This window comes from Cucumis sativus, chromosome 7, assembly GCF_000004075.3.
Source record: "Cucumis sativus cultivar 9930 chromosome 7, Cucumber_9930_V3, whole genome shotgun sequence".
NCBI lineage: Eukaryota > Viridiplantae > Streptophyta > Magnoliopsida > Cucurbitales > Cucurbitaceae > Cucumis > Cucumis sativus.
Window position 1 is genome coordinate 12,256,869 of NC_026661.2, and position 144,179 is coordinate 12,401,047.

General features: G+C 31.4%; 12 protein-coding genes and 1 long non-coding RNA gene across 18 annotated transcripts; 9 read left to right on the plus strand and 4 right to left on the minus strand.

Annotated features, from left to right (window-relative positions):
• Positions 1 to 2,125: 2,125 nt before the first annotated feature.
• LOC101217223 (adenylate isopentenyltransferase 5, chloroplastic) lies at positions 2,126 to 3,517 on the minus strand. The gene has a single exon (XM_004148261.2). The coding sequence runs from the start codon at positions 3,333 to 3,335 to the stop codon at positions 2,316 to 2,318; it is 1,020 nt and encodes a 339-aa protein (XP_004148309.1). The 5' UTR covers positions 3,336 to 3,517; the 3' UTR covers positions 2,126 to 2,315.
• Positions 3,518 to 21,052: 17,535 nt separating this feature from the next.
• LOC101214340 (NEDD8-conjugating enzyme Ubc12) lies at positions 21,053 to 24,338 on the plus strand. 4 transcript variants are annotated; one of them, XM_011660765.2, is made up of 6 exons: positions 21,053 to 21,291; positions 21,967 to 22,089; positions 22,839 to 22,947; positions 23,299 to 23,377; positions 23,443 to 23,559; positions 23,740 to 24,338. In XM_011660765.2, the coding sequence occupies exons 2-6, from the start codon at positions 21,981 to 21,983 to the stop codon at positions 23,875 to 23,877; spliced, it is 552 nt and encodes a 183-aa protein (XP_011659067.1). In that variant the 5' UTR covers positions 21,053 to 21,291; positions 21,967 to 21,980; the 3' UTR covers positions 23,878 to 24,338. The 4 variants fall into 4 exon arrangements, with proteins under 4 accessions (XP_011659067.1, XP_004148299.1, XP_031744190.1 ...); XM_004148251.3 differs by having other exon boundaries at positions 21,056 to 21,285; XM_031888330.1 differs by having other exon boundaries at positions 21,118 to 21,138.
• A 375-nt stretch (positions 24,339 to 24,713) lies between these two features.
• Positions 24,714 to 28,545, minus strand: LOC101214750 (deSI-like protein At4g17486). Its single transcript, XM_004148253.3, has 4 exons — positions 28,070 to 28,545; positions 26,762 to 27,013; positions 25,540 to 25,827; positions 24,714 to 25,366 (listed from the first exon to the last, which is right to left on the minus strand). Exons 2-4 carry the CDS (start codon positions 26,970 to 26,972, stop codon positions 25,122 to 25,124), a joined length of 744 nt encoding a protein of 247 aa, XP_004148301.1. The 5' UTR covers positions 26,973 to 27,013; positions 28,070 to 28,545; the 3' UTR covers positions 24,714 to 25,121.
• Positions 28,546 to 29,241: 696 nt separating this feature from the next.
• On the minus strand, positions 29,242 to 31,972 carry LOC101214097 (arabinosyltransferase RRA3). The gene is made up of 2 exons (XM_004148250.3): positions 31,376 to 31,972; positions 29,242 to 30,735 (listed from the first exon to the last, which is right to left on the minus strand). The coding sequence occupies exons 1-2, from the start codon at positions 31,562 to 31,564 to the stop codon at positions 29,617 to 29,619; spliced, it is 1,308 nt and encodes a 435-aa protein (XP_004148298.1). The 5' UTR covers positions 31,565 to 31,972; the 3' UTR covers positions 29,242 to 29,616.
• A 4,311-nt stretch (positions 31,973 to 36,283) lies between these two features.
• LOC101217455 (putative pentatricopeptide repeat-containing protein At3g18840) lies at positions 36,284 to 44,214 on the minus strand. The gene is made up of 11 exons (XM_031889220.1): positions 43,980 to 44,214; positions 43,773 to 43,901; positions 42,824 to 42,926; positions 42,663 to 42,710; positions 41,911 to 42,008; positions 41,682 to 41,796; positions 41,504 to 41,586; positions 40,314 to 40,872; positions 39,973 to 40,017; positions 36,692 to 38,835; positions 36,284 to 36,453 (listed from the first exon to the last, which is right to left on the minus strand). Exons 1-10 carry the CDS (start codon positions 44,064 to 44,066, stop codon positions 36,812 to 36,814), a joined length of 3,291 nt encoding a protein of 1,096 aa, XP_031745080.1. The 5' UTR covers positions 44,067 to 44,214; the 3' UTR covers positions 36,284 to 36,453; positions 36,692 to 36,811.
• A 2,078-nt stretch (positions 44,215 to 46,292) lies between these two features.
• Positions 46,293 to 47,938, plus strand: LOC101217682 (acetylajmalan esterase-like). Its single transcript, XM_011661444.2, has 5 exons — positions 46,293 to 46,623; positions 46,713 to 46,928; positions 47,031 to 47,179; positions 47,290 to 47,563; positions 47,670 to 47,938. The coding sequence occupies exons 1-5, from the start codon at positions 46,368 to 46,370 to the stop codon at positions 47,885 to 47,887; spliced, it is 1,113 nt and encodes a 370-aa protein (XP_011659746.1). The 5' UTR covers positions 46,293 to 46,367; the 3' UTR covers positions 47,888 to 47,938.
• A 16,616-nt stretch (positions 47,939 to 64,554) lies between these two features.
• On the plus strand, positions 64,555 to 68,119 carry LOC101217928 (polyol transporter 5). The gene is made up of 3 exons (XM_004148264.3): positions 64,555 to 64,786; positions 64,901 to 65,247; positions 66,901 to 68,119. The coding sequence occupies exons 1-3, from the start codon at positions 64,669 to 64,671 to the stop codon at positions 67,984 to 67,986; spliced, it is 1,551 nt and encodes a 516-aa protein (XP_004148312.2). The 5' UTR covers positions 64,555 to 64,668; the 3' UTR covers positions 67,987 to 68,119.
• Positions 68,120 to 70,827: 2,708 nt separating this feature from the next.
• Positions 70,828 to 72,920, plus strand: LOC101218164 (putative polyol transporter 1). 2 transcript variants are annotated; one of them, XM_004148265.3, is made up of 3 exons: positions 70,828 to 71,187; positions 71,267 to 71,616; positions 71,744 to 72,920. In XM_004148265.3, exons 1-3 carry the CDS (start codon positions 71,043 to 71,045, stop codon positions 72,794 to 72,796), a joined length of 1,548 nt encoding a protein of 515 aa, XP_004148313.1. In that variant the 5' UTR covers positions 70,828 to 71,042; the 3' UTR covers positions 72,797 to 72,920. The 2 variants fall into 2 exon arrangements, with proteins under 2 accessions (XP_004148313.1, XP_011659069.1); XM_011660767.2 differs by having other exon boundaries at positions 70,829 to 71,118.
• Positions 72,921 to 79,191: 6,271 nt separating this feature from the next.
• On the plus strand, positions 79,192 to 82,085 carry LOC101218401 (polyol transporter 5). Its single transcript, XM_011660768.2, has 3 exons — positions 79,192 to 79,568; positions 79,648 to 79,994; positions 80,872 to 82,085. The coding sequence occupies exons 1-3, from the start codon at positions 79,397 to 79,399 to the stop codon at positions 81,919 to 81,921; spliced, it is 1,569 nt and encodes a 522-aa protein (XP_011659070.1). The 5' UTR covers positions 79,192 to 79,396; the 3' UTR covers positions 81,922 to 82,085.
• Positions 82,086 to 86,620: 4,535 nt separating this feature from the next.
• Positions 86,621 to 89,397, plus strand: LOC101218635 (polyol transporter 5). Its single transcript, XM_004148266.3, has 3 exons — positions 86,621 to 86,856; positions 86,934 to 87,280; positions 88,042 to 89,397. The coding sequence occupies exons 1-3, from the start codon at positions 86,721 to 86,723 to the stop codon at positions 89,116 to 89,118; spliced, it is 1,560 nt and encodes a 519-aa protein (XP_004148314.2). The 5' UTR covers positions 86,621 to 86,720; the 3' UTR covers positions 89,119 to 89,397.
• A 21,432-nt stretch (positions 89,398 to 110,829) lies between these two features.
• On the plus strand, positions 110,830 to 112,960 carry LOC101218874 (polyol transporter 5). The gene is made up of 3 exons (XM_004148267.3): positions 110,830 to 111,132; positions 111,222 to 111,568; positions 111,655 to 112,960. The coding sequence occupies exons 1-3, from the start codon at positions 110,994 to 110,996 to the stop codon at positions 112,669 to 112,671; spliced, it is 1,503 nt and encodes a 500-aa protein (XP_004148315.2). The 5' UTR covers positions 110,830 to 110,993; the 3' UTR covers positions 112,672 to 112,960.
• Positions 112,961 to 120,542: 7,582 nt separating this feature from the next.
• On the plus strand, positions 120,543 to 122,640 carry LOC105436131. Of its 2 annotated transcripts, XR_970055.2 has the most exons (3): positions 120,543 to 120,984; positions 121,902 to 122,008; positions 122,368 to 122,640. It is a non-coding gene; the product is annotated as an uncharacterized LOC105436131 (long non-coding RNA). The 2 variants fall into 2 exon arrangements; XR_004218398.1 differs by having other exon boundaries at positions 121,902 to 122,640.
• Positions 122,641 to 135,285: 12,645 nt separating this feature from the next.
• Positions 135,286 to 137,330, plus strand: LOC101215229 (putative polyol transporter 2). The gene is made up of 3 exons (XM_004148254.3): positions 135,286 to 135,732; positions 135,819 to 136,165; positions 136,253 to 137,330. The coding sequence occupies exons 1-3, from the start codon at positions 135,507 to 135,509 to the stop codon at positions 137,282 to 137,284; spliced, it is 1,605 nt and encodes a 534-aa protein (XP_004148302.1). The 5' UTR covers positions 135,286 to 135,506; the 3' UTR covers positions 137,285 to 137,330.
• The last annotated feature ends 6,849 nt before the right edge of the window (positions 137,331 to 144,179 follow it).

Here is a 144,179-nt window from a genome sequence, read left to right on the forward strand (position 1 = left end):
ATGCCATGCTTTCTTCAATGACCTTGACCAATGGTGTTGGTTTGGGCTTTTCAGTATGGGTTACCCTCTTTTTCTTAAGATTCATTACAACAAATATCCATTAAGAGATTTCATTAATCTATGTATATGACGTGGATTAAATTATTAATTTAATAAAAAAAATGAAAGAAATTTGAGTGTTCTATATTAATTATTGTCTTTTTTCCCAACAAATGTAGAATTGTTGGAGAGGAAATTTTGAGACCATTAAATGCCATAAATCTAACAATCTAATTCTTTACATATATATACATTCATTGCATGAAGAAGATGAACGTTGAGATTTCTTAAACAACCATTTTTGTTTTTAAATCATTATCCTATCATCCATTTATTATGGTCGTCTAAATTACAAGATTTTTATGAAATTTACCCTCTCTCTTACTTTGTATAGAAATATTAGAAGTCACGTGCTTAACTCGGGCCAATTTTAACTCTTAAGATATCGTAATAAATAAATCAGTCTTGGTCATAGTGTATATTCTCATTCCAAATGTAAATAATTTTAATGTCATCTCTACAAAATTAAGTACCAAGATTTATATCAACATGCAATAAATAACAATGAGCAATAATTGAACATATCATGAGTTATACTTATGCTATTCAGTTTACTTTAATAACTGATATAAAAAATTATTGTTTTTTCTTTTAGAAAAAGAGTTTATCACATTACAAAATTTATTTATTTGTTCATTTGAGAAATAAAGGAACAAAAATGTTTGTCCGCCCATGACAAGCTAAATCAACAAAGTTAGAAAGTCTTACAACCATATCGTCTTGAAATGTCATCAAACATTATCTTACAAGTTAAGACCGTTTGCAAGTTGCAAACACATTTTGAGAACGTTCAATGTATCTAATATATATATATATAAGTTGCAAACATATGAGTGTAACCTAAGATACACTCATGTGTTTTCTCTTTCTTTTCTTTTTTAATTAAAATGTGAGTATGAAAATTTAGTTTAAACTTTAAGTTAAAAATAACATTTAAGATGTTCCTAATGTAGTCAATACACTACTAGTTCATCACTTTACATTATTATTTAGCAAATTTATTGAAAGCAATAAACTAAAGTTAGACATACATAAACAAAATTAAACAAACTTTAAACTATAAAAAAAAAAAAACCAATGCTTTAACCTAAAACTTCAATATGTGCATACACATAAACGTATACATGGATAGACTTTGATAAGAAAGATAAGAATAAAAGTTAGAGTGATAAAATATAAATGGAATCTACTAAAAAGATTTAGATAAAATTATTTATTATTTAGGCTAAATTATATATAAAAATATACTTTTAAACTTAAAAAAAAGTTGAAAAAATACGTTAAAATTTTGTTTTAAAAATACCTAACTCAATAAAAGAACTTTATTATGGCGATCACATTTTGTTCGAAATTTGTTAGTTTTGAAAAGAATTAATTTCTTAAAAAAAAAATTATATAGATATCCTATTTTTCTAATAGGAATTATGGTATTTCTCTTAATTTTTCAATTTTTAGTTTACACTAATTTTCTGAAGGATGGAAATAAAAAGCAAAATTTAGATTAAAACATAAAATCTAACAAATTTTCATAAAATAATAAATCAACAAATATGTATTTAGTTTTCTTTTATTTAAGAAAGAGAAAAATATTAGACATAAAACACAGTTGTAAACAAAATTATAAAGGAAAGAAATAAAATGTTTTATGAGGTTTTAAGCATGCATGCACAGTTGAAAAGTTGGGTAATGTCACGTAAACTTGTTGTTCGTCAAAAAGTTATTGAAAAGTCACAAAAATTCTTCGTCTATAAGATTCATATCCATTGAGATTTTCCAAAATAGCAACTCCCGTTGTTTAGCGCAAAGAAAACTAAAAGATTAGTTAATTTTTAATATTTTCTATGTGTTTACCTAATATTTTTATTTTGATAAAATTATGTAATTGAAGAATAAAAGAGAATACATCCCTTTAACAATCAATCATAAAAGTGAACTGAAGATTTAATTTAGTGAAATAGACTAAAAATTTGGACATGTGTAGAGATGTTTAATAAGAACCTTATTATAATTTCATTATCTCCTAACTTCATATTTCATTACATTATATATATTGATACATAAAACTCTTATTAATTAAGTAATTTAACCAAGCAGATTTATTTCAAACCGTTGGATTTCATATATTTTTGTAGATATTAATTTATTGTTGAACGTTAACTTGTGTATTTTTCTTCACTAAGTTTGAAGCTCCATTCCGCGTTTCCCTTCCCCAAATTTCATTTCCAACTCCAAATCCAATTCGTCATCAAACCTAAAGACGTAAATACAATCACTAAACCAAATCCAATCGCGTTATTTGATCCAAAATTCCATTTCGCTTTCAATTCTTCATACTCATCCATAACCCCCATTGATCGGTTCTTCGTCATCGTTTCCATCTGATTTATTTTCTGTTTTTCGTTCAAGAATTCTCCAACGATCCCCAAACTCGGTTTCAGAACCCCATTCATCCACTCATCCGCCGCCTCTTCTCCGCTCTTTTCAAACACCGCCGTTGCGTCGATCCTGTGGAGTCCCCAACCGATCTCATCTCTCAGCCGGTGGATCTTTCCGAATTGACGGAGCGCCAGTCTACAGGTGTTTTCCTTAATTTCATGAATCCCCGATTTCAGTAGATCATTCTTGTAAGTTTCTTCTTCGTTGTTCTTCTCTGCTTTGAAGTAACTATCTAGCTCTGGAGCGCCGATTGCGCGGCGGATTCCGCGGCTGTAGTCAGCACCAGGAACGAACATCTCACGAACTTCTTCCACTAACCCTAACTCCACCATTTGATCCACTCGTTTCGCGATGTACTTGTACAGAACAGGCAGAGCAACATCGGTCCACAGGAAACAACAATCGAACCGCGACCGAAAATCAGTAATCGGATTCTCAACTAGTGCCTCGATGTAGTTGTTTGATCCTCCGACGACGATTGGAAGACATCCGCGACTGATAACGTCGGCGATTGCGTCTTCGACGAGACTGCAGAACTCTCCGGCAGTTAAATCAGCGTCTGGATCGTGGATTACGCCGAGGAGATGGTGAGGAACGCCGCGACGATCGGATTGGTTGATCTTGTTGGTGATTATGTCGAGGCCTTTATAGAACTGAATCTTGTCGGAATTGATGATCTCGGATGGGAAGAAAGTGGCTAAGTCGACGGAGAGTTTTGATTTTCCGGTAGCTGTAGAGCCCATAACGAACACGATTTTGTGCTTCTTGTTGCTAAGATACTCAACACCGTTGTCCTTCATGTTGTTGATTTTGCCTTAAATATTCACTAAATAACAAAATTGGAACACATCAAAAAAATATATAATTCATTCATAAACTTAGTTTTAAAGAATAAAAGGTATAATTAAAAACTTAGTTACAATCTATTAATACTAACACTTAGGTGCAACCTATGCTCATGTGTTATGTATAAAGCTTATGGCATTACCATTTGTGATTGAAATATAATTTAAATAATCTACACAAGCATGAGTTTAACTTCATACAAATTTAAATATTTTTCTTATTATATTACACATTTAGTTTATGAAAAAAATTAATGAATTTAATTATTATATCAAATGTTGTATTTTATTAATACTTAGCTTCTGAACTTTTCACCAAGTCTAAATTTGTTTTAAAATACAAAGTTTCCAAATCAATTTTTGTTTAATCTATTCGTGATACCAAAATATGAATTAAAAACAATTCTAAAATGTTAATGAAAATAGCATAGTTGTTAGAGCAATATATTGTTTTAAATCTCTAACTCACATTTTCTTTCACAAAATTTGTAAATTTGAGCCTTACAAGAATACATTAATAATTTATTTTTAATAAAGAAAATAGGTTTAGTAAATTAGTTTAGTTTCTCACCCAAACAATAAACAAATAATGATAGATATTTTAGTACAACCGCTACGTGAATAAAACCTAACGCATATCAATAGCATCCAAAACAATAGTAGATTTTCCTTGACGTTTAAAACATCAAGGAAAATAGTATTTCACTTGGCGTTTAAAAAACGTCAAGAATGTCAAATTTATATAAAAATAAAAATAAAAATTGACGTTTTAAAAACGTTAAGAATTTAATAGATATTACTTAACGTTTTTAACACGTCAAGGATAAATACATATTACTTGACGCCTTGACGTTTAAAAAACGTCAATAAAGCTTAAAATTGGCAAACCTCCTCTTTTTCATAAAAAATTTTGACGTTTTTTCTTTGAAATCACCGATCTCTTAAAAAAATGTCAAGTAATTAAAACTACAATCGTAAAAATTGTAGTAACTATATATATATATTATAGTCATATTATTGTCTTATTAATAAAGTGATCTTATTATCCATTCTAATAATATACATGCAAAAAATTGGAAGAGAAAAAAGGAGATAGAAATATATTCACATAACACAAAGGAAGCACTTAAGGCAGGTCGAACACATGCATGAGAAAGGAGAAAAAGGAGGAGCTGATAGTGATAATGACTTCATAATTTGTGAATTACATATAACAAATATTGCAGAATAGTATAAAATGACAAAGTGGACAACACATCTACACTTTATAGCAATGCCCCCATGAAGTTTGTAGATACTTTGTTTTTCTTTTATATTTTTTCAATAGTTAGAAAATATTTTTGAAAAAGTAAAATGAGTTAATATTTGAGATTGTTTTTAAAAAAATAAAAAAAATAGACAAAATTTTCCTACCATGTTCTATCTTTTACAATTTTTTAAAAACAATCTAATCACGCACTTGTTACTCTTCTAAGCATCAATAGTTCTATCTATGGCTACGATGATTTGTTATCATTTCTAAAAAGTAAAATGATAAGAAGACACCTTTTTAAAAAAATGAAAAAGGTCTCTTATCTTGAGAGTTGGTGGTTCATATTAGTATATTGCATGTAACGTATAATAAGTGAAAATGACCGCTATCTATATAGTATGAATGTCAAGACTACGATCATTAAACATTCATAAAGTAGATCTAATTTAAAGAGAATTTAAAAACATCAATATCTCTACTCTAAAAAATTCAAGGAGGACTACTTAATTATATATTATTTCTTTTGATCTATTCTTGTTTTAATTGTATCATCTAATAACTTATAATTTGAAGATAAAATAGAAAAAGATCACACACAAAAAAAAAAAACATATATTGAAAGCTAATTGATCAGAAAATGTAGAGATGAAAAGATGTAAGTAATAATAACTTTGTAGGATGATCATAATTAAACTATATAGCTTTCTTTTTCTTTGAATAAATAATAAATAAAGGAAAAATTGATATAGATATGAGAAAAGAAAGTGTTGATGAAATAGAAAAATGAAAGCAAGAAAATTGTTGAAGATGGTACCAAAACTGAATGGATATGAAGAGAGGGAGAGAGGGAGAGAGGGACCTGAGAAAATATGAAAATTGCTCTTTAAGGGAATTAAGCAAAGTGATGAAAGATTCCCTTCCACTGTTCCACTTTAAATAGCAATCCAAACACTATTTTTTGTTTAAGCAAACAAGAAAATACATTGAATTTTAATAAACCAGAAAAGGCAAATAAAATAGATAAAATCTGTACAAAAACTACAATATTACTTAACATATATATAAACCCATTGTCTTTTATCTCCTAATTCTTTGTACCTAAATCCACCTCCAATGTTTTATTTCTTACCATATTTTTCTTTTCATATATATGGTATCATCATAAATTATGCAATTTTTTCTTCTCCTAAACTTTACTCAAATTCAAATTCAAACTTATTATTTAATATATAGTGTTTTTGTCGTACCTTTGAGAATAAAGTGATATAATCGAAAGATATTCATATTAGTTTCGCATGCAATGTAATGCATGTATGATGCAATTAAAGAATCGGTGAAGTTAGCTCATTTAATTTAATTTGTTGTATCGATTTAGAAACGAGTACTCTATTTATATTTAACCAAAAACAAATTAAAGTTGTCGTCATATAACTAAAACTAAGCCATCCCAACTTTTTTTTCTTTTTTTTTGTCTTTAATTATTAATTTATATTAGTGCACTTAAAAGCATGAAGAAATTAAAGTAAGAAACTTGTGGATTGAACAATATAAGCTTAAAGAAATTACTCAGAAATTTGCATATGTACGTGTAAATAGTAAATTAAAGTACTTTTATTTCGAAAATTCAAAGAACCAAACGAAAATGGAGTTGAAAAGAAAAGAACTTTAAAATCATAATTAACAATAGAATATAACTTTCTTTTAGTTGAAGTGAAATGGAGGGTTTGTTTCCATTTCTTATCAACATAGTTTTGTCTTAAAAAGCTTTGCATATATTTAGTTTGAAACTAGAATAGTTTCATATGAGCAATCAACAAACAAAGCTATCATAAGTTTCATTGATATATTTCAAAATGATATAAAGACGATAGAACTTTCATTTGTGAAGTTGTCTAACTTAATTGCACATGCAACATGACATATATATGGATAATTTATGTCAATGTAATTTAGATATCTACTGTTAGAGTACATACTTGTTGTTCTAATATAGAAATTAAACATGTATATTTAGTTGGAAATTAGTTTATGAGTGCACAAACACTAACAAAGGATATCATAACTCATAAATAATTATTACGAAAGAGTTGATGGTGGTTTATACTAATCATATAAGTTTAGACGTTTTTGTTTATTCCGTGGTATATATATAATAAAGGGAAAATAATTATTTTGTTGCTTATTATTAATCATACAAGTTCACTTAAAACCTGACCAAAGAAAAATATTTTCGCACCAAATAGAAAATTTGACATCTCCCTAATATAATGGTTTGTTTGAAAGATTGAAAGAAATTAAATTAAATATATAGTGAATGAGAGTAATAAAAACGTCTAAAATCATAAGTATTTAATTTAGGGTGGTTATATTTAGAAAACATATATTGAGTTGGGAAATTGAAATAGATTTCATGAGCAATAATCAAGTTGTTATAATTATATTAATTGATGTCTTGAAATGATCATACAAGGTAATAAGGATATAATATCCATTAATGAAGATCTAGTGAACTAATTACATGGGATTATAGGAATTTTTTTTGTTTAAAAGGTTATTTTAAAGACTCTAAATGGCAAATTACTCAATTTTTATTTAAATGTCCAAGTGTCCTCTTGGTAATATCATTGCATGAAATTACAACATATGACTCTTCCTTTATTGATTTATGGTTTTTTTTTTTTTTTTTCGATTTTCCTTAGATCTTGTTGTTTCTTCTCATCTCCTCCACGAGGTCTTCTTCTTCTTCTTCTCCAATGCACTTCTCCAACACCGAACAACACCCATCGAGATGAGCAAGCTAGAGCAACAACACTTAAAATGTGCGACTAAGAGAGATCGAGTGAGACTACAAGTGTAAATGGGTTGGATTGGGTTAGAGAGATTTTTTGGACCAATCCGAACTTTTAGGTTGGTCGAATTGACAACAACTCAAATAATCCAAATAGGATCATCAACCCAACCCAACACAACTCTTAAAATTCGGGTTGGGATGGGTTGTCAAAGTTATTTATTTATTTTATTTTTTGAAGTATATTTTTTAGAGTTGTAAAAAGTAAAACATTTGACAAAATATTTACACTTCATATATAGAAAAATCAATATAATAAATTTTGTCTTTTAGTGGTTTTGTTCTATGGACCATAAATATTTTGACATATTAATTATATTATTTATGTAAAGTTCACTTAAAGCATGAACAAAGTGATATTTTTCATACACGAATTGAAAAACAACATATATTTTTAATTTAGAGAATTGACACATAAGGAAAAGAATGTGGTGTAGTGAATGCGATTTAAAGTCATATCTATTGAATATAACATTTTTTAATTGACTAAGATTATTGGAGAGGACTCTCTTCCTTAAAAGGTTTATGGTATGTTAGAGTTATATTTAGAAACATACGAGATTAAAATATTTTATCAAATTAATCATATCTTGAAATGATTTATGATAGGTTTTTATTATTACGAAGATTTATCATTCATATTTCAAAATGAGTTATCATAATTTATTCAACTGTAGATATATAGTGGTGTATTGTCATATTCTCAAGACACCAAGCGTATGACATGGTAGGTAGGTTGTGTCTGAAGGACGAAATGTATGCTTTCAAAGCTAATAAAAGGTTAGTCAAAGACAAACACGGCAAAGTGTTGGGGATGTGGGTTGGCACATGAGACTGACTGGGAGTTAGCCATACACTAGTGGGCATGAAGAGGACAGATAGCCCATATCTAGTGTTAGGAGGTTAGCATGCACCACACATGCAGTCAAGCGCATATGCTCGCCCACGAGCCCGTTAGACTCGTGTGCAAGGCTTAGGGGTAGGGGAAGTGTGAAGCCTGCATTTGGAAGTAAAGGTTGTGAAGAACGAAGCTGAGTATAAGTACATGCATAAGGTAAAGGGAGTAAAAGTGACTAAGTATAAGAATGATGTGTTAGTCTAAGGAGAGAGCATGCATTCTGGCAAGGCGACATGAGGAAGGAAAGTATGCAAAGTAAATCTAGGTGTACGCGAAGTAAATCTAGGTGTTGTGCTAAGTCAAGATAACGCAAGAACGGTTGTTAGAAAGTGTTTTAAGCTACGTGACGAACTAGGAGCCAGACAAGGAAAGAAAGATGAATTATTAATCAAAATTAGTCGGCTAATTAAACACATGTTGAGTTAAAAGCTATAAGAGATTAAAGAAGATATTAAGCCTACACGTGTAAAGCACTGAGTAGGAGTTGCCAAGGTAAGATGAGATTAAAGAGAACTAATTCAGTTTAGGATTAGTATAAAAAGGCCTTATGAGTTCAAAGGAAGTTATAAGAAAATTATAGGTGTTGAAACTCTACCAAAAGAGCATTAAGCGCGGAGAATAAGAAGAGAATTATGAAAGGGGTTTGGAGGAACATATAGTTTTTATAAGTGATCCTTCCAAAGAGAAAGAACAAAAAATTCCTAAAACTTTTCTTTCAAAGTCATGTTATGTTATGTTCAGTTAAATGTATGAATAAATTTGTTTATGTTTATAATAAAAGCATGACCATTTGAAAGTATGTTTCTAAGTTGAATGTTTCCAAGAATAAAGTATTTCATTTTATGATGCTTGTAAAATGCTTGTATTCCAAGTAAACCATTAGTTTTATTTCATCATGAGTTGGCTATTATGTGCTTATAACAGCCAACGCAACCGTGCGTTGAGTCGTCTGCATGGTGATGAGAAGGGGCCAAATACGTTGGGAGGTTCGCATTCGAGTTGGTCACCTGAGCAACTGAATTAAACATGTAAAATCTCCAAGGATGTTATTGATGAAATGAATCGTCATAGTAGTTATGTATGAGGATGATTCAATGTCATGAGAAAATGAATATGTGATTGTGAAGATTTGAAAGGCTTCCCAAGCACGTGAGGTCCATGCTCCAAGCATGAAATCCAGCTACACGTTGGTGAAGGCTTCTAACAGCATGAGCTCATTGAGTGTGATAATGACTCCTACAATTTAGGGTAGTAATGTCCTACTTTTAGTATGCGAGAAAGAGGAGAAAAAATGTAGAGTTTAGTGGGCATGTCTTCTCCGATCATGGGACATATATGTTGAATGGTTTAAAGTTATGAGTAGGGCGATTTTACCTCCCTACAATCATCCTACAATCTAGCTCCTTCCTACCTATAAACACGAGAGTCTTGGAGTTGTCAAGACATCATATCAAAAGATTTGCTCTCAAATTTTATAACTCTCTTCAAGAGGTGGTCTTGTATATTGTCCTTGTAACTTGTGAGTGGTTTTCACAACATTTGTGAATAAAAGTGTTATTTTCACCAAGGTGTATCCATCTCCCTCTCTATTGTGTGAGTAACCTTTCATGACCTACTTTAGAGATTATGTTACTTATTTCGAATTTGTAGGAGAAAAAGTGGGTCCAACAATTAAACTGGTCAAAATTGGACCTTTGACGTCACATGAGAAAATTTTCGATACGTACATCTGTCACACTTTAGCCCCATGACACGTATATACATATAATGCTACAACGAAAAAAAGGAAAAACATGGATGATCTTATGTCAACGTAAGATCGATATCTAGTATGAACAATTAATTTAAAAACGTGTCCACTTAGTTAGAAAGTAATTTATGAGCCCAGTAACGACAAAGATTCGATGTTATAAATTTATCTCAACAAACTTGATTGTCGTCATTTTAGTTAATCATTAAAAGAAACATTGTTATTTCAATTAGATACGACATAATAAAGAGAAAAAGGGTTATTTTGTTGTCTAATATTACTCATACCATTCCATTTAAAAAATGACCAAAGGAAGGCATTTTCACACAAAAAAGAGATATTTCATCTACCAAAAGAAGGAGAAAACTAAATAGTGAATTAGAGTGGTTTAATGTCAAATGAGATAATCTAAAGCTACTTCACTTAATGTGCTTCATTGTTAGATTGGAAAGCTATAACATTAAATTGAAAAGTTATTTTTATAGGAGTGATCACAATTACAAGCAAACATGACTTTAATAATCAATGTCCCAAAATATTATAAGAAGATATAAAATATATTTTCTTGTTTAATTTTATTTTTCCTTTTGTTTAGAATTAAAATACATATGTAATTGAGAGAGAATCAAATCTCTACCCTTAAAGTTGATAATATATATTTTGATGTCAATTGAACTAAGGATATTATATAGATAGACACTCCATACAACAAAACCACTAAATGATAAAATTTGTAATGACTTATTGTATACATATTTAGCAACAACAATAAGGCCATCAAATTCCAACAAACGCAAGAACTGCAACTAGTTTTGGCCGGTTAATAAATTCGAAACAAAAACAAGATTGGTGAAATCATAATGATGAACATAGTAGGGATTGACATGTTGTCCAAGAATGGAAGAAGTTGTATACAAATTCGTAGCATAAGAGGATGAAGAATCAATAGGCAGATTGATTGTGGGATCAGTATCATAGGGTTAGGGTTAGGGTTAGGGTTAGGGTTTAGGAGAGAAATAATGAAAGAGAATGAATATTCATATAATCCCATAGAAAATCCAATTGTCCATCTACCAACCAATAGAAACAATATATATTCTAATAAAAAGTTAAATATACTCCCAACTTATTGTATACATAATATATTCCTTCTCTTAATTTAAACAAAATTTGGGTTTGGTGGGTGTTGAGTCAATCAAAACAATTTCTCAATCTGAGAACCCCAAACTTTGAACCAAAAATCTCATGAACAAATCAATAAAATCTACATCGAGTGAAAGAATCCTAACTCAATTTGAATTAAAGTTTCAAGAAAATCAAAACTTGGATCTTTTTAAAACCCAACTCATACCATCTTGGTTGAATAATTGGAATTATTACATTCATCAAATCATTTAAACACTTTCATCTCAAATAATATTTTGCATTGTTTTTTGTATCAGTAGTTGGACCTTTCCATATTTTATAAATAAAAGTTCTGAGAGATGTATTATAATATTATTTTTTTAATGTTTTGATATATAAATCTCTATATAATTACATAAAAAGATGGCATACGTAATTCAACTTTCACTTAACCTTTTATAAGAAACAAACAATTTGAATAATTTAGAAAATTAGGTTAAGTTTATAATTATAAAAGTTAAATACAGTGCACAGGATTGTAATCAAGGTGCTAAATACTGTGTGCACCAAAATATCAAATCTTCATTTTACAAAATTATCTATAAAAATACTGAAAGAATGTTGATATTAATACACGTTTTCTTAAAAAAACAAAAAAACAAAAATCAAAAATCAAAAGATTAAAAATTAATTTTAAATATGCAAATAACATTATGTAATTTTCATATAAAAAAAATAAATTAAATTTTATATTATTTATAGAACATTTTTAAAAATAAAAATGTTAAATAGTTTTTTTTTTTTAAAATGACAAACTATTTATAAACCACTAAAAAAAATATTTAATTTTATAATTTATTGATCAAATATTCTATTTTCTACCGTTTTTCAATATTTAAAACTATTTATAAAAAAAAATCATCAAATTTTCTCATATTCATTTAAATTTTTTTGTAAATAATTTTATTTTTCTTTTATTCATAACCATTCCCTTTATATTTTAATCAATGATATTTGATTACTTATTTTTTTTACTTTCAGAGTTTTATTATGTTATAATGGATATTTTGACTCACCGGTCAAGTTAATGTCCAACGTATGAAAATGTAGAAATATCGATATATGAAAATATCGACGTGGCAATGAAAAATAATATTATTATATTTTTTAAGAAACTATTAGAAATAACAAAATTAAAAACTTTATACCAAAATACAAAATTGGCCAAATATTTATACTTTTTGGCTTTTCAAGTGAAAGGTAAATAATTTATTTATATATATTAATTTTCATAAATATAACAAACTTTTATCCGTTAACAAAATAAAAAGTTAAGCTAACCACTCTCTTAAAATATTTCACATTTTTCATTCGTCTTTTTTTCTTTCTTATATTTTTCTTGTGTGATTTCTTTTCCTCCATCGTCTTTCTTCTCCTTTTCTATCATTTTTTTTCTCTTTTTCTTATGTGATTTCTTTTCCTCCATCGTCTTTCTTCTCCTATTCTATCATTTTTCTTTTCTTCTGCCATTTTTTTCTTCAAAAACTGTTATTTGGTTCAAGTGATCATGTATCAAGTATAAAATATTTATTTTTTTCTTCAAACCATTGGTTGTTCAAGATTGTCTACCAAATATAAAGAATATTGAAAAAAATGTCACCTATAGCCAAATCTGAACGGCCAAATTTAAACACTTAGACATAAAAAATAGTTTAGATTTGACTACTCAAATTTAAACAAATTTAAACGATTAAATCTAAAGAATTGTGTACTAAAAATAGTTCAATTATCTAAATGATAGTATAGGAAAAAATAGTTTACGTGGAGTTTTTGTGTTTTTGAAAGGGATTTGTTATATATATATATTTTTTTGGAACTCAGTGTATATATAATTCGAAAATAGAAAATAGAAAATAGAAAATAGAAAATAGAAATAGAAATAGAAAATAGAAAAGTGTATAGAATTTATTATAGGGCTAAATTGCTTGTAAGTGGAAGCGACGTGGGGGGCAGGAGGGGAGGTACTTATTAGGATTAAATGAGCTTACCTATTATACTGCCCAAAATCACTCCAACAGACACAAAGTGCTTTGGATTTGCTGCGCTAAGCCCTTTGTTTAATTACCATTTATAACTCACCAAACCCCCCCTTTAATTTTCAACTCACTTTCCCTACCATTAACTATCCACCTCACTGCCACACACTAAAGTCTTACCTTTCTTACTTCATGTATTAATGCTCATACCTTTTTCTCACTTATATCCCCCTCCCTACTCATTCTCTTCTCTAACCACTATACAATTTTGGCACCCACATTTATAAACTTTTGTTGCTTTCTTTTTTATTATTTGCATGGATAACTCATCTCTAACCTTGCTACCTTCCCATTTTCTTTTAACTCTTATCTTTTTTTTACTTCCATCTTTCGTCAATCAAATTTGACATACGTAAACTACTTGTAGTATCCACCGATGTGATGTCCAGTCAATTACACCAGTGACGAAGCCACGATTTTATGTAAGGAAGGCATAAGTTTGTATGAATATAATTTTGGATGTATTGAAATAATATTCAAGTAATCTATAATTTAACACGCCTTAATTTTCATAAATATAACAAACTCACCAAATATTAACAAAATCAAAAAGTCATCAAACTCACCTCACCATTTTTTAAAAATGTTTCAGGTTTCCTCTTTCTTTTCATCTTATTTCTTCCCTTCCTCCTCTCCATTTTTTTTTCTTTCCATAGCCTTCTTTTGCAGTTTCTTCTTTTGATTTTTTTCAAATATCTATTTTTTTAAAAAGAAACTCAAACTATTATTTGGTTGTTTCAAATATAAAATATCTTGAAAAAGATCATTGCAATATTGGATAACCAAATTATCAAAATACTCAAATATAAACGTAAGATTGTGTACAAATAATATTAAAAAATCGTTTAGATACAAATTTAAAATTTTAGAGATTCGTTTGACACAAATTTGAAATTGTAAAATCAAAATCTGCAATTTAACATTGGTTTATTTTCACAAATATAACAAACCGACGAAATATTAACAAAATGAAAAAGTTTACCATTTTTTTTATAAATATTTCAGATTTGTCTTTCTTTTTCATTGTTTTTCTTCTATTCCTCTTCTACAATTTTTTTCTTTCCATTTTTTAATTTTTATTTCAAATATATATTTTTTTTTCAAACTGTTATTTGTTTGTTCCAAATATAAAAGATCATAAAAAAAATATTGAGATATTGGATAGCAAAATCTAAACGATCGTGTATGCCAAATCTAAACGATCGTGTACAAAGAATCTTAAAAAATCGTTTAGATTTGGGTAGCCAAATTTAATCCAAATATAAATGGTATGGTACCAAATCTAATAGATTGATTTCCAAATATAAACAATTCTGTACCAAAAAAATGTGAAAAAAAATGGTTGAGATCTGCCTACCCAAATTTAAATGATTCTATACCAAAAAGTTATGAAAAAAATCGTTTAAATTTTCCTACTCGAATTTAAACGATTTTGTACCAAAAAAATATAAACGATCATGTAAAAAGAATAACCAAATTTAAACGATCATTTTTCAAATACATTAAGCACGTTGGGTGTCATTTAATCACGAGACATTTTTTGTATTTCTTATTGTGAATTTGTGGTCTTTTTCCGTTCTAAATATTTTGCTGTAAATTGTCAAAAAATAAAACATTTGACAAAATATTTTACTATTTAAAAGTAAATGTAATGCATAGTAAGAATTATAATTTGTTCTGGAGTTGCTTATTTGCTCCCCTCGAAACGAAACTATTTGTAAGGCTTTTCCTTTAATACTTCTCTTTGGAGTTATGATCTACATAGAACATGAACTGTGTTATGATCATTATACCCTTCGAAGTTGCAAAGTATCGATGACAAGCTCAACTCAATTTGTTATTATTATTATTATTTTGATATGATCCCTCAAGTTCATTTGGTCGACCTACCATCCAAGAGTCCATTTTTTCCTTTTCAAGGACTATGCAAGATCCCTTACAACACCTTTGGGTCTTCTTGGGCTTAGGCTTGGGCTTGGGTTTTGACTTGCTTGGACAACTTTGTTAACACAATTTATGTTTCATCAAAATATTGATTTACTTCTTCGTGCTAATATCAAATTCATGGAAATGAAAATGTCTTATAATACGTACAAAATTTAATATCGAGAATAAATATCTATTGAATAATACAAAGTAATGTATGAAATGAACATATTCTTAAGTATATTATCATCTCCTCACATTAACTAAATTTGTATGGGCCAAAGTTAGGAAAATGTATATCAAATTGCTACTGATGTTGTGATGGAAACAAAGATATCAGAAGAAAAGAGAATCAATCCAACTATGATTTTGTTTGCAACTTTTCCATATGAATTCATCTCTCATAATGATTTTATTTTAATATCTTTTAGAAGCTAAATTAAATCTACATGTATATAAATTTGGTATCTTCATTTGAGAATGCTAATATCCGGAGATTTTAGACCGAGAGAATGAGCAATGTCATGAAAAAAGTTAAGTCTTTCATGCATTTCTAGGGTGGCAAATTGTAAGGAATTAACACCACAATCCACATACTGTACAAGGTACTCATATGACCGAACGAATTAAAATCATTTGAAGCTAACCCCAAACGAATGTTCCGTGCATCTGTAGTGAAATTAGGGAATTCAGAATCAAAAACTAAAAATATTAAGAAGAATTTGAACTTACTAGTGAATTGATACGATATTTATATTCTAACGATCAACATAAAAAAATTATCTTGTATCGTTTAATTATAAAATAAAATAAAATAAATATATACATAAGTAAGGTAAATATGTGAATTTAAAAATTGCATAAAAAATAATACATTCTTCTAAAATATTGTTGGTAGAGTAAAAGTTTGTTAGATAACAAGTGACTCTTCTAGGAAATAAGTTGGAGTTTTATCTTATATAGGTTTTTTTTCCTCTTTTAAAAAATTATTAAGATTTGAACACAAGATGTGAGAGTTCCAAAGGGGACACAACCACTTCATTGAAAACCAATTTTACCTTTAAAAGAGCGTTATTTAATATACATTGTATTTTTAAACTTCAAAATTAATAATAAAATATAAAAATCGAGAATGTGAGGGGGTTGCCCCCGGTCCCTTCTTAAATCCGTCCTTGATTAAAAATATATTTCTAATAATAATGTTTTGTGACAAATTTTTTTTGTGTAGCTAAAAATGATCCTTTAGAGACAAAAATTATTTGCGTCACTAAAACTTTGTCACTGGACCCTACATTTCTTGTAGTGAGATTTGATCGTTTATATTTGGGTAGTCAAATCTAAACAATTTTTTCATAATTTTATGGTACAGGATCGTTTAAATTGATTGTTTAAATTTGGTTCTCAAATCTCAACCATTTTTTTTCAAGATTTTTTTGTACTTGTTTATATTTGGAAAACTATAGTTTAAATTTAGAAAAAGATAATTTAGATTTGGAATCCGATCATTTATATTTGGAATATTTGAAACATTTGGAATATGATCATTTAGATTTGATCATTAAAATTGGCTAACCAAATTTAAACAATTTATTAAAAAAATTTGCACACGATCGTCTAGATTTAACAATTTTTGGTACATTTCGTTTAGATTTGGCTATCCAATATCCAATGATTTTTTTTTTTCACAATCTTTTATATTTGCAACAACCAAATAGCCGTTTGAAAAGATTTTTTTATAAAAAAAACAGATCTTTTGTATTTGGTACATGATGTTGAACCAAATAATAGTTTAAATGAAAAAATAAAAGAAAAACTACATAAGAATAAAAAAAAGACGATGGAAAGAAAACAAAAACCAGAAAGAGAAGAAAGACGATGACAAGGAATGACAAACCTATAATATTTTTTAAAAATGGCCAAATTAATAGACTTTTTCATTTTTTACCGCAGATGTAAATATTTTGCATATTTGTTATATTTTTTAAAATTAACCTAAATTTAATTTTGAATATGATTCAAAAATAATTTACGAGAGAATAAAATATCTAAATGAGTTCAAATATTAATTAAATTCATATTAAAACTATAGTTTAAAATTTAATTCATATATCATATACATCAACACAATTTATATATGAGTAAGACTCATATTTGAATTAAACTAAATACAATATATTTAATTTAGCAATTAATTAGTTGAAGAATTTATGAATAGTTTAGTTTAATTCTATTAAATTAAATTAATGAAATTAAAATTATAAATTATGTGAGATATTCATTTAAATATGATTTAAATAGAATAGTAACTAAATATGATTTAATTTAATTAAAAGGAATAGCTCCTTTACGAGTTACGTGAGAATTATTCACGGAATGTGGGCAGCTTTCCTACATATCCCAATTTGTCTATCTAACTTCTTCTTCTTCGTGAAGAAAGGGGAAGCAGGTATCGTAGACTCTTTTTTTTGAAAATTTTTTATTCCTTACTTATTCTCTAACGAAAAAAAACTCTTTGTAAAAATTCTCATTCCAATAGTTGGTTCTTATAAACCATCAATCTCATTCACTCAGATAATATAAAGGTTTTCTTAGTGGTGATGACCCCAATATTGTAGTTTGTAGAATTTTAAGACTACAACGAGAGTAAGTTCTTTTTCCCTATTATTTTATATATTATTGTAAATGCATGCTTAACCATTAATTAATTTACAATAATTTTATGTATTTTTAGCCAATGTACTGGTATTTCCTAATTTTCAATTAAATTGAGAAAAATGTTTTGTTAATTGTTCCTGTTGCAAAAGGCTTTTATTCCTTCAGTGATGTGTGTTATCACCCGATTTCAGTCATAGACAAGTTATAGAGTAATACATAGTTAAACTTATGAAATGTTTCTTATTTGCATATTTCAAGCTAAGCATTGAGCATAACTATTTATCAAAAGTATGTTTATGAAATAATCTTTCACTGAGTTTTTCCATTCATCCTTTCAAACTGTTTTGTCACTTTCCAGGTAGAGATTGTCATGCCCGAGCTTGTCTTACAACTGCTTACTTGCTATTAGTATTACGAGGTTATTATTCTTATAGTGTTGACATGTATATGCATTTTGCATGAGTTTGAAATTATAGGCCTAGATAGTAAGGTTGTTTAGTAAGTTCAAATTTTGGCTAAGTGTATGTATTAGTTAAATGAGAAGTTTGTGTAACTTGATAAGCATTTAACTTGTTGTTTATTTTATTTAACTAGTATGCATTAATAGCTGGAAGGTAGCTAAGTTAGTTAGTTTAGTTGGTTGGTAAGTGTTGTCAAAGTATGGTAACACTTGCTATCCCGCGCACCCTCTTTCGAGGCTAAAGAGGGGGCTTTAGGAGGGGGTGTGACACACAATCTCGATCACAATTGTCAAAATTTACTATATTCACTTCAGGGAATGATGTTGGAGGAAACTTTGAATATAACATAAACTCAAGACACTAGTAAACTGATTAACATCTCAATTAGAAAAGAAAAATAAAATAGAACTCACAACATTCACTTGAAGATAATTATTCGCTTTGCACAGGTTTGCAAGCAAACTACAACCAACGATCGTCTCAACAGGATATAACAACTAACATCGATAGAACTGCAGCCTCAAACTACTCAGATCTAGCAGAAGTCTTGGATACTTGCTCTCAATTCAACTCAATAACAAAGGAAAGAAAGAAAGAAAAAAAGAGTTTGAACTTTTCAATTTTGGAATGAGATACAACAAATGAAGAACCAAGTGGCTATTTATAAGCTAACAACTTAGTAACTCTCCAAAATACACAAAAAAATTTAAATAAATATAAATATTGAAACATATGTCAAATTTTAACTCAATTTTGTTAGCACAAACATAACTCACCCAAATCGAAGAAACTACACGTTTAACTTTCATAAATGTTAAATTTATTCATGAAACATCATCTTAATTTGATGGTTTTCAATTCAATTTAAAATTTTTAACAAATTGATTTAATTTACACAATTAAATCCATTTTTAGTTGATCAATATTCACAATTAAGGGAATGTTGTTGCTTTAGTTGTTCGTAATTTTTTTAATGAATAACTTGTTATTTCAATCAGCCTAAAAAAAGACATAAAATGAGTTCATAACACTTATAAGACATTTCTCTTGATATTGCTCCTCTAGAAGCATATTTAGGACGTGAATTTTAGAAAACATCTTCTCTAACAATTTTTGCATCAATAACTCTCTCCGCGTAATTACAATTTTGAACTAATTTTAAATAATGTGAAGTTATAACCACTTAATGGTTTGAAATCTTAAAAACACGAGTGCATCTATTCATAACAAACTTTAGAAAGAATAATTGTTCTCCAATCATTATATCTTTGTGGCATCTAGATGTATTTCGACATCAAACACTTATGACAAATAATTATTACCATTAATATCAAATGTAATTTCGTAAGGTGCTAACACTATTATTAAACATTTGTATATACATTACAAATCTACTATGTACTCAACATTCAAAATCAACATTTAATCTATTAATTATGACAAAGAGGAAAACAAATGGCATGCCTTTAGGACCAACTTTTATGGACAAAATAACTAGGGATTGTGCTGGTAACGCAAAATCGCGATACAATGAAAACACGAATATTGAAAAAATATAATATTGAAATAAATCAAGCATAATTTATAAATAAAATAAAATAATAAAAATAACAAAAATATAGGAAATCAAATATTTATGGAAATGCATGTGTGTGTACACAATCCACAAATGACCACTTATTTATAGGAATTTTGGTATGTAGGAGGTGACACATTTGAACACTAACCATAGGGGAAGTCTAAAATGGTATTTGGTGTATGAATACTAATGCATGAGTATGTAGTAATGTTTATAATGAAGAAAAAGAAAGAAAAAAAATGTGTTTGTTGACACAAAGGGACAAGCCATTTGTCTCTTATGTTGTATTCACCCATGCTATCCTTTCAATTATAGAGCTTCAACTTTTCCCAATTTTATTTCTTTTTTTCACGAATCACGATATTAAATATAATATAAATAATAGACATGTTTGTTTATTTGAAAATAACAAAATATTTAAATTTACTTTTTTTATTTTTGTTTATGATTTTTTCAGAAATATCCGTCGAAATAGTTTCAAAACAAAAATTTCTCTTTAAAACAATAATAAGTCAAACAAAAAAACTCATACATATAGATCTATCAAATTGTCGCTGTGTATTAATATTTAATTACATTTTTATTAAACAATTAAATTACCATAATAACAATAGAAATTGATATAAGTGCATGTGAATAGTCAAATAAAATTAAAACTATGTTTTTAATTTAAAATTTTAAAATTAAAATTTATATTTTATTTAGTAAGAAAATGATTGAAATTTGTATGAATGAGAGTATTTTTTAATTGAAGTATATTTAGGAAAGTTTTTCAATAATTCAAACAAAGCTTTAATGATATATATTCAAAATTATATATTTTTAATTAAACCAAAATATAAATAGAAATTTTGTGATTAAACGAAAAAGAAAAAAGAAAAGAAGAAAAAGAAAAGCAATAATGGAATGGGTGAGGGTGTAAAAGGATGAGATGAGGGCTGCAGCAGGAGATAACTTCCATATATCCCTTTCACGGAAACGGGACAGACGCGCAGTAACTCGACCGAGCTGTCACTCACAGTACCCACGTGGCTGTCTTCAATTGGTTTATCGTAATGAAGGTGAATAAGGATTTTTCTTTCTTTCTTTCTTTTCTTTGATGTGGATGATGCCGGTCCTCAGTCGAAGCTCGAAAGCAAAGGGATCCCAATTTGGTCCTGCACAGAGCGTACGACGATAATTTTTCACAGAGAGAAAGAAAAGAGAGAGAGTTTTGATTCTGAATCAATCAACCCCATCTCCCTCTTTCTTTCTCTCTTCATTTCCGTCTTCATACTTTCAAGAATTTGTTTCTAATTTCTTCAAATCCACCCAAGTTCCGGTTCCATCCCTTCCCCTCCCCTTCTTTTTTTTTTTTTATGCTTCATTCACTGATCCAAGATTATTGATTTTGTGTTTGATGAATCTTATCTTGATTGCCCACTTGCATCTTATGTGTTCAACTCCCTTTTCCTGAGATCCTTATTGCTTCGGTTCTTATTTTTATTATTATTTTCATCTTTTTATGCATTTTTATGCTTCTTTTGATCCAACCAGTTAATTATTGATTGAATGATTATGTAAACGTATACACGATGTATTGGGGAACAGATGTGGTTGGGGAATATGAGGAGATTTCTCTAGACAAGTTTGGGGTCTCATTGGATTTTATTTTATTACAGCCAATTGTTGGTGGTATGGTGTAATATTCACGTTCTTTCTTTCTTTCTTTTTTTAATGTGTTTTCAATGGTAACAGGAGACGCGTTTTCACTATCCTGCTGTGTTATAACTTGATTGTTTTGTTTGGTAAAGTTGAGGTTAATTTTGTTAAGTCTTTACTGTTTTTGGTACTCAAGTTTACTGGTTTTTGAACTGGAAATAAAAGGAGGGAAAATAAACGTTTTTATCATCTTTAGTGGTGTAATTTGATTGGGATTAGTCATTAGTTCCTCAAAAGGTTTTTTTTGCAATGTTTGAACGTGGTCTGTTGCTAATTTGATATCTTCTTTTTACAGCAACCTGTAGAACGATGATTAAGCTTTTTAAAGTGAAGGAAAAGCAGAGAGAGATTGCAGCTAATGCCAATGGAGTACCTCCTGTCAAGAAGCAAAGTGCTGGAGAATTGCGTCTTCAAAAAGGTAGTTACTTATTTTCATCTTTGATGAAGAACTGTTGACCTTGAAGCCAACCGTGAAGCATTGAGTTTTGTCATTCTATGGTTTGTTGATTGTTGATGGGTAGTCATTCTTTTTCTAGAGCTGTTTATGAGAACCTATTTGGTTTGTTCTTTATATTAGCATTGTAGTCTCCATTGTACTCACTCATGTTCAGATCCGGTTTGTGTTATGAATTGTTTTTTTTTCCTTCCAAATCTGGTATTGCATGGCCATGAGGACATAGATCATCTTTTGGTACTGTGCCGGTTCCTCTTTTTCCTGGAACTTTATTGCTAAATCACTTATTAGTCTAGAATTAGCTTCTACCAGCCGAATGAGGTGAGAATATTACCAAGGCAGGGTCATTACCTTGTGACGTAATACAGTCAAAGTTTTGGACTCTAGTCTCTTACTAGCTTCCTCTTGGTTTATGTATTGAGGCCAACTGGAATTGCTTTTATAATCTCAGTCTGTGTGGCCTTGAGCGCAAGTTAGCTTTTTTTTTTCTTGTGTTTTCTTTTATTTGCTGAGTGATGTTTCTTATTCCAATTTCCAGTTATGTATCATAAATATAATATAGCATTAGTTTATTTTCTATTACTATGGTGTTATACAAGTGCTTGTGTATTTTGATATAATAGCAACTTTAAGTTTTGTTTTTTGTTATGTTTTGTTTTATTTGGTCTTCTGGCTGTACTTGGAGTTCAAGGAGTTTTTACTTTTAATTGTAGATATCAGTGAATTGAACCTACCAAAAACGTGTAATATATCATTTCCTAATGGCAAGGATGACTTGATGAACTTTGAGGTCACTATTCATCCTGATGAAGGATATTATCTGTAAGTAGTCTCTTGTAGATATTGTTTTTCAGTTTAGTTGTAACATATCTGCTTCTCAAGTGGAAATGCATGTGTAAGACATTACAGTTCCCGAATCTCAAACATACATGATGCATCTTATTATCATTTGAAAAACACTGGGAGCTGAAGATATATGCATGGATGCCATATCATTTCTATCAATGAGGTCTCAATGGAATTTTAGATTGGACTCAATTCATCTGTCTATAAACTGTGAATTTAAGCACTGCTTTTTTCATGATGTAATCATCATTTATTGGTAAAGATGTTTGTTCGTCCCAGCTGTTTCTAGGTTGTTAACTTAAGAATCCTTCGTTTTCTTGTTAACAGAGGCGGTACGTTTCTCTTCTCTTTCCAAGTTTCCCCTGTCTACCCTCACGAGCCACCAAAAGTGAAGTGCAAGACCAAGGTAACGATCCTGACCTTGTCGACTAATTTGTTTGTTGAAAATAGCTTAACACATTTGGCTTGCAGGTGTATCATCCTAATATTGACTTGGAAGGAAATGTTTGTCTCAATATTTTAAGAGAGGACTGGAAGCCCGTTCTGAATATCAACACTATAATATACGGATTGTTTCATCTTTTCACGGTATTTAATGATTGTACCATTGTCTAGCTTACTACAAACATTTTCTCATACTCCAATGACTCATTTCAAAGACCTTTAACACAATGGAATGTTTGCATAAATTCTAGATAGAGTTGAAAGCTCAAAGTTACTAGTTTGTAGGGTTCTCTTAATTACAATATATATTTTCCATTCTTGCAGCAACCAAATCATGAAGACCCCCTGAACCACGATGCTGCAGCTGTTTTAAGGGATAACCCGAAGATGTTTGAATTCAACGTGAGAAGAGCCATGGCTGGGGGTTATGTGGGACAAACTTACTTCACACGTTGCATGTAAGATTCTACATGAATTGTAAAGCAACTGATACATTATTTGAAGCATGGGCTCTGCGAGGTCGTTGAACTTCTCTGGTATGTTAATGTCTAATGTGTTGAGGACTGTCTGATCACCGACGCAACACAAAGTCCTTTGTGATGGAGGTAGAACTTTGTTGTGTGTTTGAAGTATTGGTTTCAAATGGACGTTGGGACTGGTAACTGAAACTCTTATCTGTGTATGTATTTTCCTCTAATTTATCTTGAAAAGACAGGTCGCTCTTTTGCTATCAGTTGAAAGTACAAGGTATGTTTTTGGAGCCTCCCTTCTTTTCTTTTATCAGAGTCTATTACCTACTATGGATGTAAATTTACTGAATTGTTGGATCACAATGATTTATTTCCTTTTATATATTTCAACTTTGTAAAATTCTCTGTTAGTTTCACATTTTGTTATCATCACAAGATTGGAAAGTTCAATCATTTTTTTCTTTACTTGCTCAGACCCTTTATCTCAATGGCCATTCTGATTGTGTTGCTTCAATGATTGTGTTATTGAAAAGCTTTTTGGGCCAAGTGACAGAAACCCCAATGAGCAATTTAGTTAAGTGGTAGGTAACATGGCTATCAGATCCTAGAGAGAGAACATATTTTCTAATGGATATAATAATGAGAATTGAGAACAATTTAAAATATTTGCAATTTATATTTCCATGATAGTTTTTCAAGAATTCTAATAATTTTTCTGATAATAGTTTTTGTTTTCTGCTTTCTAAATGAGGGACGATATGTATAAAGTCAATTTCACTGTGATCAGTGGAAATTAATATTTGCAAATTCTCTATTTTGGCTACTTTGTTTCTCTCAACAATGATTCCACTCTATTAAAATAATACTCGAGAAGTATTTTCAATGGTACAATGTCTGTTGATATAGCATTATATGCCCAAATTTCAACATTGAACTGTGGTAAAAGTAGAAATGAAACTAACGTAAAACAGAGGAAGCATATAAACTAAGCTACCTAAATTGATTCATCCTTTCCCCCCAAAAAAACTATATAACAAAACCATAAAAGGCTAAATATACAAGAAAAAAATAACTATGCAATCTGCTTGACTTCCTATGAACTGCTATGGTGCTATCGCATGCACAATGAATATCTCTAAACTTAACATATAAATCAACAGAATCTTCTTTTCTGCCAGAAGTGAATTCTCTCACCTGGATTAAAAATGGCAGCAAAGTAGTAAAGATGAGTGTTTGTCACCCTTCCTTCATTGACCGACTTCTCGACCCTTTCATCTCCCATGGTGGCAGGCAACCTTTATAATGCGAGTGAAGAAACAATGAAGAAATTGAAACTTCTCGTTGATGCATTGATATTGACGTGAAGCAGCCAAAACTACTTCGTAATTGCTTCTTCTCACTCTCGTATCCTTGAAAATTTGAGTCATTTGGAACACTCGAAGTCTTGAGGGCCTTGGGGAGCATGCAATTACATAAATATCCTACAACAAAAATGTAGGGAGTGATTTGGGGGCGTATTGATGATAACTATGAGAAGAGAATGAAAGCCTATGAATGCAACATATTATCTTGGAAGAAAATATAAATCTTATACATACAGTTTAGGAGTCTTTAGAAAGTAGAAAACTTGATGTTTATACATCTATTGGGTTACCTATTCTTGCAAGCCGATTCACCCATTTTGGTATGTGTTTCCCGGTTAACTTATAGCAAATATCCTCACAAAAATGGTTGCAATTTTTTACAATCAAGTGATACGTGTCACCATTGTAGTTTGCAGAATTGCGCTCCATGAACTCTCGAAATTGAATAGGATCCAAGCAAGTTGTACCCATGAAAATCGACTTTCTAAACTTAAACCCGGGGCAGCGTCGAGGTTCAACCTCGAAGACACCACTTGTTGGATAGTCATGGGCTCCGAAGGCATATTCCACACCATGAACTGTAAGTGAATTAAATGGAAATTAGAAATAACAATCATCGTCATGAAATATTCAGTTAAAAGAATGCATCACCCTGTCTAAATACTTCCTTGAATGAAGGTAAAGGCAGCTTGAGTCAGTAAAACGCAAAAGAGGTAGTTTTCCTACTATAAACTCGGTAATCTTGGACTCAATTTTTCATTTTGAAACAATGTTTTAAGACACTTTTATTTAAATAAGGAACAGATGATTATATCCACGAGAACAAAAGAAGACAACTTAAGCGCAAGGGTCAGGGAGACCTTCCCCCAGAAGAAACACAAGTGAATAAGGACCTTCCATTTGTTAAAAATAGAAAGATTATAATTACGAAAGTGTTTGACGTAGTTGTGTACGATGATGCTGAACCACAGTCCAAAAAGAATCAAAATTATCTTTAAAAATTCTACTATTTCTTTCGTTCCAAATATACAACAAAAGAGCTCTAGTTCTAGTGGTGCATTCTCCAAAGGATATTTCATTTCGGACCAGAAGCTTTACTTGGGAGGAAATAGTCCAAATAAAAGTTTCTAAACAAGAGTAACCACCCTGCCATTGCAAAATCAAAATGCAAAAAAAGGCAGAACCATTTTTGTGTATCTCAATTGCATTTTCCTTCCCCTTTTAGATAAGACATGTAAATGGCAAATAAATCTTTTGTTCTAGTGTCCATGGTCCTGTTTCCAAAACCCTTTTCATTCTTCCATACCTTGAATTTATTCGACAAGCTTATCGATGTTATATGGGTGATTATTTTCAATTTAACAGATACGAGCACAAAAAGAGATTGCAACTTCAAGATGCCTATTCTCCACAATGCATGCAGACGGAAATTACCATTTGTTCGTAGCAAATTTTAGTTAGCATCATCCTCACCCAAAAACAATGCATGCTACAAGAAACAAGCCAACAAACCTTGAATCCCAGAATGAAATATGCCAACACCTGCCCAGTAAACGCAGCCATTTACTGTTGTCAAGTCATACACATTGAGATATACTGGAGTGTTGCCCGGACCATATCTTGATCCCTTTGCTCTTGAAAAGATGCAAAAGTGAGAACCCGATTCGCTTCTCAAATGGAGAGGTATGATAGAGTTCCATCCCTTCTCTGATATATACTTCATGTTTTGGGGCGAAATGAGGAGAACATTCACATAGTTTCGACCTGCAGAACAATTACCAAAACATTTATGGACGTTGATGAAAACAACGAAAAGAGATCAGCAACCATTATTCTTTTGTATAACTTATTGTTGAAACCTGAGGATCAAACAAGAGCAATATGAAACTTATCATTAGGATTTCAATCTGCATCCCTATTTCTAAGATAATTTAAAAGTGTAATCACTCAGCTTTGGCACCTTCTTTCTCATCATTAAAGCTTATGAGATTGTTTTAAAAAAAAATTGAGATCTATGGTTTTTCAAGAATACAAACTAAACTCAAGCCATTGACAGTACACTGATCTCATTGGGATCATTAACAATGTGTTTAGTAACATATCATAATGCTGCAAAATGATCACATACGCACCTTGTATGCTAGACTCGATAGATTAAGATATCAAATGGGAAGATTATTCAATAAAGATTGCTACAATGTGACTGCCACACCCAAAAATAGTAGTAAAAACTCGAGTGTGTAGCACGATGCCGTTTATCTTTAATATATAGAGGTGGGGTACGCGTGATTGGTGCCCAATAGTTCCTAATTCGAGAACCATTGGTTCACATATATCCACAACGTGCATTTAAACGGGCAATCTACTTACTAGATAATAATCAAACATATTGTAAGAATCTCTACAGTCCTTTTTGTCCATGTACCAGTAGAAGATTCAGCAGCTACAGCGGCCCCTTTTTCTCTTTGAAGAAAAAAATTAGAACTACAACACTGTCAATACATAACTACAACAGAATACCTTTTTTTCTCTCATTTGGACAAGCAAAGACTAAAGTATAAACAATTAAAAGGGGAAAAAAAACCCAATACTCATAGCTGATGCATCCAAATGCAACTTAAAATAGACAACAATGCCTAGATAAGAACAAAACATCTTTTTTTTGAAGTACAAGACAAGTGGTTGATTTAAACCACGAAATTCTTAATAAAAAAAAAAAACACATATGGTATGTGGGGTGAGCTAAAAACATCCCAGGAATGGTCAAACAACAAACAACCAAAAAACGAAACCTATTATTACAGAGAAGTGAAATCAAACCTTGGAAAAGAGGGAAGTCGGTTTCCGGTGACCGGAAGTGGGGGAGAGAGAGAGAGAGGGAGAGAGGTTGGTGTCAATAAATGAAAGAAGAATATTGGGGAATTTGGGGGTTTTCCTCAATCAATGGACCGTTTAGAGATGGATTGAGAGAGACGCATAAGCCTTTTCAATATTCTTTCCTTCAGAAAAAAGATGGGGTTTGCATTTTGGTAAAGAAAATGCATAAGTATAAATGGAGGTAGAAGACAGAGTCCATTTGTCTTTCCGGCCAGAAAGGTGAAAAAGAAGGAGAAGAGAAGAGAGAAGAATGAGAAATGAGTTTGGCTTAAGAGTGTGAAATGAGGAAAAAGAGGTGAAGAGAAAAGCAAAGGAAAGAATGTCTGAGAAAATGGGAGGTAATTAAAAGATGGAACCTTTGAAAGGAAACTCTGTCGCTCTTCCATTTCACAGTTTGACTGTCTTACCTTTTTAAAGTTAATTTCATCAATTTTCCATTTCCCCTTTTCCCTTTTCCATTTCTTTCTTCCTATTATTCAAACCCAACCTATCCCTCAAAATTTGAGTTTGCTTGTGGGCTTATCTATTCATTTTCTCAAACTAAATAAACAAAATAAAGTATGGTAAAAAAAAGTGAGAAGATGGTTGTTGGACAAACATTAGTTGATATAGGTCCCACTAAAACCTTTTATTTCATTGGATTCTATAGTATGGAAAAGCTATTAACCAATACTACTTCTAGTTCTACAACAGCTCTCTTATCTTCAATTATTTCATTAAATAAAACTTCCAAAATCTCTCTCTCCATTAAACACATTCATTCGTAAAAAATAAGTAGACAAACCCTTTCGATCAAGGTTTTATTACCAACTTACGTTTAACTAATCAAAGCATGTGCTTACAATCATGCAATCAATTTGAAACACGTTTAAGCACAACTAATTCACCAAAATATTATTGGCCATCAATACCATTTCAAAACATTCATTCAGCGCAATATTTACTATTTGTTATAATTTATACTATTATTTATCCTTTTTTTCTATTTTTTTTTCGAACTAAATAGTTTACACTTCAAACACATTATTACCATCCGAACTAAAATAATCTACGTCAACTCGGATTATAATATTTTCTCACTTTGTAAGAATTTTAATATGTTAAATGAGTGGGCGTGCAAGAAAAGAAATTCATACAACCAAAACCAATTGAGGCAGAGGAAGTGCAAGCCATAATAGTCTAACATCCATTGTTCATTTTGTGGCCAAAACTAAGAAATTTTTTTAAAGATACAAAAGTTACAACCAAGAAGGCCTCTTCTTTCTTGAGTAATCTTTTCCTTTTTCCTTCTTTTATAAAATAAAGCAGTACAAAAAATCATGTGGAAGACAACAATAATCACTGTGATTTGAAAAGAGTAGGATCCTCTCAAGCCTCAATTGACCTGAAGGTTTGTTAGACCATCCAACTTTGTTGTTTTTTGAGCCAATGTTTTGTCCATGTAAAATCCTATGATCTGCAAAAGCATGCAAAAGCATAAATTAAGAATTTTACCAATCTGAACCATCAGGGAAAGGATTCAGTGCATCCTGCTTTCCATTGACGTAGAAGTCGACCACGGCCTTCATTCGAGGAAACTTATCAGGATGGTAATTCACATGAATAATGACTGGCTTCAACTTTTTCAGATTATCATCCTTCCTTACAGTCTTGAATAGAACTTTGCTATTCATAAAAAGATAGAAATCCATAGTTCTCCTAGACGCGTTAAGCCCCTCGTAGTTTGAATGCGAAGGGAAAAACAGTTCCTCGTTGAAAACAGCTTGGTCCCAGGAGTTTCGTTCTCGAGAAAGTCGGTTAGCCACACGATCTAAAAGCTCAATTGCAGGAATAGTTGGTCTAATATAGAAGAAGCCAGAGTTATAAACCCAGATACGCATCGTGTGTGCAAATCGAGCCCAACCCATTGCAGGTTCCTCAAAGACATCGTTGTATCCATAAGCAGTAACATTGTCATGGCCATCAGTCATTGATTCAACATCTGAGTCGCGATAAAGATGATTGAAAGGATTTTGCAAGTAAACAATGTCTACATCAGATAGTAAAACAGCATATCCCAACTGCAGAAACTCCCTCAAGATGCGAAATTTTGTCCCCGAGACAGCATGGTTCCCTCCTGTTCTTCCAATGGAATCAACTTTTTCATCAGGGTCTCTCATATACACTGGAACATCATTTTTTTTGCAGAATTGAACTATTTCATCGTCCAAAGCAACCACAAGATAATTAGGAATGCCTGCTTTCTTGATGCTAGTGAACCATAATTCTAGCATTGCCTTCACATTTGAATTGGCTACTGCAACTATAAGCTCTCTATCAATAGCAACTTTCTCCAATATATTTGCTAATCTTGGATTGACAGACTCATCGGGAATAACAGGTGGATTTGTTCTTAAACCTTTTACGGTACCGAAAGGCCCGGCTTTTGACTGTTTACCTAGAGAAAGAACTTGCTTCTCTGCATGATCTTTACCTTGCTCCGCCAACTTGAGCTTTTCAGTTAGTTCCCTAATCTGTTTTTCCAGCTGAGCATTCTTCTCCGATGCAGATATAAACTCAGATTTTAACATGTCAATTCGTTCAGATGAATCGCACGAACTAGAATCAGTCTAGTGGATAAACATGTTACAAAATTACTATCAGACCATCAATACTGGCTATACTTCTACAACATACTCATGGAATCAGAAGGCAAAAGCATGGATGAACAAAATTTATAGCATCTATCATATGAAGTCACAGTTATGCACACCAGAGATGTATGAAGACTTATGTTAATCCATTCAGATAATCTGGCTATCATCCCAAATGATTAACTAAACGAAATTTTAGCATATGATGGAGAACCAACTAATGCACATTAATTACTGACTTGAACATTCGAATCACCACCAGTTTTTTAAAGGACGACATTCTCTCAAAAAAAGAAAAAGACGCACGGAAATAAATTCGTCGGGTAACCAACCAAAATATTAATGGGATTAGAATGCACAGTATTCGAACACCTAAACTCAGTTCTTAAGTTATTGTAGGTAGTCTGAAACTTGCAACATTAATCCACCCCATCTCCAAATCAAATGAAATTACCAGAAGTTTAATCTACGCATTCAAAGCATGCAGTTTCACCATTTCCGAACCAAAGAAATAAGCACACATATAGATTCAACAAGAGGCACAAATCGAGATGGGTAATGAAGGAAAGGGGAAAAAAGCCAAAAAGCAGAAAACAGGGCAGGTGTAAACAAAAACCTGGGCTATGAATTTCACGGAACGAGAATCACGAATTGATAGAGAGCTCGATTTGAAGATCCCACCAGGGAAGAAGAAGGCAAAAACGAATCCAATAAGGACGCCAATAAATATGGCAGTCCCAATCTTGGATTTGGTGGATCCTTGCGAGGAGTTCCTCATCAACGGCCCGTCTCTACGGCCATTCATGGCTTCCCGTTCAGCACAAACCGAAAGTTTCAGAGGGACCCAGAAGGGTGAAAATGACAATTACCCTTAAGATGATATCTTTTGAGACTTTACAGAGCACCCGAATGTAAGGGAGTGTGGAGAAGAAAAAAGCAGCAGATGGATGGTATGAAATTTGAGGCAATCTGGGGGTTCATAGAACTCAAAGTCTGCTTCTTCTTCGACAGAGTTGACTTGGTTGAGGGAAGCACGGAGGCAGGTAAAGATTCATAGATTAGCATCGATTATGGGTTAATTATTGATGAAAAGGGTAATAGGATCACAAGCTGTGGAATTTTCCATCTGGGTGGCAGTAATATACAAATCCAGTATTTAAAGTTAAGATTTTTGTTCCAATTTCCATTTCCATTTATGTATCTTCTTTTAGTAATAGTTTAAATTGGATTCAAACACATTAATTGAGCTAAGTTTTATTCTCATTCTATCAAACAATTAATTTCCATCAGACAAGTTTTTTACGTGCTACACACCTTAATTAATTGAGCTCATTTTCTTTCCATTCTATCAAAATAATTCACTTTTTTTTCATGTAAATTATTACATAAATATGAACTAAAGAAAACACAACATCCAACTCAAGATTTTTTTTCTTTAATATAGGCAATAAAAAATCAGAGAGAGCTTTACCTTTGTTTGAAACAGATAACCATTCAATATATTTGTTTCACATAGTTTTACTTTTCAAAATCCAACAAATCCATCAAACAAGAGTTCTTTTAATACCGGATAAAAGTGTAAGATTTTTTATGTTTGAGAGATGAACAAACATAAATCGAGTTGGCTGAATTGACACGAAATGAACCATATCGTTTCGATCAACCCAATCCAAAAAATTTGGATTGGGTTGACGGGTTGGTTTTTTTAGACAACTTTTCATATTGTTTTTCAATATCCAAGGTGAACAAATTGTCATTACAATACATACATATTAATAGTTAAAAGTGTGGTTAGAAAATATACATTACAGAGGGCAATAGCATGGAAATTATTAGAATATTTATGGAAAGATTATGAGAATATTTTTCCTTATTTCTAAAACTTTTACTTTTTTATTTCCTTGTATATTCTATTTATTCCCTTGTACCTATTGTATTATTCATTAGAAAATAATAGCAAACAATCGTGGTTTTTCTCCTGGTACTCGGGTGTCCACGATAATCGGTGTGTGCTAAATCAGTGTGCACTTTGTCTTTCCTTTCAATATGGTATCATAACCCTAGAAAACAAAACCAGTTATGGAAATCACACAGAGGAAACAACCGCTAGTTTTAGTGTCGTCGTTGATGCTCGGATCAATGCTGCCATGGACGAATGGCTCCGTCGCCTTTAAAAAATGTCGGAAAACATAATTCAGACAAATATTCTCGTTGTCCACGCCACCAGAACCCGCCCACACGCCGCCCACTTGTTGCTATCGGAAGTTCATGCGCCTTCGCCGGAGCTACATGCACTGGTCCATCCTGTTCAGACGCCGTCGACCAACCCAACTGTGCCACCCTCATCTTCATCCACTGCCTGTAGTGTTCCCCACGTGTTGATTTGTGTTCTGCCACCTAATTCTGACCAGTGATCACCGCTTCTGTAGCCAAATTTGTATGCCCTGCCACCCAATGACCTTAGTTATTATCGTGATGATAAGAATCCTCAAATTCACTCAACATTTGAGGCTGGTGAATTTTCCGCACATTCCCCCCTATCGTGGAAGCTTGCTATCTTTTATCTTCCTATTTTACCACTTTTGAAAAAGAGCTTATGTTGTGGCATTTTCGCTTAGGCCATCCCAACTTTAAAGATATGAAATACCTATTTTCTCATCTTCTCTCCAAAGTTGATGTTTCTTCCTTATCTTGTGAATGCATACAAACTAAACAACACCGAGTCTTGTTTCCTTCGCAACCCTATAAGCCACCCAACCTTTTACTCTTGTCCATAGTGATGTCTGGGGACCATCCAGGGTCACTACCTCCTTTGAAAAATGATGGCTTGTGACCTTTATTGAAGACCATACTCATCTTACTTGGGTTTTCTTGATCTCCGACAAATCTGAAGTTACCTTCACATTTCGGGACTTCTATCTCACCATAGAAACGCAATTCAATACAAAGATTGCAATCCTACAAAGTGATAATGATCGTGAGTTTCAAAACCACTTTCTTAACGAGTTCTTCTCATCTAAAGGAATTGTTCACCAAAGTTCATGTGGTTACATGCCCAACAAAATGGGTTGTAGAACGAAAAAATCGTCACCTTTTGGAAGTTGCTCGTTCCCTTATGTTGTCCACTTCTCTTCCTTCCTATCTTTGGGGTGATGTCATTCTTACTGTCGCTCATCTCATAAATCACATGCCTTATCGTGTCCTTCACTTCCAGACATCGTTAGATTGCCTCAAAGAATCCTATCCCTCCACTCGTCTCATCCCTAATGTTTCCCTTCGGGTGTTCGGCTGCACTACCTAATACCTATGTTCATAGCCATGGTCATAACCAAACTAAAGTTACCCTTAAAGCTCAAGCTTGTGTGTTTGTTGGATATCCTCTGCACCAATGAGACTATAAATGCTTTCATCCATCTTCACGTTAGTACTTTGTTACCATGGATGTCGAATATCATCATTTTTTTCCCGTTAGCCTACTTTAGGGGGAGAATGTGAGTGAAGAGTCTAACTATATACTTCCCTTAGAGTCTTCTTATCATACTGTGGTTACCTTACCTGACCTTAGCGCTCACAGTATAGTCCTAACAACAAATCAAGTTCCTTGAAAAACCTACTATAGGAGGACTCTTAGAAAGGAAGTTGAGTCTCTTGTTGTTCAAATAGCTCCAATGCAGAATTTTGAACTAATAAGAGATCAAGGTATGATTGAATCAATTAATTCACATAGTAATAACATAACATGTGAGAATGACAGGTCTGAGACAACTATTCTGAAAGATGTGGGTGAGCATACTGAAAAATAGTAGCAAGTATGATTCATCTTCTGATCTTCCTATTGCACTGAGGAAAGGTACAAGGTCTTGCACAAAGCCTTGATTCTACCACAAATACCGAAAAATATTCACACTGCATTAGAGTGTCCTGAATGGAAGAATGTTGTCATGGAATAAATGAAAGCTCTTGCAAAGAATAACACTCGGGAGATTTGTGCTCTACCCAAGGGAGACAAGCTTGTGGGATGCAAATGAGTGTTCTCTCTCAAATACAAAGTAGATAGAACACTTGACAGACACAAGGCAAGGTTAGTTGCAAAAGGGTTTACTCAGACCTATGGTGTTGATTATTCAGAAATTTTTTCTCCTGTTGCTAAGTTGAATACTGTTAGAGTCCTTTTATCTGTTGTTGCAAACAAAGATTGACCTTTATACCATTTGGATGTTAAGAATGTTTTCCAGAATGGAGACCTATTAGAAGAGGTTTACATGAGCCTTCGCCTGGCACTTTGAAGCACAGTTTGGTCAGCAGGTTTGTAAACTCCAAAAATCCTTATATGGTATGAAATAGTCATCAAGAGCATGGTTTGACTGATTCACTACCTTTGTCAAGTCCCAAGGTACAATCAAGGTCACTTTGATCATACTTTATTTACAAAAGTTTCCAAAATAGGGAAGATTGCAGTTCTGATAGTTTATGTGGATGATATTGTTTTGTCCGGAGATGACCAGGCTGAAGTTTACCAACTTAAGCGGAGAATGGATAATGAATTTGAAATCAAGGATTTGGAAAATCAGAAATATTTCCTTGGAATGGAGGTGGCTAGATCTAAAGAAGGCATCTTCGTGTCTTAGAGAAAATACACCCTTGATTTGTTAACCGAGACAAGTATGTTGGGATGTCATCATGCTGAAACTTCTATTGAATTCAAATGTAAACTAGGAAACTCCAATGATCAAGTTCCAGTTGATAAAGAATAATATCAGCACCACGTGGGTAAATTGATTTACTTATACCATACTTGTCCTCATATTTCCTTTAATTTGCTCTGAGTGTTGTCAACCAGTTTATGCAGACCCCTTATGAGAAACACATGGAAGCTGTCAATAGAATTATGAGATACTTGAAAACAACACCTAGTAAATGACCGATGTTTAGAAAAACAGACAGAAAGACCATTGAGACATATACTGACTCGAATTGGGCAGAATCTATTGTTGACAAAAAGTCTAACTCTGGTTGTTGTACCTTTGTTTGGGGCAATCTTGTAACTTGGAGGAGTAAGAAGCAAAGTGTTGTGGCTAGGAGCAGCGCTGAGGCCGGAATACAAAGCTATGAGTTTGGAAATATGTGAGAAAATTTGGCTCCAAAAAGTCCTGTCGAATCTTCATCAAGAATGTGAGATACCATTGAAGCCTTTTTTGTGAAAATAAAGTCACTATTGGTATTGCTAACAACCCTGTTCAACATGATAGAACTAAACATGTTGATTGATTGACATTTCATCAAAGAAAGACTGGACAGTGGGAGCATATGCATTCTATACATCCCTTCGAGTCAACCGATTGTTGATGTTCTTACCAAAGGGCTTCTCAAACCAAACTTTGACTTTTGTGTTAGCAAGTTGGACCTCATTGATATTTACGTCCCAACTTAAGGGGAAGTGTTAGAATCTTAGAATATTTATGGAAAGATTATGGGAATGTTTTCCCTTATTCCTAAATCTTTTTCTTTTTTATTCCTTTGTATATTCTATTTATTCTTCCTTGTACATATTGTATTACTCATTATAAAATAATAACAACAAACAATCGTGGTTTCTCTCGGTACTCAGGTTTCCATATAAATCGGTGTGTGCGCTTTGTCTCTCCTTTCAATAGAAATAAAACCATCAAACTTTGAAGTGGTATAGACAGTAACCTGAAAAGGAAAGGCCGCCGTTAAAATGAATAGAAAAATAATCACATTCCCTGATCATATATTAATTAATGCTTCAACTTTGAAATAAAGTGATTACGATGTGGTTAGTCTCTAGCTTTCATGCTTGAATATAGTGTAAGCATCAATATCATAATTTTAATTCTTAACTCAGTTTGATTCACGGTTAATATTTAGGAAAATATTCGCTAGAAAAAGAGTGTTCTGTTTAAAGAAATACCTCGAACAAAGGCAGGTGTATAGAACTATTCAATGAGTATTTCAAATTTGAAACATAGTCACCAGACTATAAATTTTAGATCTCTTTCAGATTCACAAATCAATGACTGAAGTTGGCGCATTAACAAAATGCTTCCTCTCTGTAAAGTAGCTCATCAGTCAAGGAGGCTAAGGTTGAATATATAGCTTCATTTTTTGAGTGAAATCTATCACCAGAAATGAATACATGGAACTTACTTTCCACAAAAACCCAACTACAACCAGCATTCTTCTTAACCTCCTTTCCTTTCATTTTCTTCCTTATTCTTCCCATCTCCTCCCAGTTTCCTTCTGCAGCATATACATTAGCTAACTGCACGTATCGAGATCCATTTTCTCCTTCAATTACCAACAGTTCATCTTCTGCTTTTCTTGCTAGTTCAGCATTCCCATTGATCCTACAAGCATTCAGAAATGCTCCCCAAATGACAGCATCTAACTGTATGGGAATCTTTCTCATGAACTCCAATGCCTTATCTAGTTGGTTAGCCCTTCCATACAAGTCAATCATACAAGCATAATGATCAATTTCAGGACAAATATTGTAATCATTAGACATAGAATCAAAAAAATGTTCGCCAAGTTCTACCAAACCACCGTGTCGACAAGCTGAAAGTAGTGCAACGAAAGTGATTGCATCTGGTTTGAAACCATGTTTAACCATTTCCTTGAAAAGCTGCACTGCTTCATTTTCCCACCCATGGTGAGCATAGCCAGCTATCATAATGTTGTAAATAATGGAATCCTTATCAGTAACTTCTCTAAAAATCCTTTCTGCATAAATGATACTTCCACATTTTGAGTACATATCAACCAATGAACTTGTCAGTTTTGTATCTAATTTGATGCCTGCTCGGAGCATGTAACTGTGTATCTGCTTACCAGGAACCAGAGCAGCTTGTATGGCACAAGCTCCAATTATGCTGATAAGAATTAGCACATCAGGAACTTTTGCCTCCTTCCTATATTCACTTAAAAGTTCAAAAACTGCTTCACACTGCTGCAATTTAACATATCCAAAAAACAAAGCAGTCCACACAGCAGAATTCTTTTCATCCAAGGAATCAAAAAGCTTTCTGGCTTCTGCCATGTTACCTTGAGACGAATAGCCAACAATCATTGAAGTGATGGAATATACATTCTGCATCCTCAATTCTGAATTAACTGACTTCGCATACCTCATGTTATTACACTTGCAGTAAACATCAACAAGGCCACTGCAAATGAAGGGATTGGCAATCAATCTATTCTTCAAAACATAAGCGTGGACTTCCTTCCCAAGCTTCAAGCTCCTCAGATTGGAGCAAGCACTCAAGACACTTGCAAAAGTGTGTTCATTCCACCCAACCTTTTCATCTGCCATACGTACGAATAATTTCAATGACTCTTCCTCATAACCATTCTGAACAAAACCTGAAATCATCGTGTTCCATGCTACAACATCATTTTGCTCCAATTCCTTCCAGAAAAGATCCAAAGCCACATCTATCTCCCCTTCTCTACAACAAGCTGCAACCATGGCATTTCTAGAGACCGAATCAACCACCTCACCACATCCATAATAAACTCTACATGCTTCTTTAAAAAACCCACACTTAGAGTACATATCAATCAGGGAACTAGCAGCAAACACAGTTAAATCATTGGCAGTCTTCAACATGAACGAATGCAACTGCTTTCCGTAAGAAATCACACACAACTTAGCCGTTAAATTAAGCATGGTTATGAGAGTGAACTCATCAATTCTAATCATATCAGGAGCCGTTTGCATTTCCATAAAAAACCCAAGTGCTTGACCCTGATACCCATCGGAACGAGCATAACCAGACAACATAGAGTTATAAGTAACCAAATCTTTACAGACAGCAGAGTCAAACAATGCCCGTGCTTGTCTCAAGTTATGAGACTTAACATACGCTGCTATTATAGCATTCCAAGAGAAAACATTTCGTTCAGGCATTTCGTCAAACAGTTTCTGGGCATCGTTAAGAAGACCATGTTTCGCATAGAAGGTTATGAGTTGGTTGGACATGAAAATGGTGGGTGTAAATCCGGATTTGATGCCTTGGAGATGGCATAGTAACCCATGTTTCAAATGCTTCATTTACATATGAATATACTGATTGACTTGAAGGGCGGGCAGTGGGTTGAATCAGGGTAAAGGTTCCTTTGGGAATAAGAGGAAGAAACAAAGGCTTGTCTCTGTTGCATTCGCCTTCAACAAATCAACGGCAAAAAAGAAAAAAATACAACTTAGCAACTGCCATACCAAGAACATGTAGACTCCTTTTCCGATGGTCACTCTTATAAAATACAAGGTTTCAATTTTGGGATATTTCTTAAGGCAACAAATTTATAAAATTTATTTATATTAATAATTAAATTTCGTTTTTAGAAAAAAATATTTTGAATTATAAAATTGCGAAAAAGTATATACAATATATAGTATATGTTTTATCAACATATATACAATATATCAGGGATATAGATGGATATTTAATTTCGATTTCAAATCATTCTAATTACAAATATATTGATAGATGTTTTCATCCTTCGTCACTCGTACATATGTAGATTAATTGAGCCGACTATTTTAATACTATCTATCACACCGTTCTTTCAAAATGAATTTGAAATGATTAATTTTAATTGATGTCAAACAACATCATTCAAATAAATCTGAATATGATAGAATGTTAGAATATTTAAGCTGAGTGATGTTAACAAAAACAGGTCATTTATATGGATGAACAAAGAAAAATAGAACAAACCATTGTTTATAGAATACTAGTTAAATGAAAAGACAAGAACAACAATATTTATTACCTAATCTTTTAAATACTTTTGAATGATTAGAAATCAGCTGAAAAGATTATGTAATTTTAAACAGCTTTATTTTTTCTAAACTGAATCAAGTATGCAGTGAAGCAAAATTTCAAATATGGTAGAATGTCACAAGCAATTTAAGCAAATATTGAAAAAGGAACTAAAATCAAACATTGCATAAAAAAATTGTCCTCTATCTGATTAACTATTTGATCATATAAAACTACACTCGTTTGGAATGGAAAACCATCAGCACAGCTACTACAACCCTCAATTGAAGACAAAACTTGGTATTTCAAGTGTACAAGTTTTGATTAAACACAAGTTGTAGCACTCTTGTGTTAAAAATGAAAAGTTTTACCACTTGGATTTTTCAATTTCAAAATTGGTAGTTCCAAATGTTTCAGGGCATGGGACCATGGAACACAAGTCTGCCTGCTGTGTACACCAACCTAGCATCATCTGCATAGAACAAAGGAACAGAAACATACACTAAATACTAAAAGGAATAACCAATTTTCTAGTTTCTTTTTTCAAATAAAGTAAAAATAGTAAGTGGGTGTTTGGGACATTGAGTTGGTTATAGTTTGCGGGTTATTTTTATCGTGATGGGAAACAATAAACGTTGTAGCAAAGACGAAAAATGAAGATTTGAAATAGTAATGCTTTAATTAGTTGTAGATTACTCTAAATTAAATGAAACCATAACGAATATTGTAAAGATTGTCAATAAGTGATGAAGTGAGCAACACTAGTACCTGCAATTTTGGCTGCATGAAATTCATGAGGAACATTATGTTCGGTCTCGACAGTGGCTTTGGCAGTTGCAATTCCAATGGCTGTACTTTGGTAGATATTTAAGCCAGCACAAATAGAAGTAAGCATTCCCCCAACTAAGCAATCTCCGCAGCCTGTAAGCCTCACTACTGATGCAGGAAGGGCAGGGAAATGTATCGCAAAAAGAACAGAGCTTTTCTCGGTTACAGGAGAAACAGGAAACATATTTGGTGGACAACTTGTAGCTAAAGTTCTGAACAGTTGGCTGCTGGATTTATACTTGTTGAGTTCTTCTTCAGAAGAAATTTTCGTGAAGCTTGGTTGTCCTTTAGAACACACGAAAACCCCACGAGAACCAACTGTTAGAACGACGACCTTGATACCTTTCTCAAGCAAAACCCATACAGCAGATTTCAATTCTTCGAAAAAAGATTCAATTGTAATGCTGTTGTCTTGTTTGATGGGAGAAAACAAATCTTGACCAGATAATGCATTGGCCATGGCGATCAGTTCATCTTCATTAGGTGAAGTAAAACTTATCTGCAAAAATGAGGAGGGATGTATTATTAAAGAAAATGTAGAAAACTGTATGTCGGTAAATTAGAAAAAGTTTTCAGATATGAGAAATAAAGTCAACTTCGATATCTCTCAATTATAAAAACACATGACAAGTAAATATTATTACAAGAAGCATAAAAAACATAGACAGTGCGAGAGCAGGATGTGAATGGAGTTGTAGACAGAAGAAGGACAAATATAGACTAAGAATTTACTGACCCACCAGACACATGACAAATATATATAGTGTTTACTGGGAGATCCTATTTTTAAATCGTTTTTTTCCTCCTAAAAAGGAATGACAAGGAAACTATAGTGATTTACCTGTTGAACATCATTTTACCCTTTTCCATTTTTCTTAACTCTTATGCAAATTGAATTAAAGTTCGTTCAATCTCTAAATATGAGCAGGCAAGTCAGAGTTTGGTTACAATTCTAATGAAAAAACACCTCTGATTTTTTTTTCATCACCATTTCCATTTTTAAAAAATGAGGAAAACTAAACACCTCAGTTAAGGAAAGAAATTTTGGAAAAGAAAAAGTTCTCACAAGTGAAAAGAAAACTCATCAAACTTAAAAGAGAAAACATCTGCATGAGGAGATATGAACTCACATACTTGACAACTGAAGCAATCCTTCTTGATTTAGCAACTGACACAGGCTCAAACCACACTGGAGTATTATACTCGGCAGCCACTAAGAAGAAGATGCATGAAAATATTATAGAGATCATACAACAAAGACCAATACAGAAGAGTAGAAGAAGCTGGCATTAAGAAAAAGAGTAGTACTTTGGCAAGAGACTTCCAGAGCAAGTGCATTTAGATTTGCATCAACCATAAGCACTGGTGCATCTCGAATATTGCACTTGAATTGCTCAATCCATTCAGGTGTGAGAAACTTTTCCTGCATAAGGCCAGTCTCAGTTCCTCGTGGTACTACCACCAATATTATCTTATACAAGAACCACAATACGGAATACTTGGAATAATATAAATCTATTTGTAAAAGTCCACTTACAATAGCTTCCACACTTGCCACAGCAGCTGCCAATTCTCCATGGAAATCAACTACCGCACACACAACAGCAGTGCCGATATCTTTGTGCTTCCGAATGCCTATTAAAATATGAAATTGTTCTAAAAAGTGTATTATTTCAATCTTCATTAATTCTATGTTCAATAACCATGTAATAATTTTCTTCCGACCTAATTGATACTTTTGCTTTCACTTCATTAATTTCCATCAAGGATTCAAAGATAAAGAAGTCAGAAGGGTAGAAATGGTTCATTACGAAGATAAAGAGTCTATTTCAAGAAAGATCTCAAAACAGATTGCTCAATAGGCTGTTTATGCTACTTGCACCACGTTACTAAGTTCTACTGTCTAATTTATTTTTACTAAATTGCTCAAAAGGAACAACTGAATGTAGATTGTAGCTTCTAAAAGATTCACATTCAAAGGCACGACACAATCGACTACAGATTTTGTTGCAGTGATTAGTATGGGAACATCAACATTCTAAAAACGGATAAAAATTGTTACATTTCATATGAACATCAGTTATATTCTTCAAGGTTAAAAATACTTTTATCCTAAATCACACACATAGAATGGTCCACAAAACCATCTACGTTGGAACACCAAACAATGACAGTGGGATACACCAGAATAGAAGAAAATGTCCATTGGAACAACAAAAAATGAAGTGTTATATTTCATTAACTGATATATATAGCTTAGATGGAAGTTATATGGGTAGACAGGTTTACCTTGTGTTGAAAGCCCGGCCAATCTCCAATTCTCAAACAAGAGGTTCCCTATTTCAAGGGGGGGAAACCAATTAAGCCATGAATGTCAAGAAACCAATCTGCCACTCTAGAATATCTTAGACTCTTAGACGTATGAAAAATGATAAAGATAAGCAAAGAACCTGCCATGTCATGTCCTACCACACTAATCAGGAAAGGGTTGGCCCCAAGCTTTGACATACATTCAGCAACATTCCGTGCTACACCTCCTAATATGTAGTTGATCTAAAACAGCATATTATTAAAGATAAGATTTGAAATATAGAAACTGAGCAATAGGTTTACTAAGATAACACCGTCATCATGACGTTACAGGTTATCAATGAGTTCAACCTATTAGAAAACTATAAACACTAGAGAAAGAACAAAACAGCAAATACAAACAATCCAATGAAAATGAATCCGGCAGTCATGGTGTGCTATCAGTTACTGGATTGAACCCAAAAATATATAAATTTATTGTTATATTTTCATCCACATCATCGTTATTAGTAATTTATCTGAATCTTTTAAACATAATTTTCAAGCTAAAATGGGTATCATAAGTATATGGTAAACTAAATATATGATCACTAAGAAAGGCAATCGAAAACAACATCGATTAATTTCTAGTATTTTTTACTTCAATAGAAAATTGAACACGTTCATTATATTAAAATAAAGAATATGTTTCGTAGTTCAATCCATTTGCCACGTTTTCTAGTAGTTTTAGTCCTTACTAATAGAACAAAAAGAAGAAAGAAAAACTGAACAAGCACAAGATAACTCACCTACTTGAACACAAGGCAGTTTACAGTAATTGTGATTTATAAAACTATTAGAACCAGCTTCTTCTAGGGGAAGCTTCTAATCCCTCAAAATTTAATGTTAGAAACGTTTAAGCATTACAGCTTAAGTAAGTCAGCAACCAACCCCATCTACGATAGTTGGATGACAATTCAAAATCAATATGTCCTAATAAAAAGTATATACTCTTTCAAAATAGACTGGTGTAATAAATAATTCCAACCTCCACCAATAATTTCCCGAAGCGTGAGACAATTCGAATTTAAATAGCAATCAGTAAATTACCTTGCCCGGAGTGGTTGACCTAGGAACGGCGGAAATGGAGGGTATGGCGTGAATATCCAGCACCATACCTCCAACAATCACCGGCTGTGCTACCCCAGTTTGCAATTGGTTCCCACCATTCGTTTGTGCCTAGAATATATGTCTGGCCACTGTAAACAACAATGAATAGAGAAGGAAAAGAGATTGTAAGAGTAAAATGAAGATGACCAGATTAAGAGTGTTGATGAACTGAGATGGCGGGGTATGAAAGTGACGATGAATCAAATTGATCCGCCTCTGAGCACTGTTCTCCATGGGCTTCAGTGAAGCTCTGAACTAGAACAAGTATAGAATTCAGCTCTTCTCCTACAAAATCAAAGAAGAAACACCAAAATAAAATATTCCCAAATTAAATATGATTCAACGTTGATCAACTTTTGCTGGCCTTACGCTCTTTGACTCGCTTCTAAATTGTGCTTTTAAATCTCCTTTTCTTCTTTTTCACTCTCAAAAGTGGAAAATTAAATATATAAAACAAAATGTAACTCATAAAGTTTATAACTTTCATGAAATAGCATACCATATTTCTCATATTTCTTTTCAAAATTCCTTAAGATATACTTCAACTCGGTCGAGATGGAGATGGAGACTCACATTTGATGCTCTTTCCAACAATCATAGTAACATTTTTAAAAAAATTACAAAGATAACAAAATTATAATCGATAAACTCGTATAGTATAGACCAATATTTAGAACATACTCTAACTTTTATTACTGATAAAATTTGAAATTTTTTTCTATACTTACAAAAATTTTAAAATATCATTACATACTTAATTATTCTGAATCTAATTGCTAAATTTGCACATATTACAAATTTAACATTATTTTTAGATTTGGAGGCGAAGAGGAAGATAGCCTTAGTGCAAACTCAAATGTTTGTTCTCTTTCTTAGGCCAACTTGAGTTAGTTTTTTTCATTGCATTTTCTTCCTCACCAATTTATATTCTTTGAAATTATATTAGAATAAAATCAAGAGATAACCGTGACAATAGCAAATAATTGGACAAAGTGTAGAAGCAGAAAAGTCCATATGAAATAACTCAATCTTTCATATGTGAAGGTCGTAAAAATCTCAAAATGTTTTTTTTTTTTGGCTTTTTCTTTGTTACGTGTTTCGTATAGATAAAGAAGAAGAGATTATTTATAGCCAAAAAAACCTTTTTCAAATAGCTAAAAATTCAAAATGACTAGCTTTTTTGAATTTGAAAATAAAACTAACATTAACGTACCTTTGTCTCAAAGTGTACGTAGTCTAACAACCAAAGCCAATTTAAAAAACATAGAAATCCATTTTAATTTAAATTTAAAAACACATTCTGGCCGTTACAATTTTTTTGAAAGCAAAGGGTGAGTGTTGAAGAATCGACTAAGGTGAGAGAAACCAAAACAACATTATTTAAATAAATAGTTTTCGAATGAACCTATTTTACTCAATAATTTTTGGAAATAGTATTTTACAAAGATATAACAAAGTCGTAAAATATTTACTAGCTATAACACAATTTTGAAGACGTAAAAAGGACACATACTCACACTGAAAAATACAAAAAATATCATGTGATTAATTGGCATCGAACGTGAGTAATATATTTGGGTAACTATAGTAATGGATAGTTGCAAATTTAGCAATTAGATTCAAAATAATTAAGTATATAACAATATTTTAAAAAATTTGCAAATATAGCAAAATTTGTCAAATTCTATCAATGGTATAAGTTTATCACCGATAGACCATGTTGTAAATATTGGTCTATCACTGACCATATGAGTCTATGAGTCTATCCGCGATAGTTTTGCTATATTTGCATTTTTTTAAATGTTGCTATATCCTTAATTATTATTCATCCTTACCATTACCCTTTAAATTAAGCTATTATTGTTTAGATTTGGGGACGGTTTTTTTTATTGTTTAGATTTGATACTTTAAATTTAGGTAACCAAATCCCAAATTTTTTGGTATATAGTTTATATTTGAAAAAAGAATGTTTATATTTGTAAAACAATCTTTAAATTTTGTACATGATCAGTTATGTTTAGAAGACAATTGTTGTTTAGATTTGTACACGATTATTTAGATTTCCCTATCTAATATCTTAACCATTTTTTCATGATGTTTTATATTTAGAACAACCAAATAATAATTTGAAAAAAAAATAAAAAGAAAAACTGGAGAGCAAAATACGATAGAAAGACGATGAATAGAAATAACAAACTTGAAATATTTATAGTTGTGGGGCTGTAAATATTTTGACAAAAATATATATTTTTGAAAATTAACATTTTGGAAAAGCATTACTAATATAATTTATTCCGTTTTAAATTATATTTATAAAAAAAAACTTATCTTTTTTACTTTTTAAAATGATGGGATATTTAGGAAATTCCAACTCCTCGATGAATTGGGAAATTAATTTAACAGAAAATGCAAAATCCGAAAAGGATTGGGAAGAAATAATTGAAGCTTTAAATAAACCACTCATCATTCCCTCTCCCTTCATCGCCTCTCTCCAACTTATTCAAACACACAGCCATTCATAATAAGCATTCATCAATGGCGCCTTCTACCAAATCTTCTCTCTCTCTTTTTCTTCTTCTTCTCGTTCTTGTTTTGGGTTCATCCAAAGCTCATCCCCTTAAGGCTTGTATGTTCGATGCTATCTACCAACTCGGCGACTCAATCTCCGACACCGGAAATCTCATTCGTGAAAACCCCAACACTCCCTTTTCTCATCTTCCTTATGGCCAATCTTTCTTCAACAATCCCACCGGTCGATGCTCCAACGGTCTACTTATGCTTGATTTCTTGGGTAAGCATGACCTTCCATATATATATATTCTACACATGTTTTTATATCTCGCAAACTAATAATATAACTATGACTCAATGTATTTGTAGCTTTGGATGCCGGACTTCCTTTGGTGAGTCCTTATTTGAATAAAGATGGTTTGATGGATCATGGAGTCAACTTTGCCGTGGCTGGTTCTACAGCTTTGCCTTCCCAATATCTTTCTTCAAGTTACAAAATCATATCTCCAGTTACCAACTCTTCTCTCGACCATCAACTTGATTGGATGTTCTCTCATTTCAACTCTATTTGTCACAATCAAAGAGGTGACTAATTATTAATTAGCATACTAGGCTACTTACATTATTTAATATTTATGCTGCGATGATGTAATTTATATGTATTTATGCATTTTAATTGCCGTGTAGAATGCAACGAGAAATTAAGGAGTGCTTTGTTCTTGGTCGGTGAGATTGGTGGCAATGACTATAACTATGCATTATTCCAAGGCAAAACTATTCAAGAGGCAAAAGACATGGTACCAGATGTTGTTCAAACCATTAAGAGTGCCGTTGAGGTAATGTTAACTTTGTTTAACACAATAATAGATCAGATCATATATATTCCATATATGAATGAGATGATTATTTACTTAATTGCCTCTCTTTTGCTTTGTAACCTTTGTAGAAAGTAATAAGCTACGGTGCAACACGAGTTGTTGTTCCTGGAAATTTTCCTATTGGATGCTTCCCTATCTATCTCACTGGATTCCATACTAATGACACATCCGCTTACGACGAGCTTCACTGCTTAAAGGATTTGAATAGTTTTGCAACCTATCATAACGATCAAATCAAGCAAGCCATTGAAGTACTCAAAAAAGAGAATCCTCATGCTGTTATCGTATATGGTGATTATTACAATGCATTTCTATGGATTATTCGTCATGCTTTCGTTCTAGGTATGTGCGTAATTTTTCTACTCTTAATTACAGTGACATTTCTCAATCTAATATTAATTTAATTTTTGTACTTAATTACTTATATATGTATAAATAAATTAAACAGGATTTGATGAAGAATCTTTGCAAAAATCGTGCTGTGGGATTGGAGGAGATTACAAGTTTAACCTAATGCAAATGTGTGGAGTAGCTGGAGTTGAAGCTTGCCCAAATCCTAATGAACATATCAGTTGGGATGGAGTCCATTTGACACAGAAGACTTACAAGTTCATGACACATTGGCTCATCCATGACATTTTTCCTAAATTGCATTGCATTGTTTAATTTTTTTAAAATTATGTATATGGTGCTATTTTTTATTCTTTTTTTAATTTAGTTAGGAAATTACATAAATTGTCTGAATTTTATTAATAAAGAATCGGTTTTACTTTTAGCTTTTTCGTATTTTTCATTATTTACTTTTTTTACTTTTGAATGTAATTTTATTTCGTTGAAATGAACATAACTTTATGTACACGGATGTGGTTGAGAGATTTAAAATGTTTATGGCAAAATAAAGAAAGATTAATGATGAAAATTGTTACAAAATCAACAAGTAAGCAATAGAAAAAAAAAGTACAAATCATACTATTGGAGAGTGTAGCTAGGCTTATTTTTATCCTATATGTTTTTTTTATTCTTTAAAAAATAATAGTAGTAATAATGGCTAAAATTTTAATTTTTTTAAAAGGTAAAACTTTTGTAATAATAAAAAATCTTACAATAATTTTTTTTTAAAAATAAATCTTTTACAAAAGGGAGAAAATAAAACCTTGATCAGCATATTCTATTGTTTTAGGGAAAAAAATAATTTATCACATAATGTCTCATTTGATTGTATTCTTATTGAATTTTACTAAAATGTGGTACACTGGTGTCTATATATAGTGACTCTTGATCATTTGAAAATAGAGTAAAAAATTCTTTAGAGAAAATCTCTACGAGAAGAGGAAAAAATTTCTTTGGAGAGAATCTTTACGGAAAACCAATTCTTTAAAAAGAGTTAAGTTTTTTTTCTTCCAAGTGACCTAATCTAACGATGAAAGAAAGATTAATTTGAGGTTTCATTTGGTAAGGATTTACTCCCAAGAATCCACGCTTCGTACAACAAGTGATTTTCTTTAGGATCTCAATCAATTTTTTTTTTCTCTTTTTATTTTAGTGTGTTGTTTATTATTGTTTCACACACAATCATAAGCCTCCTGCCTAGGCTCTACCCTATAGAATTAGAAATGAGGTTGGAATATTGTTGACTTTCGAGGAGCTTATGTTTTAGTGTCGGCACACGAAAAGTTCTCACTCAATTTGGTCATGCAATCACGTGTGAGTGTTGTGATCAAATTGAGGGCCTTTTATTCTTTAGGACCTATATTCACAACTTCACTCACTGTGATTCACATATCATGTTAATTCGTATGTTTTAAAATGTTAATTTTCCTACCTTATTATATTAGTCTCACACACTATCACAAACCGTCTACGCATGTTGTACTTGTGGGTTTAGATCCGAGAATGTTGTTGTGTTTGACCTTTGAGGAGTTGTTGCTTCGGTGCAGGCACACGAAAAGTTCTCACTCAATTTGGTTATGTGATCAAGTGTGACTATTCACCATTTTGAGGGTTTGTGTCGTATAGGGTACTAGCACTAACTTGACTAAGTTTGTTTGAACCATTTCTTTCTCGTATTTGACATTTACATCTAGACTCATCCTTGTTTATACTTGGTCCTAGGATGGTAAATACTTACGCATTTGAGGTATTTGTCGATTTGATTCCTAATGAAAACTCGTGGGAGGACGTATCTCAGTGGTCAGAATAGTTTCAGCTATTGTCAAGAACGGTTTGGCAAAAGAAATTAGAAGTTTCTCTTCCAAAGACTTGTTAGCTAGAATTCGTCAACAGTAACCTGGAAGAGTTAAAAGGTTTATGGGAAAATTTAACGTTGGAGGATAAAGTAGAGTTTACAAAAGCATATGGAAGCATAGATGACCTCCTATACACAATCGTTAATACATTGACATTGCAGTCTCTCTCACATTTATGGGTCCCTACGTTGAAGTGTTTCACGTTCAACATTGTTTGACTTAACTCCTACTATAGAACAATATCAAACACTTATTAGCCTATCAGTTGATAGAGGAAATAAGCCTTTTATGATCGAAAGTTGACTCTACAACGATTGCTATCAAAGTTAATGGGTGACATTCATGCATCTGAGATAAATAAATAGATAAAGAAAAAATAAGGTAGAAATCGTGTTTCCATCAATTATCTCATCAATCTTCCACGTGGTTGTTTATCAGGGGAAAGAAGAGTTTGTCTCTCATTAGGTTATATATGTATCTACAGACTAGTTACTTTTCCCAAAATTAAAGAGTATGAGAAGAAGAGGTGGTTAAGAATTTTATTGGAATATAACAAGGAGTAAACCATGTTATCCTAATCATAGGAAAGACTTTCACACGCTAAATCATTGTCGTATCTAAGGTAAAGGAAAATTCTTCAGCTGTGTATCTATGCTTTTTATTTGGATTTCCAGTCATTTAAAGTATCCTAATAATTTTGTATATTCTTAGATAAAATTCAGTAGTTCGTGGAATAATGCAAGAAATACTATCAGCAATGTAGAGACTTGCTCATCTTTTGAGAAGTGTAGAAATGCAAAAGGGAAAGGTGAGTCTTCAAACAGGATTGCTGCTTGAGGACAAGCATGGTATGGAGTAATGCTTGAGGACAAGCATTATTCTAAAATTAGGGGTGTGATCAATAATGCGTATAAACACCCGTTATTATATCCTCTTTTATTAGAATAACGATGTGTTTATATTTGCGTGGTTCTACTAGGATATACCTAGTTTGGATACAGAGATTGGAACACATCGATTACCACTCAAACCAGCTTAAACCCAATACCAGTTCCAAACCCTATACTAAAAAAGCTTCGAAAATTGAAATTTGAAATGTTGATCAAGATCAAGAAAGAAATTAAAAAGGAATTTGATACTGGAACCTTAAACCCAAATTGAGTTGTAAACATCATTCCAGTTCCAAAGGACGAAAATGTTAGAATGTACATGGACTATAGAGATCTGAATCGGATAAGTCCTTAAGACAGTTTTCCTCTTCCTCACATTGACGTGTTGGTAAATAATAATGTTGGGTTTTCCACCTTCTCGCTTAGGAATGGATTTTTAGGATATAACCAAATCAAAATGGCTCCAGAAAATCAAGAAACAACGACATTCATCACTTTGTGAGAAATATTTTGCTATAAAGTAATGCCTTTTGGGTTAAAATTGTAGAAGCAACTTATCAGAGAGCGATAGTTACATCATTTCCTGACTTGGTGCATAAAGAAATTGAAGTTTATGTTGATTATATGATCGCCAAGTCTAGACTAGTAGATGCACGTAGTATGGGAGTGTAGATTGCCTATGAGATGAAAATAAAAAGGTTACGAGTTTTTGGAGACTCTTTGTTGGTTATACATCAGCTGAATGGGGAGTGAGACGAGGGATGCTAAATTAATCCCTTATAACGATTATATTCGCACACTAGCTCAAACTTTTGATTTGATTATGTTCGAGCACATCCTACACAAAAGTAACCAGGTTGCAGATGCATTGGCCACTCTTTTTGCCATGTTAAACGTAGCTTATGATAACTTGTAAAAATACAAGTTATTATAGCCTTTTAGGTAGAATAATGAGATAACAATGCATGTTAAATGTGTCAAAATGTGTAACTTATGTTGTAAATACATAATTATTGCGTTGGGGAACCACTCATTCTCGTAATGAAGGCACATCAAGTCTTTTACTTCATGGACCCAAAAAATGGTGCCAATTGGAAAATTGTTCAAGTGGTCCAAAATAAATGCATATGGGACATCCGAAGTGGAGGATATTGACACTGAGCAACTGAATGTAATTGGAAATCATTGTCGGATAATGTGCGGATGAACACATTGACGATGACACTCTGTGCAGACCTGACGTTGATCCTACACTAGTGGAAAGACCGATTGTGTGTCATGTCGTTCACAACTTCATAAACGATGATGATGTACAATTATCTATTCAAAGCGAATCAAGCAACGACAAATAATAATGACGAATCACATATTAACATATTTCATTTTTTATATATTCAGTTTCAAATACTCTCATTTGTTTAATTAATTTCGATTTTTATATCCACAGGTACTATGTCATTCCTCAATGGTTTCAAGGAGACTGATGCTTTGTTTGATTTCTACGACGATGCGTTCAGTAACGCGGAAGGAACTTCCTCGGTGAGTGACACTTTAGGTTAGTCCTATTACTTAAACAATTAATTGAATAAACATGGAGTTTTGTTTCTAATAGTGTTCTGTTTTTGTAGATGCCTCTCAACCCATTACTCGCACTCTTAAACATTGCAGCACTCTAGAAACTTGGAGCTAGAGAGAAACGTAGAGCATAATGGGAAGATCCCAATATCCATCGCCCTAAAAGCAGATAAGCCGATCTTACCACATGTTGTTCGCTTCAGCAACACCATCAATGTGTTAACGCGAGATACATTTTGAGTCTGCTTCCTTAAGTGGGGTGATGTTACTCTAGAGTACATCGAGGTTGTGAAGAGCCGACGATCTACAGGTAAGTTTTTAAATTATTGTACATATGTGTTAGACCTACATATACATATATAGAAACCTAATCCGTATGTTTGTTCCTTTTGTAACAGTGGTTCGTGCTTGATTTCACCGATCAAGGCACTTACTCGATTTGTTTAGCATCAAATGCTCAGCACATGGAAAGAGTTCAGAGGAGACAACCATAGGCATTTTAAGAAGTCCAGTGATCCTGAATAAGCACATGCCAACTCACTACCCCGATTGGTGAATCGTGTGGAAGATTGACAGTTCTTCTGTGATCACTACGTTAGTCGACGATTTCAGGTGATTTACATCTTTTAATGTTCCTTGACGTTAATTCATTTTTGTTGTTTGTATGCAACATTTTGATTGTTTGCATGTAGAAGCAATCAAGGACTAACAAGGCGACTTGAGTGAAGCGGCCTTACAACAACAGTAACTGGTCCAAGTCGTTCCTACAACGATAACAAGAGCTCGTTGAACAACGAGGTTAGTCAGTGGACTGTGTGGAGTTGTTTAGAAAAACACACACTAACAAGACTGACCAATTCATTTTACAGGCGGCTGCAGATGTGCATGTAAGTTTATGAAAACCTTTTCTTATATTGTCAGTTCATAACTTATAACTTGTGGTGTAGAATCAAATGCTGGAACTTCAGGCCCTATCTAACTTTTAAAGAAAATAACATAAAAGTAGTCCATAAGTTTGATAAAATTTAAATTAAAAACTAAAAGTCAAATACTAAAAACATGAAAGGCGAAAGCAACATAAGATATTCGATATGGCAAGTCACCATTCACTTCTTGTCATTCGCCATCTTTTTTCTACCTTCACCTCTGCTTGAAAAATTAAACATAGAAAGAGTTAGTATAAACATAAACAAACTGAATTAATAGTTTGACAACCAACGTCAAACAATTAATTACTTAGGTTTTCAAACTTACCACTAAAAGAGGTTGAAACCAATTCAACAAGGCAGAATTTTCCAAATAATTACTCTAAAGAATTTAGCCAATTGAACCTAAGGGAAAAATAATCCAGTTTAAGATAACTAACTTAATTCATCCAAAATTTATTTACTTAGACCAATAATTATACTTGACGGGTATAACCAAATCCAAATGAAAACTCACCAAAGTGCACCCAGAACATGGCTCAAAAGCACTTGGCTTGGCTCGGGTTAGGGAGTTCGACTCAGATGGCTGGAAGAGAATAAAGGACACACGAGCGGCTCACACGGAGAGGGACAACTCGACTTGCTCGAACTGAGAACGCAGCTCGCAAAGCTAAACGTGTGGACGAAAGGGAACAAAAACGACACGACGTAAATGGAGGAGATAGAACGAACGACGCCGATTGGAGACAGGAGACGATAGGGAGAACATGATGAAGATGGACGAGACAAAACCGGCTGATGGCACGACCGAAACGAAGGGACTCAGGAATGGAGATGCAACTAGACGGTGATGCTACGTTGCTTGTGGCGTGCTACTGTCGACGATGGAGGTTGCAACACGCACACGACGAGTGTTCGCAATGGTGAACGGAGATGGTGGGAGGGCGGCTAGGATTTTCAAGGTGAAGACAAAGATGAATAGTGAGGGTGTGCACACGTTTCAAGGCTCTATAAAATAGTAATAATAACTATTATTATTATTTCTTTTTAAATTCCAAATATTTTCCTTTTTCTTTTTTTTTTTTAAAACAACAAATCAACTTCTTCTATCTCGTTAATTTCCTATCAAATCATCCTTTTTATCTTTTCAAACACCAAGAATATATTATTTTTAGTAATTATATTATCTCCAGTAATACAATTATTCTTAATCAGTCTATAACTTAATTAATTATATATACATATACATATATATATATATATAATTAACTTATAATTCTCTAAACTTCACCAATCTAAATAAACTCATAACAAATTTTTAACCACACCAAAATTTCAAATCTTCATATTAATTAAATATTCTTCCTATAAATGTTTAATTAATTCCAATTTCAACAAATCAAACAATTATCACCAATTTTCTCAAATAACGCTTCAATAAGTCCAACATAACTAACTTAAACTAATATAATTAAGTTTTCAAATTACCTTAATTTTCAGGGTGTTACAAAGAAACCTTGATTCCGTTGAGTACGTAATTTTCAACTTTTAAGTTCTTTAATTTCTTATCAGTGACATATCTAAATTTAATTTCTTGTCATTACTGTAGATTGGAAGACAGGGAGGAAATGGTATCTGCGGCGTTCTAGTATATTTGCTCTTTAGTTTTTAGTGTGTATTTTTCATGTATATTTTTTAACCTATTGTACGTTTTTAATATTTGAATTAAATTTAATTTTAATTCAATTTGGTATTTTAATTATATTTTATTATTTTATATGTTGTTTTAAATATTTGATTGAAGTGAAATTGAATCAGAACTCAATAGCAAAAACATAATTAAATAATAATAATTTTAAAAAAAATTATGACGCAACAGCACCGGGAATTACAATCTATGTGGACGATGCATATGTGCGTCCGGATACCCCATTCTCTTTATAGTGTTAGGCAATGAAATCAGTTCGATCAAGTATGAACATTGTTTAACTGACTTAAATCTTGAAATTGTTTTCAAGATTACAGGCTCAATTCAAGAGGTAGTAGTCTCTTGGGCATCCATTTATGATTGAACTTTCAAACAGGTGCTGTGCTCAATAGTAATTCTTAGAGATGATTTTTTGAAGTACACATAGTATATTTTTTTTAATGAAAAAATTATTGGAAATACAATTAAAATCTGACATCCAATAAATAAGAGACAAATAATTGGTAAAGGCAAAACCTTGAACGTTTATACCTAAAAATTGACAATAATAATCATACGCTAACACTCCTAATTAAATAGTCTTAATGTTTTGGTATCTAACTTGAGAATGCCTATATCACTACCCAAACCATTTCTATGCCTATAAAATTTCCACTTTTTTATATATACATATCTCAAATATAGTGGTTGAGGGAAAAAACCCTTTTTTCTACAAGATTATTTCTATTTCTGTAACATCAATGTATGGGTCCATTCTTATAAAAGTTGAAAAGCAGTGGGACAAAGTGTTTTAAAAACTGATAGAGGTTAGTTTTGTCAAACCAAATTAAAACCTGTTTAACTACTTTAGGAATAGTAGTTTTCTAATTACTTCTTAAACATGCAGGGCCATTTAGGGCACCAACTAAACATAAGTTATTGTCTCAATAGTGATACTGATGTTTACAATATTATTTTAAAACTTCCTTTCTTATAGCCATTCACTACTTTTCTTCTAACATTTTAAATATAAGCTATAATATTGTACCAAGAAATAATATATATTTCAAGATTAACTATAATAACCAACTCATGTTCATGAGTTCATTCAAATACTCTACTCTATGGATTGATCCGAAAATGAAAGGAGAGGACCAAATTTCAAAGATGGAAGGGTGGCGGGTCAAGCGAGAAGAAGACCACATGCAGAAACCCAAATTTCAAAACCATGTGGGTTTGAATTTGATGCTCCACCTAAATTTTCTTTTAACAAAACATTAGTTCCATTCATTTTTAGATAGAGTCTTTTTAAGTCAAAACGTATGTGATTGTAGTGGAAGGTTGAGTACTGTTTAGGGTGAAATGAGACCACAAACTTTATTAAGTATCACTATGTATATAGAGAGAGAGAGAGGGGGGTCTATCACGTATGTACTGATACGATGGGAAAAGTTGTAAACATGTTTTGAACCATACAAATTCGAATCTTCATTTCAAAGATGTAATAATCGAAAACAATTTTTAAAGAAAAAGAAGGTGGAGAAATATTTTGTTTGTTTGAAATCATGGACATTTCTAAGATAAGGATTGTTCAATGGAGGTTGGAAATTCGTTTTTCTAGCCAACTCCAAACATATGCGACAAATTAAATGAACTCATCATACTAAATTCAATCCAAATTCTTTTCTCATACTCTCATTTTTCTATACCTATACTATTTTTATTTTATTATGTGAGAATTTTAATTTTTCCACTTTTTTATTTTATTTTGGATTTTCAAAACTAGTTTTAGTACCACAAACTTTAGGTGAATTGGTGTTATTTTGCAGATTAAAACCTCATTTACTCTATCTTTATAAAAGGTTTTAAGCCCCTTAAATTATATATTTGATAAATCTATAAAAATAAGTTTTTTTTTTTAAAAAAACATTCTTGAAATTAAAACATATAGCACATATAAAATGGAAAAATAAGTAAAAAGAAAAGATGGAGAAATTTATATCTCCAATTATAAATAGTGTTAATCAAAAATATATTAGCAAAGGTGTTGTGTTGTTTGATAATGATTTTGTTTTTATGGTCTCTTGGTCAAATTTATGTTTCCTTTCTCTTAATTCTCGTGCCATTAGTTTTATTTTTTTCATGAAAAAAACAATTAACTTTTAGTTATATTATATTGTTGAAACAAAAACTAAAAAGTTTTATGAAAACTATTTTTTTGTTTTTAGTTTTTCAGCCTTCCACAAACATTACTCTCATTTAAGGTCCAAATGCTGAGCATTTTATTTGTTGTTTTTAGTTTTTAAAATTTAAGCACCTTTTCTACCCATTTCTTGAAATAATTTTCATCCTTTTAAGTATCTTTTTTACCATGGTTGAATCTTTAGTCAAATTTTAAAAACAAAAGTAAGTTTTTAAAAAGGACACTTTTAAAAATAGCAAAATAAATTAAAATATTTGTAAGCAATAACAAAATTTTGAATTCTATTAATGATGACTATAGCGTATCAATGACTATCATTGATAGAATTTGCTATAGATTGTAAATATTTTGTAAAATTTGTTATTTTTGAAAAAATTTCTATTTAAAAGCTACTGTTTTTAGTTTTAAAATTTTGGCTTGATTTTTCAAACCACTAGTAAAGTGTAGATAACAGAGGAAAAAACTTGAAGTTAAAAGTAGTATGTTTATCGATTTAATTTCTTTAAAAAAAATTATAAATCAATAATTACAAAATTGGATATGAACTTTTTATTTTGTTATCTACATTTTATTAATATTTTAAAAAATTAAACTAAATTTTGAATACTAAATAAATAGTTTTTAAATAACAATGATAAGAATTTGAGAGAAAAAATATTTTTTTTTCAAAAACCAAAAAGCCATAAATCGAACTTAGTTACACTACAAGAAATCAGAATTTTTCCAACGCACGAAAACTCGTCGGGAAACATGATGTCGGTAAAAGCTAGTGTTTTCCGACCAAGCTTGGTGCACGTCGGGGATCGGTATTTCTTCCGACGTAGACACATTAGCGTCGTAACTGACTGCAATGGGTTTAGGGTTCCTCCGACGCGGTGCGAGGTACGTCAGTAAATGGGTCACTATTCCCGACGTGGAAAGTGTAGCGTTGGGAGAGGGTGGACAATTAATTGTATCGTTTGGCCTTCCTCCGACGTGGTGCCAAGTGCGTCGGGAAATATGCACATATTTCCAACGTCTACAGTGTTGCACCGGAGGAAGGGCAGATAATTAATTATATGTTACTCCTTCCTCCGACGTGGTGTCAGAAACATCGGGAATATGTTTAGGGATTCCCGATGTGTCACTAATTGCGTCGGAAATAGGTTTATGAATTCCTGACGTGTCACTAATCACCTCGGGAATAGGTTTAGGGATTCCCGACATGTCACTAATCACATCAGGAATAGGGCGCTATTTTTTACATTTTCGTTGTGCGTCGGGAGTTCTCCGTCTTTTTAACACCATTCTTTACCAAATGGAAACATAAAAGATAAAGAAAACTGGGAGAAGGAGAGGGAGACTGAGAGGGAGATCAAGAAGAAGAGGCATTCATCGTCGTTGTCGTCCCCGTCACCATTGTCGTCGCAGTCGGTAAGTGGTTTAGTTTAGTTATTGTTTTGTTTTAGTTATTTAGTTTTAGTATTTAGATTTCAAATTAGTTTTAGGTTTTAGATTTTAGGTTTCAAAATAGTTTTAGTATTTAGATTTTGAATTAGTTGTAGGTTTTAGGAATTTAAATTTGAAGTGTTGAAGTTGAGATTGAAGTGTTGAATGTTGAGATTGAAGTGTTGAAATTTAGATTGAAGGGTTGAAATTGAGATTGAAGATGAGTTTGAATTTCAATTTGAACTTAGAAATTAATGGAAAGTATTTTTTTAAAAAAAATATATATAAGAACTCCCGATGCACCATGTGCGTCGGGAGTTCCTAACATGTGCGTCGGGAGTTCCGCGACATCTTCCGATGCCATATTGACAGCATCCTTCGACATTCATACAACGTCGGAAAATGTTTAGGAATTTCCGACGCACAACAAGTTGTACGTCGAAAATTCCTCTCCCGACACATTTGCCCTGACGCATATATATCCCGATGATTTTATTCATTGGGAGAGTCCCCTTTCTTGTAGTGTTACCAAATCATCTTAAGTTTTAAAGTTTTCCAAAAAAAATATTAATAGAGAAAGTGGATAAAAATATGGCTGAAAGCCGTGTTTTCAAATTTAAATTTAAAATAAAAAAAACGTGGTTATCGTTTAGTGAGAAATTTGTGATTAATCACAAATTTTCACATCATTTCTCAAATTAGTGACAAAATTATGTCATCGCTCCCATTCCGATGCCATCACTGCTGTCCTTGTAGATCACTTTTTCTAGACAAAACATCTAGACTTCATGCTTAATGTCTCACCTTGTATATCGCCTAGTAGTTTGTAGTACACCTTGTATACCGTCTGGTCAAGATCTTCTGTACTAATCAAAACGCCTCAGAATTAGCTAATCTGGACATAACGTTTGCTGCAAAATAGAAACTAGTTAACAAAGGAAAAGACTAAGTCATAGATCTTGCTTTCTATAAGACTTTTCGTGGCTCTTCTCCGTTGTGCAAATAGAATTTTATTGTTTCGTCGTTCCTAGGATAAAACAACCTTGTTCTTCAATTAGATTTGCACTAAGGTTAATTGGAATACCAACACTCAAATAGACACTTTTGTTTTGCTTGGAAAATTCATAGAAAGGTAGTATGAAAGGAATTTTTTTTCTTGTTTCTTTCTCCTATCTTCAAAATGAGGAAGGAAAAGTGTTTATAGAGTGAAGGAAACTAAAAGAAATATTGGTAATTAAATAAGAAAATTTAATTAGTCATTATGGGCAGAGAATGTTGGAAATTAATATAAAACGAAATTAAAACGTTTGATTCTTTTATGACGTGAAACAGTCATAAAGATTTTGTATTAAAAGGACAAAGATAATATCATTATTACATCTCAACTCACATAGCCATCTCTCCTAAAATGCCGGTATGTGCATGGAGATTTTAGCAAATCACCTAGCCATCTCGCTTAGGATGACAGCTTGCATGTGGAGATTAGCAAAATCTTATCACCTAGTCACATTTCGTCTTGGATGACATCACGCAACTTATTTACTTATCTTCTCTCATTTTCAAACTCACAATTGGATGAGTATTATGTAGTAATGACGTTTTCAAAATTTTTCATCTAACAATTTCTTTTGTTTTTAATTACAATATGTACAATAGACAATGGTGCTCCATTGCTCTTAATTAAGCACGATTAATGTATGTTAGGTCGGCATTTGTGTTGAAGTAACACTTTCAAACATTTAGAAAACTTTATAGCTAGATTTGAAATTTGTCCATACGCTTTGAGAGTCAAATTGATACTTAGGCTCCATTGTAGAATCTTATAGAGTAGTATCCTTTAGGTTAGTAGAAAAATGATTCTTTAACATTTTTTCCTAGCTCTCCAAGTTGAACTACATCTGTTTTACTTTCACGAATATTATGCATAGACATTCAATTGAGAGAGATTCAAAAGGTCAAACACAAAAAATTGAATCACAGCGCATCAAATCAAAATTAAACTCTAGGAACCATTGTTTTTTTAGAAATCTTGTATGAACAACTACTTAATAATATTTTTATTGTATTTCGTTTTAAAGAAAAATTATACTGTAAGAAAAGAAACAATACTTTTATCGTATCTTTATCTCTTAAATAACTGATGGTTATAAATTATTTTTCATGGTTTCACTTCTTCATCAAAGACAAACTCATTTATAAATATTAGGTAATGGTTAATAAGATTTAATAATCTAAAAAATCGAAACAACAGAAATGTTTTTTTTTTAAGAAAATGTTAAAATTATAAAAATATCTTTGAAATTTGTCATTTGTTAAAAAGAAATACATCTAATTAATCATTTCAAAGGTTCTAATGTAATCCTATTTCAAAAGTTTTAATATTATTCCTAAACTTTCAAAAATGTATTTCAAAAGTTGGGGAGATATTCTTAAGAATTTTGGATGAAAAATTGAAAAATAAAACAGTGCAGTTGCGACCTCTAATCAAAATTTGAATCATACCACCATTTAAAGTTATTTCTACACCATTCAAGTTTCGATTTCTATTTGAAATTCTAAAACATTTCAACTAGTTTGAAACATTTATTAAAATTTAGTAATAATATTGCAATGTTGGATTGTTTGCACGATTGTTGAAATGTTACTTTTGGTTGAAAATTTGTCAATCTTTCTCACTTCCTTGTTGCTCTAATCTCACATTATTTATAATCATAGTCTAGGTTTTGATAATCAATTAAATTAAATTACATGTACTCTTCTGGTCTTCTAGGGATTATATAGAGGCTCAAATCTCCGAGCTTAGATTTTACTAAAACCTCGATATACTTATTTTTCATTTTCTATTGAATCCACAATGACGGAAGACAATGAAATTATTGGTAGTTTAATTTAGTGTACAACCTAAGTTTAATTTAGTGTACAAACTAAGTTTATTAAGTGTCAACACGAATTTTCTAACATACATGCTAGGGGTGTAATCGGGTTGGGAAACATTCTCAACCCAACCCATATTTTCGGGTTATATGGGTTGGCAACCCGAATTTAGTTTTCAACCCAACCCAACTCGTAAAATCTGGGTTGGGTTGTCGGGTTGTGTTTTTTTTTTTTTTTTTTTGTTTCTAATTTCTAATGAAAACGGAGGTGGATGACAAGATTGTTAGGAAGAGGACCGAAGATTGAAGTGAGATGGAAGAGAAGAATCGAACACAATGAAGACGGGTGAGTGGGACGTGAGGAGATGAAAATTGAAGAGAGAGAAATGCCTAATTTTTATATTTTATTTTATTAAATAAATAATATATATATATATATATATATATATAATATTAATTCTGGTTGGGTTGGGTTGACCCGAAATTTTCAACCTTCCAACTCAAGATCCAACTCAACCCGAAAAAATTTAATTTTTTTAACCTAACCCAACCCAACCCTTATAATATGGATTGGGTAGTCTGGGTTATTCAGGTTCAACCGATTATTCTTACACCCCTAATACATGCTATATTTATATAGACATACATACATACTATATATATTCATATTTATATACATAGACATACATACTATATTTATATACATAGACATACATAATATATATTATATATACATACATACTATATAATATACATAGATACATACTATATATATTCATATCTATATACATAGACATACATACTATATCTATATACGAAGAGATGCATACTATATCTATATACATATATACATATATCATGATAATTTCTAATTTGGGTTTTTTTTTTTCATGAGTTGGGTCATATTTATAGTGAAAAAACATGGTGTACTTTACCGCTAATTACCTCTTAACTATGTTCACCTTAACAAATTTAATGTAAATTTTAACCTAAATTTGAACGAATAAAAACACATAATAAATTTAAATTGTTAATTTTGACAACTTATACTTAACTTAATTGATTAAGATATAAATTGACTTGCATTACCTATGCTAAACCAAACTATTAAGTAATAATCACATAATAAAAGAGGGTGGTAGTGATGAATATGGTAGGTACAAGATTTCATTGTCATTTCTCCTTATCTCACACTCACAAATCTGAAGGAAGGGTCGGCCATATTAGCTATTAACCATGTTCTCTCTTTCACTTCCACTCAAAACCAAACTTATAATTTCACTTTCCAATTCCACAAATGATAGCCACAAACTAATCATTCAATCTATTGTGGAAAAAAGCAAACTCTCGAGCTACTATTTGATAACGATTTTATTTCTTATTTTCTGTTTTTAAAATTTATGTTTCTTTTTTCACTTTTCTAGTAACATTTTTTAAATTTCTCTTTTTTAGGAAAATACTCAAAACAATGGAACTAACCATCTCATTCTTTTTTTTTTTTATATAAAAATAAATCTTATGAAAACCTCTTATACTCTAAATTTCTTTTTTTATAATTGTTATCGATGTTTTTAAAATTTAAGTAAGTTTTAAAAAATAAAAACCGACAAACTAATTTTTAAATATTATTTTTGTTTTTAAATTTTTGATAAGAATTATTATTCAAGTAAGATGCAACTTATGATAACTTGTTTATCAAAAACTAAAAACCAACCTCCCGTTTGGTTATCATTTAGTTTTTTAATAAAAAATTAAACCGATAAACACTTGTTTATCGCTTAAATTTATTTTTAACTAACATTTACCAATATTTTGAAAACTCTAGTCCAATAATGAAATCTAAAGAGTTCGTTTGATAACATTCTCTTTTCTTATTTTCTTATTTTCTATTTTATGTTCCTTGTTTCGTGTGTTTCTATTTTTCAAAACATGAAATATGAATATGTTTGATAACTACTAATGTTTGTTTCTTGAAAAGAAACTAGAAGAGAAACTAGTTTGACAACCATTTCTTGTTTATCGTTTCTTGTCATTTTTCTCTTACATTTTTTTTCTTCATATTTATGGTTTAAATATGATCTAATTATATAAATTAAAAATAATTAGCATGCATTAAAATATATAAAATAGTATGGATTCATAAACACATTTTTCGGTGCTCTGAATTCTGGCTCTGCTATGATTTGAAAGGGTACAGTGAAGCGAAAAAGTTGAAATGGAAAAGAAAATGAGAAGAAAAGAGGAGACTCCTGGTGGTGGTGGCAGCGAAGACAGACGACGACAACACAACTCTCCTCCTCTCCCTCTCTCTCGATCGATTTTGAGTTTATTTTTGTTTTGCATTTTGTTTTGTGTTGAAGGAAGAATAAATAGTGTGGACTTTCCCTAACGTCTTTGAAGACGTTGAGGTAGGTACCTTTTGCCGATGCATGAAGTACAAACATCGAAGAAAGTTTAAATAATAAATTAATTATTTAAACTTTCTTCGACGTGTCTCTGCCACACATCAGGGAAAAGTGACCATTGTCACTTCAATACGGACACTTTTCGCAACGTGTGGCAGGTTGCACGTCGAGAAAATGTTAAACAATAATTATTATTAAACTTGATCCAATGTGCCCCTTGCCATACGTTGGGGAAAGTGAAAATTTGTCGTTACAATTTTCACTTTCCTCCACGTGTGGGAGGTTGCACGTCGCGAAAAGTCTAAAATTAAATTTAATGCTTTCACTTTCCGCATTGCACAAAATGTTACTTCGTGGAAAGGGACTTTCCGCAACGTAGAAGAACAAGGCGTCACGAAAAGTCTAAAATTAAATTTATCGCGTTCACTTTCCGCGACGTTTGGCAGAATAACATTGAGGAAAGTGACGTGTTAAATTTAATTTTAAACTTTCAGAGACGTCTTGTTACTATACGTCGCAGAAAACGTAACATTGTGAACGTCGCGGAAAGTGAACACATTAAATTTAATTTTAGACTTTTCGCGACGTAATATTTTATGCATCAACGAAAGGTGATCAACGCCGACGCACCTTTCACCGACGTTTCTAGCGTCTCATATATTTTGATTTCTTGTAGTGGATGTAGACTCAAATATATCATTATGTAAATATGACGGTCGTAAGAATATTAAAATAAACCTAAATGACTATCACAATAAACCAATTTTATATATTGTAAAATTGTTTTGTCTATTGCAAAATAGAGAAATAAACACAATATACCTAAAAATAACAATAAATTTAAAAATATATAAAAGTGCATATTGCAAAATTGAAATTTTAAAAATTCATATATTAGTTCTCACCAAGATAAGTTTTAAGTTAACAAAGTTTGAAAATTGGATCCTCATCCTTCCTATTGTATTGAAAAAATTCAAACCCTTTCCACGAAAAGGCAAGAACACAAAAAACAAGGTAAAAAGAATCAAAAGAACTATAAAACAGGACCAATAATTAAACTCCACTCTCATCCATTTTTCTCTATATAATAGAATGTGACATCAAAACAATAATTTTCATCCCCATCCCCTTCCCCCTTCCTCCTTCCTCTTCCCCTTTTCCTTCTCCTTCCTCTCACACTGTCTCTTCATTATTTGTCTCAATCTCCTAAAACCATGACTTACAACAGAGATGAAGAATCTCCTTCACCAACTCCGAAAAAGCCCAAAAGAAACAAATACGCTTTCATGTGTGCAATTTTAGCTTCCATGGCTTCCATATTACTCGGCTACGGTAATTAACATCCCCATTTTCCAATCCCCCCCTTTTCTTTTTTCTTTCTTTCACTCTGGTTTTATTATTATTATTATTATTATTATTATTATTTGACTTTGTTCAATTCTATAGATGTTGGAGTAATGAGTGGAGCTGCGATTTACATCAAAAAAGATTTTCAAATCAACGATGTTCAGGAGGAAGTTATGATCGGCGTCATCAATCTATATGCTCTTATAGGCGCCGCCGCTGCTGGAAGAACCTCCGACTGGATTGGCCGCCGTTACACTATGGTGCTTGCTGGTGTTATCTTTTTCCTTGGAGCTATTCTCATGGGGTTCGCTACCAACTATGAGTTCCTCATGTTTGGCCGTTTTGTCGCTGGCATCGGCGTTGGATATGCCCTCATGATCTCCCCTGTCTACACGGCCGAGGTCTCTCCGGCCTCCTCTCGCGGCTTCCTCACCTCATTTCCTGAGGTTGGTTCTTAGAATTGTCTTTAATCATTTTCACAAAGATTTCTCTTTCTTTTAATTTTACTTTTTTTTTTTTAATAACTAAATTTATAAAAACTAACAAATTATTTTTAAATATAACAAAATCAATCGATATAAGAAAATTTACTTTTTATATGTACTACAATAAACTAATGATTGACTTGGATAATAGTATGTAACTGATGAATGTTATTTTGCTAGATTTGAAAATATTTTCGATAGACCGTTTTCTATTTAATTTTTAGTCTAAAACTTATCTGATATTTTTAAAAATTAACCAAATAGTTTTTAAGGCTATCTATTGTAATCATGATTTTACTCAAAATTCCAAACAAAAAAAATATTGACTTTTTTAAATATAGGTGAAATTTAAACCAACAAACAATTTAGAGGTGTAAACATGGTTTAACCGATTTTCTAAATTTCATTTGGTAACCATTTTATTTTTACTTTTAAAAATGAAGCTTATATAGAGTACTTTCACCCCGAACTTTCTTCAATTTTCTTGTTATCTACCTTCTAGGTTTAAAATATCAAGGTAAAATGTAAAAACTAAAAAAATAGTTTTAAAATTTGATTTTGTTTTGAAATTGACTAAGAAGTAGGTCACTGTATTTAAGAAATAAACAAGTCATCCTATCACATGGACAAAAAATAAACTTAATTTTAAAAAAAATGATTACCAAACTTATACTCAGTGAATAGGGTTTTAAAAAAAAATTGTTTTAATGTTTAAGAATGTTTAATATTAGAAATTGAAAGAGTCCGAATATAAATTTGAGGGAAAATAAGGTTTAGGTCAAGTTTGACTTGGGTTCCTAAGATTTATAAAGTTACATTTTTAATTTAAAGTTTGATTTTAATGTTTAAGTTTCAAAAGGAAAGTGTTACAATTTTATTTTACTAAAAAAGAATTATAACTATAAGCTTCATTATTTCTTTTAACTATATATTAAATTTAATTTCATAATTATTTTAAAATTAAAAGGCATGAGCATAATGTAAAATTGAGTATTTTAGTTTGCGTGTTAAGGTGTGATGATGAAACGCCTGTGAAGTGGGTAATAATGTAAAATTGAGTTGGGTCTTGAGAGGTTGGTCTAGAGATGCCCAGTTTGCAGGCTTTCTTAGTCGGTAGGCATGGCGTTCGAACTTTGGTTCATGATGCTTGTTTAGGTCAACCACGTGTGTGCCTGTGGGGTTGGAATTGTGATTTTAGGAGAGGATGGAAAAATCATTGCTGTTGTGGCTACGAGGTTATGTTCTTTTGTTTCTCCCTTTCTTAGCTTATGCGCGTGCCATTATGGAAGAACTGTAGCTTGCATCTTGGTTCCATTCTTCTTGCATTTGATTGTTTTTCTGTGGTTCGTGTGTTGCTTGATGTTGAGGAGACTGAGGGTGAGTTAAGAATGTAGATCAATTCTAATTAGGGCGTTGCTGAAATCCTTTATTCATCCTGAGGTTTTGTTGTGTTCTTTGTGCTGGCAATTCAAAATTAACGTATATATAACTTTTTAAATATATATATATATATATATGTATGTGTATATTTGGAGTAAAAGTAATAATGTTATATGGGAGAGAGTGGTTTAGTTAACCATTTCTAATAATCAATCTTCTTCCCATACTTCTCAGGTGTTCATAAATTTCGGAGTATTATTGGGATACATTTCAAATTTCTTCTTCTCAAAGCTCCCACTTCATCTGGGCTGGCGATTCATGCTCGGAATCGGCGTATTCCCTTCAATATTCCTGGCCGTCGTGGTTTTAGTGATGCCAGAATCCCCTCGTTGGCTAGTAATGCAAGGCCAAGTCGGAAAAGCTAAAAAAGTCCTCGACAAAACCTCCGATTCCATCCAAGAATCTGAACAAAGACTCGCCGACATCAAATCCGCCGCCAAAATCCCCCTCGATTCCACCGCCGACGTCGTTACCATCCCAAAACAGGCCACCCACGGCAAAGACGTTTGGAAAGACCTCTTCCTCCACCCAACTCCCTCCGTCCGCCACGTCTTAATCGCTGCCGTCGGACTCCATTTCTTCCAACAAGCCTCCGGCATCGACTCTGTGGTTCTCTACAGCCCAAGAATCTTCGAAAACGCCGGAATAAAATCGGATTCCGAAAAGCTCCTGGCGACGGTCGCAGTTGGATTCTCAAAAACCGTGTTCATCCTAGTGGCGACATTCCTTCTGGACCGCGTGGGACGAAGGCCGTTGCTTCTCACAAGTGTAGCCGGGAAGATGGTATCGCTTGTGACGTTGGGATTGGGGTTAACGGTAATTGAACAACACGAAGACGTGAAGCTGACGTGGGCAGTAGGGTTGTGTATTGCAATGGTGTTGTGTGACGTGGCGTTTTTTTCTATTGGAATGGGACCCATCGCGTGGGTTTATAGTTCGGAGATATTTCCTTTGAAGCTAAGGGCTCAAGGGGCGAGTGTTGGAGTGATTGTGAATCGAGTTACGAGTGGGGTTATTACGATGACGTTTTTGTCCCTCACCAAGGCTATTACTATCGGTGGAGCGTTTTTCCTCTACGCTGGAATTGCTGCCATTTCCTTGGTGTTTTTCTACGTTGTTTTTCCCGAGACGCAAGGGAAGACCTTGGAAGACATGGAGGGGCTTTTTGGTAATTTGCTATGGAAGTTTTCCAAACACAGGCACTTTCACAAAAACGACGTCGGAGATGTCGCTCAGCTCCAATTACACACAAATGCCTAAATTATTTTTTACTAATATAAAAATAAATCAAATAAAGAACTATTCAACACTCTATATACTATTTAGTACATAAATCTTCAAATAAAAATTTGAAAACAACCCATTAATTAAATGATGCTTCAGTTACATTTCATTTTTATTCTATGTTAAAAATTGTATAATTATTGCTTTCTATTATTATATAATTTAGTAGAAAATTTAAAAGCTTGGTCCTTATAGTTTGAATTAATTATTAGAACTTGATATTCACATAAGACTTCTACAGAAATTCTGATATGTTTATTTTGAACTTTGTATTGATTTTAAGGTAGTGTTGCGATTATAATCTCTAATATTTACTCTTTTCATATTCTCTTTCAATGTAAAGTAGAATTTACAACTTCTAATTTTTCTTTGTGGACGTTTGTAAATTTGGACTTCAATCTTCTGAAATTCGAAAAAAAGTTCTAATCTTTCAAGTTTTCAATTTTTTAGAAGGTGGTTATCTCAAGGTCGATAAGAACTTTCACATTCTAAGAGCTTCAAAGGTTGAATCACCAATTCTTCAGAGCTTCAATTCTTTTTCTTCAAAAAATCTCGCTCTTAAATGAATGGTAAAATGTCTATTTATAAAGGATTTTCATGCACTTTAAGTGAGTTTGGGTCCAGTTCCCTGATATGCACTACAAGAAAATGAAGGTCTTTCGACCCACAAAGGCATCGGAAGTTATATGAAAAAGCGTCAAAAAATCCTTTTTCGATACATAAATCCTCATTGGGATCAAATTTGGAGAAACTGAGTCGGTAAAAGATCTTCCGACGGATCAAATATAGCGTCGGGAGGTCCCTTGACATCTCTTGACGCTTTATTTTGTGCGTTAGAAGATCCTATATATATATATATATTTTTCAAAACTAAGAACGAGATCTAAGCAAAAAAAAAAATATAGAAAAGCTAAGGCAAAATTAGAGGTAGAATTTAGGATTTTAGAGCAAAAATGTAAGTTAAATAAATAACTAACCGGAAGAGATAGAGGGGGTGGTGACATCCGAAGGGAGGCTGAGAACATAAAGAATAATAACAATAAATCAATACCAACAAAATCAACAATAAAAACAAAATTTACACATTCAACAATAAATTCAAAATAAAATGAACATAGTTTACACATTCTTGATACAAAAAAAATTATATTCCAGTGGGTTGGCGACGACGACGGAAAGTTAAAAAAAGGAAAAATAATTATAAAGAAAAAAAAAATAAGAATGAGATTTGCTTATCGTTAACAAGTGGCAGCGAGGGAATGTGAAGATCAGGCGATGGAGTTTGACGGCAAAGACCGGATGGTGGACGGCGACGAGAATCTTCTGCCTCTTTTGGAAGTCCGAAATCTCTCTCTCATGTTTTGGCCGCTTTTCAAATCTATAAAAACAGATTTGGAAAATGAGTTTTAAAGGGGAACTTCTGACGCCATCCATAATGGCTTCAGAAGAAGTTAAACAATGGAAACCATACTAAACAAATTTATCATATACTCCTTAAAGCAATGTCCATTTCACAGCAAGCAAATTCCGACGACATACCTACTGTTATTAGCATGAAGGTTACCAAGTGAGCAAACAAAGATGGACCATAACTATTTGGTGAATCATGTCAGATCATCTCCATATGAAGATAAATAAAGCAAAATATTTGTTGTCTGCTCAAGTTTTTTTTATCTAAATATCCAGAAATCCCACTCATTGAAGTACAGTCGTGAGGATTTATATTAGAGTGAACTAATTGTATTGTGATCGTGATAGAATTCCAGTATTTGTTCTAGTTTTTTTTTCATTTTGATTTTATCATGCTATCAATTATTTATAACCATCAGGTAAATTAGTTTTTTTAGGCTTCTTAGTTTTCCAGTCTCTGTTAATTTTTTAATTTTTTTTGTTAGATAACAAATGAGGTCTAGACCTAGAAAATAAGTTAGAGTTATATATGAGTTTTTTTTCCTATTTTTAAAAAATTATAGATTCAAACTCGCAACCAATGACCCACTACAGCAAAAATAGAATTTAGGAAAAATGAGGCTATATATATTATAATCCAACACTTTAAAATTAATATTAAAATACAAAAATCGATGATATGAAAGGGCCCATGTCCCTCGACCCCTTAATAAATCCGCCCTTGACTACTAAAAGACCTCTCTCGAAGGAAAAAGTACGTTAAAAAAGTCGCAGCAAACTGCCATTTCTAATTTCAATTTTCAAATTCCAAATTATAGTAATAAAACAAAGACAAATTAATAGAAGACTTGAGTCATGAACTAAAGTCAAGCAATATCTTTCAACCACACAAACATCTATCTATATCTATATATAAATATCTTCCAAATAAATAAATAACTATTTATAGTTTTTTTATTTTTATTTAAAAACAATATTAATTGAAGATGAAGAAGTATATTAGTTTTTATTTTCTCTTTTAAAGCCAAAAATTGTGATGAAATTTTAAAGAAAATAAAAATTTCTTCCTCTAAATATGGTTAATTTTTCACTTATGGTTTGAACGTCATTATGAAATTGATAAAATTTTAGGAGAAATTATTTTTTCTACCTTATATTTTAGACCAAAATGACGTCATGTCTAAATTGATATAAGTGAGTAACAAGTATAGTATTAATTTTTGGTCGACACGTTAGATATTTCTATTATTTTTTTCACGTTCGATATTGATACGAGAACTAATAGTTATTTCTATTATATTGAAAACCTTTTAAAAAAACAAGTTAGACACATGTGATTAGTGTAAATATAATATAAATAATAAACAAGTTAACTTTCAAAATAAAACGTTTACAAAAGCAACAAGATGTACCTCAGTTTGTACTCAACAAGAAAAATATATATCTTTTTTCATTTTTGTAATCTAATGATCAAAATTTTGGTAAAATTAAAACGTCCATGAACATGCACATAGTGGAACATTGATTACAAGTGAAAATTGATCTTTTCAAAAGCTTAAAATAGGATATACCACACTATTTGTCCATATAGAAGAGAAGATCACATCCCCTGCTCATGCAATATGGCCATGGAAAATATGGGCAACCGGACTGAGTTTGATCGGCAAATTCCATCTGAATCTACTCTCCCGGGAAAGCGTAAGAGAAACAGATATGCTCTTATGTGTGCTATTTTTGCTTCCACCACTTCAATCCTACTGGGTTACGGTGATTAATTAATTAAATTGCTTTGGTTTCATTATTTTGTCTCAATATAAACAGAATTAGTAACTCTCTTCTTTAACAGAGCAAAGCTTAAATGGAGGTGAAGCACTAATAGTCATCCAACAACACTTCAAACTCTCCGATTTCAAGCTGGAAACTCTTGTCGGTGTCAACAATATCTACATCGCCATCGGAGCCGCTGTTGCAGGTAGAACCTCTGACTATATTGGCCGCCGTTACACCATGGTTCTTGCAGGTTTCATCTTCTTCGTTGGAGCCTTTCTTATGGGCTTCGCCACCAACTATGTCTCCCTCATGCTTGGAAAATCCATCACCGGACTCGGCACAGGATACGCTTTAGTTGTATCCCCCGTATACATTACTGAGGTCTCCCCAACGTCGTCTCGTGGCTTCTTCACATCGTTGCCAGAGGTTTGTTTATCAAACTAGTTTCTATTAATTAGACAGAAATACCAAGATGCATTTCCAAATGCACTATATCGTTGTGCATTTGAATTATTGTTATTTGAGTGTATAATCTTAATTTGTATTTATGTAGGTGTTTATAAACTTTGGCATAATGTTGGGATATCTCTCAAGCTTCCTTTTCTCTAAGCTTCCAATTCATCTGGAATGGTTATTCATGGTTGGAATTGGTATTTTTCTGTCGATGTTTTTAGTTGCTGTCGTTTTAATGATTCCGGAGTCACCTCGTTGGCTTGTGATGCAAGGCCAAATAGGAAAAGCCAAGTGGGTTCTTGACAAAACCTCAGACTCCATAGAAGAGGCTGAACGAAGACTCGCAGAAATCAAAGAAGCTAACGGAATACCCTCTGGCTACTCCTCATATGAGGTCACTCCTCTTCAAGTCTCAACACGTAGCAACCAAACTACGAAGATTTGGAAAGAGTTGTTCCTCCACCCAACACCATCCATCCGCCACATCTTGATTGCCACCGTAGGACTTCATGTTTTCCAACAAGCCTCTATGATAAACGTTATTTTTGTATATAGCTCCACCATTGTTAAGCAGTTGGGAATCAAATCCAACAATCATATGCTACTCGTGATCATATTGGCTGGATTCACAAAGACAATTTTCATCTTAGTCTCAACATTCTTGGTGGATAGAATTGGACGACGACCATTGCTGCTCACTGGTGTTGCAGGAAATATGATTTCTCTTATCATCCTGGGATTTAGACTCACCAGAATCAACCACCATTCAGAAGTGAAGTTGAGTACATATTGGGATATAGGATTATGTATTACAATGATATTATCATACGTGGCATTCTTCTCAATTGGAATGGGGCCTATCACATGGGTGTATACCTCAGAGATTTTTCCAACAAAGCTTCGTGCACAGGGACTGAGTGCAGGAGTGATAGTAAATAGAGTAACGGCGAGTGTGGTTACAATGACATTTTTGTGGCTCTCAAATGCTATTACTATTGGTGGGGTGTTCTACTTACATGCAGGGATCGCAGCAATGTCTTGGGTGTTTTTCTACCTCTTGTTTCCGGAGACACAAGGAAGGAATCTAGAGGATATGGAGGGGCTTTTTGGTTACGTTACTCCTTTTTCATTTTTCTTCAATTCATCCTTTTAATTACTTTTATAATGTTTCACACTTTTACTCTTCTTGACTTGTCTATCACTAAGTACATTGTTTTTGGTCCTTAATTAATGTTTATGTCTATTATTTTGAAAGAATTTAAAGAATTATAGTTAATCAGTTCTTCACTTATTTTCTTTTAATCACTATTAATATTAATCATAAAATTGCATTTCATAATTATTTTAACACACATCCATCTCTCTTCTTTTGGAACAATCATCATTTAAAGTTACTATCATCTATTCGAGTTCATAGTCTTCCCTAACAACTTAAATAGACCTTATTTAGAATATAACTCACTACCCGAGAGATTTCGTTTTTAGTGGCGAAGCAAAAACGTCAATAAAACTAAAAAATACATAGCTAATACTTTTAGCGAAGCAACACCATTTGTCGTTAGGAATTTTCGCTGTATCCGCATAGCTAAAAGTTTTAGCAACGCAAAAATTACGCGCGGTAAAAAATATACTTTTAAAAGCTTACTTTAGTAACATTGTTGCAAAAGGTTAATTTGTGACCGTTACAAACATCTTTTGCAACGTATTGAAGTGTGCCACTACTACAATTTTTTTTTTTAAAAAAAACTGATGTCTTTATCGATGTTATTAAAAACGTCAGTAAAAGTATTTTATTACATAAAAAATAGTATTCAATTTATTATATAAACTTGTTATAAAATGTCAATTATAATAATCTTCAGAATTATTACTAGGCATCATGCAATAACACCAACTTTATTACAAGAAATATATGTCAAGAAGCTTTAATAATTTCATAAATAGATGTCAACATAAGTTATAAGTCTGAAGTTACGTCAAGTAAATGGAAGTCCAAAGTTATAACACTATAAAGTTATGTCAAGAAGTTACATTTGTGCATAACCAAAAATTTCTACAAGGTTTGGAATTATGAAATGATCTTTCCTAATAAAATTGTAAGATAAGAACCAAAAACTTTTTTCATATTCATTTGAAGTCACATCAAAATCTCGTATAGAAGACCATTTGTGCATAAAGTCTGAGATGTGTAACATAACAAAATAAATAAGTAAAACACATGTAAGCAAAAAAGGAAACTTAGGCACTTTAAATATGACACTACTCAAATAGATAAAACTCGACCATTCTAAAAAAAATGAGGGGGGACATGCATGTCTAAAAGAACTTGCAACTTTTCATGATCAACTTCCTTTCTCTTTAATCTACAAAAGGGATAGACATGAAGCATTAGATTTTGTGGCTTGCAGACAATGCGAACCACTGGAAATAATACTTACATGTGTTGAGTGTGATTTTAAAACTAAAGTCCAACTAAAAATTCAAAGGAATATCAAATAACAAACGTTGAGAGGAATTGCCTTTGCCACATCACCTCTTAACGTAATAAGAACACAACAGCAAAATACTTTACACTTTAAGAGATTAAGAGAATAAGAGAACAAAAAGAAGAACACTAAATGTAGTAAAGGACATATACCTTCTTGTGTATCCATGCCAATTAATCAAAGGTTAAACTCAAAAGCCCAAGCTGATTCTTCTTCAAAATATCACAAATTCTAAAGTAAGAAGCGCACGTCCCTTATAATATAAAACAAATAAGAAATTCAGGTGGAATTTTCATTTGAAAAAATTAATGTAAATCTCAATTTCATATAGGAACCCAAGTTTAACAAATACATTATAAAAGGAACTTACTTGCATTTGCATCTACATTGAGTATAGAACAAACAACACCATGCCCATTGGAATGAAAACACTAAGAAGATCGGAGTGAGATGGACCAAACTTAATCTTTTGGAGCTTTGGATAGAGAGCAACCAAAGAGCTTATCATGAAGAAAATAGCTGTAAACCAAAGAAACAACATTACTCTAGAAAGTTTCTTGCATAATTTGAGAGAACCTATATTGAATCAAGGATTCTGCATATTTTTCATTGTAATGGATTAAACATCAACTAATTCAAGCTATGAAAAAACTTACTTTGTAATCTCTGAACAACTAGATTGACAAATGGAGACAACTCACTAATTCAATTTCTTTGAGCAGAAGGAGACCTTTCCATTTCTTCAAGTTCTTCCTAAAAATAGTTTGGCTTCCTTAACAATCCCCTTAAGCGTGCTTCTAGTTTAGCTGATGAGTTCAACTGTTCACATGAGATTTCTAGAGAAATTTGATTTGTGAAGTTAAACTTGAGTTGATGTATTTTTATTGATTTGATGCGATGGCGTTTGATCTCTAGAATTTGATCATCTTTCTCTCTCGATTGAATGCTTACAGTTGATTTAAGAAAGCAGAGCATGTAATATTCTTTGTTAGATTATTTGACGAATATGAAATTAGTTTTATTTTTATTTAAAGAAAGTTAAATTATCTTCCTTATCTTTAGGATCATTTATAAATAAGGAGTTAAAAATCTTTCTTAAATATCTCTTTTAAAGAAGAAGATAAAAGATATTCCTCATATTTAGAAATATTTTATCGTAAAGAAGTTTTCTTTCTTGGCTCTTTAAAAAGCAGAAGTTCTGAACATAAAATCTATTATTTACAATTGTTGTTCAGAAGTTTATATTTTTTGTGAAGAATTTGTACGAAGGTAAACCGGTTACCTTCTACATTATGACATATTATTAACGATCGTCAAGGGATTTGACAGAGTATCGATTGATAAGAAATATGAATGAAGGCTGAGATAATTGTACTCAAGTCAATGAATTCAGGGGAGCCTGAATTTGTTTTCAAGGAGATTTAAGTTTACCATCAGGGGAGCCTAAGATTATACATTTAAGTTATGGTGATAACTTGTTAATGTAACTTTAGGGTTAAGTTAAAAACTTTTGAATCTCGATAATATTTCTTATCTGAGCAAATAAACTTCCCATATGTAGGCAGTATTTTTCAAACTGGGTTATCAAAGCCTTCTATGTTATTTGTTCGTTTTATTATGTTTGTACGCTTTGTTATGTTAACTATTTCTGCAATTAATCACGTTAGTCTTAGCTGGAGGATATTATTTATCTTCTCATATATTTTTCATTCTTGAAGTTGGAGTCTGGAAGAAAGTTTGTATCTTCAAATGAGCTTCAATCTTTGAGGAAAGTTGGAGTCTTGGAAGAAAGCTTGTAGAAGTTGGAGTCTTAGAAAAAAACTTGTATCTTCAAAGAAGCTTCAATCTTCGAGGACGATCGATTTTAGGAGTTAGAGAGTCTTCTAGCTCTTGGGAGAACACTCACTGGATCTTCTAAAGTAAAAACTTTTCAACCCTTATAAATGAGGAGTACTCTTCTATTTATAGACTTCTCTTGTGGCCTTTATGGACTTGAGTCTGGTTGGTCCATGGACCAGACCCATGGGTTCAACTACATGAATTTTGGTCATATTTAGCCTTTAGACTCAATTAAACATATTTTTTTAGCACAATTGAACTTAGTCCAAGTAAATAATATTTAATTGAACCAAAATAATTAATTAACTTGATCCAACGATTATAATGAAAACATGTGGCATTATCAGAATTGATCAATTTATGTTTTCAATTTTAATTTGAAACACATGTCAATTTTTTAATTAGTCCTAAATTCAATTATTTGTACTTTTCATCCATAATTTAGCAAATGATGTGACAATTTGCGATTGGTCTAAAATTTTCCTATTCAACAACAACTATATTATTCAAACTCTTGCAATATTGTTGAGCTAAAAGATATTCTTACTCAATTAAGCAACATGCCAAAACACACAAATTGTATTTAACAATGGAAACCATACCAAACAAATTGCAGCTCCAAGAATTAGAACTTTTGAACACTATTGATCAAAATGTTACCAACGTGCAGTTCTCGTAATTCTCTATGCTAGAAAACCTTGCCTCACGAACCAAACATCATTTATCTAGCGCCTATTTGACAGAGAGGTTACCGTGAAGAAACTTAGTGGCAGCATGCGGCGTGCACGACGGAGTTAGAGCAAGGGGCCGGTATGGTGAAGATGAAATCGGGGGCGGGGGGAGGGGAAATTAAAATGTTCTTTTTTATATATAAAAAGGGATTGAAATGTTGGGTTTTTAGTAAATTTGGTAAAAAAAATAAAGAATAGAGTTTTTAAAAGGTAGGGTTTTTGGGAGGGGTTTTCGTGAAGGAGAGAAAGGGAAAAATAAAAAAGAATATATATTTAATAAATTCTTTAATGAAAAGTTGGAGGAAAATTTATAGTAAGAGTCAAATTTTGAAGTTTTAGCCACATTTAAGTTTGTTGCAAAAACTATTTAATTTTGATGAGATTATTATTGTGTGTTGCTAATTCTTTTAGTGGTACGGATTAAAAATATGTCGTTTGTAATAATCTTTTGTGACATTTTTTTTTTTGCATCACTATAAATAAACTTTTATTGATAAGAGTTAATTGCGCCACTAAAATTTTGTCAGTGAACGATGAATTTCTCGTAGTGACTTAAGTTTCACTTCCATTAAAAAACTAATTTTTCACTTTGGTCTAAATGTGTAGATAGTCATTGTTGTACCCTCCACTAGTTATGCCTTTTAGTCATCAACATACCTCTTTGTACCAAACAAGAAATAAATAATGAAGTTGACAATTTTATACTCTCCAATTTATTGGCTTAAACAATTTTAAAGGTTCATCCAAATCATATATATGTATGTAGCTTAAAACTAACTTAGAAAAAAAAGAATTTATTGAGCCAAAATTTTAGATTCTATCGATAACAAACCTAAAAAAATTTCTTCTATTTTTAAAAATGCTCCTTAGAAAAAATCAATCATGTGTTATGTTTATCCCCAACTCAAATATTAACTTGGAACTACCGAATTAAAGAAATACAATTTTGGTTTTATTTTCTATTTTTTATTGATTGATTTATTATTATTTATTATCCCTATCGTGCAATATAAATGTATGTGAGTAGGTAATAGGTGGCAAACCGACCTTCTTCACTCGTAAATTTAGTATGTCGTTTTCTTAGGAGTCGATTCTTTAAGAGTATGAGATTACTTTCAATATATATTTTTTTTATCAAGTTTTGATATGTTTTTTAATCTTATTATTATGCTCTTTTATTTTTTAAATTTATTGTAATGTTTACAATTATGTTTTTGCTTGTATAACATTCATATTAAATCCTTATTTGAGTTTTAATTAAAATTTTGTAAGGTTTTAAATCTTTTCTAAAAATCTATTTAAATCACTTTAGCATCACACTTTTTATATATCAAACCATTAAAATAATGTTTCCTCCTTGTTTTTTCTAGTAAGTTTGAAGTTTTTTTTAGATTCTTTGTAAAATGAGTCATATTTTTTATCAATATCGTATAACGGATTTTGACAAATTGTAACGATTTCTCACCTTTGCGAAGTGATGAATGGTGTTCAACTTATTTCCGGAGATCATTGAAATGTTAACAAGACATGTGAATTGTGTTTTTGAATGCATTGGTGGCTAAAGATGAGCAAAAGTGTTAAAGAACACTTTTTCTTTTTCTTTTTTTGTTGTTGGACTTACTCCATGACATGGAAGAAAATAAAAGAATGATGTATACCATAAAATTAGATGTCACATCAACCTTTTCAAAACTAGTTTTTTGGTAGTTCAAAAGCTTTTCATATCAGCGCGATTCCTCCGTCTCTCCCAACCTAACCTTTCTTAGTTTAGGGTCACAAAAAGACATTGAGAACTTCACGTGGTGGGTGGGAAACACATTTCCCAATAAGGTTAGGGAAGGGGAGACTAGAGAGAGATACACCTTCTTCCCACTCTATCAATTGTGATGTTTAACTAACTTGCACTGTTATGATAGCTAGAAACGGGTGAATTCGACCTACTTCGAGAGGGAGGAATGATTGTTTCAAAAAGCAGTACAGTGGATCCAAAGCTTAGGAATATAATCAAAGCTTTAGAATGTTAGAAGAAGATGTTTAGGCCGGTGATGAAATTGATGTCGGCAAAGTCCATATAATTAAATATAAAAGAAGAGTAATGAAGTTATATAATAAAGTATTAAGACTCAATTATAACGTGTGTGAATAAAAGAAATGTAGAAAAGAGAGAGTTGTATTATATTTGTTGGAGTGTAGTGCAATTTGTTGACACGTAGTTCCATACTTCAAAATTGTGTTTGGAGTTTTGCGTTGATTCACGAGTGGTATAAGATAAAACTGTTTGGATTTTTAAAATGATTGGTCCACACATTCCATCATGAACCCTTTTTTGCTAAGTGGTTCCAAATTATATTCCTATCCATCATTGGATAAGCCTAGAACGTAAAACGTTTTCTTTTCTTGTTAATCCATAGTTGTTTTTTAAAATTTAAGTCTGTTTCCTGTAAACTTTTATAATGATTTATATCTTACTTAAGTATACAGCAGTGGTAGTTTTAGTCAAATCCTCATATACATATTCAAAGTTTTGAAAAACTACCACTCTTAATTATATATATTTATCACTCGAGTACCTACCATGTTTATAACTAGAGTGATAATGAACTTTTAAGACCAAACAAAAAAAAAAGTCAAAGTTGTTTTCAAATTTCATTATATAAAAGGAGTATTTGTAACTACAAACTTCAGAAACTCAATTATATGAACAAAAACCCTTTTTTGCTTTCTTCTTCAGCACCAATGGCTCACGGGAAAGATGAAACGACCTTCTCAATTTCTGATCAGTCTGCTCCTCCTGCAGCGAAACGTTGGAACAGTTATGCTTTTGTTTGTTCAACCATGGCTTCCATGGCTTCTGTCTTACTCGGTTACGGTTAGATATTATTATCTCACTTTTCTTTTCACCGTGTCAGTACCAGTCTTGCTCGTTTTAATGTATGTATCTATAACAGATATTGGTGTAATGAGTGGAGCAGCGATTTTCATTCAAGAGGATTTTAAGATCTCCGACCTCCAAGTGGAAATTCTTGTTGGGATTATTAGTCTTTACTCTATTCTAGGCTCGATCGCAGCCGGGAGAACGTCGGATTGGATTGGCCGACGTTACACGATGGGCATTGCTGCAGCCTTCTTTCTTGTGGGAGCTGTTCTCATGGGCTTGGCTACCAACTACGCATTTCTCATGTTCGGGCGGTTCTTTGCGGGCGTAGGCACCGGGTTTGCTGGATTGATTGCTCCTGTTTATACAGCTGAGATTTCTCCGGCGAGCTCTCGCGGTTGCTATACCACATTTCCTGAGGTCCCATCTCTATCAACTTTACACCCTCTCTTCTTCCGATTAAATACTTATCTTGAGTTCCAATTATTTATTTAACATGATTGAAAACAAGGAGGGCTCATTTAATAAATTTGAAAATCATCTATCACATCCAGTACTACTCCCCTATCCTTTCTTTGAAGATAAAGCATTTGGATTATTCACATATTTATTACGTGTTTTATTTAGCAACCACACATGTCACCTTTGGATTTTGTGAACAGAGAAATTGATTGGTGCAAATGGGAACTCCATCCTATCCTAGAGCTGCTGTATAGGAACCTTGCTAGCCTTAGGTCTTTTATGCTCTTCACTTCACACATATACCTGCTACTCATGGCTGTTAATTAATGATGCACAAATTAAACACTAGAATAGCTCTGTTAAATAAAACAATTTTTCTAAATGCTTACTAACAACCTAAATAATTAAATTTATCTTCAACTTCATTCAACTTTTTGGATGAATCCCTGATTTACCACTTAACCACAACAAAGACTAAAGTATTTATTTATAAGTTATAGGATAAAATAAACATTAACCTTAAATTTTTAATTTTTAAAAATTAGTCTAAAAGTTATACTCATTTTTGTTTTTGTGTTGTTATTTTTTTTAAGAATTGCCAAAATTTGAAAACAAACAAAAATAATTTTTTGAATTTTGAAATACCTCTAGTTTGAATAAAACTTAAAAATGGTCCTCATTCAATTTAAAATATAAAAAAAAAGATCTGACTTGGCCAAAAAGGTATATATATATGTAAAACAATAAAAAAAAAATTGTATTTTCTTTGTGTGGAATAATATAAATATAATGAATATAGTTGTAATTTAATGATATAATCTACTTTTGTTTGCAGATATTCATCAATGTGGGGATATTGCTCGGTTATGTTTCGAATTTTGCATTCTCCAAGCTCCCAACTAACTTGAGTTGGCGACTCATGCTAGGAGTTGGCCTAATACCCTCTATCGGATTAGTGATAATTGTCCTAGTAATGCCTGAATCACCACGTTGGCTTGTTATGAAAGGCCGAATCGAAGAAGCCAAACGAGTCCTCGATAAAACATCCCTCTCCATTCAAGAATCTCAACAAAGACTCCTCGATATAAAAAACGCCGCGGGTACAGACGACGTCAATGCCGTTGTTCCAGTTTCGACTCCCCACAAACAAGGCAGAAGCGTTTGGAAAGAACTCTTTATCCACCCAACTCCGTCTGTCCGCCATATCTTGATTGCTGCTCTTGGACTCCATTTCTTCCAACAAGCCTCCGGTAGCGATAGTGTCGTTCTTTACAGTCCAAGAATCTTCGAGAAGGCTGGAATCACCTCCTCTGATCACAAATTACTGGCCACTATCGCCGTCGGAATCGTCAAAGGCAGCTTCATTTTAGTAGCCACATTCCTCCTGGATCGAGTGGGACGCCGACCGTTGATCCTCACCAGTGTTGCTGGCCAAACAATTTCACTCGTCATTCTAGGAATCAGTTTAACAATCATCAATAATTCAGAGGTGAAAGTGAAGTGGGCTATAGTACTATGTATAACAACAGTACTGTCCAATATGGCATTTTTCTCAATAGGACTAGGCCCCATGGCGCCAGTTTACACGTCCGAGATATTTCCGTTACGCCTGCGCGCTCTTGGAGTGAGTGTGTCTGTGACCTTAAATAGAATTGTAAGTGGAGTTGTTGCAATGACGTTTTTGTCTCTGTACCATGCGCTTACCATTGGCGGCGCGTTTTTTCTATACGCCGGGATTGCAGCCGTGAGTTGGCTATTTTTCTTTCTGGTTTTCCCGGAGACAAGAGGTCAAAATTTGGAGGATATCGAAGCGCTTTTTGGTAATTTCCCTTGGAGATCAAAGAAAAATAAGGATGCAGCCATGGAAGTGGAACTAGAAGGATGAATGTTAATGGGGAATTGGAGATGATAACTCATTCACTTTGTCTTAAAATTAAAATTTGAATTTAATTATGTTTCCATTAAACTTCCTATGTTAATACTATATTATATTATAGAAAAAAATAGTCAAAGTTATTTGTCGTTGTTATACATCAAGTTGATATTCTACAATTTTATCTAATAGATATCATCAATAGATACATGTAGTTATAGATTTCAATCAAGCTATGAGCAATCTACCATAATTCCTATATGTTTGGGTTTCATTATCAACTATCAACTAACCATATACACCCTATTCTTATATATGTTTTTTGGTTTGATTATCAACTATGAATTAAGCGCAAACAAGGATAGATACATACACAAATTGAAGGATATAAGGATACAAGAATATAAGGATATGTCAATTTTTTTTAAGTTGGAATTGAAGAATGGAATTTCAATAGCAAAGGTCGTGTAAATAGAATTCAATTTGAATAACTAAAAAACTCAATTAAAAAAAAACCAAACATGCTAATTAATGAGGAAAAAAGAAAAAAAATTAACTTTGCAGATTGGACGTGGAGTGAGTTATTATAATCTATAGGTTATAATAGTTTGTAATTATTATATCATGTGTTTGGGATGAAGATTATTAGTATTTTTTCACACTATTTTTTTTTTTTTTGCAATACACATGTTTTTCGAAACCAACTTCAACATATACGATAAAAATTTCTAAGACGATCTTTAAATATATGAAAAATATTACAAATTGGATGTAATATAATCGTTATAAATTGAAACTATATTACTCTCAAAGTGAACAAAAAATTAATTTTTACTAATGTAAGAAAAAATCAATTGAAGTACCTAAAAATTCATCCTGTAATAATAATCATTTCAAAAGTACATTATAGTGTGTGTTTAATACCAAAAGAGCAACGTTATATATACTATGTAACTCTTGATATGAAAGACCTATTTCGATGACAAAAAGCAACCTTTATAAAGTGATAACTGGACATAGTATAGAAGATGAAAAAAAATATGAATTCATTGGAAAACATTAAAGAAGATGAATAGCAAAAGAATGCAAGATTTGACTGAAAGAAGAAAAAATTGGAGGGAGAGAGAGAGTGTAGTTGAAATATTGTAGATAAAATATTTCACAAGAAAACATGAAGGAGATTAACGATAAAGTGTTAGAATACAAGATCTGACCGAAAGAAGAAAAGATGGACGGGGAGAAAGTTTAGTACAAATATAGTATTAATATATTTATTAATTAAATTCAAAATACAACATTCCTAATTGTATGTCATATATACCAAAATTAAATAGGATAACTAATCAATGAAAACAAGTAAATTAAATAAAAACAAAAACAATTAATAATTAATAGTATAAATATGTAAGTTTTAATATTCATAACAAACTGTCAAAAAATATATTTATAGTAAATAAATATATCAATTTTTGTATATATCTTTTATTTTAAATTAATGATAAAGCTGTAGAAATTGTACTCAATATGTATAAATTTTATTTTGGATAATTTAGGTAAATGTAACAATTAAATCCAAAACTATTTACGGATCATGTAACAAAAAGCAAAAGTCTACAAAGTCAGTAAAATATTTTCACAATTTTCAGATTTGTCTTTGAATATTGGAGAGGATTCATCACTTATTTTTCTTCTTTTTTCTGATTTATTCATCTTCTCTTCCAGATTTTCTTTATTCTATTTTTAAAGGATTTATCATTTTATTTAAATCTCTTATTTCATCTTCACCATTTTCAGCAAGATTTTTTGAAGCAACTTCATCTTCCTCATATTTAAGAATATCAAAATCGTTTAAGTATCAATTTTACATGATCCAAACGATCATTTACTATTGTCAATACAATCATTTAAATTTGAAGCATTTTTCTATTGGTTAGAACAAACTACACGATCGTGTTGGCATTATCTAAACGATCGTTTATTATAGTTAACACGATCATTTAGCATGATCAAAACGATTATTTGATTTGAAGTTTTTAATGATAATTTACATTAACTTAACTATACGATCGTTTATCATAATCAACATAATCGTTTTTCGCAATCAACACGATCGTTTGCCATGGTCAACAAGATTTGTTAAATTTAAAGCATTTTTTCTATCGTTAAAAAGAACTACACGCGATCGCGTATCCATGAACTAAACGATAGTAAATCATTTGTTTAAATTGTAGTATCCAATTGTTTAGAAGAAGATTACTCGCTGACGTGTGTGGCCGATTCATAATCGTGTGTTGATTAGAGTATTTTTGCTATCTTCTATTGTTGGCAGGTGTGTATTCGTTTCGTTTTCAGATTTATTCTCGGTTTGTTATATTTTTTTTTTATAGAAAACCTCATCTATTTTATCCTTAAATGAATAAAGATATCCTCTATTATTCCACTTGGATAGTATTTAGTCTTTCATACTCGGTGGTTAACTATTGCATACTTTATTTATTAACCAGAGCAACAATGGCCATTAGATGATTGAGTCTCCTCACAATTATTTGGTTTTAACCAATAATAGTATTCTGCTCTGTTGACCATATCTATCTCTATATGGAGCTTCAAAGCGTATTTTGTTTCCTTGGCATGCGCTGATACCCTTGCTTTTAATCATTCTAAATTTGACCTTAGAGCTCTCCCATTGTTTTTGTCGACCATCAGCATGAGCCAAAGGCTACAACTTATTACATAATATTATTATAAGCAACCATTAAGATAATGGTTTCAACTTTCAAGTGATGTTGTTTTCAATTATCAGAAGAATTAGATGGTATAGTCGACAGAGATGTTGTATATCTTCAAATCTCTTCATTATTATTCTCTCCAATTGACATTCATTTTTACTCATCTTTCAAATATAAAGAGAGTGTTATATATATATAAAGTTTTTTAGTCAGGAATTTGAAAACTTTCACTTGCTAATCAAATGAAGGATATGACAAATATAAATGTTAAACATGAATCACGAACCATCTTTTTCTTTTAGCAAATTAGTCCTCGTGGCTCAACAGTTATGATACCTCATAGTAACAATCATGAAGTTGTTTTGTGTTGATACTCGGAACATAAGTTATTTGAAACTTCTCTGCTATGATATGCCTCTGCAAGAATAAATTAATGACGATGATCTTGAAGTCACTAATAATGGTCAAAATATTCCAATTGAAGTTTAGATTATCGAATTCATATAAGCATTTGTTCTCTCAATGTGGCTACTGAGAGATATGAAATGATGCATCACTAACAAAAGAAAGGCATCTCATGCCATTGGGAGTAAGTGGGTATTAAAGTAGTAAATTAAATTGTAAGATAATGGCAAAGTTGATCTTTACAGAGCATAATTTTAGTAGCCCAAAAGAACAAGGAATCATATATTTTCTTCAAACATTTTTACTAGTGATTGTCAATGTCAAGCTTATTCTTACTTTAGGCCACAACATATAATTGACCTCTCACCCACCACACTCATGTCCAAAACAAGACTAATTATTGTTCAAAACACACATGTGTGTTCATTAGTTAGATATTAAACTTTTTAACAATATAATTTAATGAGACATTTACAAGGATAGCAAAGTATAATAAAATTATAGATTATATCAACCATAGTTATTGTAGACTTAACATTTTTTTTTATAGGTGGTAAATATTGCTGTTTTTTAAACTTTCGATTTTGTGACCGACAATAATTTTTTTATCCTTTTAATTTTAATTGTTTTTATCTTTTTCTCTTTAATATTACTTAACAAAATGTTAATTATAAGAAATTTATAAGGAACTTTAAGAAAAAAAATTAACATTTTTTTTGAAAAAATTCTGTAGGGAATTAAGATGTTGCAATGCTTTGTTCAACTTTTTCAAAAGAATCCCGTAGAGTTCTATATAAAAACAAGATATAGATAGTTGAAAATTTTGACTTTAGTTCAACTCTTTTTTAGAAAGAAACTAATCTAAAGTTCTCATTTAATTTCTTTTCCATGGCATCCTTAAGGTTGTGTTTCTTCCACGATCACAATATCAACACACAACACACTACATTTTAGGGTTGTTAAAAAGAGACAATAACACATCACCTACAAATTTTATGGATTGAATTAATTCTTAGCTCTATCTGAAATTAGTGAAATTAGTTTGGGTTGAACTAAATCAACCTAAAATTTACAAATTCTTTGAATTGAAAAGTAGGGTTTACGTAAAGCCGAGTTGAAGAAAAATTATGAATCAATCCAAAGTTGACAAAAAAAAATAAACCATTATGGATTCACTATACAAGGGTCACAACCCAACCCAAGAAATTAGATTATAAAATGATCAAAAAATTAGATTATAAAATGTGTATCGAGTGTTGTTAAACTTAATCAGGCGTTATTTGGATTACATTTTTAAATGTTTTTTTACACGTACAAATACTTATTTAATCACTTAAAATGTGGATGGAGTGGATTAAAAATTTTAATTTAGTTTTTAGTTTTTGGATATGAAAATGTAAAGATAATTTGGGAAGAAGCAAAATGATTACTAAAAAGGTAAATAAAAGGCACATGCAATTTTAGGTAGCATTGACTCTCAATTATACTGTTCACCCTAGTACTTTCCCTACCTATTTTATTTAAAGTGATAATGATCTTTATGACCCAAAAAAAGTAATCAACATTCTTATTCAAATTTCAATATACAGAATCAGTATTTGTAACTATAAACTTCAGAACATCAATTATTTCCCCACCACACCCATTTTAGCTCTCTCTGCAGTCTTCACTTCACCCATGGCTGACCGGCAACATGAAACCTCCTCAATTTCCTACCACTCCGCTCCTCCTCCCACCAACAAACCTAAACGAAACTACTATGCTTTTGCTTGTTCAACCATGGCTTCCATGGCTTCCGTCTTACTCGGCTACGGTCTGATTTTATTGTCTCACTTTTCTAATTTTCAACTTTACTGCTTAACCTTTTCATTTGACTTTTTTTTATAACAGATATCGGTGTAATGAGTGGAGCAGTAATTTTCATTCAAAAGGATTTTCAGATCTCCGACGTGAAATTGGAAATTCTTGTTGGGATTATAAGTCTTTACGCAATTATAGGCACAGCTGCTGCTGGTAGAATCTCCGACTGGATTGGCCGCCGTTACACCATGGGCCTCGCCGCAGCATTCTTCTTCGTTGGAGCTATTCTTATGGGCTTATCTACTAACTATTCATTCCTCATGTTCGGTAGGTTCTTCGCTGGTATCGGAATCGGGTTTGCCTCATTGATTGCTCCCGTTTATACCACAGAGATTTCTCCTGCGGCCTCTCGTGGTTGCTTTACTTCATTCCCGGAGGTCACATCTCTATATATCCACTTTACATCTTTATTCTAAATCGTATCAACTTTTTGAGTTCCATTTCTTTCTCGTTGATATAAATTGGAAACAAAAAAGAAAAAAAAAAAAGGTTTTTTCTGTTTTTATTAGTTTGATAATAATTATTTGATGTGGTGAACTTTAGGCAATTTTTTTTTATGCTTTTAGTTTATATGATTTAAAAAAGTTTTGTGATAACTCATCTTTAAAACTGTTTTTTTCACTAAGTTTTGTTTCCCTTCTTTTCTTTTTTCTTCTTGTTCTTCGTGTTTGATTTCAAAATTTTGACATATATATATATATATAATAGGCTAAAACAAAAGTATAATTTGTCCATGAACTTTTAACCTTTGTAGGTATGGTTTTTTAGAAAAATAAGAAACCACTTTTACAAAGGATAAAAAGTTCATAGAGAATTCTTAAAATTGTCTAACTCCATAAAGTTTTGAATTTTATATTCAATAAATTTTCAATTTTTTTTATTTTGTTTAATAGATAAATTAATGAATTTTTTTTTTAGAATAATAGAAAAATACAAACTATTAACCACTAAAGACAAAAAAAAAAAAAAGGTTATTATACTTGATTTTAGTAAATAGTTTGTCCAATTTTACCCTTTTATAAAATGAAAATTTCTATCAAGTTGTTGGATTAATAGAGACATTGGGTTACCCAAAGTTTAAATGAGATATTAAACTTTTGTTAATTAATGAATGAATAAATGAAAATTTTGGTTGCAGATATTCATTAATGTGGGGATATTGCTGGGTTATGTTTCAAATTTTGCGTTCTCGAAGCTCCCAACTCACTTGAGTTGGCGTTTCATGTTAGGAATTGGTGCGATTCCCTCAATCATCTTAGCAATAGTTGTGTTAATAATGCCTGAATCCCCACGTTGGCTTGTAATGAAAGGTCGAATCTCTGACGCCAAACGTATCCTCGACAGAACATCCGTCTCCATCGAAGAATCACAACAAAGACTCCTTGACATCAAACTCGCCGCAGGGATTCCTCTAAACTTCTCCGGTACAGATCACGATCCCAACCTCATCCCTCCACTCTCCAACTCCACCACCAAAGGCGAAAGCGTGTGGAAAGAACTCTTCATCCACCCAACTCCCCCCGTCCGTCATATCTTAATAGCCGCTATTGGACTCCATTTCTTCCAACAAGCCTCCGGTAACGACGGCGTCGTTCTTTACAGCCCAAGAATCTTTGAGAAGGCCGGAATCACCTCCTCTGATCACAAATTACTCGCTACAGTGGCTGTCGGAATTGTCAAAACTGCCTTCATTTTAGTTGCTACATTCTTTCTTGACAGAATGGGACGACGCCCGTGTATACTTACAAGTGTGGCGGGGCAGACAGTTTCACTGGCCACCCTAGGCTTCAGTCTAACAATCATCAATAATTCTCACGAAAAAGTCAAATGGGCTATAGTTTTGTGTATAGCTATGGTACTATCAAATGTTTCATTCTTCTCCATAGGATTGGGTCCTATGGCGTCAGTGTACACATCGGAGATATTCCCACTAAGGCTACGCGCTCTAGGAGTAAGTGTTGCTATAATGGCAAACAGAATTACCAGTGGAGTAGTGACAATGACGTTTTTGTCACTGTACCACGCAGTTACCATCGGCGGTGCGTTTTTCCTCTTCGCTGGGATTTCTGCAGTGAGTTGGTTGTTTTTCTATGTGGTTTTCCCGGAGACAAGAGGCCAAAACTTGGAGGATGTTGAAAAGCTTTTTGGTAATTTTCCATGGAGAATGAAGAAAAGTAAGGATACAACAAACATAGAAGTGGAACTAAGAGGATGAAGTGATTTGAAGATTGGGGATAATGGATCATAGATTACTCTTTAAATTTATGTCTCTGTCAAACTTCCTATCATAATACTGTTTTTACTCTAATTTTCTGTCACACCAAAGTTTGTTGGGTTGAATTTTATTTTAATCAACATGTCGTATCAAAGTCTTGTATCCATCTTTTTAAAGATGTTAGGGTGTATGAGTATTTGTTCAAAAAGATTCCATGATGATGGGGAATTCAATTAATATCAATTACCAATAATCCACCCCTTATGTATGTTTTGAATATTTTAAATTGGTTGATGCTTTACCTAAAATTTTAACTGATATTCAACTACACATATTTATTATTAATTTTCTGTTCTTTTTAAATGAAACAATCATTTGTACACATTTATTATTTTGTTTTACTTAATGTGTCATAACTTTCGTCTTTATTTATTTCCTAACAACTCTTTAAAAAATTAATTTGTTTAGTGCTTTGAAATCAAATCATTACAAAACCTAATCAAATTGAGTTGTTAATATTAATTTAAATAAGGTTTGAAAATGATTAAATGAGTTTTAGATACCACTCATTTATACTGTTTGTTTGATGAATAATCTCCTTAATTTTTATAAAATATAACAAAACACTAACACTCAAATCTTTCTAATTGGGTAACAAAATCAAAAAGTTGCATTAACCTAGTTAATTTTTTTATATATTTTAAGTTTACTCTTCCTTTTCATCTTTTTTTTCTGGTGCAATTTTTATTTTCTTTTCTTCTTCTGTAACTTTTTTTTGAAACAGTTATTTAGTTGTTCAAGATTCTATTTACTATATAAAAGATCATTAAAAAAAAATCAGTCTGATACAAATTTAAACAATCGTCTACCAAAAATAGGTAAATCAATCGAATATAAATGTGTAAAAAATTGTTCGATTGTGTACAAATAATAGCTAAATCTAAACAATCGTGCCACCATAAATTTTTCAAAAAAATTGTTTAGATTTAGCTACCCAAATTTAAATTTTCAAATCTAAAATTTTGTACCAAAAAATAGTCAAATGTAAACGATCGTTTACAAAATGTATTAGACATGCACGTTGGGTGTCAATTAACCACGAGACATCTTTTGTATTTTTCATTGTAAGTCCGTAAACTTTTTTTGTTTTCAAAATTGTTGAATAGAGTAAATATTTAGTTGGCTTGTTATATTTTTTTGAAAAAAAATCTAATAATATAAGTATATAGTTGGATAGGATTTGATTGGTTAATTTAATAATAATGAGAATTGGTTGGGATGAAAAATTATAATATTGAAACTAAAAGCTTAGGATGAAACAAGATGAAAGAGATGATGGTGGAAGAGGCCTTTCACACCCTAAGTAGAATTCATTCTGTTTATGAATGGGGTTGGAACTCAAAGATATATTAAAAATAATGAAAGTGTGAAGAACCACTAAAAATAAGCTCATGAACACCTCTAAATGTGGTGTATATTTACGTATAATGGCTTCCTTTTTGAAATGAGAAGGTGTCACTCTCTAAGCTAACAATTAGTGTAAAGTTAATGTAGCTTTTAAGCAATGCTTTTATTTTTTATAATTAGTGGTGGGGCAGTTTGTCACGTGGGATTTTAACCTTTCTTTAAGTAATTATTATTTCAATTGCTGACTTTTTTTCATATTTCATTTACAAATGGACACATTTTTTTAATCAAATTAATCATATTGATTGTCACTTCTCATCTTTTGTTGTTTTCTATATTTTAAGTTTTGTTTTTATTATTAGCAAACTGTCTTTTTAGTCCTTCCATTTTCTAGAAACAAATAGAGGTGTTTGCCTCATCTATTGGTTGCACTTACCACTCGTTCCTTCAATCCACGTTTTGTAGAATAATGGAATTGTACAACAAATTTCTGAACCTTCTGATACAAATATTTGATTGTATTCACACAGTCGATGAGTTAAACATGAATGAAATTGAATTAGATATTTATCTTCTCAAATATTAACTTGGAACAATCAACAAAATTTGATTGTAAGCAAATTAACTTATAATTACCAACAATCGTATAAATGTTTAGTTTGGTACATTGAATAGTATTCTAATACTAACAATCGGTACGTAACAAAAGCAGGGGCATCGTATCATTTCTTAGTATGAATTTATTATTTAATTGGATTACTTAATTTTATGTTCAATTGCATAGTTTAATTGTAATAATACACTTAAAAAATTGTAGGAAAATTTTGCAAAATTCAAAATATTTGATAGAACACATGCAATGACTACAACAATGAAAAATGCTTGGCATAATTTAACATCTGTATATAGTGTGTGTGATATTTTGATGATGATGTTTTTGAATGAAGAATAGGGTGATCCAACTAGACACCACGATGTTCTAGTTTGTTTAACTCGATGTTCAAAATGAGTATGCAATATTGTCAACTGATCATTTCACCCATACTTCCATGATTTCAACACCATCTGCATTTGACTTTTTTCAACTACTCTCAACTTGCTCAATATGGAAGAAGATCAAATTAGAAGTACGTCAACATATCCATAATTAATATATGACATACCAACACTGTAGTGAGGAGTCCACAGATTACAGATGAGAGACAATCATCAAATATAAGATGTTGTGGTGATTGTGGACACTATGAATATCAACAAGGTCAACTTGAATGTAAAGGAATAGGAGATCTTCTTCTAGGCAAAACTAATAAAAATATTATAGTTTAAAAAAAATAGATAATTGTGATCGTTTATACCAAATATTGAACTGAATATATGATCATTTAAACCAGGAAATCGTCACAGATAAATTAAGGTGGAGAATAAGTACAGATTGAAAAAAAAAATTAAAGAACAAATTTCAAATGTAAAACAGCAACCAAGAAGATAAAGATTTGGATGAATGATGAAAAAGAAGAGAAAGGATGAGGAAGGGAATTTAACATGTCAACAAAATGAAGAAGAAAAATTTTAGTTGAATAATAGAAGAAAGGAAAAAATGAAAAGAAAAGTGTTAAACAATTTTTTAACTGATTTTATTCCTTCGTACACTGAAACTCACTTTTCTCGTATACAGTGTATTTGTGCAGACTAAAATAATGGAATATAACATAAATTACAAATACAGTCTATTTGCATATCATTCAGTTTTATAAAATTATTAAATAAATATTTACTTTAGGGATTGATTTCATTTAACATCTCCTAGATTATTTATACTAGATTTTCGGATTTGTCGACTTAAAATCAAATGATTAACTATTTTTGCTATCCATAAAATGATTCGTACGTCTCTTAAGATTTGGTTAATTCTTAGTAACATTTTATTATATCATACAAATACACAATTTTTCATATTTATCATTTTTTGTTTTTAAATATGTATATAATAATAAATATTTATTTTATCATTTTATTTTAAAAATTTAGTTGGAAGATCTCCAAAATTTGAATTTAAAATTGTATCCTTCCCTAAAATTCTCCATTTAACGACCTCATATTAACATTGTATTCTCCCTATACTTATACATGCAATAATTATGGTCTATATTATATCAATGTCATTTGATATATATAATAACAATTTCATATTAAGATTGTATTTCTCCCTCTATAATTATACATTTATTGATCTCTCCCTAAAATTGTTCCTTTAACATAATAATAAATTAAAATTAAAACTTCCATAGAATGGTTCATTTAAGATCCTAATTGAAAACGTTCAAATTTGGTACTAAATTTGCTATTTTGTTGGTAGACAATATTGCAACAACCTCTACTATAATAATGACAAAGATATATATAAGATTTTTAAATTTGTTATATTTTAAACAATTTATTAAATCAAATTTAATATATATTTTTAATAACAATTGGAATTTAAATTTTAGCATCTAATTATGCCTCAATGGCATTTCTGTAATTATTTGAATCTTCTTCTTTTAGGTTTTATTAGATAAAATAAAAGAATGAGATTGAGAGGGGGGAGCCGAGAAGAGACAAACATAGTGAGAGAATAATCGAAGAAGAAGTCCAATTGTGTCCCCATTTGTTTCGGTCAAATATTGTGGCAAATTCTTTGATGAATTGAAGAAGAAGTGGGTGATTCTTGTCGAATATCATCACTGTATTGTTCAATCTAATAAAGTTTGAGAGGCTTTGATGCAAAGAAATTTCGTCGGATTTCATAATTTCTTTTCGGAGCTGATTGAACCATGGCTCTCTTTCGTGTTTTTGAAAATTGAATCAAAATCCTGCGAAATTGCCAATGAGGAGAAGAGGAAGAGGAAGATGAAAAGGTGAAGCTTTCCATTAATGGAAACTTTTCTAATTTTTACATTTTTTGGGGAATTTTTATGTAGCAAATATTATTTCAACTGTAGCGTATTTGGGGTTTAAGTGAACAATTGTATTTTTCATATTGGATAGGGACATTTGAGAAATTGTTTCATTTATTTATTTGTCTAATTTTAATGTTTTGCTATTCTAACAATTTAAAATTATTTTTGCTATTTTTCCAAAATGAAACTTATAATTTGCTATTTTTGTTGAGCCCAAAAGAATAGATAAGCAATATTTTGTTCATTGCAAATCGGTTCAAGAGAAACCAACGTTGCAAAAAGTTAACTTTTTAGTCACCAACTATTATAATTTAAATGAATAGAGTCAATTTAATTAAATGGTTCAAGTCTAACACAATATAACTCATGATCAAAGAAAATATTGGCCTAGGCCCAAGTCCATGAAAATTCTATATAAACAGAGGATATTTGAAGCTCTCAAAATTGTAAAGTTCTTATCGATCTTTAGATTGTCACAATCTAAAAAATTGAAGAATTGAAAGATTGAACCTTCCATGAATTCCAAAAGACTGAAGCACTCAGGTTTTGAAGATTAGTGAAATTTTGAAGCTCTCAAGTTATGAGAATGAAAGCTCCAAGGCTCTTAGAACTAAAAGTTCGATCATCAAGTCTAAATAATACAACTATTTTGAAGTTGGATCTAAGTAGAACAGTAAGTCGGAGATCGATCCAAACTAATTCATCTAATCTAAAGACCGATCATCCAAGAAAGATTAATAAGTCGAAGGTCGATCATCCATGAAGATCATCAAGTCCAAAGACCGATAGTCCAAGAAAGATCATTAAGTGCAGATGTTGATTCTCAAAGAGATCAACCAGCCAACGACTGATCCAAGAAGATCATCAAGCCTAAAGATCAACCATATAGATAAAAATCATAAAATTATGAAACTGTGAAGATTAAACTCTTCTAACACTCTAAAGCTGTTAGATTCTAAACAATGAAGCTTTGAAACACTTAAGTTTTGAGTTGTAAAATTGATCAACTAAAAGACTTATCCACAAACATAAAAAAGAAAGATAAGGAATATATATGAGAGAGTAAAGAAAAAAACATAAAGATATTGATTAGAATGATGAAAAAAACCAAATATTAGAAAAAGAAAAGGTAATAATAAAACAACCAATAATGAAAAGTAATAATAATATATTTGACTAGTCAAATGTCTCTTCAAATGATGAAAAAACCAATAATTGGAGACAAAAAAAAAGTTATAGTAATAATAATATATTTGAATTCTCACATGTGCTCTTGAAGAGACTCATTCCTACGAGACAAAACAATCACCCATTTTCTTAAGTTTTCAAAAACACCATTATTTTCCAATTAACCCAACAAAACTATAATGGGAACCATTTGAATATTGGTATTTTGTAGGTTTCTCTAAATTCTTAATTCATATAGGATATAGGATAAGAACTTCAAGTTTAGATTCCTTTTTTCTTAATTATATATTTACCCTAAATAATCGACTCTTTTTTAATTATATGTTTACCCTCAATAAGAGAGAGAAGTGGTGATCGGCATCCGTGACGACGGTTGTGGTGGTTGATGGAGCAAGGTAAGCGGTAAAGAGGTAGAGTAGAGGATGACAACAAATTATCTAAGCTAGAGAGTGATAGTTGGGAAAAGTGAGATTTTTGTTTTGAATTTGTTGTTATGATGAACAAGAAGTTGTTACTTTTTAAATCTAAGTGTATCGTTATAAAGTATATCAACTTAATCAAATGGATCATCACTATACCAATCAAGTGTATCGATAGTTGTTAATTCCTTTCTTAATTGACTAAAAGTATATGGTTAATTCCCTAGCTCGCTGCAGAGTTGTTTTCTTAGTTCACTATAAGAAATCGAGGAATTTTTTAGGCACTAGTTGAAGTGCGTCACTAAAGTATTGCCATATACGTCGGCAAAATTTCGTTGGAGAATCTTCGGCCAACGTGTAAAATGTACGACATCCGCATTTTCATATCCCAACGCACACATTTCTGACACGTTGACGATGTCGGTATCTAACTAAGCCCGACGCAATCCCCGTGTGTCGGGGAATGGGGAATGTCGAGGTTGAGTCAAGAAATACCTACTCCGATGTATGTAGACGACGTTAGGGGATAGCACGATCCCGACACATGGTATGCGGCAGGATAATTTTCTTTATTTAATTTTTTAATTACTTTGTTATTTATTTAATTATTAATTATTTTTATTTTTTAGTTGTTTGTTTTTGTTATTGTTAGGTATTGTTTTTTGTTACGCTTTGTAAGGCAAGAAACAAAATTTGTAATAAATTATGAAAATTAAAAAATTAAAAAATTACAATTTATAATCAAATAAGGTACGAAATGTATATATAACAAAAATTACAAGTAATATGATCAAAATATTAAAAACAATTACATTTTAAAAAAAACTACACCTATCTCCTATTAGGTAGTCGCAAACATCAAATAAAGAATGTCAAACCTACAAACGACATAAAAGTACAATTAGAATATCACAGATGCAAAATTAAACAAATTAAATGTTGAAAAATACATACCCCAAGTTATCACGACTATCTGGGTGCCCGATCCATATCCTCAATCATCTTCTTCATCTCTTCCACTTACCTGGCATAGCTCTCTTTCATTCTTTGAACACTTTCTTCCATTCTTTGTTCCTACTTCTCCTCCCTTACTCGTTGTTCTTCAATCAGGCGATTAGCATTTTCAAGGCTGACCTTTCTATTATAAGAGGAGCAAGAAGTGGAAGTAGAACTGTTCCTGAAGGACTTGGGTTTAGGGCTCCAACCAAGACCTTTTGAGTAGCCCGATCCACCACCCAAAATGGTCTCACAAAACTCGTCTCTAGAGAGTGGTTGAGAACCCTCTTGGACGAGTTGAAACTGAAGTTCCAACATTTGATTATGCACAATACAAGTTGTAAGTTAGAAGAGATAATTAGAATCAAAATAAAAAGTAAAAAAAAAGTTCTAGTAAACTTATACGCACACCCTCTGCTGTCGGTGAAACGAACTCATCAGTCTTACTAGCCTGCGTTTCTCAAAAAAAAAAAGTTCGACACAGTCCATCAGACAACCATGTTCTTTAGTGAACTCGGCATGCCACTGAAGAAACAACTTGGATATGCTTTTGTGGTTGTAAGGTTGCTTCACTCTAGCAGCAGTAACCTTACAAGCACTTGATTGCTCATACATTCAAATAATGATCAAAACTTTATATCCAAACAAAAAATTAAATGAAGTACTATTAATTGATTTTAAGGTAGACGATATAAATCACCTTAAACTATCGAGTCATGTAATGGTCAGAAAGAAAGTGTCAATCTTGCATTCGATTGACCAATCTGGGTGGTGTATTTTCACATGCTTCTTGAGGGTTACTGTACTTCTTGAAGTGTCGATGGTTGTCTCCTTTGAATTCATTCCACATGCTGAACATTCGATGTTCATCAAACCAATTAAGTGCTAGATCTCTGAGATTGAGCACAAACCATTGTTACAAAATAAATAGGTTTGAGAATTAGTCTTCTACATATGTAGGTTCAACGTATATATTTGTTTAAAAATTTACAAACTTACCGCATTATATAACATGTCCAAGTTCATGTAAATGTCTGTCACACCCCATTCTAGGCCTCTAACCTAGATCGTGGTGTGAATCTACTCAAAAGACAATCTTTTTCAAACGTAAGGTTAAAAGAATACTTTTTCAATCAAAATTTTATAAAACGATTACGTATATAAACATATATAACTAGATTTTAGATACTACAATACAACAAATGTGTCTCACCACAGACATCCAGACAATATTCTCATAGTGCAAGTAGAGTTTAAAAATCAAGCTAGATATTACATACAAAATGATTACGATCTAATGAGGAATCTTTCAAAACACAAGTCCTTAGGGTCACTCTTGTTACATTTAACCACCTCATGATGCAAACATAAAATTAACTATATTCATACAAAATGAAGATTACAATCGATGATAGGAATTCAACCAATGCTTAGTCCTTGGCCGCTACTTGGTGGGGAAGAAAAAAACATTAAAAACGTAAGCTGAAAGCCCAGTTAGTGGCAAGTAATTATATATGAAAACTCCTAAAATATGCTCAACAATATGTGTAATTATGCATCGACAATAAAATATTAAATAAAAACGTTATCATCACATAATCTCCAATCAACCAACAAACATGTAGTCAATTTGATCATGGCAAGGTGTCTAAACATACGACCAAAAGTAGCTCGCACATGATCAAGGAATCATGCGACCACAACTAGCTCATGCATATTTAGTACTCGCCACGATAGTAATATCCATCCAGTCCAACCATGATAGCATACTAAATACACCATTTGGAATAGCTCACACGTGATCCATATCTACAAGGAAACACGCAGCCAAACGGAGCTCCCGCATACTTAGTATCTACCACGGTAACAACCTTCATCCAATCCAACCATGATAGCGTACTAAATACATGGCTCGGAATAGCTCACGCATGATCCATATCCATATGGAAACACACAATCAAATGGAGCTCACGCATACTTAGCATCTACCACAGTAACAACATCCAACTGCTCCTATGTGCACATAGAGCCATACCGACCATGGGTTAAGCTAGGCCCAAAGTCATCTCATAGTCCTCCATCCATATCCTCACCTAGGCTTTGGTTCTTGGATCTCCGATCATGGCTGCCTCTTTCAGACTCAAAACCCCCTAACAACTTTAGGTGGTGCTATGTAAACACATTAACGTAGCCTATGAGTAAAATCCCCTTGATACATCAGTTTTGTGGTTCGAAAACAAACATTCACATTTCATTATCATAAACCAACATCTATAAATATGTTTCACACTTTTTCAAGCAATTCAAAGCTAAAAACAGAGTTTTCTTAATAAACAAACAAAATATTTTCTTCGATAAAACCAAGGCAAACATAGTTTATCAATTCATTAGAATACACATTTTGATCATAACTCACGCAAATAATAATTAAATTAAATCATGTTCAAGTACACGTATTACAAATTCACATTGTAGAGATCATTATCGATAGTACACTTTTATTAAAGAAAGTTATACCAAGACTTCTTCATAAGCTAAGTTCTACGGTACGTTTAAAACAATTTTCAAATCAAATGTTTGAAAGTAACCACTCACAGTTAATAACTTAATCTCTGGGGTTATACACTTTTTCCATAGTAATTTGGCTTAAAACAACGATCAAAGTCTCTTAGTTATTTTCACAAGACACATGGCTACAACTAGGTAAAAAGTACTTCATAAAGCCACCAAAATTTATTTGATGCTTCTAAGGTCCTTGAACTTACAAAGCGCTTAGGATTATACTAAACTTTTCACACACGAACTCTTTGACTCGAAATTTAGATACTTAACCCAATGAGCATCCAACATAGTTCAAGCTCAATGGGCCTTCAGGTGGATACACTTTTGGGACCCTTAAATTTCAACTTAAACTCTTAACATCATAAGCACCCAAACTTAAGTCGTCTTAAACAACCTTAAATAGTCTTGTCTTTCTATTATAACTTAAGATGACGCACAAACTATGGAGCTCATGAATTCTACACCTAACAAATAAAATCATAATTTATACTTTTCAATAGATTTCCAGCTTCACTAGGCTAACTTCAACTACCCATAACTTCTTCAATAATAAAAATTAATGTACTTTATATCAAACTCTTCATTTTAAGACTCCCTACAACTTACTTGAAGAGGTAAAGGTGAGATTCACACTCGAGTTTTTCAGAATTACCCCAAAAAACAAGTAATCTGAAATCCTATTTTCTGCAACATCCTACTTTCCTCCTAAATTTAAACATATTTTCAGTCAGAATTGGCTAACGAGTGCTTCATGAAAGTTATAGAACATTGAATAAGCTTTCCCGCCATATCCAATAGAGCTTTTATTTCTAGTTATACACTTTAGGATACTCGAAAAACCAAAGGCTTCTCAAAATTGCATGAAAAGTCAGTGACCTGTTTTTTTTTTTTTACTTCAAAAATCATTCACATAACCTCAGAATTTGTTCAAGCTTTACTCATGAAACTTGTTAGAAATTCAGTTAACTTCCAAACAAATCCAACCTTACATTTTAATTCTTCTTGTGTAGCTCAAACCAAAATAAAAACTAGAGATGGTGTGTGAAAACTATTCCAAACCTTATCATGAACTTAACAAAGTACCCTTAACTTCAACGAACAAGACCCAACTACGTTCTAAAATAGAAATTAAGCATCAAACATTAGGGGTTACTCAATATTATCATTAATGTCAAATGAGTATTCAACAACCCGCTCCAAAAAGCTTAAAAACTTACCCAAGTTGTGTCTAAACACTAGAGATTGAGTTTCTGAACGACTGGACAGCAGCTCCAATTCCTCTAAAATTAGAATCTAGCATCAAATGTGTAATGGATATTGTGAAAATCAATTCGAAACTCAATGGATATTTAAAGATACCTAAAAAGACAACCTCAAACCATAAAAATCTTGCTCAAAGAGTTAGATCAGAATCAAGAATGGAGACAAAGTGAGCTTAGCTTGATCTTCGACGAGCTACTGTGCACAGCGGCTATAGGAGAGGCGTTGGAGAATGGTTTGTGGCTAGTGTGAAAGGTTGGATGCAAAACGACCAGTTCGATCCAAACTATGCAATTCGACACACTTCCACCTTCAAATCTGCAAAGGACGATGCCAGTGGGCTCGTTGGTCGTCGTCGAACAGCGACTTGCAAGTTTTAAAGGTCATGAAGATTGACATCCTTGACATTTTTTAAAGGACATAAACAACCAATTTCTTGATAGTTTTTTCATATCGAGTAATGACATATTATTGATGGTTTTTAAATGTCATAAGCACTTACATTCTTGACGATTTTTACATGTTATGAACATTTTTATACTTGTCGTTTATAAAATGTCAATATTCATTGTTCTTAACATTTATTAACCATCATTAATCCTTGAATGTTAAAAAACATCAAGAGACTGTTTTTGTACTAGTGAACGTTGTAATTGCTCGACTCTATTATATTAGTGGGTTATGTGTCTTGGGCTTATTTGCCTCCCAAATGTAGATGTCTTATCACTGAACTTTGTATTAACTCCATATGTTATTATTGTTATTCTCTCTATTATTTTTACTATTGTCTTTATACTTGTTGCTAGGACATGTTGTGTGACAACTCTATCTGTGTGAAAGAATCACTTTCCAAAAGTTAAGTAGTATTTCAATCAAATGTATCTAGATTAATTATAAAAGAGTTCATCATTATCAAGTTTATCATCAATAGTTCATTAGTCAAGTGTATCATTACCAAGTATATTTAGTCAAATGTATCAAGTTTATGAGTAGTATAAATTAGTGAATGATTGATAAATTTATTAATTAGTAGTTATAAATCAAGTATATCATTATCAAGTACATCAAGTGTACGTATATCAGTAACATATCAAGTGTACATCAGTAGCGTGGGTATTTACAACATTTTACATCTCTTATATGTAGGTTGAACTTCGTTTTTGTGATTGTTGAAAACAACAAATATATGAATTATGGGAAAATTAATAAAAAAAATTTGTTAGAAGAAATGAGTAATGTTTGGTGTAACTTAGGCTACATCTAATACAGTCTTTTTATGTAACACCTCGAGTTTAGGAGGGAGACATGAATGAACCAATATCATATCTGAATGAGAGAGGTTCTAAGGACGACGTAAAAAATTGTTAAAAATGCTGAAAGGAATTCATTGTTAGTATCTACATAAATAGGGCACATCTTTCTTTTTTGTGGCTTAATGATAAGAACTTCAAAGTTAAGCATGCTTAGGAGACAACTTTCATCCTTAGAAGGATTCTAAATCATAGACCTAAAGCTAACACACATGCATGCATGCACGCCCGCGTGCTCGCACACACAGAGCCTTGAATTGTATATGAAGACTAAGTGACAAGATGGGAACATAATCACACAAGATAAAATTCACTCATTCTCAACTTTAGGGTAAGTAAATGAGTATTTAATTTTCTTAAATGGTGTCTTCGAGACTTTAAAAAAGGATCCTACCTTCTCTATGGTGCGAGAGAGATTTCTGTTTATTGGTTGGATCATAAACAAATTGTTCACTAGAGGAGCAATGGTATTTAAGGACTAGAAGTAACCTAGGGTTAAAACAATAATTTGACTCAGTTGGTGTTACAGACACTTGTGAAGAACAAACTTGTTGTTATTAGTCTATCCCAGTGGACACAAAAATATATCTGCTGCATATGAGAAGACTTCAACTGTGAGCTTCAGTGGAGTGTACGCAAATCTAACGAATATTGATTAACGTGGTTAATGAGTTTAGCCAATTAATCTTACATTGTTGTAACTTCTGATCTGTAAGTCTATTAGATCTCATTTATAGCTCATAGAAGGTAATGAAGTTAATATGAATTGATTGTAACTTGAAACGTTAAATTTAATTAGGGAATTAATATGGTGTGATACTTTATAATATAAAGTTTATATTTTAATTAAACTTTATTATATAAATTTAATTTTAGATATGATTCAAAATTAATTTATGAGAATACAATAATTAAATTCGCTCAAATATTAATTTAATATCAATTTAATGTGATTTAAATTCATATTAAAGCTATAAGTTAAAATTTAATGCGTGCAAAATACACATTAAGAATATAGGTTTTGAGAGAAATTTATAGTTGAATATGATTCAAATTTGGATTAAAGTAAATATAAGATATTTAAATTATCAATTAATTAATAGGAGAATTAATTAATAGTTTAGTTTAATTCTATTTAATTAAATTTGAATTAATTAAACTAATTAAGTTTGATCTAATTAAATTAAATTAATTAAGGTGATGTAAGAGATATTTATTTAAATATGATTGAAATGAATTATTAAATTAAATTAATTATAGATCAATTCCCGAATGACTGAAGAATGAAATTGTACGGAATATTCTTTTTTTATTTTCTATCACCGTATTTTGCCATCACACTTACTGTGTTAATTTCAATTGCATAATAAAAACTAGGGTCTTTAACTCATATAGCCTAAATTGGTATATGATATTACACGAATAATTCAAATTAGTAATAAATTTCACAAAAGTCTTAAATAGGCTAGTATATTACATAAATGTATGGCTCAAATTACTTTAATACTCATTTCTATTATTTAATTGACTTATAACAAATATCTAAATGAAAAAATTGTGAGATATAGTTTTGAAAAGAAGTGGGGTCCAAATTAATTTAATACCAATTTTTATTATTTAATTAATTTATACAAATATCTAAATGAAAAAATCTTGGGATACATTTTAGGATCTATTGAGATTTCGGCGGTGAACAAGAAATTTTTTTATGACCAACAAATATAAAACTTATCCGACAGAATCTAGCTAGAAATTTCGTGCTTAATATTATATATATTCAAAACATATGAAACATTCGGTATATTATGTATATTTTAGATTATATTCAAAACATATGAAACATTTGGTATATTATGTATATTTTAAATATTTGATTAAATATACAAACAAGTGAAAATCTAGTTTTGAATGTGATACATTCCAGAATTTATTAAGAATTCAACATTAAAGAAGAACTACATTTTGACCATCCTATCAAAAAATAATAAACCTATATGTCAGTATATAGTATTATTGTATATAATATGAGGTATATATATACTAAAACATAGAACATAACTATTATAGATTGCGGATATATTAAAGTATAATGTAATCAAATACATTTATAAAAGAAAAATATGTATGTATGATCGTGTCGCTTACTACTGTTTTAGCAATATTTACTATATAAACAAAAAATTTAAACACAAATTCTGTAGAAATTATGTATAAGATATTATTATATATAAGATGAGGTATATATACTAAATAACATATATAAATTTGGTGTACATTTATTAGTGAAAGGTTCTTATATTAATTTGTTTATGTATTTTATTTAAATATTCATATATTACGTAGTAAATAATACGTTATGTTTGAACTGATATTGATTATGTATTAAAGTTGTTTATGTTTACATGAACATGAATGAGAAATAATTATGATGAATATATGTAATATTGAGGAAAACTGAATATGATTGTAATGTATAAGCTTTGATAAAAGAATTGAAGATCTAGAAAATTGTATGAAAAAAAAATGAATTATTCAGTAACATATATGTAAGAAATATAATCCATGTTAAATGCAGTAAGAAAAAAACACATAAAACATTTTTAAAAAATATGTATGTATTATTGAATATATGTAGTGATGTATATATAACAAATCACAAAACATAAATGAATTACTCAATATGTACATGTAAGAAATATAAAAAAGATAAGGAATGAATATATAATATGTGTATATATTGGTATATATATGCAGTAAGAAAAACCACATAATATAAAAAAGAATATGTGTATGTATTATTGAATATATGTAGTAGTATATATGTTACAAATCACATAACATAAACTTATTATTCAGTGGTATATCATAGTATATACGAATGACGGAACATTTAATAAAAATTATATGTCAGACATGACAGAAAAATAAACTGAACAATAAAATATTAAACAAAATAGGAGAAACATGACCGAAATATATATTACGAAATGAAAAAAGAAAGAACAAATTTTTAAAGAAAAAAATTATGCAACGAAACGAAAGAAGAAAGAATACATCATATGTCATATTGTATATAAAATGAAATTTCAAAATAAACTAAAGAACCAAATTGAAGAAAGATATTGATAACAACGAAATTGATGGAAAAAACTATAGAAATTAAATTATGAATGAGAAGAAATTCTCAACGGTGACCGAATTTTTATCTTAGAATGTTTAAGGGTGATGCAAATAATGATATAATATTACTTTTAATTATTAAACAATTCCATATTAAAAAAGATTTCATTTTAAATTGAATTAATAAAATACTTTTAATTAATTTTTATAAATAAATTTATACCTGGGTTAATAAGTCAAATAAGGAAGCCATTTACCTAATTAATTTAGTATAATACAAATAAATCATTTGAACTTAATTAAAAATTATATATAATTAATAATTATTATAGGGTTATAAATGTTTTAAAAATTTAGGAAAACTTAAAAAAAAAAAATCGTAAAAACTTGGTGTAAATTTAGGTATTTTGTCTAAATTTTCTAAAAACCAACCTAAGTAACTAAATGGGCTGGGCTTCACTAAAAGAGAAATGAAGCCCATCAATCTCTTAGAAAAAAAGAAAAATCTCTCTTCCTTTCCAAACTAGATTTGATTCCCACGAGCCATTAACCTCGATCACTTAAGAGGATAGGAGGGTCTCCAAGTTATTGTTAACGTTCTTCAATTTGACATTTAGTTATTTCACGGATGATAGCAAGTGTGTAAGTACCGACAGATTTAGTATAGGTCCAAGTCCCTCTCAATTTTATTTTCTTTATATAATATGTATAAACAAAATAATTTAATGTTTAATATTTGTAAGCAGTTTATTGATAATTATGCTTGTTAGCCCTATTCCAACTACAGTTCAAGTCTTACTTAGTGTAAATTTTTTCCAGATTTTAAGAGATAAAGTAATAATTTTAGGGGTCATTTTAGAAAATAGCAAAACTACTTTTTCTTTTGAATTTTAGTAAATAACATTTTTTTGCACGTGCATGATATTTTATAAAGTACCAAAATATTATTCTTCTCCAACTGTAATTATTTCGTTTCTACGTTGTAATTAATTATTTATGTTATTTATTTATCGGCCTTTAATTATTTTTTACCTGGAAAATATACAACAACCCTATCATAACAACTAATTGATTCAACATTTTAATAATTTTATTCAATCTTACTAATTTAATTTGAATTTCAAAATAATTCAATTGAATTTTAAAATAACAAAATTATTATTGAGTTTATGTATTAAAATAACTTTAATTGAATTTCAAAATTAAAAAATATCAACTTGTTTGCTATCTTTATCTCAAAATAACATTAATGACTTAAATATTAAGATAACCAAATAATTATTTTGAAATTGGGAGAATCTCAACCTTAATTTTATTTTAAAATAAATTTTGAAATAACCAAATTATTAATTAATGACTTAAATATTAAGATAACCAAATTATTATTTTGAGATTGGGAGAATCTCAACCTTAATTTTATTTTAAAATAAATTTCAAAATAACTAAATTATAAAATTTTGAATTGGACAATCTCAACTATTGACTTCAAAATAACTCCATTATTATTTTAAATTGAGAAGAATTTTAACGTTTGATTTTATTTTAAAATAATGTTTTAATATCAAAATAGCATTTATTGGTTGAATCACAAAAATTACCAAATTATTATTTTGAATTAAAATTTTCTTATGTACTTTTTTGTTTGAGTGAGAACTTGCTTATTTGTTTGTTTTTCAATGTTTTTTATTAAATTCTAATTAACATATTATATAAATATAGCAGTGTGTGTATATATATATATAATTACGTAAATGAATTAAAATTTAAAAACAATTACCTTTATGGTGTTTAGAAAGACTTTTAAACCATGTTCATTTGACTTAATGACATTTAATTAAATTATAGTTTCTATCATGGTTTTAAAGTGTAATTATTTCAATACATTGCGTTCTTATAAAAAATCTTTTATGTGTAATTAATTTGTGATATACTGTTATGAGTTTATCAAAGTCTTTTAAGTATAATTAACTTGTGATATGTAAAAATGTCCAATTAGTTTTTTTTATTAAGATTTTAACTTTTGTTTATTTGGAAATTAAATCTCATTCCATTTTTTATTTCAAAATAAATTAATCTTTCAACTCTTAATAATTTAGAAATTAAGATTATATTTTGTATTATATCTTAATTTATTTTTTAAAATTGAATTTATTTTTCCAATAAAATAGGCTAAGATACTGTGTTTTTGGATAAAATCTCCCTAATTCCATCTACATTTTATTAAATAATTAATATAAAATAATTTTTAAAAAAATCAGCTAAAATTTCCCTAAAGACGAGAAAGATAACTTTTGTATCTTTTTGTTCGGAGGAAGCGTTTGAGATTGCATGTTGTAGACTTGAAAATCAAAGATGGAAAATGGAGATAGTGTTTACATATATTATTCTTTTTAAAAATGCATGATAAAGTTTATTTCTGAAAATGCATGATGGAGTTGAATATGAAACTGAAACTTCAAATGAAAGAGTGTAGAGATTGAGGTTTTCCCACTTCAAGATGGAAAGACTAGGGTTTGCCTGCTTGAAGAAGATGAGATCGAAAAAGAAAAATGAAAAATGGACGAAGGAAGATTTTCGAAATAAAAGATGAGAAACGAAAAACAAAACTGGAGATCGTTGCAACTAGTCTATAAAATAAATATGAAGGGTTTGGACTTTGATTGGACAAATATGTATTGAAGATTTAATAAAGTGTATTTATTCTATTTTAAATTTTAAAAAGTAGCCTACAGTTTATGTATTATGTATGTAGAGGTATTTTGAGTTTATGGAAATTTTTATTTATTGTATTCTTTTTTCAAAAATGACAAAATGAAAAAAAAATATAATAAACAAGAATTTCCACGAACCCAAAATACCTTTGTATACATAGTAAAGAAGTGAGGGTGCAAAATTTTCTTAGTAGAGCTTTAATTTGTTAGAAAGTGAAATTCTCGTCACCGTTAAATTATACACATAGTATCATAGTTCAATACGATTTGAAAATAACTAGATGAATATATACATACTATATCTAGTTCTAAATTAATTACACATACTATTTCTTTTCTATAATCATTCTTAAACTTATAAAATATAATTTTTTTTCTCTTATTTTTAATATGATTGAGTTCTTATGTACAACTGGAGAATGTGAAAAAACTATTGTATTTGAATTTTGAAAACTACCCTTTAACATTAATATATTTGTAAATTGTTTAGCTATTTAGTTGAATACTGACTAATTCTGTATAGAATAAAAAATCAAACTTTTGATATGCATTGTGTATTAAATTCTGCTTGTATCTAAAGTCTATTAGCTAATGTGGTTTGACTAATATAATTTTTATACTCAATAGAGATCTAATGCATATTTTTAAGTGTCATTGGTTTGTGTGTATATATATATATATCTTTATTTTAGTCGGACAATAACTAAATTGATTTAAAATTTGACAAACGTTTCTACTTTTATATTTTGGAGAGTTGCTAAGTTGCTAGCCTATATAAATATGAATCTCATTCCAAATTGAAAGTTCCCTATTTTCTTTCTTTCTTTTGTTCTTTGTGTTGAGTTGAGAGCAAGTATTCAAAAGTTTTGTTATCTTCGAGTAAATTTGAGGTTGAAGTTCTATTTGAAGGGATAAAAATCCTATGGCAGCGAAATAATTTAAAGTTTAAAGGACCGTTTCTCAAATTAATTTGGAAATCTTAAAATACCGGTACATCGACAAAATATTTAAAATCAAAATTCTAAATAAATTATAAGCATGCTTTTAAAGGATAAGATACAAGAACTTATTTTCGATGATGTCTTTGAATTTACAAATCAATCTCCAAATTGGAACACCACCCGTCCGAGAACTTCTTATCCTCTGACATGAGATTGGTTTATGGGAACCAATTGGAATGAAAAAAGACTTGGAGATATTTGAGAGAAACTCTTTTTGAAGAGAGAAAAAACCTTTGCTTTTTTCTTAATGAACTTGGGTAAAGAAAACTGTTTTCTTCTGGATATTCACAGCTCTCTTTCCTTATTGGAATAGGAAAAGGAGCAGCAGAGAATCATGAGATTCTTAATATCAAATCTACTAATTAATTAACAATTAATCAATTAGTTAATAATTAATTAAATTATATTAATTAATATTTCATTCAAATCTTATTTGAATAAATATCTATCTGATATCTTATTAATATAATTAATTAATATTTCTGCAATATCATTTTATAAATTTAATTAAATCAAATTTAATTACATAAAACTAAATTATTAATTAATTCTCCAATTAATTAAGAGCTAAATTAAATATCTTATATTTAACTTAAATTAAATTTGAATCATGTTCAAATATAAGTTTCTCTCGTAACCAATAGTTTTAATATGAATCCTATTCCCATTAATATTTGAACCCATTCAAATATTTTATCTCTCTTTAATTTTGAATCATATCCAAAATTAAATTTATTATAAAGTTTCACAAACTTTATATTATAATGTATCACTATACATTAAACTGATTCCCTAAGTATATTTGAACATTTCAAATTACAACCAATATAAATAAATCTCATTACCCTTTAGAAGCTAGGAAGGGGACCTAATGGACCTACAGATCAGAAGCTACAACGATCTGAGATTAATTGGCTAAACTCATTAACCACATTAATCAATATTCGTTAACTGTGTGTAAACTCCACGAAAGACTCACAGCTAAACTCTTATCACTGTAGATATATTTATGTGTCCACAGATATAGATCAATAACAATAAGTTAGTCCTTCACAAGTGTTCGTAATACCAGTTGGGTCAATTTACTATTTTACCCCTGAGTTACCTCTAATCCTTAAATATCAATGCTCCTCCAATGAACAACCTGTTTATGGTCCTACCAATAAACAGAAACCTCTCTCGTGCCATGGAGAGGGTAAGACCCTTTATTCAAGACCTGGAGACACCATTTAAGGGAACACTAAAGTAGGGAAGAAGTGAATTCCATCTTGTGTAATTATGTTCCCAGCTCCCCACTCGATCTTGTCCCCAAAATGATAAGCTTATTAAGTCGGTGATCTGGCTACTCTCACCCGTACAAATCAAATGACAATCTCTCGCGAACATGAGTTCATAACACACTCAGGATTAAGACTAAGTTACCTAGGTCATCCTAGTGAAATAGAAACCTAACTAGTTAACGGAGTTACATCTAGTGATTACTAATTCGCGATCCGGTTTTATGTAAACTCATTGCATATGATACCCTCACTCGCATGTAAACTACACGAACGTGTTGAATCATTGCGTTTATATCAAATACAAAGTGAACCGTATCAATAATGTTACCAGTATAACGTACCCAACATTATCCCTATACTATAGACCCTTTAAGCTGATTTTGAACATCAATTCCTATATGTCTTTACATACTGTTCAAGACTCATTAAACAACTTAGAATGTTAGTTTATTGAATTTGGGTTATTAAGACAAAACTAATAATTTAATCAATAACAATTATTACAATAATAACACTTTATTAATAACGGTCAATGAACTATATTTATAATTTACGAGTTTTAGGATATAAATCCCAATACTATTAAAGTTAGTCGTTGTATCTTGTTTTGATGATCATTGAAGTCTCCTTCCAAGTCCGTATAGAGTGACTAATTGTCTTCAAGACAATGTTTTTGAGTTTACAAAAGTTTTGAGGTTTTTTTAAGTCTTAAATATTTTTTAGATCATCTGGCTTACATTGGAGTTTGGATATTAACATTAAGTGTATTGTTTTAGTTGAGTGTAATCAATTTATTAGTGTATCCAATTTATCCATATTCAATTTTCATAGTGTAGTTTAGTAATAACATATTGGTGTTAATTTGTGATATTAGATTATGAAAAATAGATCTTTTCGTATATCATATCTTACATTCATAAGATAGTATTCATCCATGTAACTTGAAGGAAATGTTCTTGTTATCCATCAAAGAACTAGGGGTTGTTTGGGAATATGAAGTAGTGTTTTTATACTGTGTGGGGATAATAATAATATGCATTTGTGGTTCATATTATTTTAGTTAAAGTTATCAGTTTTGTATTTGTGATGTATATTATTATAGTTTTGATTATATACGAGGAAGGTTGAATGATTACAAACTAATAAACAATCTAAATAATGGAAATTTTCAAATAGTTTTACTTTTTAACTAAGTGTGAATTATAATGATTGAAAACTTCAACTATTACGATGGATTATATAGAATACCACTCGTCCCAAGGTAAGTTTGAGGCTAAATGTTCCATTTAGAGTCTATCAAATTGACATGTATGAGCTAACAAGAACTAAACATAAAGTGATAGACGTAATACATCAACATGAAATTCATTTATTAATATGATAGAATTTTATTACATATAGAATGATATTCATGTATAAATTTCTACTCAAAATCTATAACCAATCGACTAATATCATGCACCACACCATGTATTTTTCAAAAAATAATGTCCCATCAAATCACATGGCCAAAAACAATAAACCAAATCTCATTACCAAAAGAAAAAAAAAAGGTGAATAAAAGAAATAATAAATAAACTATAAACCTCACGCTGTTGAATTTCAATATCCAATCTTTCAATTATCAAAACAAAGATTAAAGAAAATTTCGTCAACCAATTTCCCTTTTCATCTCTCCCAAAATGGATCGCCGGAAAGATGAGATTTCTCCAACTTCCGGCCTCCAAATTCCATTAATTAATCCCCACAACCACAAAACTAACCATTTTCCTTTCCTCTGTTCACTCATCGCTTCCATGGCTTCCATTTTGGTTGGTTACGGTCAGAAATTCTTACTTCCCATTTCTACAAATCTCTTCAATTCTGTTTTCATCTTCTTCATTTCTCCACAATTTTGCTCTTCAAAACAGATATCGGTGTCATGAGTGGAGCCGCAATCTTCATCAAAGAGGACTTTAAAATCTCCGATGTACAAGTCGAAGTCCTTGTTGGAATTATCAATCTCTATTCAATTCTTGCCGCTGCCGCTGCCGGCAGAACCTCCGATCGTATTGGCCGTCGTTACACGATTGTTCTCGCCGCTGGCTTCTTCTTTGTCGGCGCCATTCTCATGGGGTTCGCCCCAAATTATGCTTTCTTGATGTTTGGCCGATTCTTCGCTGGTGCCGGCATCGGATATGCCCCGTTGGCTGCTTCTGTCTACACCGCTGAGATTTCTTCGGCATCCTCTCGCGGTAGCTTATTTACTCTTCAAGAGGTCAATCTTGAATTCTCTGTTTCTTGACATTAAATTTCTTTCCTCTGTTTTCACTGTTTGAACCCATTTTCGCTGATTTGTTATAGGTGTTAATTAATTTGGGTATTTTACTTGGATATGTTTCAAATTACGCATTCTCCAAGCTTCCCGTTCATCTGGGGTGGCGATTTATGCTTGGAATTGGTTTAGTTCCGTCGGTGTTTTTGGCCGCCCTCGTGATTCTGGTGATGCCGGAATCGCCACGGTGGTTGATAATGCAAGGTCGTGTGGGTGAAGCAAAACAAGTCCTTATCAAAACCTCTGATTCCATCGAAGAATCTTTACACCGCCTCGTTGACATAAAAAACGCCGTAGGCATTCCACCGACTTGTGAAAACGACATCGGTCATGTACCAAAACTTAGCATTCACGGCAGTGGCATTTGGAAAGAGCTCTTCCTCCACCCCACACCGGCCGTTCGTCACATCATAATCACCGTAGTGGGTCTCCATTTCTTCCTAGAAGCCACCGGCACGGACGCCGTCCTTTTGTACAGCCCAAGAATCTTCGAAAAGGCCGGAATCACATCCCCCGACGAAAAGCTTCTAGCAACGGTGGGAGTGGGGTTAACAAAGACTGTTTTCGTGTTGATCGCCACGGTGTTATTCGACCGGATCGGGCGACGGCCGTTAGTTCTAGCGAGCATTGGAGGACAAGCGATATCGTTGATGGTTTTAGGAACAGGGCTGACGATAATGGAGAAGTCGGAGGAGCGAATGAGGTGGGCAGTGGGGATGTGTGTTGCCACGGTGTTATCCGACGTGGCGTTTTATTCAATCGGGATGGGGCCCATGGGGTTCGTCAGCTCAGAGTATTTTCCGTTGAAACTACGGGCTCAAGGGATGAGCGTGGGAGTGATGGTGAATAGACTCGTAGGAGCAATAGTTACAATGACGTTTTTGTCATTGTATAGTGCTATTACTATTGGTGGCGCTTTCTTCTTATACGCTGCTGTTGCGTTGCTTGCTTTGGTGTTCTTTTATGTTGTGTTGCCGGAGACATATGGGATGAATTTGGAAAGTGTTGAGGGGGTTTTTGGTAATTTGAATTGGAAATCTTCGTAATGATGTGGTGTGGTGTGAAAGTGAAAGTGAAGTGATGATCACAATTGACGATTACAAAGTGTGGATATCTTACTTTTTGAAATATCTGCTATAAACATATACTACACTTGAGAATTGATGTTGTTTAGTCTATTTCATTTAGGTTGTTATCTTTCTTTCTTTCTTTTTTCTTTTTCTTTTTTTTTGTCAAGACAAAATTGATATTAGTGGGAGTTGATTAGTTGTGTACCATCAAACTTATGATATTGTTCTAATGAATGGTTATAGAGAGATCTTTACTTGTGTTCTATTTATGTGGAGTAACATTCTTTGAGGGTTCAGCTTTTGTTGTGATATGTTAGACAGATAATTAAGAACTTTTCTTAATATTTCAATTTTTAAACTCATGATATTTATTCCCAAAACCCTAAAACTCCTTTCACCTCAACTTTCTAATACTCTCATTCGTACTTGATTTTAGGGATCATCGTAGATACGCTTGATTTGAATTACTAATTGGTTTTCTTGCATTATTGATACTTGATTTATGTCATAGATATTTTATTTGGATTAGTAATTGATTTTCTATCATTATTTTTTATGACCAAAACAATGAGTTTTCTGTCATCTTTTAACTTATAAGACTACAAATATATGTTTTGTTCAGACTGTGGAGTTCATTTTTATGACCTTGATATTATTCTTATGTTCTTAACCTTCACTGAAGTGATACATATGAACTTACAACCACGATCTTTGTAAATTTCATGTTTCATATACATTTCTTATTAGCAACGATTATGTATTTCATTTCACATGTACATTGTTATAGACTAAGTGTTTAGAAACAAATGAAAATATGTAGCAATAAAAATGGTGTGTTGCAGGGTAAGTGATATATATACCTTCCATTTAATAATGGAATGTTTTTTTTTTAAAAAAAATGGAGGATCTCTCGACACACAACATAATGCATCAAGAGATGATCAGGAGAACTCCCGACGAATTATGTTCTGCATTGAAAGTTTCTCTCCTGACACATTTTTTCTCGACCCCAATCCTAACGGGCCTTTATGCGTTGGGAGAACACCCTCTTCTTGTAGTGAAATGATCGTATAGATCATGATACACAATGGTATAGCTTATATACATGATCGTGTAGTTCATGATACACATGATCATGTAGTTCATGATTCATGATTATGTAGTTCACGATAAACGGTGGTTTTGAAAAACCCTATGAGTAATTAAACGATAATGTAGTTCATCTTTGTCCACGACACATTGAAAAAAAAATAATACAAGATTAATGTTTGATCGAAAACAAATATAATAGTAGCAAAAGTGTAATGAAAAAGAATAATAATAATTGTAGAACAATGATCATAATTTCAAAAAAAATACAAAAGAAAAATTATAGAAGAAGAAGAGAAAGACGATATCGCAAGTGATCGCCACTGTAAAGAAGATTACCGATTTCATGAGCTTTTTATTTTGTTATACGAACGGTAAATATTAAAATTTTGTTACATTTATAAAAATTAACCATAAAATTATTTATCAGTATTAAAATTTAATATAGCATTGCATCATTTATTCATCTTGCATTAGTTAGTAATTACTTTATTTTGTTTTGCACATACAAAATTGATATATCAAACAATCGTGTAACTCCTTATTCCACCTTTTTGCAAGTTAAGATTAAGAATTTTAGATAAGAAAATTAACCCAAATTTAAGACTTTCTATCTTCATTGCTAATATTTTATTTATTCGTAGGCAAATTTTTTGTTAACTGAAAATTTATGATTTAGATAACTAGAGAAAAAAAAATGAAGCTAACATTACAATATCCCAAGGTCGTGAAGCTTTGGGTAGGATCATTGTTTCTTAAAGTGTATTGCAAGCAACAAAACCTCCCAAACCTAGCAACAGGAAAATAAAATAGATTCACTTCAAATATCTCAAACAAGAAGAGTTGAACTTTATTGGCATAATAAATAGAAAAATACCAATGAGTATGATTGTTGCATTTGATACTCCGCAGAGCATTACATCCTGCACATGAAAACAAATCAGATACAATAGAACTCTTTTGAAATACTTCTCTATTAAGCACTTTTTTTAGGGAAAGAAGTACTCATTTTCAGTGCAAGTAGAGTAAGAAAGGAAGACAGGAGAACTGTGTGCTATAAATTTGGTAGGACTAGAGTGTTTCTACTTTACACCTTGGCTTGTACAACTTTGAAGCTCATCAAGCATGCAGTAATATGTAATTTCCCATCTTTTCCAAAATATTCCCAAAAAAAGAATGAATAGTTAATTATAAAGAAAGCTAAAGTTTAGACAAAAGAAGTGTCGTGTTTTTAACATTTTTAATACATAACACATATATATACATATACTAATCTAACTTTTGAATTAGAAGAGTATATATATAACAAGATCAAAATAAATTAGGATTTGAAGTATCACACCATATATGTACAAAATAATCAAACAACGTCAATATTGTAATTAGAATTATATATTATATTACGATCACTATCAACTCAAATGATTTAGCATCTAAATTTGTTTATAATATAAAATGAGTTTCACAATAGAGGGGAACTAACAATTATTTACTCACTTGTGAAGAACAAATGACCCTTACAAAGGTCAAAATATCCAATTATACGTCTTTAAATCCTGTTCGATCAATCTAATTAAATTTAATTTACAATCATATATACATATATAATAGGGAGAAATTCAAAGTTTGAAACATAAATTTAATTAAATTAAAACAAGTTTTTGAAAAGAGTTTACAACAAACTTTACCTTTAAAAGGAGTTTGATAAAGGACTTCAAGCGTGAAAGTCCAAAATCACAAACCTAAATAAAATATCACCATATATATATCACATTAATTGATCAAAGCAAACACACACACTAGAGAGAGGGAGTAGGGAAATGGGAAGGAACTGGCACCATCACTAAGAACATGATTTAAGTATCAACAAAAAGTCAATATTCTCCAAGCAAAAATATGATTATGTTTTAACTAATCAAAATTTTATTCAAAGGGTCTTATCTCCTACCTCAAAAGAAAGTTAACTAATAAAATTAGAACCATTAAAATAAAATCTAGTTCACCAGGATTCCACTATAATAACATTCTAAAATGATTTCCTCCCATTTACATTCAATAATCAAGATTTTCTCCCATGGGCATTTCATCAAACGATTGGTGGGCAACACAAAAGAAAGAATATTCATTTACTAAGTGGCAGCCAGAAAACTAGAAAAATTAAGGAATAAATACAAAAATTTGTGAACAACATATCCTAGATGCAATGTTGAGAATTGAGTTTCAAGTTTAATTGAAAAAATCGGCAGGAGCACCATTTTCGTCTTTTACAGATGGGTGGTCCGTAGTGGCTTGTTTATTTATTTATTTAAAACATATGGTTAATCTTTTATGCTATAGAGCGGTCAACTTCAAAAGTTAATTATGAATCTAAATATGGTTGAATTAAGGAGTTTGATTGAGCCAAACTATTTATAAAATATAGTAAAATATGACTGTCTATCAACTATGAAAGGAAAGGAATTGACTACAATGAAGTATTCTCACCGGTTGTAAAACAAACCTCCATAAGAATGCTTTTTTCATTAGCATTTCAAGAAGATTTAGTACTTGAACAACTTGATGTTAAAACAACATTCCTACATGGTGATTTGAATGAAAAGATATACATGAACCAACCACAAAGAAATCGATTCTTCTTAAATTTCGATCATGGGATTTTGTGTCCAGAAACCACTTTGCAATTTAACAAATAGCCTAAAGCTTTATTCAAATACCATAAAACTATCTTTTTTGGGATGACTTACTCAAAGAAAAGTATAGAGAGTAACTATTCAAAACCTTTCAACCCTTTCTCTTAGAGACCTAAACTAACATCCATCCTTAATTGAGGTAAAAAAAACAATAGTAATAATAAGGGATGAAGAAATTACAATTGCCTTCTGGAAATGAGGATAAGAGGTGGAACGAATATGAGAAAGGCGAGATTTGGAGGCTTCAATGGTAGACTCCAAAGAGTGGTCGTACCCCGTTCGTCGTGTAGTAGAAGAGGTACATGCGGCGTTGGAGTGGGGAGACGGCCACGAGGGGCAGTGCCGATGATGGACCTCGTCGTCGTCTGGAGAAGAGAGTTCAAGGAGTTCAGAGATTGGGAGGCAAAAGGGGAGGCGAAAGGGGAGAAAGCTGAAAGGGGAGGTGAAATGGGATAAAGCAGACAGAGGAGGCAAAATGGGAGAAAGATGAAAGAAAGGGGAAAGGGAAGAAGGGAATAAGTTAAAAATCCCTAAAAAAGTTATTATTTTTCACATATTAAATATATTATTTTTTATTATTTTATTTCTATTTTATGATATCAAATAACTGTCGTGAAAAATATTTTTCGAAAATTTCCGTCTTTTCTCGCCAAAAACGCGTTTTTTTCCCTTTCGTGACATTTTTTTTTCCTCTCTGTTTTGTGATATAAATAAATGTCATAGTAAAGAATTTTTGTTATAGTGATCATATTTTAATTTTCTCGCATATCTAAATATATATTAATTATGTCATATATTTAAATCTTAGGAGTACTTAATATTCATATCTATAAATCTATAAATTTATGAAAAATTCAAAGGAAGGACATAATGGCTATCAATATTTTACAAATATCTTAAATTTTCAATTATTTTCGATTTAGCCAAAATTTTGAACGAATAAGGTTATCATTAAATTAAAATAAAAAACTTATATGAAAATCCTTTTATTTATTTACCATAAATATTTTAGATTGCATTTATTATGGTAACATATTTCTACTATTAATTATTTAATACTTTTTAAAAAATATTTACTTTTTTTTTTTTTTGCATTTATGAGATCTAACTAATTATGGTGTATATATATACATCTTCAAAAGTTGTATCTTGAACTTAATTAATTGACAAATATATTATCTTCGATATTTCTACTAAACACTTTCTTCGTTCATTGGTATTCTTTTATTGTTCATCTCTGTCATATTTTTCGATGAGTTCATATTTTTTTTCATCTTCTATATTCTACTAGATTATTACTATGTATACGTATTTTTGAAATATGATTATTACAACGGATATTTTTGGTATTTCAATTGATTTTCTCTTACGTTAGTAAAGATTAGTTTTGTTGATTATGAAAGATATTTCAATTGATTTTCTCTTGGTAAAAATTAATTTTACACGGTATATAAAGTTGATTTCAGTTTACATGTTTGTTCGTTATATAGGGAATATTGTGGACGTATGTTATATATTAGTTACAGTGTAAATCAAATATTTTAGTCCATGAACAACTGTTGTTTCAACAGTTACACAACAACTCTAATTTTTCTAAACCAACCATGTATAATGTTCATGATTTTTGTTGAATTGCAACTGAATATATTACTTTTATGAGACAATATTATTCTTATATCTAAAGTTTTGTTTCTAAATTAACACATTAATTATATTTTTCATATTATTTGTTGAAGTCAATCTAAAACTACGTTAGTATACGAAAAACTCGATATATATAATATGTGAAATGAATATATTACAGTCATTAACAATTAATTTTATTATATGGTATCTTATTGGATTGGATTAATAAGTCTTCAAGATATACCAAATTTTATATGGAACATGCAAACGTTAATACACTAATTACGTTAATACACTTCCATGTGTCTTCCAGATAAAGAATAGTAATTTTAAGTTTGTGTTTAATGTAATTGACGATATATTTAGATTATATGAGTTAAAATCCTAAATTTACATTTTTCTAATTACGTTAATACACTTGGTCATATATATATTCTCAAAATTTTAATTAATCAGTACAATCTTTATAATAATTTTTCTTCATTTTTATCAAATAATTTATAATAAGCAAAATTAGTGGCAAATCCCAACGTAAAAGTTTTCAAATAATTATATTAGGATAGATTATAAGTCAAACATTGATATGAAAATAATTGAAATGATTAGTCAGCTTTGTTCCTATAACTAAACAATTTATGTTTAATTCTATGTATGTGTGGGAATTGTAATACGACCAAAATTTGGATGGACAGAAATTTCACATTAGATAGATAAAAAAATGATCATGAATACATAAACGAGTTTGAAATATATAAAAAAAGAGGTGTTTTTGGTGCACTTAATTGATATTATTAAAATTGCTACTTACTGTCAACAACCCACCTGCTCCCACAATCTGCAATTGTGAAAATTGATGAAAAAGTAGTATTATTCAAATCCCATAAGGATCATACACACCATCATTCCACCCACTTATCCTATTAAAAAGAAAGAAAAAGGAAAAAGTTCCATCAAAGTATATTAAAGAACTTATATAACATCAAAAGTAAATTTCATGAACCCCAATTAAATAAAATAATTGACAATTTAAAGCGAATTAAGTCCATGAAAAATGAAATGAAATGAAGCAAAATCCACGATAGGATCGAAATATCCAAAAACGAACGGCCGGAAAGATGAGAATTCTAGCATTTCAGGCCTCCAAATAATCCCCTTAATTCAACTCCCTCGTCCTCCCAATAAACCCAAAACGAATCATTTTCTTTTCTCAGTGTCTTTCTTATGGCTAAATATATTTTAAAGCTTTCTACGCCTTATTCTTGAGTCCTTTCACGGTTGTATCAGAAATTGTCTTTGGATAGTTTTGCTGCGTGGATTATTTCCTTTTCTTCTCCGTGATGATTTCTTTTAGGATTCTTTTCTTGTTCTGAGAGTGATATTTAAGCTCAAGAAAGTCTGTGTGCTTGGAGTTACTGCATTGTTTCTTTTGTTATTAATCGTTCAGAAAAAGAAAAATCAGTGATCAAACATTTATGTTGTGATCTATGTATGCGGATGTTATTCACATGTGACTGGAATTTGTTGAGGATTTTCGTGAAACCAATCTATCTTCATTGCTTCAGTGGACTTAAAGCTTATTCTATATATAGGGAAGGGAGTTATCATCAAGTTAATCAACTTAGGAGGGAAGCCTAAGTCACGTTCATTAAAGGGAGTTCACAAGCAGAATGGAAGATATATCAAGATAAAAGAGGTTGGAAACATAAGTGCATATTCACTGGTAGCAATTACTTAGGTGTAGCCTAAGTATTTAAGAGAAGAAGTCTCACATTCAGTGAAACGTAGGTGTCTTGTGAGTTAGCTCTACGATTGTTGTGTAATCTTGAGAGTCTTTAGATAAGTACAACGTTATAATCAATTAACTCGTTGATATCGCTTTACTCCTAATTGATATTAGTGAATTATCTTTCCTAGGCACACTATCCCCTGGACATAGTTGTTGTTAATTACACTGAACTGAGTTATCAATCCCCATGTGTTCTATTGTCTTACTATTTGTTATTTTTTACTATTGCTACTATTCTTGCACTACAAAAATTTTGGTGTTTGCCGACAGTTTTTTCTGAGAATGTAAAAAACATGCTGGCAAAGATACAGTGTGTCAATGTGATTTCATTGCATCATTACATCATCGTTTTTGCGAGTGAAAATATGTACGTTTGCAAAAAAATTGCGTGGTCTTAAGAAAAAATTTTAAGTTTGATTTCTACCGACGTTTATTTTAGTTTATGGCTACGTATCGTGTGTGAGCGGTTATTTTAAATATTTGTCGATGTAATTTACGTGCTAAAAACCCTACTTTTTAGAAACCCTATTTTTTTATAAAAAAAAGTATAGGTTTCTAACAAAATCTACCTTTTTCCATTTATAAAAACCCACATTTCCTTCCATATATATAAAAAAAACTATTATTTTACATTAAAGATAAGAATAGAAAAGAAACCTTTTTTTTTTTTTCCTCTCTCCACCTCACTACCTTCTATTCTATCTTCAAACCCTCATCTCCTATCTCCATCTCCATGAAACCCACTCAAACGACTACGCGTACCACGGCCGATGACCATTGCAATTTCTCCTTTGATAATGATGAAGGCCCACAACTGAGGACGAACATCGACCACGACAACACATGACAAGTTATAGTGAATCATTCCACTGCCTTTCAAAACTCTAATTTCAAACTGTTTTGGCTATCTCTCAACTCGCTTTGCCATCTCATCATTCTCAACGATTGTCTCACTGAAGATTTGTGAGGTATGTTCTTGGATTGGTTTGACATTTTACTTTGCTTCCATTTTCGATAAATATTAATGACCACTTCATCCCTATTCTCATCAATCTCATGCAAGAGGAATCTCTACTTCGATCAAGATCCTAAAGTAAGGTAATTATATTTCATAGGGTTTATGTTGTTGAATTGAATCCATGCAATGTTCTAATTCTTATGTTTTGTTGTGGATTATTTGATTGATTTTTGTCCTACCTTATTGAAGACGGATTCAAATTACGTGATTATTTAAATTAATATTTTTTAAATTTATTTCCTGTTAAAGTTTGTGGGTAAGTGGTGTAACATGGTGTTTTTTATTTTTAGTAAGTATCAGATTTTTGTAAGTTTTTAATAAGGCATTTTAATTGATTATTTTGTATGAGAAAAAAGGAAAGTAGTTTTTCTGGCCTCGCCTTTCAGAATTTTTTTTATCCATAGAGTGTTTAAAATTTCTCCAACATACCTCTATGTTGAATTGAAGTGTTGGAATTAATGAGTTTCGATTTTGACATTTGAATATGGGTTGTTAATCTTTAGTTTATTAAAGTAATTTGTGTTTAGAATCTGATTATTAGTGCCGATTTTTTCTTCGTAATTGCTTAGTTATGGAGGAATTTGTCTATTCGTTATTTACATCAATTCTAGTATGGTTCTTGCAAATTGTCATTTCGTATTGGTGAGATGATAAGACCTTCTATCATTTCGATTTTGACATTTGAATCTGGATTGTGGAAAATTTCTAGTTTCTTAGTTTCGTTCATTATATTTAATTTCCTTTCGAATTGAAAATAAAATTATATGTGGTAGAAAAGAAGTTTAAAAATAAAATTGTTTGTTCATCTCCATACCAACTATATCAGTTATCTTCAACAAAAGATAATCTTTTCCTACTAGGTAGTCCCTTCACCTTGACGTTTCTATTTGAATACTTTTGTTACTATGACCATGTTCACATGCTGATCCTTTTGTGTGTCCTTTGCTTACTATGCATGGAACGACAAATAATAAGAATCACAGGTTTCCTTTTTCAGCATGGGGGAAGGCTCCTGAATTGTAGCAAGCTCATCAAGGAATGAATTATGTTCATGTTCAGTGGCTTGCATGAATTGATGGGAAGGCTATGGCTCATACGTATGAGGTTTGTTTTTTATTTTTACGATCAGGACAAGTTTCAGAATTTATGACTCGGATAATCAAGTTTGGCACATGGGTCTTAGCTAATCATGCTTGTCCTTTGCTCCCTAAAGACACTGCTTTTTCTCTAGCAGTTGGCGAAATCATGGTGAAAATGAAATTCAGGGCTAATATGTTTGGTGAGAATAAAAAATGGAATTTCGTGTAGATTTTCACTGCATAAGTACAACAGTCTTAAGTATTCTAACTTGTCAATGCATGTTAGGGGCACCTTATCTCTTACTGTGAAGGCTACAAATTATTAAACTGCAATGCACAATTGTTTCTTATCACATGTTACCTATCTCCTGATACAATCGTTAGGAATTTTGAGGAGGACAATGGTGGTGGTGTGTTTTGTGGATAACTGTGGACGTGTCAAGAAAGGCGTCAGGGGTTAGTATATCAAAAGTTAATATATCTTTTGACTGTGTTACATGATTTTCGGGAGAAAAAAATATTGTAAACAACGTATTTGCATTGTTTGCAACTATGGGACAGTCCCCTTTTGTCATTGGGAGATCAAATCCCAATGCTTTTCTCATACCAAACTATTGACGATTTTTTTACCCATTGATGGATATGTTTTTTTTGGTCTCTGTCCACTCTTCGCGAGTTGAGGAAAGCTATTTTCTTTTTAGTGAATTTTCCTGACAATTATTTTTAAAAATAATTTAACAAATAATTTATATTAGTAAGAATTCAAATTACATTAAATTTTAAAGCGATTACATTATAATAAAGTTATTAATTAAATATCAATAACTACAAGTGTACATAAGTTGGGTTAGATCGGGTTGGAGATAAATTATGGACCAATCTAAGATCCTCGGGTTGGCAAAAATGGAACCTTATCGGTTCAATGTGCAAAGGTCAACCCAATACATAATTTTTGGGTTGGGTCGGGTTTGGTTATTGGGTTGGTTTTTTTTCTTCTTAATTTGGACTATTTTTTCACTTTTTCTTTTTCACACTAGGAGTGTTTACTCTTTTAAGTTCATATAAAATCTAAGATTACATTCAAATTCATTCAAAGTACGAATAAAAAGCATTCTATGCAAAATATAAGTCTATATTCAAATTCATTCAATATATAACAGCAACAATAATAGTAAACTAGATTGGGTCGGTTGATCTAGTTACTAAATTTTGCAACCCAACTCAAATAAAATTAGGGTTTGGGTTGAATAATTTAGATTGGTCAGGTTATCGGGTTTTTTGAACACCCCTAAAATTAACTACTAATTTTCTATCTAAATTTAAAATTGACCAAAACTTCCTTTTGCAACCGATTTTTCTAAAAGCACAATTATTGGTTACTTTTTAAAAGGGGCACTTGCAAAAATGACAAAATAAGTTATAATAATTAAGCTCGTAGCACATACATTTTATTATTTGTGAAAATGACAAAAACGAAGCCCAACACACACATCAAGAGGTAAAAGTCACAAATGCCCTCGTTACTAATATACCTTTGATACACCTTATACACATCTGATACACTTGTAAACTTGATTTATATACTTGATAATGATTCACTTTATTGATATGCTTTAACAATATATTGTTGATATACTTGATAATGATACATTGAGTTAAATCGTTCATATACTTAATAATACTCTTATGAACTGAATAAAATTTGAAAAAATGAAAATCACGTAGTATGTATATTAACCAACTAATACATATAATATAAGTATATCACAACACTGATATACGGAACTGAGACAAAGTAAAACAAAAAAATTAATGTAAAAAATAAAACAAAATCATTTGGAATCATATTCAACTCAAAATACACATAGAAAAAGTAAAAAAAAAAATCACAAATGACGAAGTTAAATTACTCAGATCAACAACCATTATATTATATTTCATATTGCAATTATTATACTATTGATATTTTAAAATTTATATTAAGACAGAAAGAATAAATAATTTTTCTCGTATAAAAATAAACAAATAATTAGGGCCTTAAAAAGTGCGATAATAAATAAATAATGATTAAGACATTAAAAAAGGAAGAGAAATAAATTATTGAAATGGTAGTTTAAGAATAATAGTAAATTTAAGATGGAGAAATGAAAATTTTGTTATATTTGCAAAACTCTAAAACAATGAGCTATAATTGCTATATTATATTCTCAAAATGTTATCCTATGCAGTTTCTCTTATAAAAGGTACGTTGATTCTAAATTATCCCTTAGTTTGCTTGTCTACATTAAAATATTTATTCCCTAATTCTCTACAATTGGTTTTTCTATAATTAATTAGAGAAGTGACCCTTCTCGACAAGTGTGAACCTATTTGCTAGCTAAAGTTTAGCTCATCTGACATTAATGTACGATAGCGACCATAAGGTCGATAATCTTCCATCCCCATTTTGTATATAAAAAAAATTGTGAACCTATTTAATTAACTAATATATCTGATTGCATTTTGGCCATTATTTTTAATTACTTAATTCAGTCATTATTTTCTTTAGTTGAAGAACTGCAGTGTGGGAGATTGAATCTTCGACCTCTAAGAATAGAAGTCATGCTAATACCATTGAATAAAATTCATTTTGAATGTGTATTTCACGTCCAATTATAAAAGGAAAAGAAAAAGAAAAAATAAAAAGTTTGACTCACGAAGGTAATTGATTTATATGTTATCCTAAACATTAATTTGATTTTTTGGTGATTTCGGTTATATATAAGATCAATTGGTCGAGCTTATAAATTACAAGATACGTAAATGTTTAGGAAAAGTAAGACGGGGATGGAGTTCTCCCCCTTAGCCTACCAACCTTAAAGAGAAGAAATAAATTAGCAAAAAGACAACTTAATATATGCAACTATTTTTAAGGATTATTAAGGACTCTCTTTTCTATGGTTTAATTCTTATGGAATAAAAGTTTTTTTTTGGTTGAATTGATAGGTAGATGGAATGTTGATGGTGTATCTGAGAAAGTCAGAAAGAGAGTTGCATTACTTGCATCAAAAGAGGGTTAGTAAGCAAAGTTAGGTAGAATAGTAGTTTGTGAAAGTTTCTTAATATAATTTTGTATATTGCTTGTATTCTCATTGATAAGTAGCAACATTTATACAAATTACAAATGAGTAAATATGGTAAAAATTATAATCGAATCAATTTACAATAAATGCCTAAATAATAGGAGGAAATTGTAAATCCTAAAATATCTCCTAATATCCTCCCTCAAATGGATGATTCAGGTTGAGTTAGTAGTTTGTCTTGAAGGTGAAGGAATATTAGAGACAAGAGTGGCTTTGTGAGTATATCAGCAAGTTGGTTGTTGAAAGAGATGTAATGAACGAAGATGTATTTGCGAAGAACTTTTTTCCAAACAAAGTTATATTAGTTTGAGCATGAAAAACCGAATTATGAGTTAGAGATATAATGGAAACATTATCCACCATAATGTTGGAGGTCTTAAGAGGAACACGGAGATCATAGAGAAGCTGTCGAATCCAATAAAAATCAGCAGTAGTAGTGGCAAGTGAACGGTATTCTGCTTCTGTGGAGGAACCAGAGACTATAGTTGATTTTTAGGAAACCAAGAAATTAGATTAGAACCGAGGAAGGCGATGAATCTGATGGTGGAACAATGATCAGAAGTATCACTTGCCCAATCAGAGTAACAAAAGATTTGTAGAGAGAACGAACCCTTGCAAAATTTTATTCCCAGGGTTAGAGTACAACGTAGATATCTGAGGATGCGTTTGACTACGGAGAAGTCAATGATAGTTGGTTTATGAATGAATTGACTGACACGATTTATGAATAAAAAAATATCAGGATGAGTGAATGTAAGATATTGTAAGAAACCAACTAGTCTGCGGTAGAGTGATGGATCATTAAATGGTGGTACAGTTGTATAAAAATCAAGAGAAGTAGACATTAGTCTGGCACAGGATTTTGCATAGGTCATTCTTGATGTGTGAAGAATATTATTGGGATATTTGGCCTGGTTAACAAATATAACATCAGTAGATGAATGAATTTCAAGACAAAGAAAGTACTTTAAAGGACTCAGGTCGGATATTTGGAATTCAAGGGCCAATTAATTTTGTAGAAGAGAAATGTAAGAAGAGTCAGGACTAGTGACAATGTTATGTCACCTACATACAAAAGTAAGAAAAGATATAACTGATCGAATGAACAATGAGGGATCAATGATAGAAGCAACAAAACCTAGAGTAAATAAATAAGATATAAAGCGTTTAAACCAAGCGCAAGGGGCCTGTTTAAGACCATAAAGACTCTTGTGTAGGAGACAAACGTGATTTGGACATGTTTTGTCCTGGAATCCAGTAGGTTGAGACATGTACATTATTTCCTAGAGAGTACCATGAAGAAAGGCATTTTTGACATCTAAATGGGTTAAGGAACAATTGTATTGAGAAGAAAGAATAAGAATGGTGTGTATAGTGGACTTCTTAACAATAGGACTAAAAGTTTCATCAAAATCAAAGTCTTGTACCTGATAATAACCTTTAAGAACTAGTAGCGCTTTGTGACGAGCAACAAAGCCATCATGATTATATTTTGTTCGAAAAACCCATTTACAATTAACAACATTTATAGATGGAGATCGACGTACTAAGGAACAAGTCCCTTGTGGTTGAAGGACATTGAATTCCTCACTCATTGCCATTCAAAATACTTAGAGGCTTCCGTGTATGATATGGGAGTCAGAAGAGCAATTGTGATGTGAAAGGCCTTTGGCTTAAAAATACCTGATTTTGCTTAAGTTTGCATAGCATGAGTGTTTCGAGAAGGAGGTGGAAGAAGTGTGTTGGTTCCGGCAATATTTATCTCATTTCCTGTATCGGTTGTAGATGAAACATTCAAAGACTAACTAGTGGCATTAGAATCCATAAAAGATGAGCAAGTAACGTTAATAGCAGGAGGGTTAGGAGGTGGGGATTGGATATTAGGAATGGAGATAGAATTTGAGGGTGTATGACGTGGAATGTTTACCAAGGTGAGTAGTATGCTTGGATCAGACTTGGATAGAGATTGAGATGGAGAAGAGGTGGGGGAATTTGCATAGAGGAAGATTGTTTGGTTAATGGATTGTAACAAATATAGCCTTTGGAATTGTGAGAATAACCTAAAAATACGTGTTGTGTGGCATTTTGTTCAGGTTTGTGTTTGGTGTAAGGCTTGAGAAGGAGATAACATGCACATCCAAAAACTTTTAAATGATGCAAATCAGGGGTGTAGCCAAAAAGCATTTCAAATGGTGATAACATTTAAAGTGGAAAAGGAAATTCAATTAAGAAGAAAAACTGCAGTGGAGAAAGCGTAAGACCAAAATTCAAGAGAAACAAAGGAATGAAAAATTAGAGACATTGCAATTTCAACTATGTGACAATGTTTACGTTCGGTGACACCGTTTTGTTCAGGAGTATAAGGGCCTATTTTCTTGTAAGCAATACCTTTGGAATAAAAAAAAAAAAAGATTGGAAGATGGTGTTGCAAAATTTACCACCACCATCTGATCCAAAAATTTTCATTTTTTGAGATATTTGATTTTCAACAAATGGAACAAATTTTTGAATAATAGATGAACCATCAAATTTGTAAGCAATAGGAAAGAACTAAGTAAATTTGCTAAAATTGTCAATAAAACTAACATAATATCGATTGCCATTAGAAGAAATTTTGTCATTTTTGCTTTTAAACAACTAATGGAATTGCATGTAGAAATAGAAGAAGACATAGATAGACCAATGCGAGATAAAATAGAACTAAAATGCCATAATGATGAATCCTCCTATTTTGCAGGAAAGTTAAAATATTTGGAATGCATGATAGATGTGGATAGAGTAGAAGGACTGGGAATATGTAGAGACCATTGATGCTTTCACCAATATAGATTGTTCACCAATGACTTTATCCTAAATGAGGAACAAGTGAGTATCAAAAATAAAAATAAAGTTATTATGTCAAGACAAAATTTATGAACAAATAATAGATTTCCACATGTCCAAGACGTTTATGCCAAAGCATTATTTTATCAGATCTTGAAAAATTGCGCATAAGATTCTTGATATCATTGTTTCAGTGATAATAATTATATATAATAATAAAAAAAAGAGTACCTGTCATAAGAGTATGATTTTCTGAAACTTGAACTTCACATTTGTCCTTTGAAAACAAAAAAATCAAGCCTTAATCACACGATTGGCTCACGCTTATAAAATTTGCTGATGAACCTTCAACTAGTTTGACATCATTGAGTACAAGAGTACCAGATTGGTTGATATTTCCCTTTTCAATCACATTTCCTTTGACACCCTCTCGAAACATAACTTGATATGTCTTACTTTCTTTCAGATCAGTAAGCAGCAGTGACTTTTCAGTCATGTGTCTAGAGCAGCCACTGTCAAAGTACCACTCTTCAAAATTGAAATATAAACTGACGTAAATGCCACATTGCACTTCTTATGAGATTCTGTTTCTTTTCTTCTCCACACAGCCTCACCAGAGCAACTAGTATTCTGAACACTTCTTCTCATAGAGATGACATTTCTGAAGTTTGGTGCTATCTTTCCAAACCCATGGAGTTTGTACCAAAAAGGTCTAATGTGACCTGGTTTTCCACATTAGTGATAGATCCATCTCTTATAAGAGGAAGTCATTTTACTTGAAAATCCTTGAGAGAACTCTACAACATTTTTTAGAGAAGTCAAGACCCTTTTTATTATTCTTTATTTTCTCCCTACTAAAAAATATAACTAAGAGAATTTGTACCTGAAGATAGAAGGCGAACAAACGTAAACAAGGACTCATATTCGTTCTAAGCATTACTCAAATCTTTCTTTAAAGTTGCAATCATTTCCATTAGATGATACTTGTTTTTAGTAAGAGCAATAATATGATCACATTGTCGCTTTAACACTTCTAAATCCTCTTCCCAAATGGACATAATCTCTTCAAGAGTCAATGAAACATTCTCGACCTCTTCCTTCTTTGATATATTAGAAACATCTTCCACAACTCCTTCTAAGATAGAACTAATCAATGCTTTCCCATGGTTTCCGCAGTCACTATCGAATGATGATTCATCATCACATAAGGTGGTTGTAGAGCCCTTTTTCATCCATTTCAGATAGGTTATTGCACATTCAACTTTGTAATGACTAAACCCTTCACATTCGTTAAATTTTAAGCTTTTGTCAATCTTGATGGATTGATCATTCCCTCGAGCAACATCTCTTCTTCTTGAAGAATTTAAAGAACTAGAGGATCCTAAACTAGAGTTGATGAAGTTGTTAGGTTCTTTGTTTTGCTGAGCTTCGAAACCTCCTGACTTCTTATAAAACTTGCTTTAAATTTTGAAAATCATCTTGCTGGTAAGGCAAAAGTCTTAACAAGATTCTTATCCTGAGATGATTTTTTAGTATTCTTTACAGGATCATCACTTACACTTTGGAACGCAACACTATTTTTCTTATTTGAAGCATTGTCATCAAATGATAATTCAAAAGTTCTTAAAGAACCAAATAAAACTCATATAATCTCATAGTAGTAATATCATTAGCTTTCTCAATTGTAGTAACTTTCATATTAAATCGAGAAGGAAGCGATCGTAAGACTTTCTTACAAATGTAGTATTAGATAACTTTTCCCCAAGATTGGCAGTGGCTGGAGCACTGAATCAACCACGACGGGTGGCAAAAAATTGGGAGGCAAGGGCTATTCACAACATTTCGCGAATGAGAAATTTCGTTCTCAGGCTCCTTTTTGCATTTTTGGTAGAAAGAGAGATAAAATGCAGACGCAATAAATAAGTGTTTTTTATTTAATTTTAATTGGGTTAGAGAGAGAATTCAAAATTTTAAAATTTGGGGTTTTCTTATTTGGAAATTTTTTTAATGACACACAAAAATTGTTGTTAATTAACGACACATATATTGTGTCAAGAAAAATTAAAATTTGTTAATATAATTATGTCAAAAAACAATTCGTATTTTTATTTTCAACGACACAATTTACCTCACTCCATCCTTCTTTTTCAACTACACAATGTCTTGATTAGTAGTGTCATTAAAAAAATATTTTTCTAGTAGTGAGAGCAAATCCAGAACACGAATATTAAATTTAGCTATCGTTTCATCTTTTACCATTTTAAGAGCTTCAAATTTAGATGATAGGATTTGAAGTAACTTTGAAAGTTCCTTCAAAAGCAAACTTCAGAATATCCTATGTTTCCTTAAAAGAAGTACAAGTATTGATAAGTTTAAAGACATTTTGATCAACTCCATTGTATAAGGCATTAAGAGCTTGGGAGTTTCCAAGAGTTTCTTCATCTTCTTCTTTGGACCAGGTAAGTTCAAGTTTAAGAGTAACCTTTCCTGCAGGATTCTTGATTGAGGAATGTTTCCATTAAGAAATCAAAGCTTTCCAACACTTACTGCCCATAGATTTCATAAACGAAACCATTCTCACTTTCCATTATGCATAATTAGCGGCCCTATCCAGAACAAGAGGCCTTGAAGTTGAAGTTCCTTCACGCACAAAATCCATTAAAGGTAGAAAACCTTGCTCTGATACCAATTGATAAAACCATGAGAGAATTAACATAGTAATTTAGATGAACCCACAGTTAACAAAGAGGAAACAACAATAAGTAGAGATAGTAAGAACACCTGACATTGTTAACCCAGTTTGATGACACAACACCTATGTCTGGGGGATCCCTAGATCAGAGATTCTATTTCTTTGACATATATACATCATCATCAAACTATTATGATTCTTAGTACAAAGTCTCACATTAAACTTATTCACTCTGTACTTACCGTGATACAATATTAGAGCAAGTAACACTATCGCTAAAACTATTTCAAAGATAGATTTGGCTAATCAAAATTTTCTCCTTTATCATGTTTCTCATCAATCATCAGATTAAGGTAGTAAATTGGAGGATCTCCCCCTGAATTATGCTCTTCGTCAAAACGTATATGAAAGTTCTTTAAAACATCATACTACAGAAGCTTGAACTTCAATTATTATAATCTTAGCACTAGTCAATATCAAATACAAGAGTAGCAACAGATCACACCATTGAGAGAAGACTTACACGCTTTAGGTTATGTGAATAACTGACTGTTCAATGGCGAAGATGTTCTTCACACACACTATCTTCTTGTCAAGCAATAACGTCTCTTGCCAATATTACAAAATGAATCACCACCAAATAATATCCATGTACGCAAATAATAAACTCAACGACAAATATTCAATAAAAAATAAAGTTTTAAAAGGGAACCAATAAAATCTTTATCCTAAAAGAATATTCTTCATCATTTTCCTTAAACGAACGCTTTTTGTCATGTTAACCAAAAGAAAACAATACTGAAAAAATACAATATTCATGGGTCCACACAACTTCTAACACACCATATTGAGTTTTGATGGAGTTTACTATCATCTCCTACAACTGCTAAACAGACAACAATGCAATTGAGATCGAATTTTGTGGTTGACTTTCTTGTAAAACTGTATTCCCTCTTTCATTATTCTTGATTATATGTGTATGACTTGATTCATCAGCATCACGACTCTCGATGTGATTCTTGATAGATGCAATCTCATAATCCATTTCTTCAATTGCCTTCATGAGCATGTTAACCTTCTTTTCAAACTTTTTCATTCTCTCTTCACTAATATTCACGTCAGCTACCATAACTGACATTATATTTGGGTGAGACGTCTTCTCATTTGAGCATTTAGAAGACAAAATGTGTTCGTCATTTACACGATTTTCCTTGATTATGATTCCACCTTTTGGTGGCTTTTACAATTGTTCCCAAATGTTCTTTGGGACTAAAAAAATGTGACATATCCTCAAACGATTGAGTTTCCTTTTAGTGGCTGCAAGTATTTGGCCTCTTGCTAATGTCACGTAAAGAGCTTTGGAAGTGTTGACTTTAGACGTCATGATTTCGTAAGATATTCTTTGCAAAAAGAAAAAAAGAAAGAGATGAAAGGTATAGACAGAGTCTCACTGAACATTTTAAATTGTTTACACAAGATTTTCATAGAAATGTAATTCATGGAATTGGGCTTATTATCTAGCTTCTTTGGTTCAATTTTTCTATTTGAGGTTTGAATTGGATTGGATGTGAAAAAATTTAATTACCAAAATCAAATTAAATTATAATTATCATAATTTGGTGTGATAACGTGACAAGATTTAACTGGAGAAAATTTCTTGCTGAAGAGTCAGATTCAATGATATAATTGAATAGGAAGCAATAAATACCTTTTTCAAAATCAAAAGTTTCAACCTCAATATAAACATTAATTGCTCATAAAAGAAACAAATAAAACATTGGAAAAGGAGAAATTATTATTACACCTAAAAATATGTTGGGAAATTGCCAAAAAAAAAAAAAAAAGTCCATTTTTAAGGGGTTGGGTTTTAAAGCAAAATATGAGTGAAAAGTCGAATTGAAATTTGCCCATCTTTCACCAAAATCACAACCAACTCACTTTCTCCCACTTGTTATCTTCTTCCTCTAACTTCTCTCTTACCTCTTTCAAACTCTCATTCTCTTGATCATATATATATATATATAACATTTGTCTCCCTTTAACTTTTCTCACTCTACCATTTCTTTCTATTACTGTAAATGTATATTCCTTTGTCTAACATTTTCTCACTCTAATGTTTTTTCCCTTATTTATTTCCCATTTTTTCTCTTTTTAATCATTAACTTTTTTCACCTTTATTTATTTTCCTTCCTTTCACTGTTATTATTATCTTCCATTCTTCCACTTTTCTCTCTTTACTAAACTCTATTCTGCTTAGTTTCTTTTATTTTGTTTCTATTTAAGTTCTTCTAATCTTTTCCTCTCCAAACCCTATTTTCTTTCAAAAGTAAATAATACTATTTCTCTCTTTAATTTTGTGTTTTTAGAACTGTGATAGAAAAAAATTGAGATACAGAGAAATAGTATGCCTTAAATAGATAGAAAAAGATTAATATGCCTTAAATTATCTTGTAGGGACGACATTTATCGTAGTAGGAACCACTTTATTATAGTGGTAGCAAAAGGGCCACATTAATATTTTGGCTCAAAATTTTAATGATTATTCTATACCAACTTCTGAAGACTAGATTATGGTGTGTTTGGTTTAGATTCTAAAGTGTAGAAAATGAAGTTTAGGTGATTAATAAATTTGGAAAAAATTTTAATCTAATATAAAAATTATAAAACTGCCCTTTATACTTCCTCTATCCTCTCATCTTCCTCCTCATTTTTGACCTAACTGCAAAAATCTCTCCTCCAAAGTTCTCTTCTACAGAAAAATCTCCATAGAAGAAATGGGTCTTTAAATCCAAATGGACAAAAAGTAAAATTTGTTGTTATAACATGTCAACAGCAGCAGCTCCATTTTGGTACTAAAAAAAGAAGAGGTGTTTTCAATAAGGGAAACCTTAACATTTTTCTTGGAAAAACAGAGGTTCTAAGCAAAATCCATTTGAACAATAAACACATTTCCATCACGAGGAATAGTTGAACAAACCAGAGTTTCGAAGCAAAACCCAGATTAAGAAAAGGGTAGTAAATGCATTGTTAAAACTCACATAGAGCTATAAACAAAAATGGGATTTTCAGACCAAAACCTGAAGTAGAATCCATTGAAAGAAATGAGAAGTTATAATAAAAAAAACCCAAGAAAAGAACAAAAATGTGGATAAAACATGTCCACGCACACTCCTTCAGGTCCACTGAAATGGGAATTTAAGGGAGAGAGAGAAAAGAAAAGAAAAGAAAAGAAAAAAGGTTGGAGCCCATCCATCACGTGTTTGACAACAAATATGACTGATTTGATCCTCGCGACCCATTAATTATAAAAATTATAAATATGACTGATTTGAAAAACATTTTGTTCTTGAATTAATGCAAAGTACATTTAGTTGGTAATTTTTTAAATTTCTTGAAAAGATTTGGTGGCATGTCACACACTTTGATACGATTGTGATTTTATTTGAGAAATTATTATTTCTAACTTTAAAATCTTTCATCTTATAAAATTAACATCTTTTTTAAAACTATTTTTTCTAATATTTTTCTTACTTTACGAGATTTTAAGTAAAGGGATCTCACCTACAATGATAATAACACTCTATAGTGCCCTTGAATGATCTCGGCAAAATGATATTTTCAATCCTTTCACTTGAAATCTCAAAAAAATAAGAAAAATGTTAAAGAAAATAACTTGTAAAAAATATGTTAGTTTTGTAGGGTGAAAATCCTTTTAGGTTCAATTTTATCATATATTCAAAAGTTGTAAAGAGTAAAAGTGGTGAGTCATGACAATTATATTGAATAATCATAATATCTTTTAAACATTTTTTTAAAAAAAGTAATATTCACTGTAGGAAAGATATTGATAATGATGTTGATAAATACTTTTTCTACCCTTTTTAGAAACTTTCCACGAACAGGTGTGTTAAACATCAATAAATGTGAGGATGGAAATGGATAACCCATTTTGAGGGATCCTCTCAACATTAAAAAATGCTGAAAAATGGTCTTTTGCATGCCATTTGCATGTGTGAAAGTACCAATTTGACCTCAAGATGTATGCATATATTTTTCTTGCTTGCTCCTTACTCTTGCTTCTTTCTCTTGTTCCTTGTAAAATACAACTCCTGTTATTTTCCTTATTCTTGCACTTTATTTGAATTCGTCCTCTCTTCATCTAGTTTACTCCTCTTGTTGTTCATGAGATACATCTACGATTTGTTTTCCTGATTTTTCTTCGGTCTAATTCCTCCTCTTACGTCTTTCTCTAGCTTCATTCTCTCGTTTCTTCCTCTAGCTTTTTGCTTTCTTGATTTTGATCATTCAAAAGAAGAAAAAGAAGGAATAAAAATGTAAAAAAGAAAAAAAAGAAGAAAAAGAAACAGAATAAGACAGGAAAAAATACTAAGGAAAAGGTGGAAGAGAAGGAGAAAATAGAAGGACCAATTAATGAAAAAGATGACGAGGAAGAAACAGAAGAACGTAGAAAAGATGCATATTAAATTAAGAAGAAAAAGGTAAAAGCTTGGAAAAGAAGAAAGTGATAATTTTATATGAGGAGGATGACCTAAGCAAAGCGACAAAATTTGTCCGTGGTAAATTTTTTATTTTTCTTAAAATATAAGATTTTTTTTTTAAAAAATTTCATGTGAAGTTTGAGAGTGAATGGAGAAAGGTAGATGAATGTTGAGAGCCATGTATTGTGCTTTCATTTTCACTCTGTATGCCCATTATTCAATTTGGTCGTAAAGGGGTTTGGGAAGGGTTTGAAGGTTGATAAATGTGATCCTTTGGATCTTTGGTTGTTAGAAACAATGGTGAGATTTGACGTATATACCTAAAGCAAAATTTAATGAAACCACCATTGATTTATTGTAATTGACAATCAAATGCAGACTCCATAAATGTTGGAATCCAAGCAAACAAAACCCACACCTCACCATCATCCTTCACATTTCTTATCCCAACAACCAAACATGGGCGGCCGGAAAGATGAGATTTCTACAACTTCGGGGCTCCAAGTTCCCTTAATCAAATCACTCCATCCTTCCAAAAAACCCAAAAAAAGAAATCACTTTGCTTTCCTTTGCTCAATCGTTGCTTCCATGTCTTCCATTTTGGTCGGCTACGGTCAGAAATTTTTCTCCCTATCGCGAAATCCCTTCGTCTCTCTCTAATCTTTTTGTTTATGTGAATCTTTTTCGGTTTTTAAACAGATATCGGTGTAATGAGCGGAGCTGCGATCTACATCCAACAAGATTTCAACATCTCTGATGTGCAGGTGGAAATTCTGGTTGGAATCATTAGCCTTTTCTCCATTATTGGCGCCGCTGTTGCTGGCATAACCTCCGATTGGCTCGGCCGCCGGTATACAATTGTTCTCTCTGCTGCTTTATTCTTTTTCGGAGCTGTTCTCAAGGGTTTTGCTCCAAATTACCCCTTTCTCATGTTTGGCCGATTCGTCGCCGGGGTCGCTGTTGGATCTGCCTCTTTGATTGCCTCTGTGTACACTGCAGAGGTTGCTCCGACGTCGTCTCGTGGCTGCCTCTACACTTTTCCGGAGGTCTGTCTTTTTATCAATTAATTGAAAAGAGAGATCCGACGTTTAGATTTTGAATATTTAGAGGCTAATTGATTTATTTTCTTTTAGGTGTTTGTTAATGTCGGCATTTTAATTGGATACGTTTCGAATTTTGCATTCTCCAAGTTCCCGACTAATTTGGGATGGCGATTTATGCTCGGACTCGGTATTATTCCGTCAATGTTGTTAAGCATCGTCGTGATTCTGATAATGCCGGAATCTCCAAGGTGGCTGGTAATGCAGGGCCGAATCAACGAAGCCAAACAAGTTCTAATCAGAACCTCCGACTCCATTGAAGAATCTATACAGCGTTTAGCCGACATTAAAACCGTTGTCGGAATTCCTACAAGCTGTGATGAGGACGTCGTTCAAGTCCCAAAACGGAAGACCCATGGCAGTGGCGTTTGGAAGGAACTCTTCCTCCACCCAACTCCGGCTGTCGTCCACATTCTCATCACCGCAGTGGGTGTCAATTTTTTTGCAGAGGCCACCGGAATGAATGTTGTGGTTTCGTATAGCCCTAGAATCTTCGAGAAGGCGGGAATCTCATCTACCGACCACAAGCTTCTAACGACGATGGGTGTGGGCATAACGAAAACCGTTTTCGTGTTGATAGCCACGGGGATGTTCGACAGGATTGGGCGACGGCCATTGATTCTGACGAGCATCGCGGGGAAAACAATTTCGCTAATAGTTCTAGGGGTAGGGATGACGATAATTGATAAGTCAAAGGAGGAAAATACATGGGTGGTGGGGTTGTGTGTTGCAATGGTTTTGACGGACGTATCGTTTTATTCAATAGGGATGGGGCCGATGTGCTACGTTGTATCAGAGATTTTTCCATTGAAGCTACGGTCCCAAGGAGTTAGTGTGGCGATGATTACAAATAGAATTATGGATTCAATTGTTGGAATGACGTTTTTGTCCTTGTACACCGCAATTACTATCGGTGGCACCTTCTTCCTTTATGGGGCTTTTGGGGTTGTGGGTTTTATCTTTTTTTACGTTGTGCTTCCGGAGACCCGAGGAATTGAGTTGGAGGAGTTGGAGGGACTTTTTGGTAATTTTTTATGGAAGTTCTCCAACAACAACCGCCCATGAAATATGGTTCACCCTCAAAATAATATCAAATTAGAGTTTTTCCAAATGTTGAACTTGTGATAATCACTTTTCTTTCAAATATCCAAACACATAACTTGTTTTTTTTAAGTAATAGATAACAATTTTAGAAATAATAACTTTATAAAAAAGTTATAAATATAACAAAGTTTACCAATCGTTGACTTCTATCTACAGATGTCTAAGGGGTGAGGTGGGGCTGGAGATGTCACTCCTTGTTTCCATCCCCACCCTCTATCACATTCTCTGCCTATCGTCTTCAAGAATCATCTTCATGAGGTTGCATTGAGAAAAAATTAACCTTGAAATAAGCTTTCTAATTTGCAAAACTATTTGCTCTTTTAGACATCATTCTTACAAATTCAATCGTTACATCTACACGTTCCACTAGCACTTGGAAATCTCTCATTTGCAAATCATCATCAACCACCATTTGCATGAAATTTTCTTGAATAACTCATATTCCTACCCTATCTTCTCACTTGAATTTTGAAATACAGTGAGGTGAGATAGTGTAAGGAATCAACATAATTTTTCAGTATCTCATATTCTTCAGAGTGTTTGGTCATCTTCACATGTAGGCTATCAACAGTTTGACATAAAGAATGATTGGGTCCTTCCAATTCTATTATCTGTGTTTTCCATTTTTCAATTGATGTATTCAAATCATTGGTAAGCTCGAGAAAATATTCTTTCCCACTTTCGAAATCTTTAATATTTTTATCTTGTGACTTCATTGTTGCCTGTAATTTTGCCTTTAAATTTTTTTAAATTTCTATTTGCTTTATTCATTCACATCATCTCACTATCTAACACATCAAAACTCTTTTCTAACTTATCTCGATTTCTCAAAAAACCTTTGGTCTTTTCGAGTTCTTTCTACAAATAAGTCACATGATTAATCCATTGACTCGTCTCCTTATAAACTCTCTTGTTCTCTTGCTCTAACAGTCGATTTTTCTCTTATAATTTTATGCTCTTCTCAACCCACTGATTTGATTGTTGAAATACTGTCTCTTCTACCCTTTCAACTACCTTCTTAACGTAAAATCTATCACATTCTTCCTTTTGTTTTCTTTTATCTTCCTCACAAATTTCCATATGCATACTACTTGATGTTTTTTTCCATGACAATCTTCAAGATTGTATGAAAAGTCAAACTCCCATAGATTGTGAGTTGGTGGTATAAACTGTTTGAGTCACATTTAACGCAAAACTAACATGGTGTGTAGTTAACACCTTCACACGGTCTCAACAAAGGCACACTATGAAGATATCTATATCTATATATCAACTGCCTTCAAAGGTATCCATAGAGCCTTCCATTTGACATTTTCAAAATTTATTGTTGCAAAGAAAGACACCCAAGCCTCCATCCTTGGATATGTTGCATCCAAAATTGTCATACCAAACTCACTAACTTTGTTGTGCATTAAATTCCATGGGCTGCTGAAATCTACCCTTGGGCACTTAAACTTTACCGAGTTTGATATGACTGTGTATCCAAATATATAATAACGGAACACAAAAAATCACTTTTCTTTCACCTTTATTTCTACAATAATTAAGGGATCGAAAAGTTTCTGTCAGTAAAGGTATAATAGGATTGACTCATCGTTCTATGTCTAAAAATAAACTGATCACTTTTCCTTCAACATAACCTTTTGCCTTAGGAAAAATTTACCGCTCCATAAATGCACAATGCGAAGAGAGTGAGACCTTTGTCTTCATCAATGTAATTTTGTGTCATCTTTATTTGATAATTAAATGACGCATTCTCCTCACCACCTTTAACTATTATATGTTTTGAATTTCTGTGGCATGGACAATTTCTAAAAATTTTGACAAAGTCATTTTTGTTGTTTGCTTAGAGTTGAAGAAATAAACAATTTTCGTTTCTTTTTCAAGCATGCTAAGCATAGTCTTATATTCTTCTATGGTTGGCAATAAATCATACAACCTAAACATGAAACAACAATATGCTGGATCCCAAAATATAATTATGGCTTTTAAGGCAAAATAATCCATTGTTGTACATCAACTCTGTTATATGTCCATACTTCTTTGAGAACATAAATCTTCGTTGAGGTGTCAATGGTTTCTAATTCATCTTTAGTTCTGCAAAATTGTTTTGTGTAAAAGAGAGTTTGGCACTTGGGTAGTACTGATAGTAGGGGTGTGTAAAAAATATTTGAAAACCAAACAATTGACAAACTGAACCGCAACTAAATTGAAACCAAACCAAAGCTAAATACATGTGGTTCAACTCAGCTTGTGTTAAATTGAAACCACTTCTTTATTTGGTTTGATTCGATTTAAGAAATTAAACGAATTCTAAAACCGAACCATATCAATTTACTTTTTAAAAAATAATATATATATATATATATAGTATAACTTACCTAGGCAGAACTCGAATGGCATAAGCAGACGAAGACAACACCCTCCAGCACGTAAACCCTTATTTTCATTCTAAAAGTTGAAAAAATCATGTTTCTAATTCTTATATTGGTTTAAAATTTTGTATATTGTAGGCACTGGCTAGGTAGAATATCGACAATGTTTGAAACTTCTATATATTTTGTACTTAATTACTGTACAAATTAATTTAATCTATGTTTGTAATTTTGTAGAACTTTTATTTATGTATAATGTTCATAAAGGATTTTGATTCTAATATTATTTATAAGTGGTTTAGTTTCAATTCGATTTGACATAGTTGAGCGGTTTTAGTTCGATTTCAGATGAAATCTTTTTTGCATTTTGCGGTTTTAGCTTCAAACCGAAGCGAACCCCTACCCTGGACACCCTTACTTGAACTTAATAGAAGAATTGTTTATGTTATCCTCAAATATCTTTGACACATTTAAGAACATCACATGACTCATCAAACTTAGATTCAAAACATAAATGCATTGACATATGGGACATCTTGGTGTTTCACCATTGTTCCTTCTTTTTGTCCAATTATGTCAAAGAGAAAGAGAACAAATAAAGTCATTTCACTTTACACAAAAAAAAAAATAAGTAAAAAGAAAAAGTTTTCAGGTACTTTATGAGAGTTGTAAGGAAGGTAAACACTACTCTCCCTATTATTTTTTAAAACATTTATTTAATTTTAGAAAATGTAAATATTATCCTCTTTAAAGTCTAAAACCTAATATTGGGGAAACCAACGTAAATAATAACTTAAAGCAAACTTTCCTTACATAAAAAATATAAAAAATAAAGAAAATACTAATGATTGAACCCTTCTTTTTAAATAGCAAAGGAAATGTGTATGATTTCAAATTTTATAGAAAAATGTAAAACTTTTGTTCTTTTAGAAAAAGAAAAAATGGAGAGTTTGACTTTTAGATGAATATAATACCAACGAAAGATATCACAAATTGAACAAATATAAATAGAAAATAAAAGAACATCCAAAATATGTCAAAAAGAAAATGTCATGGCCAAGATAGCTTTCAAACTTATTCTAATGTTATTGTAAGAAATAACATAAGAACTCATATGAGCGAGAATTTTTCATGTGCTTGGATGAGAGTTGAAACCCCAACTCTACTCCATCCTCAATTCTAGTCCTATAAGGTTGTAACCCGGGTAAAGAACTTATGATCGGTGTGTACGATGCACGATGACATATTTAAAAAAATGTACAAATAACACTGTTCAAATATTCCATATAAATCAAGTAAAAAAATAATTAAGTGAATATACAAATTATAATAGAATAAAAATAAAAGATAAAAATGTAACGGCTCGACTCTCTTACACATTTTTGAAGTCTTCAGTGAATTCGACAAGCTATCACAACGTGATAAGAACACGGAACAGCCTGCGTCCTCATTATTTAATCTTAAAATAAATAGGTTCAGAATTGCCATATTAAAGCATGATTGGTCAAAAAAAAAAAACATTGGTCACATAAATTCGGATTTAGGTTCGAAAAGTTGTGTTAAAAGAAGGTATTAGGACCCTACAACACCCATAAAAATAGTTATCAAATTTTATTTTTTAAACTAAATTACAAATGTTGATAGGAGCCATTAAAAAATTAGAGTTTATTTTGATTTCAAACGATGATTTCATTCCCTTCGAGAAAATATTAAAATATCAAACTCTCCATTGTATGGTTTCATGAAAATTTTATGTATCTAAAAAAAATTAGTAAATTTTGGTAAAAACCTTGCTTAATCTCATTTTAAAAAATAGACTTGTTGATATTTTTTTAAGACAATTAATTAAATAACTTAGTGAGAAATTTTTGTATATTTATAGAATTTAAATCATAAAATCCATAAAAGAAACATAAACTTAATTTTTTATATTCATATAAAACCAAAAAAAACAAACAAACAAACGAATTTTTGGTATCCTTATGTACTTATGGAAATTGAAAAAGAAATAAATAATAATAATAAGAGAAAAATTAACACCATTCTAATATACATGAATTCAAATTCAACTTATATGAAATGTATTAAATCTTTAACTCATATAACCTAAATTGCTACATGATATTACATGAACGATCCAAATTATTAATAAATTTTATAAAAGTCCTAAATAGACTAGTATATTACATAAATGTAGGCTCAAATTACTTTAATACCATTTTATTATTTAATTGATTTATAACAAATATCTAAATGAAAAAACGTGGATATAGTTTTGGAAAGAAGTGGGCCAAATTAATTTAATATCAATTTATTATTTAATTTAATTGATTTATAACAAATATCTAAATGGAAAAAATGGTGGATACCGTTTTGGAAATAAGTGGGCCCAAAATAATTTAATACAAATTTCTATTATTTAATTGATTTATAACAAATATCTAAATGGAAAAAATAATGAGATAGTTTTGGAAAGAAGTGGAAAACTTTTCATGCTTTCCTTCACGAAAATTGTCTACTCCTTTCAACGTGGATTACGATTTTTACTTCAAAATTTTAGAGAGTTCGGAGGTGAAGAAGAAGACAGTCGACGACCGACAAATACAAAACTTCTCGAACATAATCTAGTTAAAAACTTGAGTTAGTATTGTATATATTCAACACATATGAAACATTAGTATATTATGTATTTTAGATATTCAATTAAATAGTCAATCAAATGAAAATGTAGTTTTGAATGTGATACATTTTAGGGTTTATTGAGATTTCGCGGTGAAAAGAAAACTTTGATGGCCAAAAAATACAAAACTTATCCGACAGAATCTAGCTAAAAATTTTGTGCTTAATATTATATATATTCAAAAAAACTGAAACATTCGGTATATTAGGTACATTTTAGATTATATTCAAAACATATGAAACATTTGGTATATTAGGTATATTTTAAATATTCTATTAAATAGACAAACAAACGAAAATTTTGTTTTGAATGTGATAGATTCTAGAGTTTATTAAGAATTCAACGTTGAAAAAGAACGGTCATCTATCAAAAAAATAATAGAACTATATGTAGTATATATATATTGTATATAATATGAGGTATATATATACTAAAACATAGAACATAACTATTATAGATTGCGGATATATTAAAGTATAATGTAATCAAATACATTTATAAAGGAAAAATATGTATGTATGATCATGTCGTTTACTACTGTTTTAGTAATATTTATTCTACAAACAAAAAATTAAACACAAATTTGTAGAATTATGTATAAGGTATTATTGTATATAATATGAGGTATATATACTAAATAACATATAAAATTCAGTGTATATTTATTAGTGAAAGGTTTTATATCAATTTGTTTATGTTTTTATTTAAATATTCATATCTTATGTGGTAAATAATACGTTATGTTTGAAATAATATTGATTATGTATTAAAGTGTTTATGGCTACAGGAATATGAATAAGAAATAATTATGATGAGTATACGTAATATATGTCATTAAAACATTAATTATTTTATAGTATATGTAATGTTGAGAAAATTGGTTGATGTTTTATATGGTATACATCATATAAAACATCAACTAAAAGTATTATATCTCATGGGTAATATATAAAACTAACATAAATGTAAATAAGATGTGATATATATATAATAAATCACGTATACAAACTATTATATAATGCGACAATATTATAAAACTAGTATAATCATAAATAATATGTGATATATATTTATAAAATCATATCAGAATAACATTAAAATGAGGGATATATTGTTAATATATACAATGAACTAATCAGGTAGTTTTGTTGTTTAACTATTTAATTTTAAATGGGTAAAAGAACAAATGACTTACGGTGGACTTTATCGTAGCTTCAGGTGATGGAGAATTGTATATGCCGACGACTTATTCAGATTATACATCTTACGGTTATGAAAAATTTAAATACAAATTGAGAAAAGAAATAAGAAATTCGAATTTTATGATTGAATATGTAAAAGCTTCAAATTCAAATGATAGAGAAAGCTTCCAATTTTAAATGTTCACCCATAAAAGCCATTAAAAATAATGGAGTTTATTTTGGTTTCAAATAGTAGGAGTTTAATGGAAAATTTATTTATCTAAACAATTAATAAATTTCAAGGAAAACATACTCATCCATTTTAAAATATAAAATTTTTGATATTTTGTAGTATGATTGTATGATTGTTATCTAATTGTTATTGATACCAATTGTAATTTAGATTTTTTATTTAATATTGATTGTAGTATGATTGTCAATGATTATGATACCATTGTTATTTGATTGGTCTCTAATAAATATATGATATTGGTTGTTAATAATATGGATTGTTGTTTGTTTCTTATTTGATATTTATTGTATGTGTTATCTAATTTATTAATATCTAAAATAGGTTGACAATAATAGTGATTGTTATCTTATTACTATCTCATTATAAT

Coding starts and splice junctions, on each gene's coding strand:
- LOC101217223 (XM_004148261.2), bottom strand. CDS start 3,335: ATGAAGGACAACGGTGTTGAGTATCTTAGCAACAAGAAGCACAAAATC.
- LOC101214340 (XM_031888329.1), top strand. CDS start 21,545: ATGTATTGGGGAACAGATGTGGTTGGGGAATATGAGGAGATTTCTCTA. Junction 22,090..22,838: donor AGAATTGCGTCTTCAAAAAG/GTAGTTACTTAT, acceptor TTTTAATTGTAG/ATATCAGTGAATTGAACCTA. Junction 22,948..23,298: donor CCTGATGAAGGATATTATCT/GTAAGTAGTCTC, acceptor TCTTGTTAACAG/AGGCGGTACGTTTCTCTTCT.
- LOC101214750 (XM_004148253.3), bottom strand. CDS start 26,972: ATGAAGTATATATCAGAGAAGGGATGGAACTCTATCATACCTCTCCAT. Junction 25,828..26,761: donor ATTTCATTCTGGGATTCAAG/GTTTGTTGGCTT, acceptor ATTCACTTACAG/TTCATGGTGTGGAATATGCC. Junction 25,367..25,539: donor GAATCGGCTTGCAAGAATAG/GTAACCCAATAG, acceptor TTTTTGTTGTAG/GATATTTATGTAATTGCATG.
- LOC101214097 (XM_004148250.3), bottom strand. CDS start 31,564: ATGAATGGCCGTAGAGACGGGCCGTTGATGAGGAACTCCTCGCAAGGA. Junction 30,736..31,375: donor CCGTGAAATTCATAGCCCAG/GTTTTTGTTTAC, acceptor TTTATCCACTAG/ACTGATTCTAGTTCGTGCGA.
- LOC101217455 (XM_031889220.1), bottom strand. CDS start 44,066: ATGGAGAACAGTGCTCAGAGGCGGATCAATTTGATTCATCGTCACTTT. Junction 41,797..41,910: donor TGGCAAGTGTGGAAGCTATT/GTAAGTGGACTT, acceptor GGCCTTATGCAG/GAAAAGTTTCTCACACCTGA. Junction 41,587..41,681: donor TCTGGAAGTCTCTTGCCAAA/GTACTACTCTTT, acceptor TCTTCTTCTTAG/TGGCTGCCGAGTATAATACT.
- LOC101217682 (XM_011661444.2), top strand. CDS start 46,368: ATGGCGCCTTCTACCAAATCTTCTCTCTCTCTTTTTCTTCTTCTTCTC. Junction 47,180..47,289: donor CCATTAAGAGTGCCGTTGAG/GTAATGTTAACT, acceptor TAACCTTTGTAG/AAAGTAATAAGCTACGGTGC. Junction 47,564..47,669: donor TCGTCATGCTTTCGTTCTAG/GTATGTGCGTAA, acceptor TAAATTAAACAG/GATTTGATGAAGAATCTTTG.
- LOC101217928 (XM_004148264.3), top strand. CDS start 64,669: ATGACTTACAACAGAGATGAAGAATCTCCTTCACCAACTCCGAAAAAG. Junction 64,787..64,900: donor TTCCATATTACTCGGCTACG/GTAATTAACATC, acceptor TCAATTCTATAG/ATGTTGGAGTAATGAGTGGA. Junction 65,248..66,900: donor TCCTCACCTCATTTCCTGAG/GTTGGTTCTTAG, acceptor CATACTTCTCAG/GTGTTCATAAATTTCGGAGT.
- LOC101218164 (XM_004148265.3), top strand. CDS start 71,043: ATGGCCATGGAAAATATGGGCAACCGGACTGAGTTTGATCGGCAAATT. Junction 71,188..71,266: donor TTCAATCCTACTGGGTTACG/GTGATTAATTAA, acceptor CTTCTTTAACAG/AGCAAAGCTTAAATGGAGGT. Junction 71,617..71,743: donor TCTTCACATCGTTGCCAGAG/GTTTGTTTATCA, acceptor GTATTTATGTAG/GTGTTTATAAACTTTGGCAT.
- LOC101218401 (XM_011660768.2), top strand. CDS start 79,397: ATGAACAAAAACCCTTTTTTGCTTTCTTCTTCAGCACCAATGGCTCAC. Junction 79,569..79,647: donor TTCTGTCTTACTCGGTTACG/GTTAGATATTAT, acceptor TATCTATAACAG/ATATTGGTGTAATGAGTGGA. Junction 79,995..80,871: donor GCTATACCACATTTCCTGAG/GTCCCATCTCTA, acceptor TTTTGTTTGCAG/ATATTCATCAATGTGGGGAT.
- LOC101218635 (XM_004148266.3), top strand. CDS start 86,721: ATGGCTGACCGGCAACATGAAACCTCCTCAATTTCCTACCACTCCGCT. Junction 86,857..86,933: donor TTCCGTCTTACTCGGCTACG/GTCTGATTTTAT, acceptor TTTTTATAACAG/ATATCGGTGTAATGAGTGGA. Junction 87,281..88,041: donor GCTTTACTTCATTCCCGGAG/GTCACATCTCTA, acceptor TTTTGGTTGCAG/ATATTCATTAATGTGGGGAT.
- LOC101218874 (XM_004148267.3), top strand. CDS start 110,994: ATGGATCGCCGGAAAGATGAGATTTCTCCAACTTCCGGCCTCCAAATT. Junction 111,133..111,221: donor TTCCATTTTGGTTGGTTACG/GTCAGAAATTCT, acceptor TCTTCAAAACAG/ATATCGGTGTCATGAGTGGA. Junction 111,569..111,654: donor GCTTATTTACTCTTCAAGAG/GTCAATCTTGAA, acceptor GATTTGTTATAG/GTGTTAATTAATTTGGGTAT.
- LOC101215229 (XM_004148254.3), top strand. CDS start 135,507: ATGTTGGAATCCAAGCAAACAAAACCCACACCTCACCATCATCCTTCA. Junction 135,733..135,818: donor TTCCATTTTGGTCGGCTACG/GTCAGAAATTTT, acceptor GTTTTTAAACAG/ATATCGGTGTAATGAGCGGA. Junction 136,166..136,252: donor GCCTCTACACTTTTCCGGAG/GTCTGTCTTTTT, acceptor ATTTTCTTTTAG/GTGTTTGTTAATGTCGGCAT.